We start from the raw sequence: 144,179 nt of genomic DNA, 5'->3' as shown, positions 1-144,179 counted from the left end.
ATTCGAGGTACCTTGGTTTCAAAAAAACTTTGTAAGCACCCTCTTCTTAGTCGAGAAGAAGGACAAGGATTGGTGTCCGGTAATAAACCTTCGGGAGGTAAACAAATACCTCGTTTATCGACATTTCAAGATGGAGGGCATCCATCTGCTCAGGGACCTTCTCCTCCAAGAAGATTGGTTGGTCAAATTGGACTTAAAAGATGCCTATTTCACCATACCCATGGCAATAGAACATCAACCCTTTCTCCAATTTATTTGGGACAATCGCCTCTTTCAGTTTCAGGCCCTTCCTTTCGGCCTTTCATCCGCCCCTTGGTGTTTCACCAAGGTCATGAGAACGATCGTTTCTATCCTGAGAGCAAGAGGTATTCATCTCATTATCTACTTAGATGACATCCTCATCATATCCCAAACTCATGCACAGATATTAAAAGATCTCCAAATCTCCATGAACCTCATAGAGGACCTCGGATTCATTATAAACAGGGAAAAATCCATGTTATGTTATGTTATGTTATTGGGGTTGCTTATATAGCGCACGGCTACTCCAGGGAGTGTCCCGGCGCTTTCTGACCCCAAACTGAGAAAGAAGATGGAAGAAAACACAAACATAACAAGTTACTGCTTGTAAAGCCATGTTTTCAGGGCCTTTCTGAAGGCAAGCAGATTAGAAGTACGGCGCAGATCCACAGGCAAGGAATTCCATAGTTTTGGGGCAAGATGTGTAAAGGAACGACCACCTATCCTGACCCTTCTAATGGGAGGAACCATTGCCAGGCCAAGACATTCAGATCGGAGAGATCTGGTGGGTTTATAGAAAAGAAGCCGTTTCTGAATGTACGAGGCCCCAACCAAATGGAGTGCCTTGTGGGCTAAAGTGAGAGCCTTGAAAGTAATACGCTTCTTAACTGGGAGCCAATGAAGGGAAGAAAGCAGCTCTGAAGCCCGAGCTTGTCGAGGTAGGCCAAAGATCGCCCTTGCTGCGGAGTTTTGAACTACCTGAAGTTGGTGCAGGAGGTAGTCCGGTAAACCCAGGTAGAGGACATTTGAGTAATCAATCCTGGAGCAAATCAAAGCCTGTACCGTCAGCTTCCTGTGGACTAAAGGGAGCAGAGGAAGAAATTTTCGCAGCATTTTTAACAGACCAAAACAGGTGTTGGAGAGACCTGTGATCTGTGTTTTCAGCGAAAGGGTGTTATCAATTTTGATCCCCAAGTTTTTTGCAACCACAGAGGAGGAGGAAGGGGGTGACATACACACCGGCCACCATTCCTGCCACGGTGGATCTGCTTGACAGCCGAAGAAAAGCACCTCAGATTTATCAGGGTTGCATTTGAGGCTGCTTCGCTGAAACCAGTCCAAGACAGCCCCCAGGCAACCCCGGATGCTCTCCCCGTCAAACTCCATGCCCTTCTTGCAGGTGAAGAGAAGCTGGGTGTCGTCAGCGTATGATATGATCTGGGCACCCATGGACTCCGCAAGTACCGCCAGTGGAGTCATGAAGATGTTAAAAAGGGTCGGGCTAAGCACCGACCCTTGTGGGACTCCAACATCCATAGGCGGCACCTCTGCGGAGTACGGCGGGGCCCAGACCACTTGTCGACGACTCGCTAGGTAAGATCTCAACCAGCTCAACACCGTTCCACGGAGACCAATCTCGTGAAGTCTTCTCAAGAGGGCCTCATGCGGGACGGTGTCGAAGGCCGCCGACAGATCCAACATCACCAGCATAGCTCTTCCCCCTGCGTCGAGAACTTCCTTAATGGCTTTGTTTACTTCCAAAAGAGCGGTCTCGGTGCTCAAATTGGAGCGGAAGCCAGATTGGGTAGAGTGGAGTAACCCCTGGTCTTCCAAGAAGGAGGAAAGCACAGAGTGGACGTGCTTCTCGACGATCTTAGCAAGACTGGGCAGGAGAGATATGGGCCTATAGTTCGCATGTATCTCTGGGTCAAGGCCTGGTTTTTTTAGAAGGGGAACAACCATTGCCTTCTTCCATGCTGGCGGTACCATGCCACTGGACAGGGATGAATTCAAGATAGGGTAAATCAGGGAATTGAAAATCTTGGCATTCCTAGCTAGAAAACTCGCCGGACAGGGGTCAAGCGGAGAGCCTGATTTAATTCTGAGTAGGAGATCCAAAGAAGTAGATTCCGATAAAGGTGGGAACTCCGATAGAGTGGGGCACGTATCAGATGGAAAAGACAACACATTTGAATCAATCATAGGTACATTGGGGACAGCTGGAGGAAAGGAGTCTTGAATGAGTTTGATTTTCATATTAAAAAAGATAGCCAGCTCCTTTACCCAGGATTCAGAGAACTTATGCTGGACTGAACTCGATTTAGGAGAAACAAACTCTTTGACAATGGAGAAAATTTCTTTACACGAGTTTGACGCAGCTTCAATTCTGTTGGCGAAATAATTCTTTTTGGCCTCTAGAATGGCCGCATGATAAGATTTAATAGATGCTTTGTAGGCGGACTTAGCATCCTTATCGTACTGTTTCCGCCGAAGTCTTTCGGCTAACTTACAATTTCGCCTAGCAAGAGTCAGTGATTTGGAGAACCAAGGAGCCGAGCTACGCTTAGTGGATGAGCGAGGAATCTCAGGAATTCCTAGGTTTCACCGTGGACACCTCCAATTGTCAATGTACTCAGATCTGGCGTTTGGTACGGAGACCACGTTTTTCTGGACGAACAAGCCAGACTGGAACTCTCTTGGTGGCTGGACAATTTGGACGTTTGGAATGGGAGGGCTATCTTCGGTTCGACTCCGGACTTCGTTTTAGAGTCGGATGCCAGCCTCCACGGTTGAGGAGCACGTCTCCTCGACCAGGACACTGGTGGTGTCTGGACCCCTTCAGAGTCATCCCACCATATAAATGTCCTAGAAATGACAGCCGGTCTCTATGCTTTGATGAGTTTCAGACACTCTCTTCAGGGCAGATCCATTCTCCTGAAGATGGACAGCGTATACGCAGTCTCCTATATCAACCGTCTCGGCGGTACGAGATCTGCCGACCTATCAGACCTGGCAAGGAAACTTTGGATGTTCTGTTTGGAACACAAGATTTCACTGAGGGCAGAATACCTTCCAGGGAAATCCAATCTCTCAGCGGATTGGAACTCGAGATTCCTTCTAGATTTCAGCAATTGGAAACTCGATACGAGCGTTTTCAATTCCGTGGTTCACTTCTGGGGTCCTTTCGATGTGGACCTTTTCGCAAGCCGTTTGACGTTCCAACTTCCTCAGTATTTCAGTTGGATGTCAGACCCGGGCGCTCTAGCTCTGAACGCTTTCCTCCAACCTTGGGCTCCTCTCCGCCCCTACGCCTTTCCACCATTCGCAATGATCCAAAGGGTTCTACAGAAAGTGAGACAGGAACAGTGCTCTCTAGTCCTGATAACCCCTTTCTGGCGTCTCAAGCATGGTTCCCCACAGCTCTGGAACTTTCTTGCGACATTCCCTTCCTGATTCCGGCAACTCAAGGGCTCCTTCTAAACGCAAACGGAGAAGATCACCACCTGGTTCTCTCAGGGAGTTTGAACCTTCTTGCCTGGAAAGTGTCAGGCAATCTAACCAATTGTCTGGACTTTCGTCATCTGCTCTCACTCTCCTCGGAGAATCTTGGGCACCTGGAACACACTACAGATATAATAACATCTGGAAAAAATGGACTAGTTGGTGCTTGGAAAGGGACTTGGATCCCGTGGAGGCTGCTATCGTTAATATAGTCAATTTTTTGGTGGAACTTTTCGACACTGGTCTTTCCTATAGATCAATTAACTGTTTTAGATCCGCCATCTCTGCAGGACATTCTCTTGTCAACGGTAAGACAGTAGGTAAGAACGTTATCATTTGTAGAGTTCTTAAAAGTATTAGGCTTAAAAGACACCCTAGGCCTAAATACCAATCTGTTTTGGATGTTAAACTCTTGCTTGACCTTTTCTGCTCCTGGCCTGACAACTGCCTTCTTAACAGAATATGTCTTTCCATTAAACTTGCCTCTCTCTTATGTCTGGTTACTTGTCGCAGAGTTTCCGACGTCAAAGCTCTAGATATCTCTAATAGATGTTATGACATGTTTGATGTTAAATTTGAAATCTTTAGAAGAACTAAAACCATTTCTGATTTCATTTTTATCCTCGTTTTGATCTTTGCAAAAAACTTTGTGTAGTTGATTGCATGAAGTAATATGATTCAAGAATGAAAGACTTTCGTCCCCCTGATGCAAATCAACTTCTTGTTTCTTATGTCAAACCCTTTAAACCCATCTCATCCTGCTCTATCACTAGGTGGGTTAAATTGGCTATGAACTTTGCTGGTATTGACCTTTCTAAATTTCAAGCTCACTCCCTCCGAAGTGCTATGGCCAGCAAATCATTCTGGTCTGGTGGTAAGTTGGATGTTATCCTTAAGTGTGCAGATTGGTCTAACGCTTCTACCTTTGCGCATCATTACTGTAAACCTATTGAACATGTTTCTGATGCTGTTATTCAAGGCTACCAACATGCATAATGTAGCCTCCTTGTCTTGTAATGAAATTGCGATTCTCCTATTAACATGACCAGAGAATCTGGATTTCATTAAAGACACGGAGGCTAACATTATCCCTCCCGTCCCTCCCCTTGGACGGAGTATCTATTCGTGATTATGACCCAAATAGACATTATTTACATTCAATGTTTGTTAAGCATTCGATAATCAACCTTTTATTGATTGTTTACTTTGAATGTTATTACTACTTTCTCTATTTCCTTCCCTGACACTGACAACTCTGTTCAAATATTTGATGTTCTTCATTTTATTTCAGATAATTCGAACTAATGGATTTCCATGGTTTTATCTTCGCTTCCTTCCTTGGATTTCAACCTGTTTAGCATCCTTCTCCCAAATTGCAGCTTTATCAGACTTCTTATCGTTCGTTCGCATTTAAAAGAGGCAGCTCTACTCCTGCTCATGGCTTATATTGATGCTGTGATGTCATCTGATTCTTCTTATTGTTCCTTTATGATGTAAGCGGCTGTTGTGAGTTGCATTAAAGGATTAATGCATAATGTTAGCCTCCGTGTCTTTAATGAAATCCAGATTCTCTGGTCATGTTAATAGGAGAATCACAATTCTTCAATACACCTTGGCATGTATATAAAACATATTTAAACTTTACAGACACACACAGTCACTGGATGTGTCATCAGTGATGTCATTTGAGATGTTATCAGTGATGTCACTGACCATGTCATGAATGATGTAATATGTGACTTCATCAGCAGTGCATTGCGGGGGCATGAGTTATAGTTAGCTGAACTGACTATAATGGGGGAATTTCTATGGTTTTGTACGAGTGAAATGTCCAACTAACTATAATGTCCCTGTGAATTTCTATGGATTTTTAAAAGCTATTTTTAACTATAACGTGCCTGAAACCTATGTTTTTTCAGTGAATATATATATATATATATATATATATATATATATATATATATATATATATAAATACATATATATATATATGTATAGATATATATATATATATATATATATATATATATCTTCCGAATATCCATATCAACGCCAGGTAGGACGCAAAAGATCAACAGGACACAAACCAGTGAGGTGCATATCATTTATTTAAAGCAGAGAATGCCGCATGACGTTTCGGCTCCTTGGTGCCTTGCTCACATGACTGCGTTTGGTTGGAAAATATTGCGCGGCTGCCCGAGCCGCGAAAACAGGAGGAGCACCATTTCTCTTTGAAGACAAGGCTGTGGCAGGACAAAGTATACCATCTAGAAGCACACAGTTCTATTGCGTAAATGGGCTCGCCCTTCGAATAGTCCCTTCCTACTAAAGGATTCACTAGCTGAAAGAAACACAAAAGCACGGAGCCTACAAAGGATAACACTGATCTTACCTGTTAAAAACTGCAAGAACCAACATGCATTGTGGCAATTAGGACATGCCACGCCCACTAAAGGCGGTTCCATCCAATAAATATGATGAAGAAAACAGGGAAGTTTTTTTCTGTGGATTTGTGTCAGCCCATGAGTTAGAGGCGTGATTGCCTTGAAACGCATCGGAAATGGTAAAATAATGGAAGAAAACGAAGGGAGAGCTGTAGGGAGGCTTACAAACACCAGTTGGTGAAGAACAGTGATGTGTGCCCACCTGAGCGCAAGGGCGTTTGGTTGGATCATATATATATATTACCTACTGGCGGTCGCCAGTAGGTATATATAGTTAGGATTTTTTCTCTATGGGATTTTTGAAAATTCTATGTCTAATAACTTTGGCGTTTGTGGACGGAATTGGCTGAAATTTTCTGGAAAATGGAACATTTTGTTTCTGAGCAGCCCCTGGAAATTTGGGGGGGGTTCGTCCAGGGGGGGTCGAGAAAAAAGGGGGCTCCCAAAACGTGTTTTTAACATTGAGTTTTCCATAGGGCGGTTGGCCTCACTTTTAGCCCGAACGGCTGAATGGATTTGCATGAAACTTGGCAAAATTGTAGGGACTGGTAGCCCGATGTGCCTTTTGTAGGTCTCAATATATGTGCTCCAGTGGATTTTGAGAAATTAACGTTTAAAAAAAGATATATATCTGTAAGCGCGCTCTGGGCAGCGCTCCGGTCCGCGGACCTTAAGCGTACCGGAACTTCGCGTAGCGAAGCTGATTGGCTCTCCGGTGTCTGTCAACATTCTAAACAGTCCGGAGCGGCCGCCATCTTGTCTCTCGGTAGGATTGAGAGACAAGAGGAGGCCAAAACAAAGGGGGAAATAACCATAAGGGGGCATACTAGATCCTCCCTGACCCCCTAGGTTTAATGTGGAGGTTTTAAAAGTGCCCCGCGGGGCAAAAAAAACAAAACATTTTTTTTGTTTTTTTGCGTGGGTAGCGCCCGGTCCGCGAACCGGGAAGCGTTCTGGGCAGCGTACTGCAATGAAAAATGAATGATAGACTTTTTAAATGCTGTATGTTAATTGATTGTTGGTTTTGTTGATTATTTTTTATTTTCTTTATTTTTTAAGCATTTTTTTTTATTGTGATTGTGTTTCATAATTTATTAAACTTTCTAACATTTCATTGTCAGAAATTTCATAATTATCATTGAATATACATTGTAGTCTCTGAGGGTGTAAAATGTCCTCATTTTCAAGGAGGTTATCTACTGCTTGTACACATTGCAGTAGTTCTTTGTCCCAAGTTTCATCGAAAAATTCAATATCATTTTCATCAATGATTTCTTGGCTGCTCTCTTGCAGGACAATTTGAAATTCAACTTTCTGTTCGCCTTCCATTTTGCCTGAAATTTAGATTAAAAAAATATATATTAGTAGAGATAGGGCACTGTTGGGATTAATTTTAGATAGGCAGTTTTTATCAGTGAATTTATCTTTGGGCAGTGTATAGTATCAGAGTGGAAGTAGGAATATAAAAAAGTGTATGTGATTTAACGTAAGTAAATTCATAATTATACAAGAGAAGCCTAACTCCGTCCATAACTATAACAGAGAAGTCTATCTAAATCTATAACTACTACAGAGGGATAGTATATAACTATCAGAAAAAGTTTACCATATTAACTTATAGTGCACAATATACTTCAGTTTTAAAAATAAAAACTTACCTTTAGAAAGAAGTTGAAGGAATTAGTGAAAATACTATTGAAATGTACACCAAGAAGTAGTAGTCAAAATGGCTGTGTTTTCTTCTCTTCCTTTATATATATTCAGGTATATAACCAATGAAATGTCAGGTAAAAAAAGTAGAAAATGAAAGTAACATATTAATTGGTTGTCAATTCCAACACTTCAGATGTGTTTTGTGAAGTAATTTACCTCAGGGTATTTAGAGAGGTCTACAGGCTAAATGGCTAAATGGAATTCCAATCAAATTTGTGAAAATGGTAGGGATTGGTATGTAGTATGAGCTAATCTATATTTGGTGAAATTGTCTCCAGTGGCTTTTCTGTGAACTACTTTCCCACCTTTTTTGATGGTGCGCTTCCCAGGGAGCGACCCGGTACGCGAACCGTTGAGCGCCCCGGTTCGCGAACCTTAAGCGTTACGGGAGTCCACCATTTTGTGTTTCGGTCGAATTAAGATACAAAATGGAGGGCAAATAATGTTCAGAATGGGTAGAAGGGGGCACGGTAGACTTATCTTGACCCCCTAGGTTTTGTGAGGGTGGCTGAGGAGGCTTATATGTGCGAAAAAAAACATTTTTTTTTAAAATTTCGCGAGGTTAGCTCCTGGTTCGCGTACCGGGTAGCGTCCCAGGGAGCGTACTTTGTTGAAAATTAGTGAAAAAAGTTAGAGGAAAAATAACAATTGTGAGTGATCAGATGTAGGGTAGCTCTGAGAAGAGCTTTTGGGTTTATGGTACATTTAGGTACTTATAAGTAGGTACCAATGCACATTCTTAAATTCAGAGTGAAAATTCTGTTGCCCTCATCTGAGAAGTGAACTCCATCTCCTCTGTAGATATCTTGCATGTAGTAACGCAAGTTATTGTTGTACAGGGAGCCCATTCCATGGTCTCTCATGTAAGCTGAAACAGATTTGTTTACATGCTTCCTCGACTTCTCAATTTGTGGACAAAATTGGTTTGACCACCTCCATTTCTGTCTTTGGCATATATTTGAATATACCAAGGCAGTCTGAGGAAAAAGTGCCATCAATTGCTCAAAGGTGTCCTTTAAAAGCATTTCCAGACCTACCCCAGTCAAAGTGCCCAAATCATTACCTCCACAGTGCACAATTAACAGGTCAGGTTTGGGCAAATGCATAAAGGTTTTCACCAATGGTATCAATTGGTGACATTTTAATCCTCTGTGGCCAAACCACTTAATTTCCACATCTTGTAAATTGAGGTTAGGTAATTTTCTGTTCTCAGCATACCTGTGAGCCCAGTGAATATAACTATGTCCAACAATCCAGACAGAAAACATGGTGAGAGGAGGTTCTCCTGCAGTCAGATGAAGTGTGGCAATGAAATGGCAGTTGAAAAAATGAGAGTTTAAAATGAAAAAAACTGTGGAGTTTTTGTGTTCATGAAGCAATAACAGTGATTGGTGGATTTTGATTGCTGAAAACAGAAAGTTAGGGTGCATGGATGTGTTCTTTGAAAGATGTATTTTGAGTGGTCAATAAAAAATCATTAAATGAAAGATTGCAGTGGATACGCAGGTGCACTGAGAGTTCAGAGTTCAATTGCAACATTGTTGTGTGAACTTGCAAACACCAGAGGTCTTCCAAGAGGTGGTTGCTATGCAGAAAAGGCATGAAATGGCAGAGGGGGGAAGGGTTTTCATTTGAAAAAAAGTGAGGGAAGAGTTTTGATTGGGTGACATGAGAGATATGTGTGAAGAATTACAGCATTTCTGTGCTTTTGATAGCTGCAGACTCTGGAGTGCATACCTTTTGCTCTGCTGAAGACAAATTGGTGTGTTTCTGAGACTGTTTTCAAACTCAAAGTATTTGCTAAGGTGAGAAAATATTTCTTTAATTTAGATAGAGAATAGTGTGCTTTAAGGAAAAAATTATGAATTATGTGGCGCAAATTGCTTGTAAATATGCTCCCATCTGTGCATGGAAAATTTAGATTTTGAATGTTTGTGTTACATAGCCATGTTAAAAGTGATACAAACATGCTGCAAAGGCAATTAAAAAACGCTTTTATGTGTCTTAAGGACATTTTAAGTAATTTTCCCATGTGCAGTGTTTTGAAATTATGATTTGAAAATCGTTTTTGGGGAAAAGGAATTGTTTTTAAATTTATGACAAGGACATAATGGTGTATGCTTCTTTATACGGCAATTGACTGTCCCTGATGTTATTTTTCCCATTTTAATGTAAGACCTTTCTATGTGTCGCAAATTGCTTGTAAATATGGTCCCACCTGTGCATGGCAAATTTAGATTTTAAATGTTTGTGTTACATAGCCATGTTAAAAGTGACCCAACCATGCTGGAAAGGCAATCAAAAAACACTTTCATGTGTCTTAAGGACATTTTAAGTCATTTCCTCATGTGCAGTGTTTTCAAATTATGATTTGAAAATCGTTTTTGGGGAAAAGGAATGGTTTGTAAATTTATGACAAGGACATAATGGTGTATGATTCTTTATAAGGCATTTCAGTGTCTCTGATGTCATTTTTCACATATTACATTATAAGACCTTTCCCCATGGAGCACATTCCTTGTAAATATGCTCCCACCTGTGCATGGTAAATTTAGATTTTGACTGTTTGAGTTACATAGCCATGTTAAAAGTGACCCAAAAACTTGCAAAGGCTTTTAAAAAAAACTTTCATGTGTCTTAAGGACATTTTAAGTAATTTCCCTGTGGGCAGTGTTTTCAAATTATGAATTGAAAATCGTTTTTGAGGTAATGGAATGTTGTTAAAATTTATGTGCGCCATATGCCCCCAAATTTATTTTTCAGGGGTGCAGCAGGGTGTTCTTGAGACACCCCTGCACCTTTGGAAAAATTCCTAATTTGCGATGAGCTAATTGCTAATCGCAAATTGCACCTTCATTCATATGGGCATCCTGGCCCATGGAAATGAATGGGTAATTTGCAATTAGCAATTTGCTCATCGCAAATTTGGAATGGTAAAGAATCGCTATTTATTCCTTAAAATTCGCTATTTTGGAAATGCAAAATAGTTATATGATACATATGGCGGTTGATGTCTAACAAGATAAGAAGCTTAGGGATACATTTATGTTGACTGGCGCAATGAAGTGGACATCACTTACTTCATTGGTAGAGCTTTACATGTATTATGTCCTCTGTATTCTTCATCAAGCGTAACTTTAATCTGCAATCCTGAGTAGGCCTCACCTTAAACAAACCTCTGGATAGGCCACACCTTATCGTCATCATGAATTAATCATTTAAAATGCTAGGGACAGATTTATGATAGGTGTATGCCTCTTTTGCGCCACTTACAAAACACTGTCCACGGGGAAATGACTTAAAATGTCCTTAAGACACATGAATGTGTTTTTTTAAAGCGTTTGCAATTTTTTTGGGTCACTTTTAACATGGCTATGTGACTCAAACAGTCAAAATCTAAATTCACCATGCACAGGTGGGAGCATATTTACAAGGAATGTGCTCCATGGGGAAAGGTCTTATAATGTAATATGGGAAAAATGACATCAGAGACACTGAAATGCCTTATAGAGAAGCATACACCATTATGTCCTTGTCATAAATTTGCAAACCATTACTTTTCCCCAAAAACGATTTTCAAATCATAATTTGAAAACACTGCACATGTGGAAATGACTTAAAATGTCCTTAATTCAAAATTTGCTATTCCTTATTTTGCGATTGCACTGAAGGATTTGCAAATTTTGCGATTCCTTAAATGTAATGTATCAAACAAAAAATATGTAAAAAATGACATTAAGGATTTGGAAACTACCACCAACTTCTAGTTTGTGGTAATTTGCGAATTCTTTTCAAAAAGCATTTTTTTCCAAAAAACAAAAGGTGCCATATGACGCCAATACATGTCCTTAGGGCATGTATGTGCGCCATATGCCCCCAAATTTATTTTTCAGGGGTGCAGCAGGGTGTTCTTGAGACACCCCTGCACCCTTGAAAAAATTCCTATTTTGTGATGAGCTAATTGCTAATCGCAAATTGCACCTTCATTCCTATGAGCCTCCTAGCCCATGGAAATGAATGCGTAATTTGCAATTAGCAATTTGCTCATTGCAAATTAGGAATGGTAAAGAATTGCTATTTATTCCTTAAAATTCGCTATTTAGGAAATGCAAAATAGTTTGATGGTACATATGGTGGTTCATCTGTAACAAGATAAGAAGCTTAGGGATACATTTATGATGACTGGCGAAATAAAGTGCAAATCACTTACTTCATTGGTAGGCCTTTACATGTATTATCTCTTCTGTATTCTTCATCAAGCGTAACTTTAATCTGCAATCCTGAGTAGGCCTCACCTTAAACAAACCTCTGGATAGGCCACACCTTATCGTCATCATGAATTAATCATTTAAAATGCTAGGGACAGATTTATGATAGGTGTATGACTCTTTTGCGCCACTTACAAAACACTGTCCACGGGGAAATGACTTAAAATGTCCTTAAGACACATGAATGTGTTTTTTTAAAGCGTTTCCAATTTTTTTGGGTCACTATTAACATGGCTATGTGACTCAAACAGTCAAAATCTAAATTCACCATGCACAGGTGGGAGCATATTTACAAGGAATGTGCTCCATGGGGAAAGGTCTTATAATGTAATATGGGAAAAATGACATCAGAGACACTGAAATGCCTTATAGAGAAGCATACACCATTATGTCCTTGTCATAAATTTGCAAACCATTCCTTTTCCCCAAAAACGATTTTCAAATCATAATTTGAAAACACTGCACATGTGGAAATTACTTAAAATGTCCTTAATTCAAAATTTGCTATTCTTTATTTTGTGATTGCACTGAAGGATTTGCAAATTTTGCGATTACTTAAATGCAATGTATCGAACAAAAAATATGTAAAAAATAACATTAAGGATTTGGAAACTACCACCAACTTCTAGTTTGTGGTAATTTGCAAATTCTTTTCAAAAAGCATTTTTTTCCAAAAAACAAAAGGTGCCATATGACGCCAATACATGTCCTTAGGGCATGTATGTGCGCAATATGCCCCCAAATTTCTTTTTCAGGGGTGCAGCAGGGTGTTCTTGAGATACCCCTGCACCCTTGAAAAAATTCCTAATTTGTGATGAGCTAATTGCTAATCGCAAATTGCACCTTCATTCCTATGAGCCTCCTAGCCCATGGAAATGAATGGGTAATTTGCAATTAGGAAATGCAAAATACTTTGATGGTACATATGGTGGTTCATCTGTAACAAGATAAGAAGCTTAGGGATACATTTATGATGACTGGCGAAATAAAGTGCACATTACTTACTTCATTGGTAGGCCTTTACATGTATTATCTCCTCTGTATTCTTCATCAAGCGTAACTTTAATCTGCAATCCTGAGTAGGCCTCACCTTAAACAAACCTTTGGATAGGCCACACCTTATCGTCATCCTGGATTAATCATTTAAAATGCTAGGGACAGATTTATGATAGGTGTATGCCTCTTTTGCGCCACTGTGCGTCACTTTTATGATGCAGCGGCGGTGCAAAAGATTTGCTATGAGGCGACAAAATTACAAATTGATGCATTTAGGCAGATATGTCATGGTGTAAAAAAAACGTACCACATGAAACCGATGCAGCAGTGATGCAAAAGATGCACCATGTTGCAAGACAGGCCTCACTTGGGGCCATATGTATCAAGCTAATTAGCATTCGCAAAGATCAAAATTCTGCGAATTTCGGCCTTTGCGAATGTTAATTAGACAAATGGTATGTATCAAACAAGTTTGATGCAAAATAAGGAGTAGCAAAATTTGCTATTCCTTATTTTGCGATTGCACTGAAGGATTTGCAAATTTTGCGATTACTTAAATGCAATGTATCAAACAAAAAATATGTAAAAAATGACATTAAGGATTTGGAAACTACCACCAACTTCTAGTTGGTGGTAATTTGTGAATTCTTTTCAAAAAGCTTTTTTTCCCAAAAACAAAAGGTCCCATATGACGCCAACACATGCCCTTAGGGCATGTATGTGTGCCATATGCCCCCAAATTTCTTTTTCAGGGGTGCAGCAGGGTGTTTTTGAGACACCCCTGCACCCTTGGAAAAATTCCTAATTTGTGATGAGCAAATTGCTAATCGCAAATTAAACCTTCATTCCTATGAGCCTCCTAGCCCATGGAAATGAATGGGTAACTTGCAATTAGCAATTTGCTCATTGCAAATTAGGAATGGTAAAGAATTGCTATTTATCCCTTAAAATTCGCTATTTAGGAAATGCAAAATAGTTTGATGGTACATATGGCGGTTCATCTGTAACAAGATAAGAAGCTTAGGGATAGATTTATGATGACTGGTGCATCACCAGGGATGTGTCAGTCATCCTGCGCCGCTGTTCCGCCACCCATGGTGTGCTGCATTTACAATGCGGGGCATCATGGGGCAAAAATGGCACAGATGCGTGACGTATCTGTGCTGTAAAGGTAGTGATTGCTGGAGTTGTATCGCAAGTGCGATGCAGCTCAAGCAAGGCTCAGGGGTGCCCCATCTCCACAATGTTGCGTCAAGACCTATGCCTGCTTAAAGCAGGCGCAGGGTTTTGACGCAGCTTTCTCCTATCTGATTGTAAATACGGCACACCATGGGTGGCAGAGCAGCGGTGCACGTTAACTGGTGCATGCCTGGGGATGTGCCATTTAACATAAATCTGCCCCTTTACATTTAAGTACGTGCAGGGGACACAGAGTCGGTGAGGCTTATCCAAGGTTAAGAAGAGATGAGTCCTGTTCACTGAAAAATTAGACATAGTCTTCACCTGCTCAGCATTGCTGGACATGGCTAAATAATAGCTGCAAAATATTACTCTTGTTAAACAATTTTACTATTATAATCTCTGAGATTTGTCTCTTACTCTGCAACATCTCATTGTTGTTATCTTTCTTTAAAGATAAAGACAACATCAACATGAGCGACAATCTGCAATCAGTTGATTTTGACCTCATCATTGAACTCGTAATTGAAACATCAGTGGATGTTGATCCCTTGGATGATTTAAATCCTGAGGATGAAGAAGAGCGTGATGAGGATGCAGATTTGTCCGAATTATATGACATAGGGTGGGAAGCTGACCTGCTTGAGCCTATGGAACTATAAACATTTATTTTTAAAATGTATAATTAATAAAAAGTAAAAATGTAAACCGTTTAATTTAAAAATAAAGACACCTTCAAAAACAGGTTATGTGTAGTGTCTTCAATAAAATATTAAAATATGCTCATAAAATTAGATCAGATTCACATATAAAATAGCACAGGTAACATAAATATAAATGTAATTTCTTTTCTGCTATTTCTGTATTGTAAATTTGCCAAGGACTAAAAAATCTTCTATTTAAAATGTCAAGTAGTGTGTTAAGTTTTTGATCACTGTTATTGATTTACTGTTTGGTAATAGTGGTTAATAACATTTTTTATTATATTTTACCACAGATTCAACTGCAGATCATTTCAAGATTTCACCATGCCAACAATAGAAAGACAGAGAAAGGCTGCAAAACGTCAAAGACAGCAGGTGAAACAAAATAAGCAGCAGTCCTCTAACAAAAAGATTTGTCAAGTCACGAAGAAAGCACCGGGTAAGAGCACAAAATATTTCATAAGAAATATGTGTAGTAAAAAAAATATTACTACAGAAAATGTTTCAGTCCAGAAAAAGAGAACCAATTCAAATGGAAAGGAAAGGCCAATCAAAAATGTTACTGCTAGAGCAAGAGATAACTCTGTGCATGATAGTAGAAGGAAACAACAGTTTAGGGACATTCGTAAACGAATGTTCCGCAACAGGATAATTGGCAATTTGTTAAAAAATATTAAGAAAGGTCAACAGAAAGTGGTTTTTTATAAGAGAAAAAAAAAAGTTGAGAAAGTTATTGATAAGGCATTTGAAATTAAACGTAAGATATTTATTTTGATAATCAATAGAATTAGGAAGCTAAACAAGGCAATTTATGATTTCAAAAGAAATAGTAGATGGAAGAGAATAGTTAATCGTAGTAATTTTTGTGAAGTTTTTTCTGGAGAATGGATGCATAGTTCAAGCTGTGAGGCATTTTTTAATGAGGAGAGTTATTTCCAGGATAATGATTTGGTGCATGCAGTTGACACCAGTGGTCGTGCTTATGAAGTGAAAGATGGTTGTCCAGTTGAAAAAGAAAAACTTGTGACAACAGAGACAGAAGAGGTGTTAGGTAATGAGGTTTTAGGAAGACGTGCTAAGGGTCCTGTCTACACCTGGAAGTGTAGTAGTATTTGTAGTGTGCGACAGGATTCCATCAATTTGCTTTGTGATTTTGTACGGTCATTTAATAAGAAAAGTTTGAAGCAGAAAATAAGGTTGTTGCAAGAATTAGATCCTTGCAGAGTGAGAGAAGTGACAGGTTTGCATGGTCATTCACTGGCTTGTCTTTCCAGGAGAGTATGCCAGAGTGTTTTTCATCATTTCAGGATGCTAGCAGTGCATCATAATAAAGTGAGGAAATTAGTTAGAATGTTGTATTATGCTAAGAGTCCAGCAATTATGCTTAAACAATTATGCGCTGCTCTTTTGCATGGTTCTGAAATAGATGTGAAGAATATATGTGAAGAAATTGAGTTTTGTTACTTTGGAAGTAAAGAGGAGAATGTTGAAATTGACCAAGAAGAAGAGGGTAATGTGGAAGATAGTGTACAGGTTTCCAGTACAGATAATTTTCAGAAGGAAATTGCGACGTTTCAGGTGAAATCAAGTGAGAGGCCTAATTTCACTTGTGTGTGTTGTCGACGCACTTATTATAAGAATCAGACTAAGTTAGTGGATTTATATGCAAAAAGTGAAAGGGAAAATAATAGTGAATGGAAGGATTTCGCAACATACTTGATGGTAGAAAATTGTTTTGATTTGGGATTGGATCAACGTGTGTGTACATATTTTTGTTGCAAATTAAATCAAAACCAGATGCCTGCTAGAGCAGTTCATAATAATCTGGAATTGGTTGAGATTCCTTCTGAATTGAAGGATTTAAATACTTATTAATCTATTTTGATTCAAAGTATCCATCCCTTTCAGGCTATTGTAAGAATGGAGCCAAAGACAGGGAAATTGCCTCCATCAGATTTACAGAGAGGATTAAAGGGAAGAGTTGTTTATTTGCCTCTAGATTTGAAGAAAAACATTAACACAATTGGAGTAGAAAAAGTGGAAGAGGAACCTCTTGTTATCTTAGTTAATGGGGTTCCGACAAAGAATAAGAAAATATGGCAAGATTTAGTAGATGTTAGGAAAGTCAAAAGGGCAACATTGTATTTGAAAAAATATAATAAATACTATAAAAATGTATATGTTGCAGAAGAGGAAGTAAGTGAGGAAGAGGACAGCGATTTGTGTGCTGGTCAAATTGAGAAAGTAGAACCCTGTACTAGTGAAGAAATATATGAACATTATAGTGTTCATCCTTTGCATTCCAAGGAAGTCATGGGGAATGCTATTGAGTTGTTTCAAATGAAACAAGCGAAAGGGAGTCCCATTAGTGTTTGGGAGGAAAGTTTGGAAGCTCAGTGTTTCCCACAGCTTTTTCCAACAGGTCAGGGAGGAAGATATGATGAGCGACCTCATCAAATTCCTGCTTCTGAATACCGGACTTTGCGATTGTATGCAGGAGATGCTAGGTTTCGACAATGCATTCCTTATTTGTTTCATCTCCTGTTTGAAAGCGATCTGTCTGGACTGTCATATGCAGTGAACCACATCTTGAAAAGTGGTATACACATGCAAAACATCTCGGCAAGTGACTTTATGGATAAAGTCAATGTCCAAGACAGTATTTTGGATTCTCACCTGATTAATCTCATGGCGTGTCAGCGTGGTACTAATGAGTACTGGTACCGTCGTCATGGTGATTTAAAATGTATGCTGAGGAACTTAGGTACTCCCACATGGTTCCTCACTCTGAGCTGTGCCGAGTATGGCTGGGAAGACTTACTTGAATTTCTACGAGAGGCAAATGCTAACGTAGATAACATCGAATTCAAGACACCCGGAGAACTGTGCTCTTTGGATCCAGTCAATGTATGTAGGTACTTCAATCATAGATTTGAAGCTATGATGTCTTTCATCATGAATAAGAAGAATCCACCTCTTGGAGAGGTGTTGGATTTCTTCTGGAGAAAGGAGTACCAAGCAAGAGGTGCTCCTCATATACATATGTTGCTGTGGATCAAGGATGCACCTAAATTTGGAACGGATCCAGAAGACTCAGTGATGAGTTTCATCCAACAGTATTCTCCGTGTGCTGTTCCAAACGCAAAGGAGAAGAAAAGCCTAAGAGAAAAAGTTCTGAGTTTCCAAAGCCATCGATGTGGAAAGTACTGCCGTCGTAAATTCCGAAACAAGGACAAGTTCTACACTAAATGTCGTTTCGGCTTTCCACGACCGGTGATTTCTAAAGGAAGAGTAAACAGTTTGATGTCTTCGCTGCGACACAATGTCATGAAGAAATCACCTAAAAACACATACAATTTGAAGAGGAACGAAGAGTCCAAGTACATCAACGACTACAACCCGGTGATTTTGTCCATGTGGAATGCTAACATGGATATACAGTTTGTGGCTGATAACTGTATGGCTGTGGCTCGGTATGTGACGTCTTACATCACCAAAAAAGAGAAGACAGAATTGAAGGATATGTGGGAGGACATTTCCCATGAAAAGAGCCTCATCAAGAAGTTGTACAGTTTCAGTCTGAAGATGTTGTCGCATCGAGAAATTGGAGCTTAAGAATGCTCTGACCGGTTGTCTTCAGCAAGTCTCTATGCCAAGTCCAGGAGTATCGTTTGGGCGAGTCTTGGTCTTGCTGCAACGCGTAATCGAGTTCTCAAACCTGTGCGGGAAATTGAGTATTTGGCGGAAAAGGAGCCAAACAGTACCGACATTTTGAAGACCAACATGTTGGATACATATTATCCAAATAGAAGCAGTCACCTCGACAATGTTTGTCTGTATGAGGTTCTTCAAAATTACATATTCAAGAGGAACATCAAAGAAGATACTGAGAAAGGAGTGTATGCTGTAATAGGAAGTGAGGGATGTCTGGTCAAGCAAAGAAAATGCCACTTGGTAAACCATCGAAAATTGAGTGGCGAATCTCCTGAAAAAAAGGAGTTTTTCTATTTAGCACTTTTGCAACTTTTCAAGCCTTGGCGTGCAGAAGAGGAACTGCTTGGAGATTTCCTCTGTTACGAAGACTCTTTCAATGCCGCCAAGGAGACCATAGAATGTCCTGCTTTTCCCAAATATGTAGAAATGTTGAATGCGGAAATTGAGCAGGAAGCAACGATTGCAGCCGAGATTGCCAGAGACAGTTCTCAGGACAGTCAGAGTTCTGCTTCATTGAGTCAGGATCCACTAGGAGGACCTGTTATCGAAAATGAAGCTGCCACTGCCATGAATGAAGTGGAAAGAGCCATGGCACATGCTCAGGAGGATGCGGTTAACTTAGAAGAGTTGGAAAGACAACTCAACGTTGAGCAGAGGAAAATATATGACGAAGTTACCATGCAAATTGATCATGGATTAAGTCATGACAAGAAAGAGTGCTCATGTACATCGTTGAAGCCTGTCCGACTGTACGTGAGTGGAGAAGCGGGAACTGGAAAAAGTTTCCTCATTAAAGCAATTTCATGCTATTTGCAGGAAAGGACAGAGTCATCGCTGTCTTGTGTTGTCACCGCTCCAACTGGACTGGCAGCACATAACATTAAAGGGATTACTTTACATCGTTTACTGATGCTGCCAGCGGAGCATGACAACAAATTACAATATCACAAGCTATCTGGAGATGCTTTTTTTGAAGTTTCAAGAATCTTGAGGAAAATGAAACTTCTTATCATTGACGAAGTAAGCATGGTTTCCAATGTCATGCTTGCCTTTGTGCATTTGAGAATGCAAGAAGTTCTCAAAACAGAGTATGATGTGTTATTTGGTGGCAAACACATCATTGTTTTCGGAGATCTTTTGCAGCTGACACCAGTGAAAGGGCAACCTGTGGTCAAAATGCTCACGCATGAAGATACCAGGAAGTGCCTAGGGAGCATTGGCAACGTCAATATATGGTTAAACTTCAATTATGCTGAACTGCATGAAAATATGCGTCAGGCGAAGGATGAAGTTTACAAGACTATTCTACAAGATGTTAGAATTGGAAAAGTGACCGAGCATGGGAAAGAAGCTTTACATGCACGATTACTGTCAAATTTATATCCAGAACAAGATGTTGTGCCTGAGAATATTTTTCAGAAAATTACTGAGAAGAAATCTGGAATATGTTTGATGCCAACTCTTGCAGAATGTGCCAAATTCAACAACAAAATGTTGCATTTAGAAAAGCAAGAGATTGTGAAACTGGAAGCTATTGACAGAGTAGAGCATATGGGATCAACAATTATTTTGTCTGAGAATCTGAAAACAAAATTGGATTCATTAGAGAAGAGTATATCTAAAACTGCAGGTTTTGAAAAGACTCTGAATGTGTGCTTGAACTGCCGTATAATTTTAAGAAGGAATTTACATGTTGAAAGAGGTCTGGTAAATGGATCAATGGGTAATGTTGTTGATTTTGTGAAATACAGAAATAGAGATGGAATTGAATTTTTAAAAATTAAATTTGATGGCATTGAGGAAGTACAGCTAATTGGTCGTTGTTCTGCTAGATTTTTGCTTGTAAAAGACTTATATGTTCGCCGTAAGCAGTTTCCTGTTTGCTTGGCATATGCGGTGACAATCCATAAATCGCAAGGTTTAAGTGTAGACAGTGCATTGGTGAATATTGGCAGTTCTGTGTTCAAGGAGGGTATGGCATATGTGGCATTGTCACGAGTTAGAACTTTATCGGGATTGTACTTGATTGAGTGTGATGTCACAAACATTTGTGCGGATCTAGATTGTGTTAAGGAATACAATAGGTTAAGAAGAGAGTATGCGCCACATTTGCCTCAGTATCCTTTGTTTGAGAAACGTGTGGTAGGCCGGAAACGAAGAAATGTGACCAATACTGGGGAGGTTGTAGCAAAAAGACAAAAAGTCAATGAACCTAAAATTACAAGCAGAAACAAAAAGGATTCTGTTGAAGATGTTGTTGGTTTTCAGTTTGAAAACAGTTCTGGTGTCAACTGCTATGCTAATGTAGTGGTTAATGTTTTGTTTTCTCTAGAAAATGTAAAAGAAGAGATTGTGGTCAATTCTGATCAAACATTTTGCAGTTTGTTAAATTCTGTGTTAGAGAAATGTAGCACTGATAGAACAAACATAGAAAGTGTGTCTGAAATTCGAAATCTGTTAGACAGATGTTCAGGCCAAACACAATTCTCTCAAAATATTCAGCAAGATTGTCAGGAGTTTTTAATGTATATGCTTGATGTATTACATGCTGAAGGTGTAGATGTAGATCAGCTCTTTGGGCTTTCTTATCAATGGCAGCATGACTGCGAGAACTGTATGGTATCAAGTACTACTAGTGTAGACTCAGAAAGATTTATATATTTAACTTTGCCAGACAGTAAATCAGTCTCCTTTAATAAGCTAGTAAAAGCAGCTGATCACAACATGGAGTGTAGCCAATGTAAATCTGAAATGATGTCCACATTATTTATACGAACATATGGCCAGTATGTCATTTTAATGTTCCAACGATGTAGGCCTGATGGAACAAAATTGACAACTTTAATTAAAAATTTTTTAGCTTCGCAGTTGTCAATATCAGGAAGGACTTTTGTAACTGCAGCAATTATATATCATGACGGTCCTTCAATAACATCAGGACATTACACAGCTTATTTAAAGTCTAGAAATGGCTGGTCATTCTGCAACGATTCTGTTTTAATTTTCAAAAAAAAATTGCCGTATGACCTTAAAAACTCTTACCTGGTGTTTTTAAAACCAAAATTTTAGGGAAATAATCTCGGGATGTGCTCTGTGGAATTTCAAGAAGTTCTCATGGCTCCTACACAATTTGGCCTTGAGGATAAGTGTAGTTCAGAGACATAACTTCTAACCATAAGACTGGACGTCATGGAGAAATAAGTGCACTTTGAATGAGTTCAGAAAAACTATTTCTTTTTATAAGCTAATTGAAGCAGCCAATCAAAACATAAAGTAGAGGGAATGTAAGTCTGCAATGCTGTCTACTGTTTTACATTGCTTTGTGATTAAAAGTGATGTAGAGAATTAAATAATTGTAGTAGTCATAGAGGTAGTGTAAGTCTGCTTCATAGTAAGCAGTATCAGTGTCATAGGAAATGTAGAACATGACTGAGCAAGAAGGGGAAGATATTACTATTCCAGGATTGTGAAAATGATCTTCAACATTTTAATTCTGAAAGTTGCGGAAATACCAAATGACGGGATTGGCTTACAAGAAATCCAAGAGTTATAAATGGGTCTGACAAGATTTGGCCTTGTGGAAACTTGTGGTAGAGAGCAAGAAGTCATTTATTGCATGTAACATGTTTTTAAAAACGATGGAGATTTTCTTTCAGAAAGTGGCGGGCTGAAAGTAATAACAGCACAACAGAGTGTAAGCTGTTCATAGGACATCCTTTGACGTCATGGAAAGTAAGTTAACTTTAAGGAGTTCTGAATTCTGATTTGTTATGTTGTATGGGTTTTTTAAACACAATCATTTTGATTGTGTTTTTTTTTCCCCGCTGCTATATGATGAATACCTTCAAGTCACTGTTTTTAGTGAATTTTGATACATTCTGAGAACAGCAAAAATAAACCATTTAACATGTATAATTAATTCTGTACTGTTTGCATTTATGATGTATATGTAGAACTGTGTAGGAGGCATGGAGAAGGTGAGGCTTCTGTAAGTGTCAAAGTTGTTGCATGCAGTGCTGCACTTCTGCGTATTCTTTCATATGCTGGACTACATCTGCACAATGAGATACCTAAGCAAAGGAAACACAAGTAATGTGATTGTGAAATGAGCAAAATAAATTGCACGTATTTCATTTACATCACCTGTGTTTCCTATCATTATGAATCACATTGTGCAGATCAAGTTTAGGTCTGTCCAGGGAAACATAGGAGGTTTGGACTTTGTTCAAGAGTGCAGTGGACATGACTCACTTCATTGGTAGACCTTCACATGTATTATGTCCTCTGTTCTCTTCAACAACTCGAAATTTCATCTGCAACCCTGAGTAGGCCTCACCTCAAACAAACCTCTGGATAGGACACATCTTATTGGCATCCTGAAGTAATCATTTAAAATTTTAGTGTCTTGCGACACTTTTCTGAGACAACAGCAATGCAAAAGATGCACCATGTTTTAAGATAGGCCTCACTTCATCTGCATCAAGATACTGTTAGTTTAAAATGTATATCTTTAGGACTGTGTAGGGGGCCTGGAGAAGCAGAAGCTTCTGTAAGTGTCAAAGTTGTTGAAAAACTGTTTGTCCTTCAATCTTTTCCCTTGTCTTTTGTAATTTTTAAATACATGTTTTAATATTTTTCAAATGTTTGTTCTCTCTTTCACAGATTGAAAGTATAAAAACAAAAAGTGAGTAATTTAACGACAATTATAAGGTAAATGTTTTGTACTCTTTTCATTACATTTCTATCACATTTAACTTCTATTAGTTCCACTGCTTCATTTCTTTAACCCTCAGTTTCCTGCCTTTGCTACTTTCCTCATTCCTTTCTCTATTACCTACTTACTCAACTCCTTCCACTCTTTTTCTCAGTCCCTCTCTTCTCATAGTTCCTCACTCTTGTTCACTCACTCCGTCTCTATTACTCTTAGTGTCTTTGACTGATCACTCTATCACTACTTGTTCATAATGCTTTCTCTGTGTAGTTGAAGCACACTAAGGGGCATATTATGAACACAGCCAATAAAATTATTGCTCTTTTTATTGGCAGAAAACTGGTGCAAAAGTGGTTTTAGCGGCAGTTTTCTGCCGCAAAAGCAGCTTTAGCGACACATTTCTGCCAATAAAAGCTGCAAAACTTTTATTGCCTATGTTGATGATATGGCTCTATGTTACTTACATTTCTTTGCTGTTTCAATTAATCTTTTTCTGTTATTTTTTGTTTTCTGTTTTCTATTTTTTCTCTCTGTTATTCCTCATGTTTTAATCTTATTTTGAACATTCACTCACATTCTCCAAGAAACTCTTCTTTGTTAATGTTATACTCTCTTTTTTTTCTTTCACTTCGTTATCTATTTTGTTTTTCACAATTATACCCTCTTCCGTCTTTTCTTCGGTAAATAGATCTATTAAACAGTATCTCTTCTTTACTCCCTATAGCTGTCTTTCTTTTAACATCACTCTCTGTTTACTTTCCTTATACTTACTCTTTTTAAAAAAGAAATAGAGCTTGCCAGAGTGCTAAATATTCTAGCAATTTTTTTTGAAAGGGAAGGTAGTTCTGAAAAGAACTTTTTTTTAAATATTTTTGTTGTTTTATATTTTTTTTTTATTTTTTGAACATTTTTTGTTTTTTTTGTATTTTTTGAACGATTTTATATTTTTTTGGTTTTTTTTTGGGGGGGAAACAACAAAAAACAGGCATTGGAAAGGGCTCAACAGGAGCAAAAAAAAAATTACTGGGGGCGGTTAGGGCAAATATGGTGTTCATACGCCAGGTTTATAGCATTTATGCTCATGTTGCCACATGCTATCAACGCACGACAGTGCATACAAGAGTGTATCATGTGGCCAAAATTTTCTTGTATATTTGGCACAGTTTCCCGTGCCTCTGCTGGTGTCAATGAAATGGGTATTCTTGGATTGGATTTTCCTGCAAATCCCGTATTTCCGCCCGGCTATAATTGAGTGGATGCTTCCTTGTCATGTGCCTGTGCATTGTATGATTCCCGTAACTATATTTCTTATCCGTCCCTCTGGATAATTTTTCTTTACAGATGAGGCAGGTGACATACCTCGCATTGACTTTTTTTTGGCCAGGAGGGATCGAATAAAACTGCCAGATGAAACTGGCTTTCTTATGTGAAACCCTGGGCACCTCTTCTAAGAACTGTGGTTCTTCTCCCTCCTCTTCATCCATTTCTTCCTCTTCCTCCTCAGTGTTGGTCATCACCTGGGGAGGTGGTCCTCTCTTCCCATGAGGAGGTGGAGGTGGTGGTGGGGGTCCACCAGCTGAAGCAACTACTGAAGCCATTTCTGATATAGTAATGAAGGTCTTCCTCTCACAATGATGAAAGTCAGAGTGAGGAAAGAAGGAGGGGTTTTCATCATTTGGGAAAAACAATACTTCTCAACCAATGAAAAGTGTTATTTTTAGGTCACCTGACCTAGCCTTACATCATTATGAAACCAAAAGTGAAATGAACCAATGAAAAGTTTTATGAACAAGTCACATGACCTCTCACGCTCATGTTACGCGCTGCGGAACGCGCCCCGGTTAGCTTCCGGGTCGCTGAGCTTCGCGCCTCGGTCCGCACCCCGGGACACTTCCGGGTGCGCTAACGCGGTACGTCACAAGACGCATTACGCGGCAACGCGATACGTCGCGCTTTCGCGACGCGCCGCGGATCGCTTCCGGGGAGCTGCGTTTTGCGCCTCGGTCCGCGCCCCGGGGCACTTCCGGGTGCGCTAACGCAGTACGTCATAGGACGCATTACGCGGCAACGCGATACCGTCATTATGTTGATTTCTTACCGGTTCGCGGACCGGGTCGCGGCATCAAATTGAGCTAACGGGAAGCTTCCCGGTTCGCGGACCGGGAGCGAAACAAAAAAATATTTAAAAAAAATTATTAATAAACATATAAAATATATTTTTGGATTTAAAGAAGAATACATTTTACAGCTATAGATATTAGCTTTTAAAAAACCAATGAAATTCACTGAAAAAACCATAGGTTATAGACCATATATAGTTAGGAATTAGCATTTACAAAACCTTGAAAATTCACTGAAAAAACCATAGGTTATACACCATATATAGTTAGGAATTAGCATTTAAAAAACCTTATTTTACTCACACAAAACCATTGAAATTCCATATATAGTTAGTTGTACTAACTATATATCGCGCACCCGCAATCCACTGCTGATCATGTCACATATTACATCATTCATGACATGGTCAGTGACATCACTGATGACATCACTGATGACATCTCAAATGACATCACTGATGACATCACTGATGACATCTCAAATGACATCACTGATGACATCACTGATGACAACATCCAGTGACTGTGTATTTCTGTAAAGTTAAAATATGTCTTACATATTGAAGAATGAGTGGATGTATAAGTGTTTGGATGAAGGATTTAGTAGGTGCATGACTGACTGTATGAGTGAGTGATTAAATGTGTCTCACTGAGTGCATGGGTTAGTGACTAAACTGTCTTAATTTGTGCATCATTATGTCTGTTGTTCTGTAAACTGCTGCATGTGTTGATCAGTAGCTATATGAGTAACTATATGGGTTATTGATTGGTTGCCCAAGTATTTGTATGGGAGACTGAGTGTGTGTGTGGGTGGCTGGGAGGTGTATGACTCTGTGCATAGATGTGTGAGCAGTTGATTCACTAGATGTATGGGTTCTAAAGTGCATGTGGAAACAGCTGTATGGGCGGTTGACTGTGTGCATGAGTGTATTGGTGAGTGAATGGATATCTCAGTGCTACATGTCAAAGTAAGTACATATGTAAAACACAGTACATGTGAGAGTTGACATATATAAATAACTGTGCATAAGAGCTAGTGAATGTGTGAGTGGCTGTATGGATCATTGTGAACTTGTATCAGTGATTGTATAAGAGAGTAAATATGTGTTAGTATATGTTTGAATAAGTAAAGTGTGTATAACTGTATAGTTGAGAAAATGGAGGTGTGATTGATTCTTTGCATGACTGAGTAGGTGTGTGAGTAACTCCATGGATGAGTGACAGTCTGTGAGTGTCTGTTTACACTGAGTTTATCTAAGGTTATATTAGAGTCTGAAGAGGTTCATCGTATTATCACATGAATAATGTCATCAGTGATGTGCTCAGTAATGTCATCAGTGATGTCATCAGTGATGTCATTTGAGATGTCATCAGTGATGTCATCAGTGATGTCATTTGAGATGTCATCAGTGATGTCATCAGTGATGTCACTGACCATGTCATGAATGATGTAATATGTGATATGATCAGCAGTGGATTGCGGGTGCGCGATATATAGTTAGTACAACTAACTATATATGGAATTTCAATGGTTTTGTGTGAGTAAAATAAGGTTTTTTAAATGCTAATTCCTAACTATATATGGTGTATAACCTATGGTTTTTTCAGTGAATATATATATATATACATATTTGAAAACAGTATTCCCTCCTCCTTCAGTAAGGGTACCAGACTTCCCAAAGTGCTGCAAATATAAGTTGTAATGGCACAAACGACGCATTTCGGATTTCTCCTTCTTCACAATCAAAAATCCATACTCACTTTCCGATTGAAATACAAGACATAAAAACAGAAAAGGGACTGAGTTTGTTGCACCTCTCATACTGAGGATAAAACTACGGCAGTCATTTTGTAATGTTGCCCATGTTTTCCCAAAAATCATAAAGGAATACTTCGTAATTCATCATGCAACTACTAAGCAAAACACCAATGCATAAAGAAACATGTCTTGCATCATATGTATATTAGTGTATGATAACAATCTGCAAAATCTGGCAATATATTTACGAACTTCGCAATCACGGTATAGTATAACACTAGTTGATGTCTAATAAAGGTATTACCCCATGTCCATTATGTCACCAATCAGCTCTTATTACAATTTTAATACATTGCCATGAATGCAGATGTACTAAATGACTGTTACCCAGTAAACTTTCAGCCCAAGTGGCCATTCAATAACATGCAGTAAATAAAGTTGTATACAAATGCTTAAGCCGGGCTGGTCAATAGGTACATCACTCGATATGAGCTCAGTCGATAGCACTGCGAGTCGGGACACACGTGTGAAACGCCGGGCTGGGGGAACCCTTGCCAGGTTGTCCGTAAGCAGGAAGCATCCGAGGACGCGGATCGCTGGCGGGCTAAGGGTGAGTGGTCTTTTTTTGTCATTGACGTCTTGTAAGCGTGGTGCCCCTTCTTGGTGCAGGCAGTAAGGGGAAGGGAGCCGCTGATACTGTGGGAAGAATAAAGTCTTGTGCCAGTGGCGCAGAGTGCTGATTAGACATTGTTAAAATGGCAGCAGGTCGTGATGCTAAACACAAGGAAACTGCAAACAAGTTATTCTTCACCCAGATGGCGGGTGTAGGAAGAAGTACTAGCAACCCATTGCACAATATGACAGAGGAATTTAAAGAACAATCACTATATGTGCATTTGGAGAAACTTCATAAAAAAGAACTATCAAAGTGGTGGGAAGCGGAATCGCTTCAAAGATACATTGAAGTTGGACGTGTTCCACTTGGGTTACAAATTTTCACGATTCCTACCTCTGAGGACCCGGATCCAGAGATGCTGGAGGAGTGGCGAAGTAACTCGAGCTCTTGTTCTATGACAATGATGAGGATATTGGTGAAGTATGGTCTAAGAGACAGGAGTAAGCTACGGAATGAAATTGACAAGACAATTGCTGAATTAGAAAAATTGGTATCAAAAGAAATTATAGAGGAGTTTATGAAGAACTTATTGGTGTGGATGAATAAACTGGAAGAGGAAATCAAGGCAAAAAAACAGCACAAATTCCTCTGTGACTTTAAAGATTACCAAGACGGACGCATACTAATCTTCCAAAGAAAATTTGATCACCTATTTGAAAATAAAGAAACAGGGCATGTGGAACATAATGTGACAACAATTCATGTTGTGGAAATAAGTGAAAACAACGCTTCGGATGGAAGTTTATCTGATGCATCAGTGTCAGCCTTAAGCCAAAGTACCAACTTGGATATCCCAAAAAAGAATTTTTTAAGACAATTTCCAGTGATAAATCAGGGAAGGACAGAACAATATCAAGAACACAGTGCGCAGAGAGGCAGAGGACGAGGAAACAGAGGAAGAGCCAGAGGAACAAGCCAGCCAAAGAAAGACGGAAAAAACATAGATCCAAAGCCCGTGGGAATGCTAACAAGGGGCAAGAGGGGAAAACCATTAATGTGGTCAACCTCTCTACTAAGATATTGACCCCGGAGGAAGAAAATCTATTATCATTAGGTTTGTCATACTGCCTTTCCTCTAACCTCAATTATACACAAACTAGGATTGATTTTCTTTACTTTTTGAGAAAGTTGAAACTCAAAAAATGGTTTGATACACAAGTGAAGACTGAAACTTCAGATACAAAAGGTAGCTTATTGAGTAATTTGAACACTGATGATGCTAAATTATTACATGCTATAACATCCATAAATATGCTGACTGATCATCATGCAGATATTATTCTTAATCTTGATGGCTGTGAGTTAGAACATGATATAAATCCAGGTAGAAATCTGAAACCTAAATCCACATTTACGCCCAATGTCCAGTGTGATGCGATCAACATTTTTGAAAAAGGTGTTTTAAAAGATTTGAAGAAAATCAGGTATAAAACGTTACCAGTGTATTGTAAGAATATTTCTATATCACAGTCGCTAGTACTAGAGGCTTTGAAAAATGATACAACATTGTGATCTGGCAATTGGATCAGGGCGGAAATGTTTGTTATATTAGATAAGAAGAAATATCTAGCAGAAGGATTGCACCAACTGAGTGATGGAAATTGTTATTGCATTTCCAGTGTACAAGAGGTTTATAGACCATTATCTCAGATCATTTGTAGTGGGATTGCCAGTGTCCCTTCGTGATACTAGTCATTTTTTGACAGTCGTAGATGGCATCCATTGGGAGGAGGAGGAGAACACCCTCATCACAATGGATGTGCAAAGCTTATATACCAGCATCCAACATGATCAGGGCATACAGGCAGTATGACATTTTATGAGATCTCGCTCATTGTCATTACTTTGTCATTCAGAAATGTTAGTGGACATGATTTATTTCTGTCTCACTAATAACTTCTTTCTTTTCAATGAATCAATTTACAAACAGTCACAGGGCACAGCGATGGTCACCTGCTTTGCCCCCAGCTACGCACATTTATTTGTGGGGTGGTGGGATGAATAGGTGGCCGCCCAATTTGAGGAATTTGAAAATTGTGTTGTCCCGTGGCTTCGATTCATTGACAATATCTTCTGCATTTGGAAAGGGGATATCCTCCCTGCTAAGAATTTGGCCCAGAAGTTGAACACCAATTCCCTCAATTTGATCTTCATTGAACACATAAGTAAAACTAGAATTGAATTCATTGATGGTGTACTGGAGGTGGAGGATGGTAAACTCCACACGAGGCTTTATAGAAAAACTACAGCAGCTAATAGCCTCTTGAACGCTAGAAGCGCCCATCGATCAAAGCTTATTTCTAGTAACCCGTATGGGGAATTACTAGAAATTGTAGCACAAACTGAGCATTTGCGTTGGAGGAACTTACTATGTGTGAACGGTTTGCGGAGAGAGGGCTCAGCAATAAGATCATTTTGCAGGCCAAAGAAAGAATAAGTTTGGTTACTAGAACAGAACTACTACACACAAGCACAAGCAAAGGGATGATTACAACACTTTGAGATTTATCACCCAGTTCTCAGCATAAGCACAGGATGTTCGCAAAATATTCAAGAAATACTGGAATGTGTTGAGAACTGATGATACCTTAATTAAACATCTTCACAGTAATCCTCAAATCACAAAAAATATAAATCGTTATGAAAAATTGAGTAGAAATGATCTGAGTAGTAATATGGTAACTGAGGTTGAGAAATCTAGAGGTACTGGATGCAGGGGTTTCTACTGTTGCAGAAACTGTAAAGCGTGTAGCAACAGCAGTGATTGTGCTACATTCCAGATACCGAGTTCTAAAAGGATATTTAACATCAAGAAGCATTTGAACTGCAATATTACCCATTGCATTTATGTCCTCATGTGTCCCTGTGACAAAATGTATATAGGGAGCATAATACACCGTGCACTACAACATGTCTTAGAACATGTACGTGCCATCAGACATCATGACAAACACTATCCGGTGGCTCGCCATTTTTATGATAGTCATTTTCAAAATGAAAAATTATTACGTATGATGGTAATTGATGCAGTGACTATAAATACTAGAGGAGGTAATCGTGAGTTAATTTTGAGAAAACTTGAATCTAGATATATAATTGATTTTGAAACTTGGGGGCCTTTGGGCCTTATTTCAAGTGAGGAACTGTCCATCCATCTACATGTAAAAAATGAATTCTGGAATCTGCATACAATGCATCTTGTTCAGCTGTTTCTTTGCGTTAAATAACTCCATGTAGTAATTCGCTTTTTTAACTATTTTGTCTTTCACAGATGCAGGGACTTTTTCGTTTGTTGATTAGTGAGTACCAATGCATTTTCTAACTAACAACATGAATTATGTGCCCATTTGGGCAGGACTCTTGATGACACAACATGTCTTGTGTGCCCACTTGGGCAGGACTTTTGACGGTATAATATGTAGTGTGTGCCCACTTGGGCAGGACCCTCAACAAGTGATGTACCTATTGACCAGCCAGGCTCAAACATTTGTATACAACTTTATTGACTGCACATTATTGAATACCTACTTGGGCTGAAAGTTTACTGGGTGACAGTCATTTGGTACATATGCATTTATGGCGATGTATTAGAATTGTGATAAGAGCTGATTGGTGACATACTGGACATGGCGTAATACCTTTATTAGACATCAACCTCGTAAAATACTATACCGTGATTGTGAAGTTCTTGAATATATTGCCAGATTTTGCAGATTGTTATCATACACTAATGTACATAATGTTTCTTCATGCATTGGTGTTCTGTTTAGTAGTTGCATGATGAATTACGAAGTATTCCTTTATTATTTTTTGGGATACAGGGGCAACATTACAAAATGGCCGCCTTAGTTTTATCCTCAGTATGAAAGGTTCAACAAACTCAGTCCCTTTTCTGTTTTTATGTATTGTATTTCAATCGGAAATTGAGTATGGATGTTTTACTGTGAAGAAGGAGAAATCCGAAACGCGTTGTTTGTGCCATTAAAACTTATATTTGCAACACTTTGGAGAGTCTGGTATCCTTACTAACAAGGAGGGAGTACTGTTTTCAATTGTTTGGGTTATCCAGCAACCCGCACCAGACCGCCCTGCAACAGCTTTACTAAACCGGAACTGTTTTTTTATATATGAAATCTGCAACATTCTATTTGGAATAACTTTAGCACCGGTTGACAAATCTTTGCGAAATTTTCAAAACTGGTGGGGCGCTCTAGTCCATTCCTACCCTTAAAGTCTTGGGGTGATTCGTGAAGCGGGGGCTGAGAAAAAAGGGGGTCCCAAAACATGTTTTCCCATGCAATTTTCCATAGGTACCGTTCATCGTGGCTACAGCTCGAATGGCTGAACGGAATTACATCAAATTTGGCAAAGTTGTAATCCTTAGTGCAGACTCATGCCTTTTGCTTATATGGAGTAAATCTGTTTAGTAGTTCCTGAGAAAAGTACAATTAAAAGTACATATATATCTACGACCTCGGTGGATCCGCGCATCTTGTGCGGATTATAAGCGCACCGTCCCGATCATGCGCAGAATGCTGATTGGCTGTGAAGTGGTTGTCAACATTCGAAACCAGGAAATGTTGGCAGCCACTTTGTGCCTCGGTAGAAGCGAGGATCTAGAAATTAGTGTAACAAGTGTTCAAAACGTATAAAGGGGGCAGGTAAGAAACATTTTGACCTTCTAGGCCTGCTTAGGGGTTCCCACAAGAACCCCTAGGTTCCAAAAAAAAAGTCTTTTTGGGGGGGAAAAAACTGAGAAATGTGCATTGGGTGCATGGATCCGACATCATAAAAATAAAAATGAAGCCGGAGCTCCAGTGCTTGTTTAAAAATCAGCTACCTGGGAGGGCCAAATCCCAGGGTCTAAAATATTATATTTGATGGGGGTCCAGAGGGGCCCTGTAGCCCACCATTCCTCGGTGCTACAAAGTAAATGGGTGAGGGAGGTCAAAAGTCCGTCTAAACCCCGGGGATTACCACCCTTCGGGTCATTTTATAGTTTGGGAGGGGGGCCAAGTGGTCTCCATTCTGGAGCAGTCGAAAGTCTTGGGAAACACCACCCCCCAGGAGCGGCTCCTGCTGTGTCTCGGGGTGTCTACCCCCGGGACACTGCTGTTTGCTATGGCAGGGCGGGACTCGGAGGGGAGGTTCCCGCTCTGTCATAGCAAACTTGAGGGCATATTAACAACTGCCATTTCGCTGCAAATTTAAAAAAAAAGCCAAAAATGCAGTGACTAATATATCGTCCTAGTTACTAGGTGACGCTAAGATGCATTAATGCATGTAAACAGCCGGTTTGCAAAGAGTTCGCCTCATATCTCCAATGAGTTGCAATGTAGGCGTTCTCAGTGGCAAGGTAGGTGTTTCTATGAGAATATAAAAAGGAAGAAGGAGGTATGACAACAGCGTCCCTGGATTTGGAGGACTGATAGCAAACTCTCGCTAATTGCGGTTAATGTTGGATCCTAACATCTGTTCTGAAGTAGACTTAAGCATGTTTAATATGCGAGGTGGATTGATATTTTAAGTCCAGTCTTATAATAACAAGCTTTTCACTTGCCAACATAATTTATCTCTGTATTTCTCGAGATATTGGGTGCATATTTACAAGGACAGCGTTAAAATGATTGTCGCTTTAGCGTTAGGAAAGTGTCATTAAAGCGGCCATAATGAGAGAATTTGTGAGAATTGCAAAAGAAGCCCAGGTTTACACCATAACATTTTAACGCTGTCCTTGATAATATGCACCCAAGTTTGCTATGGCAGGGCGGGAGCCTCGGCTCTCACTCTTACATAGCTAACAGCACTGTTGAAAAAATCTTCCGATAAGACTCCAAAGGATTTTAAAGTTCATTATCAGCATTTTACCTGTAGTTTGGTGCCGTTAAAGCAGCGACAAATTTAACGCTGTCCTTGAAAATATGCCCCTAAGTTTTGTAATGTTGACAATCCCGTCTTCCATTTAAATAGGCACAAAGTATTTAGTGAAGTGCCTTGTGAATCGTGAAGCAACACTGTCTAATTGTGATCGAGAAAGAATTCAAAGAGTTGCATCACTTTTAACATGGGAAAAGTGATGCAAAAGTGGCGCAAGGGGCTTGTAAATCTGCTACACAGTGTTCTGTCTTAGTTTGCTCTCCTCTATGTCATGTAGAGGATCCTGGATAAATATAACAGTTTCTGTACAGCCAGTACATTTCAACCATACCCCCAAACTGCTTACTGCCTGTTACCATAGTAACAGTTCATGGAACACTTAAGTGAGCACACAGGTTACAAGTTCACCTCACAATGTTGCTAATCCAAACAGTTACTGTGCTGGAGTTTTTAAAATTTTCCATAGGAACCGTTAATCGCAGCTACAGACTCTGGTAAAGAGCTGGTAAAGAGGTAGCCTCTGTATTATACTCCTAGTTATAAACATCATTTCTATTTTTAATTGTGTAATGTTTTCTAAGCCTATGGTTATCACACTAAATAATACTGAAATGTTGTCAGAAAAAGAAGACATATATACATTTTTTAATTAACTTTTATTAAAACAACAATAAACAGCTAGAAATGTAACTTTAAGATAACAGTATAATAAATAACTATAAACATAACTTTAACATAACAATATAATAAACAAAATGTGAGATGGACTCCAATGAAAGGAGGGTAGGTAACCTGCAAAACAAAAATGAAAATAAGTGTTTAAAATTAGATCGATGTGACTGAATGAGGTCAAAGATCACAAATGAAGGTAACACTTGGCAATATTTGGTTATTTGCACGTCTGCAGTGTGCCTGACACATTTCACCTCTCTTATAGGCCCACGTTGAAGAGGTGTCTGTAGGGAAGTGCCTACTGCGACAGATTTACAGTATGGACCAACAGGTCTTTAAAATGATTCAGAGATGAGACAGAATTAGGTGAGAGATCACGTCATTATGCAGGACAATATCGTTTATTTCAAACGCATTTAAATGGAGGCATTGTGTATCTAGGCCGCTCTGCTTACCTTTTGTAAACACAGTGGCAAACAGAGTTCACAACTTGAAATTTACTTTGGTTCTACACTACAGATTTTTTAACGGCAGAATGGACAGCAGCGTCCATAACTTTAAAAGAGAAAGAGAAACAATGTGAGAGAGAGTGAGAGAGAGAAAGAGAGAAAAAACAACATTAAAAGTGTGAGAGAGAGAAATTAATAGATGGAGCAGGAGAGGTAGTGTTAATACTGGAGAATATCTTCGTAGCTCACCTTTTTGCCTCTGTTGTGTGTCCAAGCATGTGCCGGTTCATAGTGCACCCTCAAGTTTAGTGATCTGAAAGATAGTATAAAGTTAGTAATAGCAGAGTACATACAACTGCACAAGTATATTTCTGCTTTATGTCTTTGCATACTCAGGATACTGTATTACATCAACGTCCACTGCAAGGAGGTGTCTGTGTACTCTTTTTCTCTCAGAGTACTATACCCCATGCACTCCTAGCGCATAGCAGTGAGTTCTCATTACTGCACACCAAGACTGTTGCACCACATTGACTCCTAGAGTCCGGAGGTGAGTGCCTTTTCTTGTGCACTCAGGGGCAGATTTACAAGCCCCTTGCACCACTTTTGCATCACTTTTCCCATGTTAAAAGTGACGCAAAAGTGGTGCAAGGGGCTTATAAATCTGCTCTCAGACTGTTGTTACCTATCCATTCTCATTGCCCAGAGGTAATTGTACATTCCTTCGCAGTCAAGCTGCTGCACAGTACCCACTCTCTCTACACACAGCTGACTTCTGGTTGCTTCGGAAACAAGCTTCTTTGCTCACCTTGTGCCATTGGCGTGATTCAAAGAGGGTGCACCACGTGTCGAGGCAGCCTTTCATACGTTTTTACGATGGCCACGCATCATCGCAGAATCCTCGAACGTTGAGCTTTGGAGGTGTTGGGGGACGGCAATTTGTGAAACACAACCTGTCAGATAAAAAGGAAGATAACATTGTGCGTCATTTCTTTATCAAAGGAGAGAGGAAGTGAGAGAGTGACTGAAAAGAATTTTCGCAGCTCACCTTTCTGTCACCAGTGTGTCTTACACCACGTGCCGGAGCATAATGCAGCCTGAAGCTCTACATCTAAAAGATAGTCAAAGAAAGATGTTATGATTGGTAATTGTTACTATCTTAATGTGGAGTAGAATTACATTGCCCTTTCACTCACCTTCCCTCCTGCATAAAAAATACAACTATTTGTACAGTTCCAACTTGTTTAGTAGGCTTCGATTTATGAACAATTAGTATAGTAGTAATGTTTTTTATCAGGTTGTGAAAGCAAGTGGTACGCAGTGATACACGTGGTTTCAATCATCACGAGCGACAGACATTTGACCGATTAGAAAAACTTTCCTGCTATTGGAAAAAAAATACAAATGCAATAAAATACGGTATATAGGACTGCGTACGCCTAAAACGGTGCGTCGCCTTTTTGTATGCAGTCTGCTGCACCCCATCTACTCCCTCCATTGCACACCGAGGCCTCACTGCTCACCTTTTCGTGGACAGGGCACCTTCTACATCATGCAGTCCCGCTCTGCCACCAAGAAGTCTCACATATGGTGCTGAGTCTTGATATCATTATGGCTAAAAACATACTTGTGCTCCCATCATCATTGCAGGTTGCACATACGCTCAGTCCTTGAGGTACCACTAACTCAGTGACCAAAGAGGCCACGCATGTAGCGATGGGCCCCCTTTCTCCGTGGTTCGGGCCTACATGAGGCTTCCGAACAACTAGGACAGGCCATCACAGCGATTGCCATGGGAGCAACTCTAAAATGGTGTAGAGCATGTGCGCCCTGTCTTTTTTATTGGTAGGGTCACGTGTGTAGCGATGTATGTGTTGGATGGGTGTAGTGTGGGTGTATGCCTGCCATTAGGGAGTGTGTGTGTGCCGTTCTAACAACTAGACCTGGAAGAAAGAAATCACTACAATGGAAATCTGGGCTACGTAGCGCTCTTGTGTTTTCCTGGAAGCGTAAGTGGAGTGGGCTGCAGTGATGTATGCCAGTGCTGCGCGAGACTATGAACTATGACTCTGGAGCTATGGCCGTTGTTCCATCGTGAGCTAAATGAAAAATAAACTGATTTGGGTGTCCGTGTTGTAGTGCTGCTGTCACCCAAGTCTTACACGCAAGTGTGCCATTATGTCTGTAAAGTCCCACAATACATGGAAGGTACGGAGAATCATTGACCTTATATTCATCCATAGTTGCACACATAAAAGATAGTGGAAATGACACATTTCTGCGAATATGAATGTTTGTTGTACATTCAGTGGAGTGTTGTAGCTGTAGTAATACAGGGCCATGAAAGGTTTAGGTTGCAGTTTTTGGCACATGAAGGGCAGATAATATATATACGTATGTGGTCATTCAGGTATACTGTCGTACTTGGTGCTGGAAATCAGTGTTCGAGGCTCGGAGTCACATCCATATCCTGTTATTGTAGAGTAATGACATAATCTACGCGTGCCTGAAAATGTACTGTAAATACGGTGCTCATGTAAATTGTTGATATAGTTTTGGGTCGACTTTGCACTATATAAATATGCTAAAAAAACAAGAAATAGCACACTTATAAATTGACTATAGAGTTTCTTTGTAGTATTGTAATGATTCACTTCGTATGTTCGTATTTGTAGAATGAGCGAGAGAAAGTTATATATTCAAAGTTTTTGTTATTGGCAGAGGTAAGATGGTTGCATACACTGTTTACTGCAGAATATAATGTGGTAGGGCGCAGGAGCAGCATTTTACAAACATAATAAGTACACAGACGCAGATATATAGTTGAAGTGGGTACGGGCACATGTGCTTGACTCCATTTTATTACGTTGCTGTTGGGAACAAGTAGAATAGTAATCGTGATATCATACACAGATATTCAATCAAAAACGGTTTATGACTTCTGCTGTACAAAGGTAGGAGCACTATATGTAAAATAATACACAGAAGATTCTATCGTAAAGGGTTCATGAGTTGTGGTGCACTAAGGTAGGATCGGTTTGTGTGAAGCCTGTGATGATGCGTGGTTCAGGCAGACCGCACTGGTAAGAATGTCTTTTGGCAACTGAATCAATAAGGTCACGTGGCGATTATTTATGGTGCACTGAGTTAGTGGTACGTCTGGTGCTCAGCGTGTGCTCACTCTGTGATGATGCGTGATTCGAACGGTCTGTACTCCATACATTGACTGTTGCATACTGGACTGCATGAACATTGAGGGGGAAAAAAAACTACCATCGATGATTATCAATTGCTCTGTAAACTAGGTCTACTGATTGCTCCCCATAACAAATTAAACGATTGCATTTCACGCAGTGCATTCTAACTTTCTCAAAATGGGGACGAATATCTGGTAGTACTTGGTATTGCCGGTGGCCATAGGTACATTTTGACGCTGTGTTCTACATTCTTTGTGAACATAGTTCACAGGATGCAGGGATTGAAGGTGCTTGTGCATACTAAGAGTGCCACAAGAGTATTTTTTGTCTGTGCCTTAAATAAATCAAGGCTAAATTCCCTACTGTCTCTAGTGTAGATACAAAGCTGAATTCAAGTTGTGAACCCTACTGTCCTCAGTGTACATTGAAGCCACTAGTCAGCACAGTTATAGAAGAATGCTTTTTTTCACTTATTTTTAAAAAATCTGAATACACACAGTATAATTGTCTCTGCATTAAGTAAATCAAGGCTGAATTCCCTACTGTTTATAGTGTAGATGCAAAGCTGAATTCAAGTTTTAAACCCTGCTGTCCGCAGTGTAGATCTTAGGGTGGACTGCATCATCTGTAATCATGATTGAAATCAAAGATAGAAAATGTATGGAATACATTGTCGAAATATGTATGTTTCAGGGACATATAATTGTGACCTGTGCTGTCCGCAGTATAGACTTACATTAAGTGTGTCTTTGCACTTGCAGCGTGAATTTTATTATTCAACTAAATCTATAAGTGATATAAAAGAAGTTTTTGAAGGAAGCATACTAAAGAGATATTATATAGGTTTGATAGGTGTTATACTTAGTTTGGTTTGCACTGAGTTAGTGGTACTTGAAACAACAAGTTTCTGTGGAGCCTACGATGATGTGTGTTCCGGGTAGGCTGTACTGAGAGTAATGTTTTTTGTCTTGTGAATTCAGCCTCAGTAACGCCACGTGACATTGATTTTTCATGCACTGAGTTACTAGTACCTTTGGCGCTTAGCGTGTACGTATCCTGCGATTATGCGTGGTTGGGGGGGCACAGTAATTAGAGTAATGTGTTTTGTCGATTGGATTCTGCATGAATTCCATTTAAAAAGGACAGTATGTCTCACTGTGACATAAAACTGTTTACTCTTCTTTGCGATGATTTATGGTGCACTGAGTTAGTAGTATCTTTGGCGCTGAGCTTGTACGTATCCTGCAATAATGCACAGCGCAGGGGGCTGGACAGGGAGCAATGTTTTTTGCCTAGTGAATTCTGCCTTAATAAGGTTATGGGGAGATGACTTGTGGTCCAGTGAGTTAGTGGTACCGAAAGAACTCAGCGTGTGCGTACCCTGCGATGATTTGTGGTTTGGGGGGTTGCAGTGGTATAATGTCTCTTGTCTACTGGATTGCGTCATGTACAATCTCCATTATACCTGAATCGTGAGCCCTCACAATGTACATCGAAGGCAGTAGTCATCACTGACAACAAGAAATTCTTTTTGTCGTATCTTTTAACAAAATTTGAGGACATAAAGTGTAATTATCTCTACCTTAAAAAAACAATGCTAAATTTCATGCTGTTCATAGTATAGATTCAAAGCTGAATTCAAGTTGTGAATGCTGCTGTCCGCACTGTAGATCGAAGTCAGTGGTCAGCAGAGATATCGATGAATGATTTTTGTCACTTGTTTTAACAAAATCAGAACACATACAGTACAATTGTCTTTGCATTAAATAAATCAAGGTTGAATTCCCTACTGTCCGTTGTGTACATGCAAAGCTGAATTCAAATTGTGAACCCTGCTGTCCGCACTGTAGATGGAAAGCAGTAGTCAGCACAGATATCTACGAATGATTATTGTCTCTTATTTTACCAACATTTTAATACATACAGTACAATTGTTTCTGGCTTAAATAAATCAAGGCTGAATTCCCTACTGTCCGTAGTGTACATGCAAAACTGAATTCAATTCAATTCAATTCAATTCAAAGAATCTTTATTCGAATTTTTCAATTCATAAAAGTACATATTATAATGCATAATCCATAAAATACTGTTATCCATAAAATACAATTTAAAAAGTACAGGTTAAATTACAGTTTAAACATTTTCCATCATTTTGCGCGCTCCAACAGCAATTTTTAAAAAGGTACGGATACGGCAAATTATTTCTTCATTATCTAAATTTATCAGTGCCTGATAGGATTGTTCCAAGGTAATTGGTCTGTGTTTTAAAAAAAACTGAATTAATAACCATTTAGTGTATTTCACATAAAATTTACAACAAAAGAGAAAGTGCAAATCGTTTTGTATGCTTTGTCCATCACAAGGGCAGCTAATTTTGACTGTGCTTTGCTGATAACCCAAAATTTAACAAATACCTCACAGTGCCAGCCCTTAGACGAAATAATAGACTTCTTTCCCAGCTAGTTAGTGGTAATGTTAAATACAATGCCAAAGTACGTTTAGGCGACACAGATTTCAGATACTTAGCGACTGTGTTTTTACCTGATTCAATCTTCAGCCTTTTCTGTAAATAAAGTATTCTCAGTCCTTCTTTTAAATCAGATTTCTTAATATTACTAGCTTCATTTGGGTTAACAAAGATATTTCTCAAACCTACTTCCTCCAGGCTAGTATGCACATATTGAAGCCACGGGATCTTCCTCCCTCTTTCGCAGTTTAAACAGTCAGTTATTATCTCCTGTGTAAGTTTTGCTGACGGGTTCGTCCAACCCGAGTGCCAAAATAAAGCTGGGCGGGTATTAACGAAATCTAATACAAATGAAAGGTTTAATTCGCTATGTGTGATAAAATTTAATGAATAAATGGGGACACTTAGCAATTTCCTACAGAACCTGTTCTCTATTTGCTGGATAGTGGTACTTTTCCCAATGCCCCATACTTCTGCCCCGTAGGTCGCTACCGGGTCACACTGTAATTTAAAAATGTTTACAATCGCTTTAATTGCATCGTATATCTTTGGTCTTGGAATACTTAAAGTTGAGTTAGTGGCCTTTGAGAATTTGCCCGTGGCCTGGGCCAAATGCCCAGTCCACAAGCCATTCGCAGCAAAGGTTCCTCCCAAATATTGAAAGATATGAGTTCCAATAAAATCTGTAAAATTTAAAACCAGAGTACGGAGTGAGTTAGGTGTACGTCCCAATAACACTGCATCATCTGCATACAGAAGAGCAGGTACCGGTTTGCCATTTATTAGCGGGACGTCAGGGGTTGATTTACCAAGACACTTACTCAGGCCAATAATATAGATTATGGAGAGCAAGGGTGCTAAAACGCACCCCTGCTTAACTCCTCTACCTATATTAATTATTCCTGATAATTCCCCACCCATACCTATTCTCACTCTGGATTTTGAATCTGTATGTAAAAAAGCTAAAAAGTGAACCAGGGCAGCATTCAGACCATACTCCAATAAAATAGACCAAAGTTTGGACCTATTAACAAAATCAAAAGCTGAAGATAGGTCCATAAATGCTAAATAAATGGGAACCGACCGTGCAATATTATATTTATCAATAATTAGTCTCAAGTTGAGGCATTGTTCAACTGTACCAACCCTATTTCTAAATCCTAGTTGGCATGGGGACAGGATCCCACTGTCTTCTAACCATGTAGTGAGCCTGTTATAGATAACACGCCCCAACATTTTTAGGGAATTATCTAACAATGAAATGGGTCTATAATTCATGGGGTCAGACCTGTCTCCTTTCTTATGAATGGGAACTATTATACTGGTACCCCAGGTTTCCGGCATTTTGGTTTTAGGAAGACTATTAAAGACTTTCACCAGTATAGAAGCCCATAGACCCGGTTGCCATTTAATAAGGTCTATGGGTAACCCATCTGGGCCAGGGGCTTTATTTCTCAAACTCTGGTCGATAGCTTCTTCCACTTCTCCCAAATTGAAATTTAGGTTTTTAAATGCCTCAGAATCATTTATCTCCTCACTATTCTGACTATTCAGTGGAGAGACATAGATTTTAGAGAAGTGGCATTCCCAAATTTCGCTGGAGATGGTACAGCTAATCGGGGTATGTTGTTGGCCCATATTTCGAAGTTCTTTAACTGCGGGCCAAAATAGTTTGCTGAACATCCCTTCCGCAGTTACAGCCAGGGACTCCCAGCGTTCGCCCAGAAGTGTGGCTCTCCGTTTCTCTACAGCTAATTTATAAGTTTTCCTTGCTGCACTCACGTTCGCCTTAATTCTGGGAATCTCTGTAAGGGCCTTTCAGAAGTTCCTTTTTGCCACATAACAGTTGTTATCAAACCACCTAGGTTCTTTTGGGCCCCGGCCTACTGGTACAGATAACAAGGTTCTGCCTGTCGAGCATATTTCACTAAAGCAAGAAATAATAACCTGGCCATCAGCAGTAGAATCTAAGCAACCATCAATTGAAGTCTGTTCTTCCTTGAGCAATTACTTTGTGATTCCAGATTTATCTATCTCTTTCCATTTTAGCCTTAGTTTATCTGTGGTTACACTTATATCTCTTGCTCCTTGTGTCACACAGAAGACAGGTCGGGGGTCTAGCCTCATAGTTACAGTTACGGGATTATGATCCCCGAAGTCTGTAGCTAAGACATCTGTTGCTATTATGCGATCTGCCATACCAGGGGAAACAAAGATGAAATCAATATTAGAGGTGCTAACTCGACCTCTGTGCGTCGGCACTTGCTGTAGCAAGGTCTTCTGACCAGAATCCATTATGTTTGTCAAAATATGCTCATCTAACAAACTTTGCAATTATTGTCCCCTTTGGTTTACCAGATACCCATTCCCTTGTTTTTCTTGCCAATTATTATTTGATAACTGGGCGTTGAAATCACCCCCTAAAATAATTTCGAGTCCTTCACTTTCGCCCCGGCTATCCTCTAAGTTGGAGATAAATTTAGTAAGCGCTAGGAAATTCCTGTTTGGGGTCGAAATAAAATCATTATTATAAAAGTTTATCAAGACAAAAGGAACATGCCGTGTATATTCAATAGCTTGGATGTTGGGGTTCCCTGTATTGATAGTCCTATATTTCCGCCCAGCCAAAATGCTAAAGCCAACAAATAGCCCTCCAACAGCACAGCCAAAATTTGATTTACGAGCCGCTGTATTATAACAGTGAAACCCAGTAACATTCAAATCATAGGGCGCCCAGGTTTCTTAAAACATTATTATGTCATAACCTGAGATTAATTCAACCCAATCTTTATCCGTCAATCTAGGTTCCAATTCCGCCACATTCCAACTAAGTATTTTTAAATCACAGATGTTATTCGACTTGGCTTCTACTGGTAATGTTGACATTGGTTTACACAGTTGCATATGTGGGGCTGAAACTATGCCATTATTCTTTATTAAAACATCATCGTCTTTTAATTGATCCGGGTATTTCTCCGTTTCACCCAAGTTATGTATTGGGGGATACTCTGAATTTTCCCTAGGGTCTGAAGACTGATGTAGTTGTTCCCTATTTCCCCATTCCTTGTCTAACGGGGAAAGTCAGTCTACTCCATCCATGCCTGCTAAGGGTGCATAGCGGTTATAGAAAGGTAGAAAGCCATTGTCGTGATATCGAGCTGGGATCCTAGAATTGTTAGTCGGTTCCATTGCAGGTCTGGGATAAAAATAAGTCAGTTCACGGGATGTAATGCCGTTGGTACTATTCTCTAGGGGCCAATTTAAAATATATCTGACTGCCCTAAGATCTCTAAAATTAATTACAATAATGTCGCCCGTTAGATATTTTTTTCTATGACCAAGCCAAGGGAGACGCCTTACATTTAGAATTTCAACATTTAAGTCAGCGGGGAGCGGGCGGTTTTGTCTTAGCCAAAACATAGCTTTATTTTTTAACTGATGGTAATCTTCTCTCTTACCCTCCTCTAATGGGGGGACTCCTGTGAGAACCACTACGAGTGGGACTGCTTCAGGAGGCAGTTCCACTCTATGCCTTTTGGTCATCACTACCCTTTCAGCATTTTGGGGGTCTTTCAAGTTTTGTACTTATGCCAAGGTATTAGGTTTCCCTCCAATCTGACTCTCTTTACCCCTGCTTTTAATATTTTGACCTGATGTTTTAGAAGGCAGTGGGTTCAGAGATTTTGATTTAATTTGACTATTGAGTTTAGCTTCCTTAAGGGCAGGAGGATTTAAGGGTACTAATGTAGGCTTTGGTATATCCTTAGTTACGACCCCGTTTCCCCCAATTTTTTGTTCCAATGTCCCCAGCTGGAGTTCCATTTTTTTTAGTCTCTCAATGAGTGGTAGTGTAAAAGCTCTTAATAAGTGTTCAAGACCACTCAGTAAGTCATTACAGGATGCTTTTTCCACTGGGCAATATGGGGGAGTGATTATGGCAGGTATCACTATTGGATTTAGGGTACGATTATTAGGAGTGCCAGTCTCAGGTCGAGTGTTCTTACTTTTTTGTTGACCACTTTTCCTCTTTCTCCTCTTTTTTGGAGGGGGCCTCGTTGTCAGGTATGCTTGGGAGTTGTAAAATTTTCCCTTTGAACAATCTTCACTATTGGCGAAATCTCCACTATTGGTGGAAGTATACCTTCAGGGACTTGTGCCTCTGGTGTCAAAAGAGACATAGAGACATTAGAGTTCATCTCACTATTTACAATATTTATATTGAATGGGGAAATTTCCTCTCGAAAAAGAAGTGGAATACTATCATTATTCGAACTATCAGGACCCTCAATTTCGGTACGAATTGTAGTGAGTGGCGAAGTTGCTAGCTGTATCAAGCCCAAAGACGAGCGTTTATTTTTAATAAGCTCAATAGAGCGTCGTCGCTCAGCTAGGGAGATTTCCTTATCAATTCCAGAGGACACCTTTATAATAAAATCATCTAGCGTGCATCTGTTTGCCCCTGTTGATTTCCCCTTCGAGACATGTGAAGTCATGATGTTTGCAATGCTATAGTGCTGGCGTTACGCAAACAAAAGTAAGGAGCCAAGTCACAAACAGCTATATAGCAAGTGTTTAGTTTGTTAATTGCTTACTAGTATGCACCGAAAATAGTCCTGGTCATCAAGTGGAAGTCAAGGGGGGTGGCCCAGTCCAGTCTCCTTAGGCCTCTGAGGGCCTCAGAGGGTCCGCCCTTTGCCAGGCTTCGCCTGGCGTCCCGCGAAGCGTACCTCAGCGCCGATTTAAAGCGCCTCAGGCGCTGGCGCGAGGTCAGAGGTGCGCGCCGCCGTTGAGGCTTCCGCGAGTTGTGGTCCCGGGGCGGCGGCCCGATGCAATAGAGGGATTGACTCTTGGCCGGTGGCGGCTTTCGTGTCCCCGATATGGCCGGATACAGGTAGGTGATGCTTCTCGCTTTCTCCCCCCGAGCTCCGCCGACCTCAGCGCCGATTTAAAGCACCTCCGGGTGCTGGCGCGAGGTCAGAGGTGCGCGCCGCAGCTGAGGCTTCCGGGAGTTGTGGTCCCGGGGCTGCGGCGCAATGCAATGGAGGGATTGACTCTTGGCCGGTGGCGGCGCCCGTGTCCCCGACACGGCCGGATACAGGTAGGTGATGCTTCTCGCTTTCTCCCCCGAGCTCCGCCGACCTCAGCGCCGATTTAAAGCGCCTCCTGGCGCGAGGTCAGAGGTGCGCGCCGCCGCTGAGGCTTCCGGGAGTTGTGGTCCCGGGGCGGCAGTGGATGCAATGGAGGGATTGACTCGTGGCCGGTGGCGGCATTCGTGTCCCCGATATGGTGGGATACAGGTAGGTGATACTTCTCGCTTTCTCCCCCGAGCTCCGCCGACCTCAGCGCTGATTTAAAGCGCCTCCGGGCGCTGGCGCGAGGTCAGAGGTGCGGGCCGCCGCTGAGGCTTCCGGGAGTTGTGGTCCCAGGGCGGCGGCGCGATGCAATGGAGGGATTGACTCTTGGCCAGTGGCGGCGATCGTGTCCCCGATATGGCCGGATACAGGTAGGTGATTCTTCTCGCTTTCTCCCAGTGAATTCAAGTTGTGAACCCTGCTGTCTGCAGTGTAGATCGAAGGCAGTAGTTGACACAGACATTGAGGAATGCTTTTTTTGTCACATACTGTAACAAACTCTAAGGACACAGTACAATTATCTCTGCCTTAAATAAATCGAGACTGAATTCAATGTTGTCTGTAGTGCTGATGCGCCACTGGTATCAAGTGGTAAGCTCTGTTGATCGCAGTGTACATTTGAAGGCAGTAGTCAGTTTAGCTATTGAGGAATGTTTTTTGTGGCATCCTTTAACAAAACTGTCTCTGCCTTACATAAATCAAGGCTAACTTGAATGCTGTCCATAGTGTAGATGGAAAGCTGAATTCAAGTTGGGAACTCTGCTGTTCGCAGTGTAGATCGAAGGCAGTAGTTGACACAGACATCGAGGAATGCTTTTTGTCACATCCTTTAACAAAATCTGAAGACATATAGTACAATTGTCTCTGCATTAAATGAAGAAAGGCTCAATTCAATGCTGTCCGTAGTGTAGATGCAAAGCTGATTTCAAGTTGTGAACCCTGCTGTCCACAGTGTAGATTAAAGGCAGTAGTCAGCACAGTTATATACAAATGCTTTTTGTCACATTCTTTAACAAAATCAGAAGATTTAGAGTACAATTGTCTCTACTTTAAATAAAGCAAGGCTTTATTCAATGCTGTCCGTAGTGTAGATCCAAAGCTGAATTCAAGTTGTGAACCCTGCTCTCCGCAGTGTAGATCGAAGGTAGTAGTTGACACAGACATCGAGGAATGGTTTTTTGTGACATACTTTAACAAAATTTGAGGACATAGTACAATTGTCTCTGACTTAAGAAAATCGAGACTGAATTCAATGTTGTTTGTAGTGCTGATGCGCCACTGGTATCAAGTTGTAAACTCTACTGACCGCACTGTAGATCAAAGGCAGTAGTCAGCACAGATATCGACAAAGAATTTTTATCACATATTTTAACAAAGTCTGAGGACACAGAGTATAATTGTCTCTGCCTTACATAAATCAAAGCTAACTTCAATGCTGTCCATAGTGTAGATCTAAATCTGAATTCAAGGTGTGAACCCTGCTGTCCGCAGTGTAGATCGAAGGTAGTAGTCGATATAGACATAAACAAAAAAGGGAATCACATCAGTGCACATCATCAACAGTCTCTTTCATCCATGTGCAATTCGCACGCAAAGACACAACTTCTTAATCCAAAGGAATCACGTAGTGTAGATAAAAATGAATTTTTATTTCTTTTAAAACAAGGTTCTTCACAGCCGACGCGCGTTTCGCCCCATATGGGCTTTCTCAAGGCTGTAAGTCATACATAAAAGAATATATTACAGTCTATTTTTCCAATTATTTCCAATGCAATTAATTGTGACTATTCCATCCATCTTATTGGATGCTACAATCACCTCATGCAATTCAGTGTAAAAACATCTGTGACACACCCACCATTGTGGACATGGAGGGAAGGTATTTGATAGCTGGGATAAAACAGACAAATATGGTGATTACTCACAACTGGATGTATTTAAAGTGTAGGGAACACTCACTAAATACTTTGATATGTGAGGGTAGTTGAATTTTAAATAGTGTTAAAATAATGGAAAGTATAGTAAAAACAACATCTTGGTGGTGTACATAGTATGTATCATATATTTAGTTCCAGGCTGATACAATGATTTTGCTTTGATCACAGCTGGAACTTATCATGGCTCCATAATTGCAACAAAGAAGGACGACTGTTCACCTCTACTAGTGTGAAATAACATTTTAAACTTTATTGCATAGATCACATGCGAAGGTAAGAGTCTGAGATTTGGAAGACCTATAAATAAGTTCGTCCTTGTACTTGTAAAGACTGTAAATAGAATGAAAATATTATGACCTATGTCAGACAAAATCACTATTTTATTTTTGTAGGGATTCTGAATGAAAATAGCATTGGTAGATAGAGTGCAGTACAAATTGGATCTCGGGTGAGCATTTATATATAAATGGGATCCCTAGGGCATTGAGTTATTGACTAAGCACTTGCACATGACGCCGGGCGTTGTGGTTGGTCTTTAAATCATGGTTTATCTCATCACACGTTTGCTGTGTATCAATATCTATCATGGGACTCTCGTTTTTTTATCTTGGTGGAGCTAGGTCACTTGCATGATGCTTGTGTTGGTGGTCTCGCGTGGTGGCTGTTCTTTCTGCATGTTCGTGCATCATGTGCTGCCACATTAGTAATGACTGCTGCACATTATGCATTATGTTATATATAGTACAGTCATTGGTGGGTGTGTCACAGATGTTTTTTCACTGAATTGCATGAGGTGATTGTAGCATCCAATAATATGGATGGAATAGTCACAATGAAATGCATTGGAAATAATTGGAAAAATAGTCTGTAATATATTCTTTTATGTATGACTTACAGCCTTGAGAAAGCCCATATGGGGCGAAACGCGCGTCGGCTGTGAAGAACCTTGTTTTAAAAGAAATAAAAATTGATTTTTGTTTACATTATGTGATTCCTTTGGATTAAGAAGTCGTGTCTTTGCGTGCGAATTGCACATGGATGAAAGAGACTATTGATGATGTGCACTGATTTGATTCCCTTTTTTGTATATGGATGTGACACTCTATAACACCTTTGGTGGGCGGATTGTCTATGGTTAATGCTTGAGGAGGATAAGCATTTTCACATCACAGTTACACTCAAAAATTGGTATATGTTCGTAACTATTGTTCTTGGATAACAAAGAGACAAATGTTGATGTGCAGATCAAATACAGCAAATCCCTCCTTCTTTTTGTAAATCGATATAGACATAAGTCTGCATGCTGTGGCGCTGAGTTAGCAATGGGCCTGTATCGAGGAGACATGTGGTCATGGCGGCAGCCACATGGCAGGGTGAGGACATTCGCTGTGGCGGAATCTCTTTTCTTTGCAGAAGTGAACCACGCCCAAGGCGTAGGTTAAATATTTATAGTCTTACGCTGACGTGCGTACGTTGAACCAGCCTACTCCGCATCTGCTTTAAGGGGGGGAAACAACACAGCTACATGACCGAAATATTCCCCAGTGTCTGAGATAATATGGTTGCATCCACTATGCAGTACACTACAAGTATCAATAGTATATCTACACACAGAAAAGGTTTTGCTTTGTGTAGTGAGTTGTGTATAGCATATCACCGGTACTGTTAGCATTGTGTACATTATTGGTGATGTACGAGTTCCTTCCCTTATACATAGTTGGTTGCCACATCTCTGAACATTGAGCTAGTGTGCTGTTGAGGGGATATATTATTTTGGGAAGGTCCGTTGTCCTGTTTTGCGCTGCCTCTGAGGTAGTAGAAGGGGAGGGTTCAGGAGGGGTGGTTGGTTGTACTGGTGGTGGCGCTGGGTATTGTGATTTTGTTGGGTGTCAGAAGTGTATAATTAGTACCTCTATCACATATTCCTATTTAAATATGGGTGTAATTTGGATGTAATTCACGCAGTACATAGTCAACGTCCTTACACTAGTTAAATGTTGATGTTAATTTGTTAGTGATAAGTGGAACTATTGCCTGTTTTTTTAGGTAGCATTGCAGATTTCGCTACTTGTTGAAAATATGGGGAACTGGTGAACATTATAATTAGGAATTGTCATTTAAAAAACCTTTGAAATTCATTGAAAAAAACATAGATTTCAGACAAGTTATAGTTATAGTTAGTTCTGAGCATCCTCAGCAGTGAATTGCAGGCGCGCGAGTTATAGTTAGTAGAACTAACTATAACGGAGGAATTTCAATGGTTTTGTACACATGAAATGTCCTGCTAACTACAACACCCCTGAAACCTATGGTTTTTTCAGTGAATTTCAAAGGGTTTTTAAATGCTACTTCCTAACTATAATATGTCTGAAACCTATGGTTTATTCAGTGAATTTCAAAGGTTTTGTAAATGACAATTTTTAAATGTATTAATTGTTACATTTTCTTTTTTTATACTGATTTACTACATTTTTTTAAACTATTTATTTTTAGATATTTTATTTTTTAAATTACATTATAATTACACTATACATTACATTACAAAATATAGTTTCTCAGAATGAATTACCTTAGTTTAAATACTTTGCAAATAGGCAATAGACTTTTAAGTACAATTGTTACAGTTGTTGTAATGCGCAACACAATTTCAGACACAATGCAACATTGAGCTCAATGTTAATTTCTAGTTAAATGCAATTAGTTACTTTTTGGATTACTTTTCTAACCACAGGACTGGATCCTAGATTCAGTCCTGGGACATCTCCTGTAAACAGTTGAGTAAAAACGTTTTGGTTACAGTAGTGATTATTAAGGAATATTATTCTATTTTAAAAGTTGACAGAAACTTTTTCACATAGACTAATGTTATCCTATGGGAGGAAATTCACTTATCAGGTAAGTAGTGTTAACGTTACTTTTTCTTACTCAGTGGTGGATCCTGGATCCAGCATGGGTGCATCTCCTGTAAACAGTGGAAACAATGTGTTTAAGTCATACAGGCAATTTTTAAGGAATATTTCTAGTTTGTGGAAAGTGACACTTAGAAATTTTTCTGGTGAAAACCACACAATGGATTCCTATGGAAGGAAATACAAATTACTAGTAAGTACGGTTAGAATTACTTTTCAGGGTCAGTACTGGGCTCAAAGAAGCAGCACTGAGGTCACTCCTGATAACAGGTGAGTAAATCGGAATACGTAGTTCTGCTGATTTTATAGGAATATTTGTACGTTTCAAAAATCGACAGAAACTTTTCAGGTGAAAGGCACACAATGAATTCCTATGGAAGGAAATACAATTTACTGGTAAGTTAGCTTAGAATTACTTTTCAAGGTAAGCGCTGGGCTCAAAGATGCAGCACTGGGTTCTCTCCTGATAACAGGTGAGTAAATCAGAATTCGTAGTTCGGCTGATTTTAGAGGAATATTTGTACATTTTAAAAATCTACACTTAGAAACTTTTCTGCTGAAAAACCACACAATGGATTCCTATGCAAGGAAATACAAGTTACTGGTAAGTACGCTTAGAATTACTTTTCAGGGTCAGTGCTGGGCTAAAAGATGCCGCACTGGGTTCTCTCCTGATAACAGGTGAGTAAATCAGAATTTGTAGTTCAGATGATTTTAGAGGAATACTTGTACAATGGTGAACAAAGGGGGCGGGGCCTGCGGTGACATGTGTGCAAACACGCCCTGTGTAGCCCCCCTTCTTTTTCAAATTTATTGGCCCTGGGGACCCAATCCCCCAGGGCCTGCCTCCAATTTTTAATAAAAAGAAAATCAGGAAGGGGGCCCCCCTCTGGAGGCCAGAATTTGCCCCGGGGACCCCAGACCCAGGGGCATGGCCCTTTTTAAAAAATATATATATATTTTGGAGGGGGCTGCCGTGCCCCCCTCCTGTGGCCAGTTCTGGACCTGGGTACCCCATCCCCCGGGGCCGTTTCTTTTCTTAAAAATATTTTTCTTTTTTTTTGTGAATGGGATCATGTGGCCCCCCCTCGCCGGCCACTACTAGCCCCGGGGACCCCATCACCAGGGGCGTTTCTTTTTTAAAAAAATGTGTATTTTTTTTGGGAAGGGGGTCGCGTGGCCACCCTCCCGGACCACTACTAGCCCTGGTGACCCCATCCCCCGGGGCTGCCCCTCTTCGTTGGGGACCGTGGGGGGTCCCCAATCCCCCCATGGTCCCAGGCAGCTCCCCGTGTCCTGCGGAAGCCGGCATTGCTTTTCCACATGGGGAGCAGCTAACATGCTGCTCCCCCTGTGGAAAAGCAATCTGCTTTCCTATTTGAAAGAGAGAGCATGTTTCCTGCTCTCTCTTCCAAATAGGAAAGCAGTTTGCAATGAAAAGGTGGGAGGCGCAAGGCTCCCGTCATGTCATTGCAAACAGCAGTGTCCCCGGGTTGGGCACCCCGGGACACTGCAGGAGCCGATACCGGGGGGGTCCCCAGGGCCAGTAGGTATAATATATATATATATATATATATATATATATATATATATATATATATATATATATATATATGTATATATATATATATATATATATTCACTGAAAAAAACATAAGTTTCAGCCACATTATAGTTAGGAATTAGCATTTCAAAAACCTTAGAAATTCACTAGAACAAAACATAGGTTTCACACACGTTATAGTTAGGAATTAGCATTTAAAAAACCTTAGAAATTCACTGAAAAAAACATAGGTTTCCCACATGTTATAGTTAGCTGGACATTTCACTCATACAAAACCACACATGTTATAGTTAGCTGGACATTTCACTCATACAAAACCACTGAAATTCCTCCGTTATAGTTAGTTCAGCTAACTATAACTCGCGCAACCGCAATGCACTGCTGATGACGCCACATATTACATCACTCATGACATGGTCAGTGACATCACTCATGACATCACTGATGACATCTCAAATGACATCACTGATGACATCATCCTTGTGAAAGAGCGGCAGACCTCCGCTCACCCTAATATAACCTTTGATACACACATTCAAAAATAGAAACAAAACTTTTCAAAAAAATGGAGATTCCTAACTGTAACGTGTGTGAAACCTATGGTTTTTCAGTGAATTTCTAAGGATTTTTAAATGCTAATTCCTAACTATAACGTGGCTGAAACCTATGGTTTTTTCAGTGAATTTCAAAGGTTTTGTAAATGATAATTTTTAAATGTATTAATTATTATATTTCTTTCTTTTTATACTAATTTCCTACATTTTTATAATAATAATTTTTTGTTATTTAATTTTTTAAGTTACATTATATATTTTTAGTGTAAACAAATAAAAAACAAAATTAAAAAATAAATTTTATTACTTTTTTTTCAATATATTAAAATTAAATTCTATATATTTTCTTATTACCAATTTTTTTTGGGGTAATCGTACGGTACGCGTACGCGATCGCACCATCCTTTGTAAGGATAACCGTATTCTGCGCGTACTGGTGCATACGTTACATATACGTTTTGACGTTGCGCGTTGCATCGGCGCTTCCATGTGACGTCATGTACATTTGTATGGCGCCCAGTACGCGTACTGCGCGAAAGTTTCTAATTGTTTAAAAAGATATATTTATGTATTTAATGTAAATATTAAGGGAAGACATTATCTGGGATAATCATGAACATTTTTTTTTTTTTACTTTTAATAAATGAATATTACTTTAAAGCAATTACGCAAATCGCGGCAGTACGTCGATCATAGGCGCACCGTAAGCGCACCGTACGCCTACGCATAGCTATGACTTTAAAAGAACAGAATTGATTGGTTCATAACACTTCCTATTCCAACTGTTGAAAGACCCCACCCATTTTAATCATTCTCCTTTGACTTTCTCAGGAGAAGCATCTCTTCTGTGGAGCTCTAGTCATTTTAGAAACCAACTTCAGTAGTACGTGTGGAATCCTCTTCTGAGCCCCGCCCCCCGTCCCATTAGCTTTGTGACCTCATTGTACTGCTTCTTGTATTTCCTGTATTTGCCTCTGCCTTGCCCACTGCCTTTTCCTGTGCTTGTTCCCCCACCGTGCCAGCTCCCCGCCGCTGCAACCCCTGCGGCCCTGCCCCCCCGCCCCCATTGGCTTTGTGATCTCATTGTACTGCTCTTTGTATCTCCTGTATTTGCCCCATTGGCTTTTTGACCTCATTGTACTGATTCCTGTATTTCCTGTATTTGCCTCTGCCTTACCCCCTGACTTTGCCTGTGCTTGTTCCCCCTCTGTGCCTGCTCCCCACCGTGCGTCCCCTGCGGCCCCGCCCCCCCTGCCCCCATTGGCTTTGTGACCTCATTGTACTGCTCTTTGTATCTCCTGTATTTGCCTCCATTGGCTTTGTGACCTCATTGTACTGCTTCTTGTATTTCCTGTATTTGCCTCTGCCTTGCCCCCTGCCTTTGCCTTTGCTTGTTCCCCCTCCATGCCCGCTCCCCACCGCTGCGTCCCCTGTGGCCCCTCCCCCTGCCCCATTGGCCCTCTCCCCCCACCCAGCTACTCCGCCCTCCCACCTCCACTTCTTATGGTGGCCGAAGGCGTGCCAAAGGCAAGCCCATCTGTGCCCGTCCACACCTGGACCGCGCCCAGCACCAGAACCCCTGGACCCTGAAGACACCCCCGCACCCGATTGCACTACGACGCCAGAACCCTCCACGCACTCAACCCCAGACGAGAACACGCCTGCTACCGGGCCACACCAAAGTGCACCCATGGACCCTTCTCCTGCCGTAACTGCAGCCTCACCAGCATCCAGCCCGCCAAACCATCAAGAAAAGATCCCAACCACCTCCAGTGCATCCTCCTGAACACCCGCTCCGCTCGCAAACACGCCATCGAACTCTGGGACCTCCTCGACTCTAACGCCCCCGACGTCGCCTTATTTATTTATTTATTAAAAGTTTTCTATAGCGCGAACAAGACCCTTAGGTATCAGAGCGCTTAACACACCAAGAAATACATTAATTACATACACGCCTTTCCATAAAGAACAGTACAATAGTATACAGTGATCTGAGGTAGGTTGTGGAATATGTATAGAGTACAGTATCAGTATAGGGTTGGTGAGTTCCTGTAAATTTCACCAAGTTAAAAAATGTAGTATCATTTTAAGTCAAGAGATGAATTGCCTTGTCTATGGTAGGAACTTACTCATGAGAAAGATCTTAGATTCTCTCTTGAATGTTGCAGTGTTAGTAATTTTCCTAATGTTTGGCGGGAGAGAGTTCCAGATTCTGGGGGCCGCTCCTAAAAACGCTCTATCGTATGTTTTTTTCTTCTTGAAGATTGGTGGTCTCAGCATCAGATCCTTGGCACTCCTGGAAGGTCTATTTCCTCCCGAAATTTCACATTTCTGGGCAAGGTATCTAGGTGTGTTGTGATGAATAGCTTTGTGGGTAATACATGCCATTTTTAGTTGTATTCTAGATTCATAAGGTAGCCAATTTAACGCTTTCAGGTGGGGGGAGATACGGTCAAATTTCCTCATTCCAGTGATGAGTCTTGCTGCTGCATTAAGGCATGCTTTCAATGGTGGTATTGAATTTTTTGGCAGACCTGCTAACGTTGTACACCAGTATTCGATCCTAGAGATGACCAGTGATTGTACTGCTAGTTTTAGATCCGACTCAGTCAAAAATGATTTCATTTTTCTTAAGTAGCTCAGATGAAACCGGGCGTTTTTTGCCATTGCTTTGATGTTGGCTTTCATGTTTAGGTTCTCGTCCAGTGTGATTCCTAGTGATTTCGCCGAGTCCACAAGTGTGGGAGTGCAGTTTAACGCTGTGATCATTTTAGACCATTCCTTCACTTCTGCTTGGTTGCCTTCCTGACGGAGACCTGGCTGAACACCACCTCAGCACCAGACATCGCCATCGCCATCCCAGACGGCTACAAGATCTCCCGCAGAGACCGCACCAATGGAGTGGGAGTCGCCATCGTCCACAAGAACACCATCAAAGTCTCGACCAACAATGACGACACCCTCAACACCGCCAAGCACATGCACTTCTAGATACACACCGACCCCAACACCATCCTCAGAGGAACCCTCGTCTACAGACCACCCGGACCCCGACCACAGTTCAGCGATTCCATCGCCGACCTCATCAGCACCCACGCCCTCGTCTCTACGGACTACATCCTCCTCGGGGACCTGAACATCCACCGCGAGGAAAACAACAACGCCAACACCACCGCCTTAATCGACAACCTCGCCAATCTCGGACTCAGACAGATCGTAACAACACCCACCCACACTGCTGGACATACGCTATACCCCATCCTCTCCGCAAGTCCCCACGTTTCCTTCAAACACACCACTGAACCCCACTGGACCGACCACAGATGTGTCCACTTCACCTTCAGGAAACCCACCACTCAGCACCGCACCCAACAGATGCCATGCTGCTGCTGGGGCAAGGTCACAGAAGACCAACTGACCACCAACCTTGCCCGGAGACCACCCCCTAATCCCACCGACCCCGACACCGCCGCCCTCAACCTCAAACAGTGGATCAACGACTGCACCGACACACTCGCTCCGCTCAGGACCCCCGCCGCCAACCACTCCAGCAAGAAAGTTTACTGGTTCATCGAAGACCTCCAAACCTCCAAGCGCACCTGCCGAAAACTGGAAAAGAACTGGCTCCGCGAATGAACACCAAACAGCTACACAGCCCACAAGAACCCCACCCGCAGACACCACCAGCTCATCAGGACCGCCACGAGGATCGCTTTCAAGGATCACCTAGATAACAACGCACACAACAGCAAAGAGCTCTTCAACATCGTGAAGGAACTCTCCAACCCCAGTTTCAACACTAACGACATTCCCCCTCTCAGGACATGTGCGACTCGCTGGCCAACTTCTCCCACCACAAGATTGCCAAAATCCACAACAGCTTCAATGCCACGACCCCCACATCCACCGCCGAGCCCACCACCACCCCTGGGACCATCATGTGCACCAGACGCCTGATCTCCTGGTCCAATGTCAGTGATGAAGACACCATCAAAACCATGAACTCCATCCACTCCGGATGCCCGTCTGACCCATGTCCACACCACATGTTCAACAAAGCCAGCACAGCCATCGCCCCCATCTCCGGAAAACGACCAACATCTCCTTCGAGACAGCAACCTTCCCGGAAACTGGAAGCAGGCCAAAATCAACGACTTACTGAAGAAACCCAAGACAGACCCCAAGGACCTCAAGACTTTCTGACCCATCTCCCTGCTACCTTTCCCGGCAAATGTCATAGAGAAAATTGTCAACAAACAACTGACCCTATACTTCGAAGACAACAACATCCTGGACCCATCACAGTCCGGCTTCCGCAGCAACAACAGCACCGAAACACCCTCATCGCCACCACCGATTAAATCAGGACCCTAATGGACAAAGGAGAAACAGCCGCCCTCATCCTCCTGGACCTCTCAGCCGCCTTCGACACGGTCTGCCATCGCACCCTAACAGCGCGCCTCCACGACGCCGGAATCCAAGAGGATGCCCTGGCCTGGACTACATCCTTCCTCTCCGGCAGAACCCAGAGCGTCCACCTCCCACCCTTCCGCTCCAAGACCACCGAGATCATCTGCAGGGTTCCGCAAGGATCCTCTCTCAGCCCAACGCTGTTCAATATCTACATGGCTCCAATCGCCCATGTCGCCCGCCAGCACAGCCTCAACATCATCTCCTACGCCGGCGACACCCAGCTGATCATCTCCCTCACTGAAGTCCCTCTCACCACCAAAGCCAACCTCCACAAGGGAATGAAGGCCGTCGCCGAATGGATGAAGGACAGCAGGCTGAAGCTGAATTCTGACAAGATAGAGGTCCTCATCCTCGGCTACACCCCCTCAGCCTGGGACGACTCCTGGTGGCCTACCTCGCTGGGTACAGCCCCAGTACCCAACAACCACGCGCGCAACCTGGGGGTCATCCTCGACTCCTCCCTCTCCATGACCAAGCAGGTCAACGCCGTCTCCACACCCTGCTTCAACACCCTCCGAATGCTCCTCAGGATCTTCAAGTGGATCCCGTCCGAAACAAGAAATACCGTCACCCAGGCCCTCGTCACCAGCAGACTGGACTACGGAAATGCCCTCTACGCAGGAACTACAACCAAGCTCCTGAGACAGCTGCAACGCATCCAGAACGCATCGGCACGACTGGTCCTCGACATCCCCCGACGCAGCCACACCTGAGAGACCTACACTGTCTCCCCATCAACAAGAGGATTACCTTCAAACTCCTCATCTATGCACACAAAGCCCTTCACAATGCCGGACAAGCATACCTCAATGGACGACTCAGCTTCTACACCCCACCCACACCTTCCGCTCAGCCAGCTTTGCCCTCGCCACGGTCCCACGCATCCAGAAAACGACCGCCGGCGGCAGATCCTTCTCCCACCTCGCCGCCAAGACCTGAAACACCCTCCCCACCAACCTTCGGCAAACCCAAGACCTGCTGACCATCAGAAAACTTCTCAAGACCTGGCTCTTCGATCAGTAGCGGCGTCCCCACTTCCCCAGCACCTTGAGACCCTCACAGTATGTAGTGTGCTTTACAAATTCCCTGATTGATTGACTTGATTATCCGGAGGAAACGGGAGCACCATTGCTCACGTCGTTAATTTTTTTTTTTTGATTTGTCCCTGTTGGACATTTTTTTGGTTGCAGTTTCTTTTTTTTTTTGTTAAAAAAAACTGTTAAAAATACCAAAAAGACAAAAAATAAACAGTTATTTTAAGAACAACCTTCACTGGTAAAAAAAAGAGCTATATTTCTATGATAGTGTGTAAAACTTTGTTCGAATGAATGTGTAGTGCATAGATGAATGAATGAATGAATACATTAGTAGTGTATGGTGAAAGTGAAAGTGCAGAACTATAGAAGTGCTATAGCATAAGGTGTTTACTTATAGTATACTGTAGTACTTCCGAAGCACTTGAATGTAACATATGTGCATAAATATGTGCATAAATATGTTACAAGTCTATGCTTCCCTTTGCACTGCTGGTGAAACTTCCTCGGTGAATTTGTAAGTGTTAGGGTCAAATTTACAACCCCCTTGTGCCTCTTTTACACCGCCGTTGCATCACTTTTGTGATGCAGTGGTGGTGCAAAAGATGCGCAGTGGTGTGTGGTATTTACAATGTGACGCATCTGGGAGGTGCTTCACATTATAAATTCCTGTACCAGAAGGAGGCATTCCTACGTGGGGGACAGGGGGAGGCGTTCCGGCGCAGAAACACCTGCTGAAAGTGGCTGAGTGAAATCTACAAGATTTCACTTTGTCACTTTTGGGCTCATGCTTCGGCAAAACCCTGCACTTGCTTGAAGCAGGCATAAGGAGTGACACAGTATTCTGAGCATAGGGCCCCCAGAGCATTGCTGGAGATGCGTTGCACTTGCAGCGCAACTCAAGCAATGCGCCGCCTTTACGGCACAGATGCATCACATATCTGTCCCATTTTTGCCCCATGGTGCACCGCATTGTAAATACATCCATGGTGGTGGTGTCACGGTGCACAATAACTGGCATATTCCTGGGGATGTGCCAGTTAATTTATATGTGCGCATTAGTGTTTTATTGTAGTGAATGGATTACTACACACTGATGAATCAGTCACATTGCATAGATAAGCACATACTGCTGAATGGCTCACTACAATACTAAAACAGCAGTGACAGAGTATTTGCTGAAAGAGTAAGGATAAAAACTGGGGTATTGAAGGTATCAAAGACAAGTTTGCAGGTGCATGGAAGACTGCATGCATAGTCTATAGGGGTTTGAAGCAGTCCATGCCCTAAGGCCTACTTTGCTGCATGAGTACTTAGGTACTGACTGGATGATTACAGTTCTGCAAGGAGAGTGCCTAACTGAATTTATAACAGCTTCCGTTTTAGCACAGTGCACAGAAAAGCATATACTGCTGAATGGCTCAGTACACTACTGAATCAGCAGTGACAGAATGTTTGCTGGAAGTGTAAGGATACAGATTGGGCAATTGAAGGTATAAAAGACAAGTTTGCAGGTGCATAGAAGACTGCATGCATAGTCTATAGGGGTTTGAAGAAGTCCATGGCCTAAGGGTTACTTTGCTCCATGAATACTAGGGTACTGACTGGATGATTACCGTTCTGCAAGGAGATTGCCTGACTGAATTTATAAGAACTTCAGTTTTAACACAATGCATAGATAAGCACATACTGCTGAATGGCTAACTACAATACTGAAACACCAGTGACAGAGTGTTTGCTGGAAGTGTAAGGATACAAACTAGGGAATTGAAGGTATAAATGACAGGTTTGCAGGTGCGTAGAAGACTGCATGCATAGTCTATAGTGGTTTCAAGCAGTCCATGACCTTAGGCCTACTTTGCTCCATGAGTACTTGGGTACTGACTGGATGATTACAGTTCAGCAAGGAGAATGCCTGACTGAATTTATAACACCTTCAGTTTTAGCACAGTGCAGAGAAAAGCATATACTGCTGAATGGTTCAGGACAATACTGAATCAGCAGTGACATAATGTTTGCTGGAAGTGTAAGGATACAGACTGGGGGATTGACGGTATACAAAACATGTTTGCAGGTGCATATAAGACTGCAAGCATAGTCCATAGTTTTTTTTTAGCAGCAGTCCATGGCCTAAGGCCTACGTTGCTCCATGAGTACTTGGGTACTGACTAGATGATTATAATTCTACAAAGAGAGTGCTTGACTGAATTTACAACAACTTCAGTTTCGGCACAGTGCATACATAAGCACATACTGCTGAATGCCTCACTACAATACTGAAACAGCAGTGGCAGATTGTTTGGAGGAAGTGTAAGAATACAGACTGGGCAATTGAAAGTTTCAACAACAAGTTTACAGGTGCATAAGAGTGCATGCATACTCTATGGGGATTTGAAGGAGTCCATGCCCTAAGACCTACTTTACTGCATGAGTACTTGAGTACTGACTGAATGATTACAGTTCTGCAAGGAGAGTATCTAGCTGAATGCATAACTGCTTTACTTTTAGCACAGTGCATAGATAAGTACATACTGCTGAATGCCTCTCACAGCAGTGACAGAGTGTTTAGTGGAAGTGTAAGGATACACACTACAGAATTGAAGGTATAAAAGATAAGTATGCAGGTAGATACCAGACTTCATGCATAGGCCATAGGGATTTCAAGCAATCCATGCCCTCAGACCCACTTTGCATATTTTGAATCATTAGAATAATGTAAAGAATGTATAAGTGAAACTATGAGTGCTTCAGAGCTTCTAAAAGAAGTTCATCAGGTATTTCATTGACATCAATTTCCTGGTTAACAATTTCGGAATTTATATGTTTGAAAAATTCCATATAATCTAATGCTTCCACAAAATCAGTATCAAAGCTTTCGTCTTGGAAATCACAGCTCATATCTGCAGCACAAATTTCTTGTTCTTCACTCTCGCTACTTGTGAGAGGTACGTTTAGTTCTTCTATGAGACTGTTGATAATTTCCAAAGTGTCCTCGGTATTGTTCTTTTCTCCTTCAATAATTAATCTGTTATGTTGTAGGTCCTTGTAAAAAAACATAAACACTTCATTTTATCAGTTTTCTTAATATAATACAAAAATAGCTTTATTAACTATTTTGGCATTACATTTTTTTAATAAAAATAGCATTGTCTAATAACATTCCAACATTAGAGTTTTAATACTTTATAAGGTTATATAAATATAATTACCTATAAGGATATCATGTTCTTAATTTTTTTTTAATTTCTGAAACCAGTCACTCCTTATGACTATAGGAAAAGACTCAGGCTGTTATAGTAAAATGCAGTACTAAAAAATGTAGAATATGTCTATTCACCCTACCCGTTCCAAACTAGTACATGTGTTTTAGTAAAATGCAAGGAATACTGTTGTTTGTTCAGAATAACACTGTGTATCTGTGTACATTTAGGTACCATTATCACACTAGTTTTTGAATAATTCATGTGTTTTCACACACATCAATTCTTAAAGACCTGTCCAGTACTCACCTTTTAACATAATAAGAAAGTAGTGATTCCGTATATAAGTCGAAAATACTCACAGCAACAGATATAGAACACCACTTCAACACAAAGTATTGTGTATGATGAGGACATATTTACATAGAGAAGAAAAACTACACACAGTAACTTATCCTGTCCTTCTAAACATAAAAGAGTATTTGAAAACACTCTCTGTGGCATATTTTCTGTAGAATAAGTTGATCTCTTTTGATCCTAAATCTCTCTGGTCTCTACTAGTCAAGCATGTCTTTGTATCCAATACCATACCGGTATGTTGCAGAAAGCTGTTCTGAAGCCATGTTTCATTTTAAAAATCTCTATAATAAAAGTCTCTGGCATTTTTTAAATATATGTTCAAAGATAGTAGGTCCTCAGGTACACTCAGTATATATGTTAACTTTCTCAAATGTGTTTAAAAAATACAAACCATCTTTGCACAGATATGTACTCCATCCATCTCTTGTTCCTTCAGCTCTATAGAAGCACATCCCATTGACCATTTTTTTATAATTACTTATACTTACCTTAAAAATAATAAATACCAAAAAAAGTACATATTATAAATTTAGCATCTGTGAAAGACAAGAAAAATACAGTTACAATATATATTTTACAACACAAAATAATTGGTAAAGCATTTAATTTGCCTTTTTTGCTGTTCTCAGAATATATTGAATTTCACTAGAAACAGTGAGTTCAATAGTACTCATCACATAACAGCGGGCATAAAAAAAGACAATCAATAACATTCAACATTCTCAATACCAATCTAAAAAATAGAAAAAAAAAATAGGTTAAATGTTTTTTTCTAAGAGCAATTTCTTATGTAAATATGAGACATCTCAAACAATCATAAAATAACAAAACATTATGATTACATTTCATACACTGTAAATAATGTTACTTACAAATATATGCTGACAAAATATACAACAAAAAGTCCTTATTGGTTTTACATACTTTTCCTCATGGCCAAATAGTCTCTGTCAAATCCTTAGTTTGGAAGATGCTCAATAGTAATCCTCACCGTTCGCCTCCCAGCCTTCTGATCCAAAACCACCGACATCTTTTGCGGCATCCCCCAGGGCTCATCCCTCAGCCCAACGCTATTCAATATCTAAATGGCCACCCTCCCACAAGTGGCCCGCCATCACAACCTCAACATCATCTCCTAGGCCAACAACACCCAACTCATCCTGTCCCTCACCAAGCAGCCACATACCTACAAAAGCAACGTCCACGAGGTAATGAAAGCCGTCGCCAACAGCATAAGGATCAGCTCTCTAAACCTGAACTCGGACAAGACAGAGGTACTCATTCTCAGACCCACCCCCTCAGCCTGGGAAGACTCCTGGTGGCTGACTACACTGTGAACAGTACCAACACCTACCGACCATGTACACAACCAAGGATTCATCATCAACTTCTCCCTCTCCATGTGTAAGCAAGTCTACACCGTCTCCTCGTACTGCTACAACACCTTCCGCATGCTCCACAACATTTACAAGTGGATCCTATCTGAAAGAAGAAGAACAGTGACACAGGCCCTCATCAGCAGCAGACTAGACTATGGCAACACACTCCACACAGGAATTCCAGCCAAACACCTACAACGACTACAACAAATCCCAAATTCCTCCACCCGACTGCTCGTGAATGTCCCCTGCTGCAGCCACATCACCCACCAACTGATACACCTAAACTGCCTCAAAGTCAACAAGAAGATCATCTTCAAGCTCCTCACCCTCACTCACAAAGTACTCTACAACACCAGACCAACCTACCTTAACAGCAGTAATCCTGAAAGGCCAAATTTTATTCCTAAAATTTTGGCTTTAAAAATATGAGATAAGAATTTGGTAACTCTTTAGGCAAACAATGTTTTAAAACCAATTGACTGTCATTACAATGTATCCAAACTTTCGGACAGTTTAAATAAACAGTATAATGTCCAGATGTTGTAGAAGGACCATCATGGAAAATATTTGCTACAGCTAAAAAAGTTCTTCCTGATATTGATACTTGAGTTGCTACAACATTTTAAATTAAAGTTTCCAATTTTCTTCCATCAGCTCTACAACGTTGCAGTATTAAAATTACATACTTTCCATAACTTTGTATAACTAATCATGATGACATTTGTGATTTACATTGGCTACACTCCATGTTTTTACTTGCTCCTCTAACTAGATTGTTAAAAGACACTGATTCACAGTCTGGTAAAGTCAAATATATAAATCTTTCAGTGTCTATGTTAGTACTACATGTAAACAAACAATTTTCACAGTCATGTTGCCATTTATAAGAAAGGCCAAAAAGATTTTCAATATCTATACCTTCATCTTCCAATCCAACAAGCATATACATTAGAAATTCCTGACAATCTTGCTGAATATTCTGTGTAAATTGAGTAGAATCAGAACATATGTCCAAAACATTTCGAATATCAGAAACACTTTGTATTTTACTTTTATCACTACTACATTTCTCATAAACAGAATACAACGACAAACAAAATCTTTTTTCCTGATTTTCAACAATTTGCTGTTGCAAACTTTTAAGAAAACAAAAATTTACAACTACATTAGCATAGCAGTTGACACCAGAACTATTTTCAAACTGATAACCAACATTCTGTTCAACAGTGATCTTTTTCTTTTTGCTTGCAATCACAACTTCATCTTGTTTTTTTTCTTTCTCTACAGCTGCACTACAGATATTCTCATATCTTCTTTTTCTACCTACCACACGCTTTTCAAATACTGGATATTGACCTAAATTGGGTGCATATTCTCTTCTTAACCTACTATACTCTTTCACACAATTTACATCTGCACTAATCTTTTTCTCATCAAAATCAATCAAGTACAATCCAGATAAAGTTCTCACTCGAGACAAAGCAACATATGCCATACCTTCTTTAAACGCAGTACTTCCAATATTCACTAAAGCACTATCTACACTTAAACCTTGAGATTTATGAATAGTCACTGCATACGCCAAAGAAACAGGAAACTGTTTTCTGCGAACAAACATATCATTTACAAGCAAAAACCAAGCTGAACAATGACTAAATTGTTGTACTTCTTCAATTTGATCAAATTTGATTTTCAAAAATTCTATACCATCTCTGTTTACGTAATTAACGAAATCAACAACTTTACCAATTGCTCCATTTACTAAACCTTTTTCCACATTCAAATTACATCGTAAAATTACCATTCAGTTTATACATGCATATAAATTATTTTCTAAACCAGCAGTTTTACTTATCGATTTCTCTAAAGAATCCAATTTCCTCTTCAACTTTTCTGTCAAAATAATAGTGATTCCTTCATGTTCTATTTTATCAATAGTTTCCAATTTTATAATTTCTTCATTTTCCAACTTTAAAATGTCTTCATTGACTATAGAACATTCACGCAGTGTTGGCACTAAGCAGATTACAGATTTGTTTTCTGCAATTCTCATATATATTTTCTCAGGAACAATATTTTCATTTGGAAACAAATTGGAAAGTAATTGTCTCTGTAAAGCTTGTTTGCCATGTTCAGTCACTTTCCCAATTCTTATATCTTGAAGAATAGTTCCATAATCAGCATCATTTGCCTGTCGCCTCCTTGTAATAATTTCCTTATACTCAAAATATGACCAAATTTTAACATTTCCAATGCTCCCCAAAGACTTTCTGGTATCTTCATGCGCCAGTGCTTTAAACACTGGTTGTCCTTTTACAGGAGTAAGTTGAAGTAGATCTCCAAAAACTATGATGTGTTTTCTTCCAAATAATACGTCATACTCTGTTTTTAGAATTTGCTGCATTCTTAAATGCACAAAGGCAAGAATTAGGTTTGATACCATGCTTATCTCATCAATAATGAGAAGTTTCATTTTCTTCAAGACTCTTAAAACTTCATAACAAGCTTCTCCAGATAGCTTGTGGTATTCCAATTTGTTTTCATGCTCTACTGGTAGCATTAATAAACAATGTTAAGTAATTCCTTTAATATTGTGTGCTGCCAACCCAGTTGTAGCAGTGACAACACAAGACAAATGCGACTCAGTTGTTTTCTGGAGATAAGTTGTAATTACTTTAAATAAAAAACGTTTTCCTGTTCCAGCTTGTCCACTCACGTACGTTAGGATAGATTGAAATGATGAGCAAGAGCACTCTTTCTTTTCATGAAGAAATCCATGGTCAATCTGTTCTCTCACTTGGTCATATATTTGTTTCTGCTCAACATTTAGTTGTTCTTCCAAGTTTTCTAAGTTTGTTACATTTTCTTGAGCTTGATACATTGCTGTTTCCACCTCATCCATGGCAATTGCTGCTTCATTTTGAACAATTGGTTCTCCTAGTGGATCCTGACTCAACAGGGCAGAAGTTTGACTGTCTTGAGAACTGTCTCTAGCAATCTCAGCTGCAATTGTAGCTTCTTGCTCAAATTCGTTGTTCAACATTTTCACATAATTAGCAAAAACAGGACATTGTATAGTATCTTTAGTTGTGTTGAACGAATCTTCATAGCTCTGAAAATCTCCAAGTAATTCCAATTCTGAACGCCACAGCTTGAAGAGTTGCAAAAGAGCTAAATAGTAAAATTCCCTTTTGTCAGGAGTTTCGCAACTCAGTTTACGGTGATTAATCAAATGTCCTTTTTTTTGCTTCACCAAACATCCTTCAGAACCAATCACAGCATATATACCATTATCGATGTTTTCTGTAATATTCCATTTAAAAATATAGTTTTGCAGCACTTCATAGAGAGAAATGTTCTCAAGATAATGACTTCTATTTGGATAATATGTATCCAACATATTTGTTTTCACACTATCTGTACTTTCTGGCTCTTTTTCAGCTAAATATTCAATTTCTTGTACAGATTTAAGTACTCGATTTCATGTTGCAGCAAGACCTAGACTCACCTAAATGATTCTTCTAGATTTGGAGTATAGACTTGCAGATGATAAGGGATCCGAGCATTCATACGCTCCAATTTCTTGATGAGATAACATCTTCAAACTGTAACTATATAATGTCTTACTTAGACTCTTCTCGTGGGAAATCTCTTCCCACATTTTCTGATTTTGTTATGTAGGATGTTACATATCGAGCAACAGCAAAGGAATTGTCCACAACGTATTGAATATCCATGTTAGCATTCCACATGGACAAAATAACTGGGTTGTAGTCATTTATGTATTTTGACTCTTCATTTCTTTTAAAGTTGTAGGTATTTTTAGAGACTTTCTTGTGATAGTATGTCGCAAAGATGACATAAAACTATTCACTCTTCCTTTCGATAATACAGGACGTGGAAATCCAAGACCACATTTGGTGTAGAATTTGTCCTTAGATTTATACTTTCAACAACAGTATTTCCCACAACAATGGCTTTGGAATCGTAAGACTTGCTGTCTTAAGTCCTTTTCTTCTGTGCTTTTGGGTATAGCACATGTAGCATATTCTTTAATAAAAGACAACACATTATCTTCCGAATCTGTTCCAAATTTGAGGGGGCACCTCTCGCTTGATACTCCTTTCTCCATAAGAAATCCAGAACCTCTCCAAGAGGAGGATTTTTTTTATTGGTGTTAAAAGACATCATAGCTTCAAATCTATGATTGAAATACCTGCATACATTAATTGGATCCAAAGAACGCAATTCTCCAGGTGTCTTGTATTCAATATTTACTGTATTTGAATTTGCCTCTCGAATAATTGAAGTAAATCATCCCAAGCATCTTCAGCACAGCTTAGAGTAAGGAACCATGTAGGAGTTCCTATGTTCCTTAGCATACATTTAAGTTCTCCATGACGACGGTACCAATACTCATTAGTACCACGCTGACATGCCATGAGATTAATCAGCTGAGATTCCAAAACATTATCTTTCTGCTGTACTTTATCCATAAATTCCTTTGCCAAAACATTTTGCAGATGTACACCTGTTTTCAATATATGGTTGACTACATAAGAAAGTCCAGACAAGTCACTCTGAAACAAAAGATGAAACAAATACGGAATACATTGTCGACATCTTGGATCTTCTGGTTACAATCTTGATGTCCGGTATTCAGATGCAGGAATCTGCACAGGTCGGTCATCATATCGTCCTCCTTTTCCTGTAGGAAGCAACTGAGGGAAACAATAAGCTTCCAAGCTTACTTCCCTTACACGACTATGACTTCCCTTTGCTTCTTTCATTTGGAATAACTCAATAGTATTCCAAATCACTTCTTTGGAATAAAGTGGATGAACACTGTAATATTCATAGATTTCTTCAGTTCTGGACACATCCACTTTTTCAATTTGTCCATATGACGAGTCACTATCTTCTTCTACAGTTATTTTTTCTTCTTCCACATACACATTTTTATAGTACTGATTATTTTACCAGATACAACATTGCCTTTTTCACTTTCCTAACATCAACTAATTCTTGCCATTAACATTAATAACTAAAGGTTCATCTTCTACATTTTCTACACCAATTGTTTCAATATTTTTCTTTAATCTAGAGGCAAATATACAACTCTTCCTTTTAATCCTCTCTGTAAATCTGAAGGAGGCAATTTCTCTGTCTTAGGCTCCATACGAACAATAGCCTGAAATGGATACACACATTGAATAAGAATAGACTCATCGGTATTTAAATCCATCAGTTCAGAAGGAATATTTACCAACTCAAGATTATTATGCACAGCTCTTGCAGGCATTTTCTTCTCGTATAATTTGTGATAACAATATTTACAAATACGCTGATCAGAACCCAAATCAAAACAATTCTCTACCAACAAATAAGTTGCAAATTCCTTCCACTCTTTATTATTTTCCTTTTCACTTTTTAAATACAGATCAACAGTCCTGGTCTGATTTTTATAACAAAAAATATAAGAATAATTTGGCCTTTCACCTGAAATCACCTTAAACTTCGTAATTCCTTGCTCACAATTTTCTGTACTACAATGTTGAGAGGTGTGGCGCCGCGGCCAGGGCGACTGACGCTGGAATCTGGGGACCACGGTTCGATCCCCGGCTCCGGCGGCAGGTTAGCCCAGCACCATGTGACTCTGGGCAATAGCTCGCTTAATCTTCCCGACGGCCCCCCAGCGCCTAGAGACCCTTACGGGTGATTGTGCGCTTTACAAATGTGGACTTTAATGTTGTACATTCTCTTCCACATTCCCTTCTTTTAATTTATCAGTTTCTGAACTGTCTTCCTCAGGACCAAAGTAACTAACCTGAATTTCTTCACAAACATTCATTACATCTGATACAGATCCAAGCAAAAGAGCACTGTTTTTTAACATTAGTGCTGGACTTTTTGCATAATACAATGTTCTGACTAATTTCCTCATTTGAGTATGATGTACTGCTAACATCCTGAAATGGTGAAAAACACTTCGACATACTTTTTTAGAAAGACAAGCCAGAGAATAACCTTGCAAACCATTATTTTCTCTCACTCTGCAAGTGTCTAGTTCTTGCAACATCTTAATCTTTTGTTTAACACTTTTCTTAGTATACTCACGTAAGAAATTGCGTAAAAAATCAATAGATTCCTGCTGTACACTACAAATACTACTGCAATTCCAAGTGTACACTGGAGCTTTAGGACGTCTCCCTAAAACTTCATCAGCTAACACCTCTTCTGCATTTCTGGGGAAAAAAAATTCTTTCTCAATAGGACAACCATTTCTAACCTCATAAGCTCGACCACTGGTGTCAACTGCATGCAACAAATCAGTACTCTGAAAATAACTCTCTTCATTAAAAAAATGCTCAGAACTTGAACTATGTTTCCATTCCCCCAAAAAAAATCAGAAAAAATACTTCTGTTAATTACTCTTCTCCACTCACTTTTGGCCTTCATTAAATGGATTGGCTCATCTAGTGATCGAATTCTATTGATTACTAAAATAAACAACTTCTTTTTTAATTCAAAAGCCTTCTCAACTATATTTTCTATACGTTTCTTCTTCTTATAAAATGCTGTTTTTCTTTTACATTTCTTCATTTACTTAATCAAATTTAAAACAACTCTATTATAAAACATTCTTTTTCTAATTGCCTGAAATTGATTATTCCTCCTTTTACTATGCAGTGTTTGTTTTGAAGATAATTTCCTAGTGTTTTTTGTTGCAGATACACTGTTTCTATATTTCACATTGTCCACAGTACTCCTAATGTTTGATAACTTCTTCAAAAAAACCTTTGTTGTTTATAACAGTTTTTTTCTTTTTGTTCACACATTGTTGTTCAGGTAAATCTTGTGGATGACTTCTCTTTAAATAATAAGCTTTATTATGTTGTTTCCTCTTTCACTTTTATTCACAAATAGAATCTGTTATAAAAAATATATACAACATTATAAAAATAAATATATGAAATATACTATTCTATTACTAAATAAATACAATGTAAAATGACTAAGTATAAAAAACAACTGTGTAACTGATAATAGAATTGCATACATACTGCATAAAACTGGAAGAAGAATACCTTAATGAATTTATAAGTAGTTGAGCTTTTCAGCAGTCAATGGATTAGTACATGCTACTAAATGCATCAGTAGAACAGTACAAGGGGAAACACATACTATAACAGCGGAACTGCAAGTATAATAGACAAGTTTGCAGGTGTGTAAAAGACTGCATGCATAGTGTATAGGGGTTTGAAGCAGTCCATGGCCTAAGGCCTACTTCAATGCATCAGTACTTGGGTACTGACTAAATAATTACAGTTCTGTAAAGAGATTGCCTGACTGAATTTATAATTGCTTCAGTGTTACTGCAGTGAATGGATTACCACAGACTGCTAAATTGGTCACTACAGTACTGCAAGAACAGTCACAGAGTGTTTGGTGGAAGTATAAACATGCAGAGTGGAGAACTGAAGATATAAAGCACAAGTGTACAGGTTGATAGAAGAACACATATATAATAGATAGGGGTTTGAAACAGTCCATGGCTTAAGGCCTACTGCACTGCATCAGTACTTGGGTACTGACTAAATGATTACAATTCTGTACGAAGAGTGCCTGACTGAATTTATAAGTGCTTGAGTATTAGTGCAGTGAAAGGATTATCACAGACTGCTAAATAGGTCACTACAGTAGTGCAAGAACAGTCACAGAGTGTTCGGTGGAAGGATAACAATACAGCATGAAGAATTGAATATGTGAAATACAAGTGTGCAGGTGGATAGAAGAATGCATATATACGGGATAAGGGTTTAAAGCAGTTCATCTCCTGAGGCATGAGTATTACTGCAGTGAATGAATTATCACAGACTGACAAATGGGTCACTACAGTACTGCAAGAACAGTCACAGAGTGTTTGGTAGAAGGATAAAAATACTGAATGGAGAATTGAAGATGTGAAACACAAGAGTGCAAATGGATAGAAGAATGCATATATACTAGATTTAGGGGTTTGAAGCAGTTCATCTGCTAAGGCCTACTTCACTTCATCAATACTTGAGTACTGGCTAAATGATTACACTTCTGTAAGAAGAGTGCCTGACTGAATTTATAAGTGCTTTAGTGTATGAGGAAAGACGAGGAGTATGAGGAAAGAGGGGAGAATATCAAGATAGAGGGGGGGAGAATGAGGAGAGAGGGTGGAGTAACAGGAGAGAGAGGGGAGTATGAGAATAGGGGTGAGTATTAGGAGAGAGAGGGGAGAATGAGGAGAAAGGGGGAATATCAGGAGAGAAGGGGAGTATAAGGAGAGAGAAGGAGAGTGTCAAGAGAGAGAGGAGTATGTGGAAAGAGGGACAAGTATGAGGAGAGAGGGGGAGTATAAGGAAAGAGGAGTGTGTATGAGGAGAGAGGAGGGAGTATGAGGAGAGAGGGGGAGAATGAGGAGAAAAGAGAAATATGAGGAGAGAGGGGTTGTATGAGGAGAGCGGGGGTAGTATGAGGAGAGGAGGGAATATAAGGAGAGGGGGAGTACGAGGAGAGAGGGGGAGTATGAGAAGAGGAGGGAATATGAGGAGAGAGGAGAATATGAGGAGAGGGGGGAGTATGAGAGGAGAGGGGGGTATAAGGAAAGAGGGGAGTAAGAGGAGAGGGGGAGTATGACGGGAGAGGGGGAGTATGAGGAGAGGGGGGAGTAGGAGGAGAGAGGGCGGTTATGAGGGCAGAGGGGGGTATATGTGGAGAGAGGGGCAAGTATGAGGAGAGAGAAGGAGTATAAGGAGAGAGGGGGAAGTATGAGGAGAGAGGGGGAAGAATGTGGAGAGAGGGGGAGTATAAGGAGAAGAGGGGTATATGAGTAGAGAGGGGATAGTATGAGAACAGAGTAGGGAGTATGATGATAGAGGCAGGCCTATGAGGAGATGAGGAGAGTATGAGGAGAGATGGGGATATGAGGAGAGAGGGGGGAGTATAAGGAGAGGGCGGTGTATGAGGAGAGGGGGATGCATGAGGAGAGAGGGAGGATGTCAGAGATGGTGAGTATGAGGAGAGGGGGAAGAGTAAGATGAGAGAGTGGGAAGTATGAGAAGAGGAGGACGTATGAGGAGAGATAGGGGAGTATCAGTAGAGAGGAAGGAATATAAGCAGAGAAAGGGGGACTGTGAGGAGAGAGGGGTAGAATGAGGAGAGAGAGGAGGAGTATGAAGAGAGAGGGGGGAGTATATAGAAAGAAGTATAGAAGGAGTATAAGGAGAAAGCGGTGTGTATAAGGAGGGAGGGGAGAGTATGAGGAGAGAGAGAGGAGAATGTGAAGAAAAGGGGAGTATAAGTAGAGAGAGGGGTTGTATGAGGAGGGAGGGAGTACTATGAGGAGAGAGGGAGGAGTATCAGGAGATGGAGGAGTATGAGGAGTGAAGGGGGTATGAGGAGAGAGGGGGGAATATGACGAGAGGGGGAAATATGAGGAGAGGGGGAGTATGAGGAGACAGGGAGTATGAGGGGAGAGGGTGAGTATGAGGAGAGGGGAGAGTATAGGAAGAGAGGGGGGAATATGAGGAGAAAGGTGGGAGTATAAGGAGAGAAGGGAGAGTATGAGGAGAGAAAGTGGGAGTGTGAGGAGAGAGGGGAAGTATAAGGAGAGAGGGGTGTGTATGAGAACAGAGGAGGGAATATGAGGAGAGAGGGGAGAATAAGGAAAGAGAGGGAGAGTGTTAGGAGAGAGGGGGAGTATGAGGAGAGAGAGAAGAGTATGAGGAGAGAAGGGGGAGTATGAGGAAAGGACTGAGTATGAGGAGAGAAAGGGGATTATGAGGAGAGAGGAAGGAGTATGAAGAGATGGGGGAAGTATTAGAACGGAGGGGGGTATGAGAAGAGAGGGAGGAGTAAGAGGAGAGAGGATGGAGTATGAGAACAGGGGGTAGTATAAGGAGAGGGGCGAATATGAGGAGAAAGGGAGTATGAGGAGAGTGGTAAGAGTAAGAGGAGAGAGAGGGAAATATGAGGAGAGGGGGGACTATAAGAGGAGAAAGAGAAATATCAGGTGACAGGAGGGAGTATAAGGAGAGAGAGGGAGAATATGATGAGAGAGGGGGAATATGGAAAAAGAGGGGCAAGTATGAGGAGAAAAGAGGAGTATAAGGAGAGAGGGGTGTGTATGAGGAGAGAAGGGAGAGTATGAGAAGACAGGGGAGAGAATGTTGAGAAAGGGGAGTATAAGAAGAGAGGGGGTGTATTAGGAGAGTGGGAGGAGTATGAGGAGAGGGCAGAGTATAAGGAGAGAAGGGGAAGTATGAGGAGAGAGGTGGGAGTATAAGGAGAGAAGGGAGAGTATGAGGAGAGAGAGGGGGAGTGTGAGGAGAGAGGGGAAATATAAGGAGAGAGGGGTGTGTATGAGAAGAGAGGAAGGAATATGAGGAGAGAGGGGGGAGAATAAGGAAATAGGGGAATCTCAGGAGAGAGGGGGAGTATAAGGAGAGAGAGGGAGAGTGTGAGGAGAGAGGGGGGAGTATGAGGAGAGAGATAGGAGTATGAAGAGAGAAGGGGGATTATGAGGAGAGGGGAGAGGAGTATGAGGAGAGGACTGAGTATGATGAGAGAGAGGGGGTTATGAGGAGAGAGGAAGGAGTATGCAGAGATGGGGGAAGTATGAGAAGTGAGAGGGTATGAGGAGAGAGGGAGGAGTAAGAGGAGAGAGGAGGGAGTATGAGGACGGGGGAGTATGAGGAGAATGGAGAGTATGAGGGGAGAGGAGTATGAGGAGAGGACTGAGTATGAGGAGAGAGAGGGGGTCATGAGGAGAGAGGAAGGAGTATGCAGAGATGGGGGAAGTATGAGAAGTGAGGGGGTATGAGGAGAGAGGGAGGAGTAAGAGGAGAGGGGATGGAGTATGAGGACAGGGGGTAGTATGAGGAGAGAGGGGGAATATGACAAGAGAGGGAGGAGTATGAGAACAGAGAGGGGGAGTATGAGGAGAGGGGGGAATATGAGGAGAAAGTGAGTATGAGGAGAGTGGGAAGAGTAAGAGGAGAGAGAGGGAAATATGAGGAGAGGGGGACTATGAGGAGAGAGAGGGGATTATCAGGTGAGAGGAGGGAGTATAAGGAGAGAGAGGGAGAATATGATGAGAGAGCGGGGAATATGGAAAAAGTGGGGCAAGTATGACGAGAAAAGAGGAGTATAAGGAGAGAGGTGTGTGTATGAGGAGAGAAGGGAGAGTATGAGAAGACAGGGGGGAGAATGTGGAGAAAAGGGGAGTATAAGAAGAGAGGGGGTGTATTAGGAGAGAGGAGGTACTATGAGGAGAGAGGGAGGAGTATCAGGAGATGGAGGAGTATGAGGGGTGAAGCGGATATGAGGAGAGAGGTGGGAGTATCAGGAGAGAAGGAAGACTATGAGGAGAGAGAGGGGGAGTGTGAGGAGAGAGGGGATGTATAAGGAGAGAGAGGGAGAGTGTGAGGCGAGAGGGGGGAGTATAAGGAGAGAGAGTGAGGAGTATGAGAAGAGAAGGGGGAGTATGAGGAGAGGAAAGAGTATGAGGGGAGAGGAGGAGTATGAGGAGAGGACTGAGTATGAGGAGAGAGGGGATTATGAGGAGAGAGGAAGGAGTATGAAGAGATGGGGGAAGTATGAGAACTGAGGGGGTATGAGGTGAAAGGGAAAGTAAGAGGAGAGTGGAGGGAGTATGAGAACAGGCGGTAGTATGAGGAGAGTGAGAGTATGAGGGAAGAGGAGTATGAGGATAGGACTGAGTATAAGGAGAGAGAGGGGATTATGAGGAGACAGGAAGGAGTATGAAGAGATGGGGAAGTATGAGAAGTGAGAGGGTATGAGGAGAGAGGAGGAGAGAGGACGTAGTATGAGGACGGGGGTAGTATGAGGAGAGAGGGGGGAATATGAGGAGAGAGGGGGGAGTACGAGAACAGAGAGGGGGAGTATGCGGACAGGGGGGAATATGAGGAGAAAGGGAGTACTGGCTTATCTGTGAAATTAAATAAAGTTTGAGACCGTTGGTCTTTAAAAAAAAAAAAAAAAGAGGAGAGAGAGGAAAATATGAGGAGGGGGGAGTATAAGGAGAGAGAGGGGAATATCAGGTGAGAGGAAGGAGTATAAGGAGAGAGAGGGAGAGTATGAGGAGAGAGGGGGCAATATAGAAAAAGAAGGGCAAGTATGAGGAGAAAAGAGGAGAATAAGGAGAGAGGGGTAAGTATGGGGAGAGAAGGGAGAGTATGAGAAGACAGAGGGGAGAATGTGGAGAAAAGGGGAGTATAATAAGAGAGGGGGTGTATTAGGAGAGAGGGTGTACTATGAGGAGAGAGAGAGAAGTATGAGGAGATTGAGGAGTATGAGGAGTGAAGGGGGTATGAGGAGAGAGGTAGGAGTATGAGGAGAGAAGGAAGAGTATGAGGAGAGAGGGAGTGTGAGGAGAGAGGGGAAGTATAAGGAGAAAGGGGTGAGTATGAGGAGAGAGGGGGGAGTATGAGGAGAGAGGGGTAGAATATGGAAAAAGGGGCAAGTATATTTCCTAAATGTAAACAGACGCACAGTGTGATTCTAGACAAAAAATATGAGACCATGCATTTTACCAAAACCCATTTACCTTTCTAAAACAGTTAAGTGACTGCACACATTCCATATATATAAATACTACATTTCAGTTGACAACCCTGACTCATTGTGCAAACACATATGCAATTTGCTGCATTATTTTTGCCAACATTGCATCAAAAAAGTGACACAATAGAACAACAAAGAGGCGCAAGGAGCTTGTAAATCTGCCCCATAGTGTATGCAGCAGTGTGTGTATACTGACCGGGGAATTGTTAAGGGGGAGGTATGAGGAGAGAGGGAGGAGGAAGAGGAGAGAGGATGGAGTATGAAGAGAAGGGGGAGTATGAGGAGAGAGGGGGGAGAATGAGGAGAGAGGAGGAATATGAGGAGAGACAGGGGAGTATGAACACAGAGAGGGGAAGTATGAGGACAGGGGGAATATGAGGAAAAGGGGGAGTATGAAGAGAAAGGGAGGAGTAAGAGGAGAGAGAGATGAGTATGACAACAGGGGGGAGTATAAGGAGAGAGAGGGGAGAATGAGGAGTGAGGAGGAATATAAGGTGAGAGGAGGGAGTATGAGGACAGAGAGGGAGAGTATGAGGACAGTGGGGAATATGAAAAGGGGGAGTATGAGGAGAGAGGGAGGACTAGGAGGAGAGAGGGGGGAGTATGAGGACAGGGGAGTATCAGGAGAGAGAGGGAGAGTGTGAGGCGAGAGGGGGGAATATATGGAAAGAGGGGCGATTATGAAGAGAAAGGGGGAGTATAAGCAGAGATGAATGTGTATGAGGAGAGAGGAGGGAGTATGAGGAGAGAGAGAAGAATATGCAGAGAAGAGGAATATAAGGAGAGAATGGGTGTATAAGCAGAGAGGGGGTAGTATGAGGAGACAGTAAGAAGTATGCGGAGATAGGGGAATACGAGGAGATGGGGTAGTATGAGAAAAAGAGGGAATATGAAGAGAGGGGGGAGTATGAGGGGAGACGGGGAGTATGAGGAGACAAAGGAATATGAGAAGGGGGAATATGAGGAGATAGAGGGGATTATGAGGAAAGAGGAAGCAGTATGAAGAGATGGGGGAAGTATGAGGAGTGAGGGGGTATGAGGAGAGAGGGAGGACTAAGGGGAGACAGGAGGGAGTATGAGAACAGGATGAGTATGAGGAGAGAGGGGGGAGTATGAGGAAAGAGGGAGCAGTATGAAGAGATGGGGAAGTATGAGGAGTGAGGGGGTATGAGGAGAGAGGGAGGACTAAGGGGAGACAGGAGGGAGTATGAGAACAGGGGGAGTATGAGGAGACAGGAAGGAATATGAGAACAGGGGGAGTATGAGGAGAGAGGGGGAGAATGAGGAGAGAGAGAATATGAGGAGAGAGGGTGAGTATGAGGACAGAGAGGGGGAGTATGAGGAGAGGGGGAATATGAGGTGAATGTGAGTATGAAGAGAGATGGAAGAGTAAAAGGAGAGAGGGGCAAGTATGAGGAGAGGGGATTATGAGGAGAGATAGAGGAATATCAGGAGAGAGGAGGGAGTATAAGGAGAGAGAGGGGGAATGTTAAGAGAGAGGGGGAGTATGAGGAGAGAGAGGAGGACTATGAGGGGAGGGGGTATGTGAAAAGAAGGGTGTGTATGAGAAGAGAAGGGAGAGTATGAAAAGAGAGGGGGGAGAATGTGGACAAAACAAGAGTATAAGAAGACAGAGGGTATATGAGGAGAGAGGGGGTACTATGAGGAGAGAGGGAGGAGTATGAGTATAGGGGAGAGTATGAGGAGTGAAGGGGGTATGAAGAGAGAGGAGGGAGTATAAAGAAAGGAGAAATATGAGGAGAGGGGAGTATAAGGAGACGGGGGACTATGAGAGGAGAGGGGGAGTATTAGGAGATTGTAGAGTATGAGGAGAGAGGAGGGACTTTGAGGAGAGAGGTGGGAGTATAAGGAGAGAAGGGAGAGTATAAGGAGAGAGAGGGGGAGTGTACGGAGAGAAGCAAAGTATAAGGAGAGAGGGGTGTGTATGAGGAAAGAGGGGGGAGTGTGAGGAGAAAGAGGGGAGAGTATGGAAAAAGGGACACATATAATTGCTAAATGCAGACAGACGCACAGTGTGATTCTAGACAAAATATATAAGACCTTGCATTTTACTAAAAAACATTTACTAGTCTAGAAACAGTTAAGTGACTGCACACATTCCATGTATATAACTACTACATTTCAGTGATCAATCCTGACTCATTTTGCAAATACATAAGCAAATTGATGCATTTTTTGTGCCAACATTACATCAAAAAAGTGACACAATACAACAAAGAGGCACAATGGGCTTGTAAATCTGCACCAGAGTGTATGCAGCAGTGTATGCATACTAACTGGGAAATTGTAGATTCAAAACACAAGTCTGATTCTAGACAACAAACACAATTAATTACTCTTGAAGGGCTAATATGAGTGCACACATGACAGAAATATAATTACTGCATTTTACTGTACAACCATGAGTCATTTTGCAAATACATAAACAATTTGCTGCATTATCTGTGGAAACATTGCATCACAAAAGAAACGCAATGGCAGCACAAAGACGCACAAGAGGCTTATAAATGTATCCCAGAGAACTTACAGTAGTGTATGTATACTGACTGGAAAATTGTAGATTTAGAACACAAGCCTAATTCTAAACAAGCAACACTATTAACTACTCCACAACTAAAAAAGTGACTGCACACATTCTAAATTTTTTAGTACTGCACTTTATTGCACAAAGCTGACTCACTAAACACATTAACTTACCAAATGGTTTTATCACAATAGTTATCCAAATGTAGACAAACTCAGAATGTGATTCTACAATTACTCTTACTAAAAACAAAATACACCACATACATTTCCTTACAAGTTATCAACTTACCTTTCAAATTGATTTGTAGATTAAGAAGAATGCCACTCACACAGCAGATATTCTTATACAGAATCTCTCTACTTCAGTGTTCGCAGCAAAACCAGAAAATGGCACATTTTCCCTCTCAATTTACACATGTATACATGTTAATAACAAATCAAATTGCTTCACACATTAATTCAAAACCAAACACACATTTCCATTGGTTGAACATTTGAACCCTTTCCAACTGACATAACGTTGAACCCTACACCCACCAGACCATGCAAAAGTCAACTGTCCACAGAGGTCAAAAGTTCAGCACACTGCAAAACACTCCTCCTCCTTACTTATAAGTACCAATAAAGAGAAAAGCTCTTGTTAGAACCAACCAACATCTAAACACATAAGCTTGATAGATATCTGTAAAACATATTTTTTTATTCTTTTTTTCTTGCTTAGGTACGCGTACGGGACAACTTAGAAACCTTGCACCATACGTCGTACGGCCGCGCATGGTATGCATACTGGAAATTTACCGTAAAAAAAAATAGCCCCATCACTAATTTGTATTATCCCCGGGGCTCAAATAAAACGTTGGAGACCTTGGGGGGAGCCTCAACGCCACCACGGTCCCAGCTGGCTCCCCGCGTCCTGCGGGAGCCGGCATTGCTTTTCGTCAGAGAGAGCAGCTTACATGCTGCTCCCCCTGATGAAAAGCAATATGCTTTCCTATTTGCAAGAGAGAGCAGGTTTCCTGCTCTCTCTTCCAAATAGGAAAGCAGTTTGCTATGATAGGGCGCGAACCGCAAGTCTCCCGCCATACCATAGCAAACAGCAGTGTCCCGGGGGTCGGCACCCCGGGACACTGCAGGAGCCGGCCCTGGGGGGTGGCGGTCCCCAGGGCCACCACAAGGCTCCAGGAGGGGGGCCGTGCGGCTCCCCTCTCAACATTTAAAAGCCCTGGGGGTGGTGGTCTCCGGGGCTGGGAGGTCCGTTACGGATGCCCCTATTTTGAATATTAGAGCCCCGGGGAGGTGGCAGTCCCCAGAGCATTTGGGGGGCTGGAGCCCCACCACACATGTTTTTTAAAAAATAAGAAAAAGAAGAATCCCCGGGGGTGGCGGTCCCCGGAGCTGCAGGGGGCCATGAGCCCCCCGCATACATATCGTTAAAGCCCTGGTGGTCCCCGGGGCTGGGGGGCCCCTCTGCCCCCCCATTATAAATGAAAACATTGCCCCCGGGATTTGGCTCCCCAGGGGCTAATTAACAATAAAACGGGCTTTGTTTTTTCTATTCTTTTTCACGGCATACGCGTACCCTACGTGTATTCCGTGATTTAAAAAAAAAAAGATTTTGACCTTGGGGATCATTGTGAAACCCCCTGACAGCCCTAATGGGTCAGGAAGTCCTATAGCAAATAGCAAACTTTTCCTGTCAATCTACACACTCAATCTACACACATATACAAATAAATACCAAATCACATTTATTCCCACATTAAATCAAAACGAAACACACTTTTCTATTGCTTGAATTTTTTAACCCTTTCCAACTGACAAAACTTTCAACCCTACCCCCATTCTGCATTCTGCCTGTTAGCATAGAAACACTTCAGGGAACACTTAACTAAGCACAGAGGTGAAAAGTTCATCAAACAATGTTTCAAATCAAAACAGCAAGTGTGCTTGACTTGTCAATATACCAGCTTATCTTAAGTAAAGTTCTTTTCTATCACTTTTTGTTAACCAATAAATATCAGGCTTTTAAAAAACTGAAAATTGCACCCTAGTTTTCTGTGTAAAATGATTTCAAACAACCAATCATTTCTTTGCTTTTTTCAAAACTCCACTTATCCACCATTTTAGAAAAATCTTACTTTTCAAACTGCCATTTCATTTACAGAGACCATCAGAGTGCATCCAGACCTCTCTTCAAGATGCTTAGAGTGTGGATTGTGGGACACAGCTATATTTTCTGGAGTCAAAGGTACGCAGAACAGAAAGGATTTCACAAAGACGTAGGTTTACCAAATGTAGACATTAAATGGATTGGACAGAGAGGGTTAAAGTTGCTCCAATTAATACTATTGGTTGAAATCCTTTTTGCATCTCCAACACCCTGACCTCATAATTGTTCACTGTGGTGGCAATGACCTAGGCACCTTGACTGGGGTAGGTCTGGAAATGTTTATGAAGGACAACTTTACAGAACTGATGTCACTTTTTCCCTCAAACTACCTTTGTCTATTCTAATATATGCCAAAGGCAGAACTGGAACTGGTCCAATAAATTTTGTCCATAGATTGAGAAAGCTAGGAAACATGTGAATAAATCAGTTTCTGCTTTTCTCCGAGACTATATTGTGGTCCATTTACAACAACAATCTGCGTTTCAATATGCATGGCATCTATAGGAGAGATGGAGTACATTTTACAGATGAGGGGAACAGAGTCTGCCTCTTGAACATTAGACTCTGCATCGGTACTTAACTGTAGGTACTAAAATCTTCTAATAAACACAAGGGCTCTTTTTAGAGCCACCCAACATCTAAACATATAAACTTGATAAATACCTGAAAAATATTTTTCTTTTTTTTGCTTAGGTACGCGTACGGGACGACTTAGAAACCACACACCTTACATCGTACGGCCACGCATGGTACGCGTACTGTAAATTTACCGTGAAAAGAAAATAGCCCTTATCACAAATTTTTATTATTCCCATGGACCCCATCCCCCGGGGCTGAAATAAAATGTTGGGGAGTGTGGGGGGAGCCCCAACGCCCCCATGGTCCCAGCCGGCTCCCCCGTCCTTAGGGAGCCGGCATTGCTTTTCGTCACAGAGAGCAGCTTACATGCTGCTCCCCCTGATGAAAAGCAATATGCTTTACTATTTGCAAGAGAGAGCAGTTTTCCTGCTCTCTCTTCCAAATAGGAAAGCAGTTTGCTATGGTAGGGCGGGAACAGTGAGGCACCTGCACTACCATAGCAAACAGCAGTATCACGGTGGTAGGCACCCCAGGACACTGCAGGAGACGGCCCTGGGGGGGTGGCGGATCCCAGGGCCAGCACAAGGCTCCAGGAGGGTGGCCGCGCTGCCCCATTCCCAACATTTAAAAGCCCCGGGGGATGGTGGTCCCCGGGGCTGGAGGGTCCGTTATGGACCCCCCTATTTTCAATTTTAGAGCCCTGGGGAGCTGGCGGTCCCCGGGGCGTGTGGGGGGGGGGTTGAGCCCCCCACACAGCTTTTGTAAAAAAAAAAAGAAATCCCAGGGGTGTGTAGTGTAGTTCCTATATTCCCAATAGGCTCGGCGCATTGGAATAACATAAACGATAGTTTAGACGTAGGACTTAGGTCGACTAGGTCTCTATTGAATATGTTAGACTTAATTGTGAATGCCAGCTAGCTCAGAGGTCACTAGAAACTTTCTCGAGTAAACAAGAAGGTGTTAACTTTCCTGAATAGACAAGAAGGGATTCGTTTCTGACAACCGCATAAATATGACAACTTTGCTCCCTCCAGAATAAGGAGTATATCCCCAGAGTCGCGAAAAACAATAAATAACTATTTTACTCAGTCAATCGTGCATACTTAGTTTCACCAGAAGCGCAGAGAAATAGAGAGACGGGTGTTTTCAATAAAAGTGGTTATTTGTTGAACAGTCTTTATTCTCATGCAAGAGAAGTGAGTTGCCACAATTGCAATACTTGTCATAAAGTAAAGTGCGTACAGTAAAAGGAGTATTATGAAATAATCCTGTAAAAGCATGGTATGGTTTCTAAGCCATACGGTGTTTAAAATAGATAAAATATATACATAGATAAAACCATGACTAAATGTACTCAACTGGTGCTTCTAAGATACGCCTATCCCGGTGTACCTAACCTAAGCCTAGTACGTGGGAAGGAGTAAGTGAGCTGCAGTTTAAGTTAAGATAGGTTTTGCCAAGAATCTGAATCAAGAATTCTCCAAGGGTCTAATCAGCTCCGTACCTTGGTTATAGAATGAAGGAGGTCTTGGATCTCTCTCTCAGGACTCGATCTCCCAGCAACCCGCAAGGGTGACTGGAAACACTGGAGCTGGATTTCCCGGCAGGAGAAAAGACAGCGTCTCTCTCAGTGCGTCAATGGGAGGGTCGGCTTCCTTCGGCACTTGCCACAGCAGGGCGTTGGGCAAGTAGATAGCTGATCTGCTCCAAACCACCGTGTGTTTGCTTGGGCAGCTGTTGGTATATTTATACCTGGAAGGTGCCGAGTTTGACGTAGGTTGGACGTAAGACGTCACTAAGAACTCGCAGTTCTTTCAGGACTCCAGGAGTTCTAGGACTAATCAATATAGAAGCAGGGGGAATACCCGGGCTGCTGGAGGCTTGGTTTGTTTAAGAACGCGTTGTGCTTTCTAGGAGTCTATGGGAGTAGCCTTGCCGTATTTGGACTGCATTGGCTATGACTTAATATGGATATGATTCTTATGCCTTTATAAGGATATGATTTGTTATAACCACATAAGGGCATAAATCGGGAATATTTAAATAGGGTCCTAGATACGTTTACAACACCCACTCCACGTATAATGTCCATCATTACTAAATACTAAGCAGTTTTAAACATATGAATATGCATGTGTTTTCCATCCCACCCCAAAATACATAAAATGCATTTGAAATGGTATATACACGAAAATGAGTAATATACTGTACGTTTCCAAGCAGTGGTATCATTCAGATAATGCATATATAGTTTGTTGAAATATTGGCTGAATGAATCACGAAAATTACATTCATGAAATGGCTCTTAATACAGAAGAGAAGGTCGAGACCATTTCATCACATATTTATACAAGATTGTACATGTGCTAGAGGCTAAATCAAAATATTGTCTCTAGAGTTTCAAAACAGAAATCTTGTTCTTTAAGAATAGTTTTACTTTAAGCAGAGTACCATGTGCCAAAAAAAAGGTAAATATTTTGAGAAAAATAATTTCGCTTTCAGGGCAAAAAATAGTTCCACAGTTTTTTTGAAGTTTCTGTTTTTCAAAATGGAAGGTCGAATTCAGAATTCAGGGAACGCTATGTGCTCAAAAGTTATTCTCTTTGTTAGGAGAGAACATTAACTCAGATAGGGTGGCAAAGAATTTGTCTACAACAGTAGGTGAAAGTTGGACCAAGTCCCAAAAAGTAGAAATAGTGCAGATATGAGAGGCATTGCTGTCATCGGTGTTCAGATCAGCAATGGTCACAGAAGGTGGTACCTGTGTGCCGCTTTCATCTCGTACCTCACCGTCACCTAATCGTAATGGTGAGGTCTCAACGAATGCCGTCATCAGAATAGGTAGCCGCTGGGGACTACACGTTGCATGAGCCGTTACCGAACCAAGCAAAGTATTGATATCCAAAGGTACTGCTGATGGTAGTGTGAGACAGACATCCAACACGCATTCTTCTCCGCATAGCAGGCATCGTAGAACAGGTAGGATGCAATCTTGCCAGATTGGTCTGAATGAAAGAAACCAGGTAGTATTCAGATCTCTTAGCCGAGCCAAGCTGAGTACTTTAGTTATTCTTTCTCGGTATCTCATTGCAAGGATAGTTTCTTCCATGGTAGCCTGAGTTTTGTTTGTGGCTGGATTTGCCATATCGGAGCAGAAGGAACAAAAATAATATTCCTGCTACGAGTCCCAAGATGAGAGACAGGCCGCCAAACACAGAGTGCACGAAATTCGGGAATATGTTCAGGACTGCTTCAAAGGGTGCTAATAGTCCCGAAAAAATTGTCTTAAATACATGTGCGATGCCACTGGTATCAGACATGTTTAAGATTTGACCTAACATTTCTACGAAATGCACGGGGCAATTTGTTGATAATAATGCATGTATCTCTGCAGTTGTCCTTGCAACTTGCACATCATACGTCTCTCTAGACGAGGTTAAAGGCACTGTTGTTTTTAAAAGAATGAATTTCATTCTGCTTAAAGTATCATTTCGAATAGAAGAGATATTCAGAGAAGGCCATATCGTTGCCTCCTTGTCTGTTTTGCTATTTGGATACAATACTTGCATACAGCAAGTGACCATGGAAGTTACACTGACGAGGTAGGCCCTTCCTGGCACCATGCCACAACAGCTGCGGTCACTTATTATAATGTAACTGCAGTTAGAAAGTTGTCTGAAAAAAAGGCTCTATCTGTGTAGCCCGGGTGCCGTGCAGGTGTCCCAAGATGAGAGGCAGGCCGCCAAACACAGAGTGCACGAAATTCGGGAATATGTTCAGGACTGCTTCAAAGGGTGCTAATAGTCCCGAAAAAATTGTCTTAAATACATGTGCGATGCCACTGGTATCAGACATGTTTAAGATTTGACCTAACATTTCTACGAAATGCACGGGGCAATTTGTTGATAATAATGCATGTATCTCTGCAGTTGTCCTTGCAACTTGCAGATCATACGTCTCTCTAGACGAGGTTACAGGCACAGTTGTTTGTTAAAGAATGGATTTCATTCTGCTTAAAGTATCATTTCAAATAGAAGAGATATTCAGATAAGGCCATATCGTTGCCTCCTTGTCTGTTTTGCTATTTGGATACAATACTTGCATACAGCAAGTGACCATGGAAGTTACACTGACGAGATAGGCCCTTCCTGGCACCATGCCACAACAGCTGCGGTCACTTATTATAATGTAACTGCAGTTGAAAAGTTGTCTGAAAAAAGGCTCTATCTGTGTAGCCCGGGTGCCGTGCAGGTGGTTAATTCCTTGACACAGAAGTGTACCGCTTAGTGAATTTTTACAGTTATTACCACTAAGAAATACCTCTTTTTCCCCCCACTGTAACATTTATGTGTATAAGGTAGATTCCAGGTCGACTTGATATAACCTTTACCCAACCTTTCATACAGGCCTGCTGGTATATGCTTTTGGCAATATTGAAAACTGAAAAGTCGTAATCGGAATTGTAATTGTGCCATGTATTATCCATTAAATGATGGGTCTTTCGGAGACTGTCAATGGCAATTTTTCTAGTTTTTCAATGCTCAGCACCGTATAGTCTGCTCCTTTTTGTGCCAAAGAGATTTTTTTATCAGTAAGGTTAAAGATAGAAAATAATGTTGTATCGATTAGTCGCCATGGCACGTAGCCTGAACGGAGGTTTTGTAACGTCCAGCCTAACTGTACAATAGAACGTAATTGGGACTGGCCATGTTGTAACATTAGCATATCCTGTTCTATTATATCAATAGCAGATGATACAATGCTGTCCAGTGAATACATTCTGGAGGACAGAGTTGTTAACCCATTGTCCACTACAGACAGTGATTTTTCCAAATTAATACGATCAATTTCTCGTATTTTTTCAGCAGTTTCAATTTGCGTTACTTTCCAAGCTTCGTTGTAAGCAGCGTATATACCGGCATATATGAAAGTTTTTGACGCTGTTTGCGAGGTCCCAATATGAAATCTCGCAAGTCAGCACCTTCTTTAAGTAAAGTCAAGTGTTGCTTAATTTCAGGGAGTGTGGATTTTTGTAGCCATTCGAGGCATAGTTTCCCTACACTGTATGCTGTAATTATCCCTGGATGTTGTCTCTGGGAATATCTTGGGTCTGGCCTGTTCTGTTTGAACCCCTGTCTTTTATTCAGGAATCTATCTTGACAGTTATTAGTGTATGTGGGCCAGATCAACCAATTTCTCCAATCAGGATTAATTCTGTTTTGTTGTAAAATATAGGAAACGTCTATTTCCGCATCTGTAGAGCTATTACTATCAGGTATTGGTCTTGGTACAGACGGTTTTGATAAGTCCTTTATCTTGGCTAGGCCAAGACAGGTTGTTTGTTGAATGGTGTCATTCAGGAACATTATTTGTTCTGGGATCATGCAGGCTCTAAATAATGATTCTAGACATTGTACCTGCCAATCTTTTGTACCCCAAATGGTTTTTGTTTCAATGCTGTTTTTCCAAAATTCAAAACCAAATGTAGACATTTTTTCATAAAATTTTGTGGAATATATCAATTTAGTGTTTGTCAACATGTTTTTCATTCCTGTCTTATTTAACATTTTAAAATAAAACGTTTCTGGATCAGTGATGTTAAACCCTGAGAAGTATGGGAATTTCTCAAAAAATGTTTTTGAGCTGCCTTTTGGCGGTGTTGGACAATGTTCCCATTGATTATACTCAAAAACATTTCTAGGATTAGCAGATTTATGCAAATAGTGATGCCCATAATGATTAAAGCAATACATTTCTTCATACTTTTATGAGCCTTCTAAATAATCATGTTCTGTACATTTTGCTGACATTTCTAAATCTGACATCATATTATTAATATTTTCAAAGTCCCAATCATCAGAGAAAGTACTAGGTGATAAAAAGTCACTTAATGAAACCTTGAACTGATGTGGATATCTCAAAAGCTCAACCGGGCCATATATGTCGTAATCAGTAGTGTCCCATGCTACACCACCAGGTATAGGAATGGCTGTGATGTTTACTGATGCTAGTTCTCTTTTTTCAATGTGAGAAGATCTGTGAGGCTTTAGGACCAAGTTGATGTTCTGACTTGCTGTGTCCATTGTACTATATTTTCCTTCAATCATTCTTCCCAAGCTTAAAACCAAAATGAGCCAGAGTAGGAGGAAACGTACACTTAAAACAATCCATAATTCAATCCATGGTGAAATCAGATATGTTTCGTTGAGTTGATGAAAGAGTTCAGTCATTTTTTCTTTGAAAGTTTTAGTTGCTGGCGTTTCTTTATGTTCACTTGGATCATCAGAAAAGTCATCGAAATTGATGAAGTAGCCAGATGCAGTTCTGTCAATTGTTGGAATTGCTTCCGGATTTTCATTAATCTTTGCATTTGTATAGTCAGAGGCTACAACATTGTAGATTGGTGTTTCTTGACGAACTGTTGCAATTTGGGTTTCAAGAGGCACAAGTTCCATGGCTTTGTTGCATAGTCCTTTTTTATTCACTGCAGGTTTATCAAATGTGATTAGTCTCTCAGTTTGAACCTCTTGAATTGTAGCAAGGTTTGGTCTTCTGGTACTTCTTGGGAGTCCACTGGGCCTACTACTTATTATTGGCCACATGATTGTGGTTTTACCAGGTCGATTGATACAACTCTGTTCTCCTTTTTACCAGCAAGGGGCGGTAGTACTACTGATCTTGTTCCACTGATAGCTAAGACAGGTACTGCTTTTGTGTAAGAAGGCCCAAATGCCTTCTTCACCGAGATCTTTTCTCTGACCAGATCCCCAATCTTTGGAATCCAGACAGGTCTTGCTGGGAGAGGTGGTTTTTCTTCAGTGGCCGTTGGCTTTAGCCTTGTGTTACTTAGACTTCTTCTTGTTTCATTTAAGTCCTGTAAAACAGCCAAACGATCTTTGATATCAAAGGTTTTTTGTTCTACCACTGAAGTCTGACAATCGAGGTCTTCGATTATCATTCTAGTACCAAACAATAGTCCATATGGAGTGATTCTCCCCAGAAAATTTCTTGGCAGATTATTAAGACTACGTTGGATACTTGTTAGATGTTTGACCCACCCGTCACCCGAACCTAATACCCTCGCTGTTATAGATTGCTTTATGTCACGCTTTTTTCTCTCCACTACCGCATTTCCCTCGGGATGGAATGGACTGGAGTACCGAAATGCAATGCCCAAGCTGGCCATGGACTCCTTGTAAGCTCGAGAGCTAAACGCAGGACCCTGGTCAGAATGTAGCATGCCAATTGCTTATGTGCCGATAAAGACTCGCAAATCTTTTATAACAGTTCTGGCGTCAGCCGAGCGCTGGGGCCTCATCTAAATGAATCTCGTCTTAATAATTATGGGATTGCATGTTTCCTTCTGGATGTCTGCGTATAGATAGCCTAATGCTGTCTAATAGAGGTGTCTCGGCTGGTGTCTGGTCCGGTTCACAACTGCGATCTCTGTTGCAGTCCTGACAATCCATTGCAAAGTTATACATTTGCACGCTCATCCCCGGCCACCAGTATTGTGATTGTAATTCTATTAGAGATTTCAAGATCTCTTGGTGCCTCAGACCCATTCCCATGTGTGCTTCTTGAATCAAGTAAGCCCTCCGGTTCGTGTTTGGAATTACTCTGTCCCCCACTCCAGGGATTCGAGCGAAAGGAACGGAGTTCTCATCAATTATGTATCTATTGTCGAGTGGACAGTTGAGAGGTAATGCTGAATAGTCGCCTTTTAATGAGGCTTTTACTGGCAGCATGGTTTCTGCATCTATTTGTTTTTTCGAACGCTTTTTTGTAGCTTCGGAAGCCGGTTGAACCGCTGCCGTTCTGGCTCTGTTAGCCAATGAATTCCCTGCAACGTGAACGCCATCACGTTGAAGACTCTGCGTATGTATCATGTGAGTCTTTCGTAGTTCTTTCTGTAAAAGAACTACTTGTTCCCAAAGTTTTTTATGTTTGATTGTGACACCTGTCTCATCTTTGTAACCGTTTTCAATCCAGGTCTGCATGAATTTGTTGTAAGACTGGACGCAATAATACGAATCGCACACTATTAGTGTGGGGAATTCGCGATCGGCATTCTCACACGCCATCTTTAAAGATCTTATTTCAGCTGGCTGAGCTGTACAGTTTCTGAGTGATTCAGTTTTAGTGACCATCGGTCTGAATTTACCTAAGCGCCAGTGACCTTTAACAATCGCGCATGCTGCATTGTAAACTTGTTTATCCACAACGTAGTGTTGTGAAAATCTGTCCGTGTAGATTACACAGGTGTACTGTTCGAGAGACAGAATTTCGATTGACAGAGGACATTCATGTTCGTATTCCAGATCTTCTAGTTTTTTCATTTTCAGATCAAATGCGTGTTTCACGTCTGTTGCAGCAAGAGAATCTTCCAATTGTATTCATTTTGGATCTAAAGCTTTAGCATTCGGAATGCTTGGTCTTGTTACTGCTTCAAGGGCTGATACTGCTGGTAAAACAGATATGCTCTTGTCATGGACTAGGGCTCTTTCTTTTGCTACAGCAGTTTGAACCGCAGTCAGAATTTTTTCAGTAGAACTGAATTTCATTTCAGCTTATGTGTACAAGTGTGATTTATAAGGTATTGGTACCGTTTCTCCCTCATTAGAGGTTAGGTACTTAAATCCGCATCTTCCTGGGATGACTCGGATTACAAGGTTGCGTTCATTTGCGCATGTTTGCAGTTTTGTTTTAGTTAACATGTCTGTTTGTATTGATCTTAACATTTTTGTGTGTTTCTAAGTCCAATTGATCGGTTTGAAATCAGGTTTTATTAATTTGTAGAGCGGTTGAACCCTTTCTGCATAGTTTAGAATGTAAGTTCTTCCGAAATTCAGGAAACCTAGAATTGATTGTAAGTTTTTCAGCATTTTTGGCGCTTGCAGAACTGCACATTTCTCTAGGAAGTTGTCTGCTAGGCTTTTGCCTTCACTTGATAATTCATATCCTAAAAATAGGACAGTGAGGTGGGCAATTTGTGACTTTTTAAGTTGACTTTGTACCCTTCAGATTCGAACCCAAGTATAATGGTGTTCACTCTTATTAAGTGTGTCTCCAGGTCATCGTCTGTAAGATAGATGTCATCGACATAAGATAATGCCTCATCATCATACATTTGTAGTAATTCTGTTACCCTGGCTGAAAATAATCCTGGGCTGTTCTTGAATCACTGGGGAGGATGACAGAATTGCCTTTGGGCCCCCATACTTGAGAAAGTGGTCAAATACCTGCTTTCTGGTGCTATGTTTTGACAAAAGAAACCATTCGAAATATCTAATGTCGTTTTATATTTTTTGTGCACGATGTTATTCATTAGTGCTGCACTGTGTGAGTTTTGTACTGCAAATGTTTTGCAGCGTGAGTTTAGGTGTCTGTAGTCCAAAACTAGACGATATGAATCGTCTGGTTTGGAGACAGGAAACAAAGGATTGTTCATTTGTGAGGTGCATGTTTCAATCACCCCCTGATATTCAAGTTGATCTAAGATCTCCCTGACTTGTTTTTTAGCTTCTTGCTTAACAGGATACTGCCTCTGTGCAGTAGGTTGATTTTCTAACTGAATTTTATGGTTAGGAGAGTCCTCATCCCATCCTACATGATTTTTGTATAATGCAGAGGCTTGGGCCACTGCCCATTTTCTTGCATATGTGTATTTTATATGAATTGGAATGTGATTTGAGAAGGCAGGCATAATCATTTCTTCGCCATGTGGGCACTCCCTGACAAACTCTGGTGGCCAATCTTTCTCTGCTAGCAGGATATCATAGCCCTTAGAGAGACCTTTATTTTCCTAGTTTTGTCCCCCTCTATACGTAATGTTATTTCATATAATTTATGAAACACATTAACTCTGGTGTCTGCAATTTCCACCTGAATGTATTCATTCGTGTCCACTGTCTCCAGAAGATTCATCAGGATATTGCGAGCTATGGTTACTTCTGCTGCACTGTCTAGCATTGTCTGGGCCCATTTCTCCAATCTTGAGTTGTGTCCTCAGAATCCTCTGCATGTTTTATTTTAATACTGGCTACCTTCTTTTTGGTCAATTGTAATTTTTTACTTTGATGAGCAGGTTCCTTGTCTTTGGACTTGACCCGCTCTTCTTTAGGTTCTGACCGTCCTCTTTTTTCCGATTTAAGTGAGGAAGTCTGAAAAGATCGAGAGGGGTGTGTATCATTATCTTGATATCTTTTAGGTTTTCTTAAATTATCCCTATTTATAAGGTTGTATCTTTTTTCAGAGGGCTCACGTTGTGGAGACCTGCCCCCCGTTCTGGAGATCTATTTCTCCTTTGGGGAGACCTTCCTCTGGACTGGAACAGTTTTTCTCTGGGAGTGGTTTGTTTATTACCCTCCCACTTCTTTTTTTGGAGTAATGAGATTATTTTTAATAAAGCTCTTTTCAGGATTTTCAGTTAGTTGGGGTTTTAGTGGTTTCCCACCCAAACTATCTCTACCTAATTCTTCATAGGATGTTTCAATTATTCTAGCAAGTTCAAAAGGTTGTTCTGCTATATCTGTTTCTTTCAATTATTGGCGGCAGGTTGTACCATCAATTGTCAATTGAACTAATTGTCTATATGCTTTTGTCAATTCTTTTAGCTTAACTAAAAGTTCTCCGCTTTACATTTGTTCAATGCCATTATGTGGTGTATAGCCGGCTAGAACCGGCCATCTGGCTCCTGGTCTACCTAGTGGACCAAGCCTGGTGAAGTGATTTTGATGTTTTAGGGCTCCATTAAACCAGAGCTGGTGCTCTTGGTACGTTAGTGGGATTTCAATGTCCTCAAAAGGAACGTATTCCGTTGGAGATTCATCTATTTTGTAGTAGTGGAACTCGTGTGTCACAGCATGTGCTGCTGGAAAATGTATCCAGGAATAGAATACCTCTATCTGCCGATATTCATGGGCCTCTACCACAAATATGACTGTACCACCTCTTGGTGATACTCCATTATTTATATGTTTGTAAGTTACACTCTTCCTTACATTGACTGGGATGATTATAGCATCTGGGTCATCTTGCCGGAGACTTGTGTCTTCCGCTAAAAGTTGAGCTGCTAACGCTTCTCTCTCTTTATCCTCTTCACCTTCCGAAATTTTGCTGACTGAAAGGTTTTTGCAGAGCAAGTTTCAAGGAAACAAAGTTTAGGTGCACAATATTTTGGAACACTCTATCCTTCAACGTTGATTAAATCAAAAACTAATACATAGGAATCTCTTCCTACTAAGTTTTGGCGGATATTCACCTTTCACCCACTCCAGACGTCTATTGGAGTATTTACGGGAAAAAGGGGTCTGTGTGAAAAACACGACTGAGTTACTCTAGTATCTAGCGTTAAATTATCGCCTTACCAAACGTTGGGCGCCATGTAGTGTAGTTCCTATATTCCCAATAGGCTTTGCGCATTGGAATAAAATAAACGATAGATTAGACGTAGGACTTAGGTCGACTGGGTCTCTATTGAATATGTTAGACCTAATTGTGAATGCCAGCTAGCTCAGAGGTCACTAGAAACTTTCTCGAGTAAAAAAGAAGGTGTTAACTTTCCTGAATAGACAAGAAGGGATTAGTTTCTGACAACCGCATAAACATGACAACTTTGCTCCCTCCAGAATAAGGAGTATATCTCCAGAGTCGCGGAAACAATAGATAACTATTTTACTCAGTCAATTGTGCATACTTCATTTCCTCAGAAGCGCAGAGAAATAGAGAGATGGGCGTTTTCAATAAAAGTGGTTATTTATTGAACAGTCTTCTTTCTCATGCAAGAGAAGTGAGTTGCCACTATTGCAATACTTGTCATAAAGTAAAGTGCTTACAGTAAAAGGAGTGTTATAAAATAATACTGTAAAAGCATGGTATGGTTTCTAAGCCAGACGGTGTTTAAAATAGATAAAATATATACATAGATAAAACCATGACTAAACGTACTCAACTGGTGCTTCTAAGATACGCCTACCCCGGTGTACCAAACCTAAGCCTAGTACATGGGAAGTAGTAAGTGAGCTGCAGTTTAAGTTAAGATATGTTTTGCCAAGAATCTGAATCAAGAATTCTCTACGGTACTAATCAGCTTCGCACCTTGTTTATAGAATGAAGGAGGTCTTGTATCTCTCTCTCAGGACTCGATCTCCCAGCAACCCGCAAGGGTGACTGGAAACACTGGAGCTGGATTTCTCGGCAGGAGAAAAGACAGCGTCTCTCTCAGTGCGTCAATGGGAGAGTCGGCTTCCTTCGGTACTTGCCACAGCAGGGCGTCGGGCCAGTAGATAGCTGATCTGTTCCAAACCACCGTGTGTTTGCTAGGGCAGATGTTGGTATATTTATACCTGGAAGTTTGACGTAGCTGGACATAAGACGTCACTAAGAACTCGCAGTTCTTTCAGGACTCCAGGAGTTCTAGGATCAATACAGAAGCAAGGGGAATTCACGGGCTGCTGGAGGCTTGGTTTGTTTAAGAACGGGTTGTGCTTCCTAGGAGTCTATGGGATTGCCTTGCCGTATTTGGACTGCCGTATTTGGACTGCATTGGCTATGACTTAATATGGATATGATTCTTATGCCTTTATAAGGATATGATTTGTTATAACCACATAAGGGCATACATCGGGAATATTTAAATAGGGTCCTAGATATGTTTACAACAGGTGGCGGTCCCCGGGGCTGCAGGGGGGCCGTGAGCCCCCCGCATACATATCATTAAAGCCCCGGGGTGGCGGTCCCCCATTATAAATAAAAAACATTGCCCCCGGGATATGGCCCCCCGGGGGCTATTTAACAATGAAGCAAGCTTCAGTTTTTTTTTTCTTTTTCACTATGTACGCGTACCCTGCGAGTACCCCGCAATGTAAAAAACTAAAAAAGCAGGCCTAGGGGGTCAGGGTGTTTCTACCCTGCCCCTTTGCGCCCTTTGCGCACTTGTTTTTCAATTTACTTGTGCCTCGGTTCTACCGAGAGACAAGATGGCTGCCAACACTTCCTGGATTGGAATGTTGACAGACAGTTAACAGCCAATTAGCATGCAGCTCGTGCTCGTAATGGTACTTTGGACGGTAAACGTACGGTACAACTTCGCAAATATATCTATGTTTTTACTTCTGATTTTCTAAGAAACTACTGAACGGATTTACACCATTTAACAAAAAGTGTAATCTGCGAAACAAACTACCTTTTTGCCAAATTTGGTGTAATTCCGTTCAGCAGTTAGGGCTGCATCCTCACTTAAAGGTCCCTATGGAAATTTGCATGGGGAAAACACTTTTTGGGACCCCCCTTTTTTCTAGGCCATCACTTGACGAATCACCCCGAAACTTTCAGGGAAGGAGCGGAGCAGAGCGTCCCATCTTCTTTGAGAATTTCACGAAGATTTGTCAACCGGCGCCAAAGTTATTCCAAATAGAATGTTGCGGATTTCCTATTGAATTAGGTACTAACTATAAGTAAAAACAGTAGGTTTTGTATATATATATATATCTATATATATATCTATCTATCTATATATCTATATATTCACTGAAAAAACCATAGGTTATAGACCATATATAGTTAGGAATTAGCATTTAAAAAACCTTATTTTACTCACACAAAACCATTGAAATTCCATATATAGTTAGTTGCACTAACTATATATCGCGCACCCGCAATCCACTGCTGATGATGTCACATATTACATCATTCATGACATGGTCAGTGACATCACTGATGACATCACTGATGACATCTCAAATGACATCACTGATGACATCACTGATAACAACATCCAGTGATTTTTTGTTTCTGTAAAGTTTAAATATGTCTTACATATTGAAGAATGAGTGGATGTATAAGTGTCTGGACGAAGGATTTAGTAGGTGCATGACTGACTGTATGAGTGAGTGATTAAATGTGTCTCACTGAGTGCACGGGTTAGTGACTAAACTGTCTTAATTTGTGCATCATTATGTTTGTTGTTCTGTAAACTGCTGCATGTGTTGATCAGTAGCTATATGAGTAAGTATATGGGTTATTGATTGGTTGCTCAAGTATTTGTATGGGAGACTGAGTGTGTGTGTGGGTGCCTGGGAGGTGTATGACTCTGTGCATAGATGTGTGAGCAGTTGATTCACTAGATGTATGGGTTCAAAAGTGCATGTGGAAACAGCTGTATGGGTGGTTGACTGTGTGCATGAGTGCATTGGTGAGTGAATGGATATCTCAGTGCTACATGTCAAAGTAAGTACATATGTAAAACACAGTACATGTGAGAGTTGGCATATATAAATAACTGTGCATGAGAGCCACTGAATGTGTGAGTAGCTGTATGGATCATTGTGAACTTGTATCAGGGATTGTATAAGAGAGTAAATATGTGTTAGTATATGCTTGAATAAGTAAGGTGTGTATAACTGTATAGTTGAGGAAATGGAGGTGAGATTGTTTCTTTGCATGACTGACTAGGTGTGTGAGTAACTCCATGGATGAGTGACAGTGTGTGAGTTTCTGTATACACTGAGTGTATCTAAGGTTATATTAGAGTCTGAAGAGGTTTATCGTATTAGCACAAGAATGATGTCAAATGAGATGTCATCAGTGATGTCATTTGAGATGTCATCAGTGATGTCATCAGTGATGTCACTGACCATGTCATGAATGATGTAATATGTGACATCATCAGCAGTGGATTGCGGGTGCGCGATATATAGTTAGTGCAACTAACTATATATGGAATTTCAATGGTTTTGTGTGAGTAAAATAAGGTTTTGTAAATGCTAATTCCTAACTATATATAATCTATAACCTATGGTTTTTTCAGTGAATTTCAATGGTTTTTTAATAGCAAATATCTGTAGCTGTAAAATGTATTCTTCTTTAAATCCCAAAATATATTTTATATGTTTATTAATAACTTTTTTTTTTTTAAATTTTTTTTTCTTCGTTCCCACTTCGCGAATCGGGAAGCTTCCCGTTAGCTGACCTTGATGCCGCGAAATAGACCGCGAGCCGGTAAACGTTTCTTTACCGCAACTGCCGCGTTAGAAAACAACATCGTGACGCCTCCCGTCCGCATGACGTTTCGCGTTGTCGCGTGATACGTCATATGACGTACTACGTTAGCGAACTGGTACGCTTACCGAGTCGCAAAGCACAGGTTTCTGGAAGCAAACCGGGAGGCCCTGCAAAGCGTGTAACGTAAACACAGCAGGTCATGTGACTTGGTAATAACACTTTTCATTGGTTCATTTCACTTTTGGTTTCCTAATGATGTAAGACTAGGTCATATAATCTAAAATGAACACTTTTCATTGGTTGAGAACTATTGTTTTTCCCAAATGATGAAAATCCCTCTTTCTTTCCTCACTCTGACTTTCATCATTGTGAGAGAAAGACCCTTTGTTACCAGTGAGCAATGGCTACTTTAGTAGCTTCAGCTGGTGCTTCCCCACCACCTCCACCACATCCAAGGAAGAGTGGACCGATGTGTGAATGTGTTCACTGTATGCAACAACTTTGACACTTACCGAAGCCTCACCTTCTCCATGCCTCCTACACAGTTCTACATGTACATCATAAATGCAAACAGAACAGAATTAATTATACATGTTAAATGGTTTATTTTTGCTGTTCTCAGAATGTATCAAATTTCACTAAAAACAGTGACTTGAAGGTATTCATCATATAACAGCGGGGGAAAAAAACCACAATCAAAATGATTGTGTTTAAAAAACCCATACAACATAACAAATCAGAATTCAGAACTCCTTAAAGTTAACTTACTTTCCATGACGGCCAAGGATGTCCTATGAACAGCTTACACTCTGTTGTGCTGTTATTACTTTCAACCCGCCACTTTCTGAAAGAAAACCTCCATCGTTTTCAAAAACATGTTACATACAATAAATGACTTCTTGCTCTCTACCACAAGTTTCCACAAGGCCAAATCTTGTCAGACCCATTTATAACTCTTGGATTTCTTGTAAGCCAATCCCGTCTTTTCGCATTTCCGCAACTTTCAGAATTAAAATGTTGAAGATCATTTACACAATCCTGGACTAGTAATATCTTCCCCTTCTTGCTCAATCATGTTCTACATTTCCTATCACACTGATACTGCTTACTATGAAGCAGACTTACACTACCTTTATGACTAGTACAATTATTTAATTCTCTACATCACTTTTAATCACAAAGCAATGTAAAACAGTAGACAGCATTGCAGACTTACATTCCCTCTACTCCATGTTTTGATTGGCTGCTTCAATTAGCTTATAAAAAGAAATAGTTTTTCTGAACTCATTCAAAGTGCACGTATTTCTCCATGACGTCCAGTGTTATGGTAAGAAGTTATGTCTCTGTACTACACTTATCCTCAAGGCCAAATAGTGTAGGAGCCATGAGAACTTCTTGAAATTCCTCAGAGCACATCCCGAGATTCTTTCCCTAAAATTTTGGTTTTAAAAACACCAGGTAAGAGTTTTTAAGGTCATATGGCAATTTTTTTTTGAAAATTAAAACAGAATCATTGCAGAATGACCAGCCATTTCTACACTTTAAATAAGCTGTATAATGTCCTGATGTTATTGAAGGACCATCATGATATATAATTGCTACAGTTACAAAAGTCCTTCCTGATATTGACAACTGTGAAGCCACAAAATTTTTAATTAAAGTTGTCAATTTTGTTCCATCAGGCCTACATCGTTGGAACATTAAAATGACATACTGGCCATATGTTCGTATAAATAATGTGGACATCATTTCAGATTTACATTGGCTACACTCCATGTTGTGATCAGCTGCTTTTACTAGCTTATTAAAAGAGACTGATTTACTGTCTGGCAAAGTTAAATATATAAATCTTTCTGAGTCTACACTAGTAGTACTTGATACCCTACAGTTCTCGCAGTCATGCTGCCATTGATAAGAAAGCCCAAACAGGTGATTTACATCTACACCTTCATCATGCAATACATCAAGCATATACATTAAAAACTCCTGACAATCTTGCTGACTATTTTGAGAGAATTGTGTTTGGCCTGAACATCTGTCTAACAGATTTCGAATTTCAGACACACTTTCTATGTTTGTTCTATCAGTGCTACATTTCTCTTACACAGAATTTAACAAACTGCAAAATCTTTGATCAGAATTGACCACAATCTCTTCTTTTACATTTTCTAGAGAAAACAAAACATTAACCACTACATTAGCATAGCAGTTGACACCAGAACTGTTTTCAAATTGAAAACCAACAACATCTTCAACAGAATCCTTTTTGTTTCTGCTTATAATTTCAGGTTCATCGACTTTTCGTCTTTTTGCTACAACCTCCCCAGTATTGGTCACATTTATTCGTTTCCGGCCTACCACACGTTTCTCAAACAAAGGATACTGAGGCAAATGTGGCGCATACTCTCTTCTCAACCTATTGTATTCCTTAACACAATCTAGATCCGCACAAATGTTTGTGACATCACACTCAATCAAGTACAATCCCGATAAAGTCCTAACTCGTGACAATGCCACATATGCCATACCCTCCTTGAACACAGAACTGCCAATATTCACCAATGCACAGTCTACACTTAAACCTTGCGATTTATGGATTGTCACCGCATATGCCAAGCAAACAGGAAACTGCTTACGACGAACATATAAGTCTTTTACAAGCAAAAATCTAGCAGAACAACGAGCAATTAGCTGTACTTCCTCAATGCCATCAAATTTAATTTTTAAAAATTCAATTCCATCTCTATTTCTGTATTTCACAAAATCAACAACATTACCCATTGATCCATTTACCAGACCTCTTTCAACATGTAAATTCCTTCTTAAAATTATACGGCAGTTCAAGCACACATTCAGAGTCTTTTCAAAACCCGCAGTTTTAGATATACTCTTCTCTAATGAATCCAATTTTGTTTTCAGATTCTCAGACAAAATAATTGTTGATCCCATATGCTCTACTCTGTCAATAGCTTCCAGTTTCACAATCTCTTGCTTTTCTAAATGCAACATTTTGTTGTTGAATTTGGCACATTCTGCAAGAGTTGGCATCAAACATATTCCAGATTTTTTCTCAGTAACTTTCTGAAAAATATTCTCAGGCACAACATCTTCGTCTGGATATAAATTTGTCAGTAATCGTGCATGTAAAGCTTCTTTCCCATGCTCGGTCACTTTTCCAATTCTAACATCTTGTAGAATAGTCTTGTAAACTTCATCCTTTGCCTGACGCATATTTTCATGCAGTTCAGCATAATTGAAGTTTAACCATATATTGACGTTGCCAATGCTCCCTAAGCACTTCCTGGTATCTTCATGCGTGAGCATTTTGAACACAGGTTGCCCTTTCACTGGTGTCAGCTGCAGAAGATCTCCGAAAACAATGATGTGTTTGCCACCAAATAACACATCATACTCTGTTTTGAGAACTTCTTGCATTCTCAAATGCACAAAGGCAAGCATGACATTGGAAACCATGCTTACTTCGTCAATGATAAGAAGTTTCATTTTCCTCAAGACTCTTGAAACTTCAAAACAAGCATCTCCAGATAGCTTGTGATATTCTAATTTGTTGTCATGCTCCACTGGCAGCATCAGTAAACGATGTAAAGTAATCCCTTTAATGTTATGTGCTGCCAGTCCAGTTGGAGCGGTGACAACACAAGACAGCGATGACTCTGTCCTTTCCTGCAAATAACATGAAATTGCTTTAATAAGGAAACTTATTCCAGTTCCCGCTTCTCCACTCACGTACAGTCGGACAGGCTTCAACGACGTACATGAGCACTCTTTCTTGTCATGACTTAATCCATGATCAATTTGCATGGTAAGTTCGTCATATATTTTCCTCTGCTCAACGTTGAGTTGTCTTTCCAACTCTTCTAAGTTAACCGCATCCTCCTGAGCATGTGCCATGGCTCTTTCCACTTCATTCATAGCAGTGGCAGCTTCATTTTCGATAAGAGGTCCTCCTAGTGGATCCTGACTCAATGAAGCAGAACTCTGACTGTCCTGAGAACTGTCTCTGGCAATCTCGGCTGCAATCGTTGCTTCCTGCTCAATTTCCACATTCAACATTTCTACATATTTGGGAAAAGCAGGACATTCTATGGTCTCCTTGGCAGCATTGAATGAGTCTTCGTAACAAAGGAAATCTCCAAGCAGTTCCTCTTCTGCACGCCAAGGCTTAAAAAGTTGCAAAAGTGCTAAATAGAAAAACTCCTTTTTTTCAGGAGATTCGCCACTCAATTTTCGATGGTTTATCAAGTGGCATTTTCTTTGCTTGACCAGACATCCCTCACTTCCTATTACAGCATACACTCCTTTCTCAGTATCTTCTTTATGTTCCTCTTGAATATGTAATTTTGCAGAACCTCATACAGACAAACATTCTCGAGGTGACTGCTTCGATTTGGATAATATGTATCCAACATGTTGCTCTTCAAAATGTCGGTACTGTTTGGCTCCTTTTCCGCCAAATACTCAATTTCCCGCACAGGTTTCAGAACTCGATTACGCGTTGCAGCAAGACCAACACTCGCCCAAACGATACTCCTGGACTTGGCATAGAGACTTGCTGAAGACAACCGGTCAGAACATTCGTAAGCTCCGATTTCTCGATGCGACAACATCTTCAGACTGAAACTGTACAACTTCTTGCTGAGGCTCTTTTCATGGGAAATGTCCTCCCACATATCCTTCAATTCTGTCTTCTCTTTTTTGGTGATGTAAGATGTCACATACCGAGCCACAGCCATACAGTTATCAGCCACAAACTGTATATCCATGTTAGCATTCCACATGGACAAAATCACCGGGTTGTAGTCGTTGATGTACTTAGACTCTTCGTTCCTCTTCAAATTGTATGTGTTTTTAGGTGATTTCTTCATCACATTATGTCGCAGCGAAGACATCAAACTGTTCACTCTTCCTTTAGAAATCACCGGTCGTGGAAAGCCGAAACGACATTTGGTGTAGAACTTGTCTATGTTCCGGAATTTACGACGACAGTACTTTCCACATCGATGGCTTTGGAAACGTAGAACTTTTTCTCTTAGGCTTTTTTTCTCCTTTGCGTTTGGAACAGCACACGTAGAATACTGTTCTATGAAACTCATCACTGAGTCTTCTGCATCCGTTCCAAATTTAGGTGCATCCTTGATCCACAGCAACATATGTATATGAGGAGCACCTCTTGCTTGGTACTCCTTCCTCCAGAAGAAATCCAACACCTCTCCAAGAGGTGGATTCTTCTTATTCATGATGAAAGACATCATACCTTCAAATCTATGATTGAAGTACCTACATACATTGACTGGATCCAAAGAGCACAGTTCTCCGGGTGTCTTGAATTCGATGTTTTCTACGTTAGCATTTGCCTCTCGTAGAAATTCAAGTAAGTCTTCCCAGCCATACTCAGCACAGCTCAAAGTGAGGAACCATGTGGGAGTTCCTAAGTTCCTCAGCATACATTTTAAATCACCATGACGACGGTACCAGTACTCATTAGTACCACGCTGACACGCCATGAGATTAATCAGGTGAGAATCCAAAATACTGTCTTGGACATTGACTTTATCCATAAAGTCACTTGCCGAGATGTTTTGCATGTGTATACCACTTTTCAAGATGTGGTTCACTGCATATGACAGTCCAGACAGATCGCTTTCAAACAGGAGATGAAACAAATAAGGAATGCATTGTCGAAACCTAGGATCTCCTGCATACAATCGCAAAGTCCGGTATTCAGAAGCAGGAATTTGATGAGGTCGCTCATCATATCTTCCTCCCTGACCTGTTGGAAAAAGCTGTGGGAAACACCGAGCTTCCAAACTTTCCTCCCAAACACTAATGGGACTCCCTTTCGCTTGTTTCATTTGAAACAACTCAATAGCATTCCCCATGACTTCCTTGGAATGCAAAGGATGAACACTATAATGTTCATATATTTCTTCACTAGTACAGGGTTCTACTTTCTCAATTTGACCAGCACACAAATCGCTATCCTCTTCCTCACTTACTTCCTCTTCTGCAACATATACATTTTTATAGTGTTTATTATATTTTTTCAAATACAATGTTGCCCTTTTGACTTTCCTAACATCTACTAAATCTTGCCATATTTTCTTATTCTTTGTCGGAACCCCATTAACTAAGATAACAAGAGGTTACTCTTCCACTTTTTCTACTCCAATTGTGTTAATGTTTTTCTTCAAATCTAGAGGCAAATAAACAACTCTTCCCTTTAATCCTCTCTGTAAATCTGATGGAGGCAATTTCCCTGTCTTTGGCTCCATTCTTACAATAGCCTGAAAGGGATGGATAGTTTGAATCAAAATAGATTCATAAGTATTTAAATCCTTCAATTCAGAAGGAATCTCAACCAATTCCAGATTATTATGAACTGCTCTAGCAGGCATCTGGTTTTGATTTAATTTGTTACAACAATAAGTACACACACGTTGATCCAATCCCAAATCAAAACAATTTTCTACCATCAAGTATGTTGTAAAATCCTTCCATTCACTATTATTTTCCCTTTCACTTTTTCCATATAAATCCACTAACTTAGTCTGATTCTTATAATAAGTGCGTCGACAACACACACAAGTGAAATTTGGCCTCTCACTTGATTTCACCTCAAACGTCGCAATTTCCCTCTGGAAATTATCTGTACTGGAAACCTGTACACTATCTTCCACATTACTCTCTTCTTCTTGGTCAATTTCAACATTCTCCTCTTTACTTCCAAAGTAACAAAACTCAATTTCTTCACATATATTCTTCACATCTATTTCAGAACCATGCAAAAGAGCAGCGCATAATTGTTTAAGCATAATTGCTGGACTCTTAGCATAATACAACATTCTAACTAATTTCCTCACTTTATTATGATGCACTGCTAGCATCCTGAAATGATGAAAAACACTCTGGCATACTCTCCTGGAAAGACAAGCCAGTGAATGACCATGCAAATCTATCACTTCTCTCACTCTGCAAGGATCTAATTCTTGCAACAACTTCATTTTCTGCTTCAAACTTTTCTTATTAAATGACCGTATAAAATCACAAAGCAAATTGATGGAATCCTGTCGTACACTGCAAATACTACTACACTTCCAGGTGTACACAGGACCCTTAGGACGTCTCCCTAAAACCTCATTACCTAACACCTCTTCTATCTCTGTTCTCACAGCTTTTTCTTTTTCAACTGGACAACCATCTTTCACTTCATAAGCTCGACCACTGGTGTCAACTGCATGCACCAAATCATTATCCTGGAAATAACTCTCCTCATTAAAAAATGCCTCAGAGCTTGAACTATGCATCCATTCTCCAGAAAAAACTTCACAAAAATTACTAAGATTAACTATTCTCTTCCATCTACTATTTCTTTTGAAATCATAAATTGCCTTGTTTAGCTTCCTAATTCTATTGATTGTCAAAATAAATAACTTACGTTTAATTTCAAATGCCTGATCAATAACTTTCTCAACTATTTTTTTTCTCTTATAAAAAACCACTTTCTGTTGACCTTTCTTAATATTTTTTAACAAATTCCCAATTATCCTGTTGCGGAACATTCGTTTACGAATGTCCCTAAACTGTTGTTTCCTTCTACTTTCATGCATAGAGTTATCTCTTACTCTAGCAGTAACATTTCTCATTGGCCTTTCCTTACCATTTGAATTGTTTCTCCTTTTCTGGACTGAAACATTTTCTGTAGTAATATTTTTTTTACTAGACATATTTCTTATGACTGTTTTTGGACTCTTACCCGGTGCTTTCTTGGTGACTTGACAAATCTTTTTGTTAGAGGACTGCTGCATTATTCCATGGTCCTGCTGTCTTTGACGTTTTGCAGCCTTTCTCACTCTTTCTTTGCTTGGCATCCTAAAATCTTGAAATAATCTGCAGTTGAATCTGTGGTAAAATATAATAAAAAATGTTATTAACCACTATTACCCAACAGTAAATTAATAACAGTCATCAAAAACTTAACACACTACTTAAGTATATAATATACTGAAGCCTATCTCCAATTTTTCACTGAACAGGACTCATCTCTTCTTAACCTTGGATAAACCTCACCTACTCTGTGTCCCCTGCACATAATTAAATGTAAAGGGGCAGATTTATATTAACTAGCACATCCCCAGGGATGCACCAGTTAACGTGCACCGCTGCTCTGCCACCCACGGTGTGCCGCATTTACAATCAGATAGGACAAAGCTACATCAAAACCCTGCGCCTGCTTGAAGCAGGCATAGATCTTGACGCAGGTAGGCTGAAAGCTAAAGCAACAACTAAGTGTCGTGTGCAGAAGTTACAAAAAAGGAAAAATGGCGTTTAAACCAGTAATGAGCCCATGCTAACTTAACACAGAGTAAAAATATCCAGGATCTACATCAGTTTGGGGTTCACGAACCTGGCAGGTACAAGGCACTGAGGCTTTCCACCGTGCATGTCTCATCCCAAATCATATGTTGTTGTGAATGAAACAATTTCCCAGACCAAATGCTTTGGATTGGCTACTTCTAAAAAATTAAACACCCCTACTATCCCGGAGTTAGAGGAATATGATGGTTGGAGTAATTTTACTCGTTGTCCATTAAAGATTTACAGGCCCTACTCCGTAATTCTTCCTTTAACATTTCCAGTATAAATCCAAAAGGTTGACTGCTTTGGCAACGTGCCTTATCCACGGTTTAATAACGCTGCCTTTTGCTTTATATAAGTTTTCAAATTGTATGAAATATATACCAATAGGTCGTTATTAACCTTTAGGTAGTGGTTTTCTTCATGAGGTCTGGTCGCTTCCATACACATACAGATTTTCAAAGATGATCAAGAAGTTTATCTGAATGGAGAGGAATGCACTGAGACGCCAGATCATTCACTAATGTGTAGGCACATACAGTTACACGGTTCATGCAACAAACACCGACCAAATATGGCTTGCGTGTTGCAAGGCACACCAGTTCCTGCTATCATCCCCACGTTCAAGTTCTTGGAAAATGGTAGTTATTTGATGCTCAATAATGAAGATTGTTCTGGGTTAATTAAAAGTATTCATTTTATCGTAACAGTAAATGAACGGGTTATTTGCTGCAGAAATGTTCTATTTCCTCCCACACATGAACATAGGGAGTTTTCAATCTGGCCACAAATACCAACCTTGGGAGCACATTTCAACGGCATGACAAGAATAAGAGCTCTTTTGTCTCAGAGAGAGGTGGCCTTGACTTCGGCCCGTGAAACTTTCGTGCTTCACATAGCGAACACCCGTACAGAGGTGCAGACCCTTTTAAATACAGATTCGCCTTTCCATTTCAGCAAGATGGTTCGGACTATCTCTAACGCGTCCTCCACAAAGGGCCTGGTGCACTTTTTTAAAGTTGTTACCAGTGGTCTCGTGACTTCATTTGAGAAAATCTTTGGAGTCATCCCTGCTTTCTTTCATTCTATTTTTTCCACTCTGCTTCGTGGATTCCCATTTTTACTTGCATTACCAGCGGACGCTCTTGTGCTTTTTTACATTTTTAAATATGGATGTCCCTCCTGTGCAAGCTCCCGCCCTGCAGCTGCTGACACTGTTCCGCAATCGCATGCTAGAATATTATGGCACAATGCCGTTGGCGATATTAAGCACGGCATATGGATTATCTTTTCGATTCTCCTACTTCACCTGTGTCCAGCCTGTATTTCACTGCCTGACCTGTGATTTCGATTGGGCCATTGATTTGTGTCTCTGCGGACCGGTTTCTCCTGACGTCGACTTTAATCAGCTGATGACTCCTATCATTACTCACGAGTTGGTTTGTCCTGGCGAAAGGATTATGGCTGTGGCATTGATGCATGGACTAATTGGTCCCTGGAATTTACTGGTGGCAACACAGTCTTTCTTGGAACAGAGCTTTCTTGAAAACCCACCGAGCTGTCCTCTGATGTTGATAGAGGATCCGGTGCTGGGAGAGCACGTATGTTCTTTTCCGCTTTTAAATTGGATGGCTGAACTCTTTTCGGATGAAGACGGTGACTTCCTATTGGAGGCTGTTGCAGCTTATTTTGCATACACAGTTATGTCATAGACCTTTTTCATGTTTGATATGCTGAGTACTAGAATTTCATTGACAATTCATTGACTTATTTGTCAAGTTTTTATTATTTAGCTTGCCTATTGGCTTAAGACTCGATAAAGTACTTGGCTGTTTTATTTTTCTTTAGCATTAAATTTTCCTAGTTTTTAATGTTTTACCTTGCGGACCGTCCACATATAAACTTGCAATCTGCTCTCATGAGATGGCACTTCTATTATCTTATTCAGTTCGTTTCCGGATCATGGGGAGGTGTCATCTAGGTCCTGGATATCTTTACACCGTGTTAAGTTAGCATGGACTCATTACCGGTTTAAACGCCATTTTTTCCTTTTTTGCAACTTCTGCACACGACACTTAGTTGTTGCTTTAGCTTTCAACCTAATAGTTCATCGTGATTTACATGACAATAATATGTTATTGCTCTACTATCTGCTTTACTTGTTAAACTATATCTGTAAAGCGAGTGCTGAAGTTTCAAGAACAACACGATACAGAATTGTTATGAGGTCTGATCTCCACGACTTCATACTCATAACATAAGTGCAGCTTCTGCCAATTCTGGGCATGAGGCGGGTTTTATATTGCTTTGCCGAACACACATACACAACACTTGATGCGGTTCACATGAAGAGAGAGCTGGTGTATGCTGATGTGATTCCTTCAAATCTAAGACACTAAAGTATCGGCACGCCCTAAACCAACACAAAGAGACCTTCTTAGCAAATAATATATTATGTGTATTAGGGAGGGTGAGATATAAGCAGCCGCGGGCCATGGAGGGAGTTACGGTGGGGCAGGGAGGCGGGGAGGGGGAGGGGCAGGGTGGAGCCCTCTCCACCCTGCCCCTCCCCCTCCCCGCCTCCCTGCCCCACCGTAACTCCCTCCACGGCCCGCGGCTGCTTATAAGTGTTGCTAACTCTTATTCATTTACAGCATGTTAACATACTGTCACCATTCGCTTTTTATGTACTACTAACTATGCTGGTAATTTTGCTACTGATAATATGTGTACTTGTATAATCTAAGATACTACGCCTGAGAAGACGGCATTAGTAAATAAACATTTCAAATACACATGTGTTCTTCTTAACTCCATGTTCTGGTTTCTAAGAAATATATAACGACCGACTGTTCATGAGTTCCACGTATCCTGAGGTACTATAAGTTCATATTCTGGATTGTCTAAACATTGAGAGTTTGTTATATCCAATGTGACACTGTACCTAGCTTGCTAAGGGGTTTTGATTACTAAGGTGAGTTTTGGGACACCCTAATTCGCCGAGGTTCCAATCCTCTGTCCACAGTTCTGTGTGAGAACAGAAACCCTGCGACAGGGGCACCCCTGAGCCTTGCTGGAGCTTCATCACACTTGCGATACAACTCCAGCAATGCGCCACCTTTACGGCACAGATACGTCACGCATCTGTGCTGTTTTTGCCCCATGATGCGCCGCATTGTAAATGCAGCACACCATAGGTGACGGAACAGCGGCACAGAATGACTAACACATCCCTGGTGATGCGCCAGTCATCATAAATCTATCCCTATGCTTCTTATCTTGTTAGAGATGAACCGCCATATGTATCATCAAAGTTTTTTGCATTTCCTAAATAGCGAACTTTAAGGAATAAATAGCGATTCTTTACCATTCCTAGTTTGCGATGACCTATTTGCTAATTACAAATTACCCATTCATTTCCATGCAGCAGGAGGCCCATAGGAATGAAGGTGCAATTTGCGATTAGCAATTACCTCATCGCAAATTACGAATTTTTCCGAGGGTGCAGGGGTGTCTCAAGAACACCCTGCTGCACCCCTGAAAAAGAAATTTGGGGGCATATGGCGCACATAAATTTTGAAAACATTCCTTTACCTCAAAAACGATTTTCAACTCATAATTTGAAAACACTGCACATGGGGAAATGACTTAAAATGTCCTTAAGACACATAAAAGCGTTTTTTGATTGCCTTTGCAGCATGTTTCAGTCACCTTTAACATGCCTATGTAACGCAAACATTCAAAATCTAAATTTGCCATGCACAGGTGGGAGCATATTTACAAGCAATTTGCTCCACAGACAAACTTCTTACATTGAAATGGGAAAAATAACATCAGAGACTCTCAATTACCTTATAAAGAAGCAGACACCATTATGTCCTTCTCATCAATATTAAAACCATTGCTTTTTCTCAAAAACGATTTACAAGTCATAATTTGAAAACACTCCACAGCTCCTATGCACATAAAAGCCCTGTCAGTACTAATACTTCACATTTTCTCCAATTACAATTTCTCAAAGAAACAAAATCTATTTGTAAAACACTTGAGACAAAGCAACATTTGAAAAACACAACTTTCTTCATAATTTTCTCCTTAAAGCACACTATTTTCTATCTAAATTAAAGAAATCTTTTCTCACCTTAGCAAATACTTTGAGTTTCAAAACAGTCTCAGAAACACACCAATTTGTCTTCAGCAGAGCAAAAGGTATGCACTCCAGAGTCTGCAGCTATCAAAAGCACAGAAATGCTGTAATTCCTCACACATATCTCTCATGTCACCCAATCAAAACTCTTCCCTCACTTTTTTTCAAAGCAAAACCCTTCCCCCCTCTGCCCCCTCTCTGCTTTTTCTGCATAGCAACCACCTCTTGCAAGACCTCTGGTGTTTCCAAGTTCACACAACAATGTTGCAATTGAACTCTGAACTCTCAGTGCACCTGCATATCCAGAGCATTCTTTCATTTAATGATTTTTTCTTCGCCACTCAAAATACATCTTTCAACGAACTCATCCATGCACACTAACTTTCTGTTTTCAGCAATCAAAATCCACCAATCACTCTTACTGCTTCATTAACACAGAAACTCCTCAGTTTTTTTCATTTTACACTCTCATTTTTTCAACTGCCATTTCATTGCCACACTTCATCTGACTGCAGGAGAACCTTCTCTCGCCATGTTTTCTGTCTGGATTGTTGGACATAGTTATATCTATTGGGCTCAAAGGTACGCTGAAAACAGGAATTTACCTAACCTCAATTTACAAGATGTGGAAATTAAGTGGTTTGGCCACAGAGGATTAAAATGTCACCAATTGATACCATTGGTGAAAACCTTTATGCATTTGCCAAAACCTGACCTGTTAATTGTGCACTGTGGAGGTAATGATTTGGGCACTTTGACTGGGGTAGGTCTGGAAATGCTTTTAAAGGACACCTTTGAGCAATTGATGGCACTTTTTCCTCAGACTGCCTTGGTATATTCAAATATATGCCAAAGACAAAAATGGAGGTGGTCGAACCAATTTTGTCCACAAATTGAGAAATCGAGGAAGCATGTAAACAAATCTGTTTCAGCTTACATGAGAGACCATGGAATGGGCTCCCTGTACAACAATAACTTGCGTTACTACATGCAAGATATCTACAGAGGAGATGGAGTTCACTTCTCAGATGAGGGCAACAGAATTTTCACTCTGAATTTAAGACTGTGCATTGGTACCTACTTATAAGTACCTAAATGTACCATAAACCCAAAAGCTCTTCTCAGAGCTACCCTACATCTGATCACTCACAATTATTATTTTACTCTAACTTTTTTCACTAATTTTCAAGAAAGTACGCTCCCCAGAACGCTTCCCGGTTCGCGAACCGGGCGCACTCCACGCAAAAAAACTAAAAAAACGGTATATTTTTTTTTTGCCCTGCGAGACCCTTTCAAAGCCTCCACATCAAACCTAGGGGGTCAGGGACGATCTACTATGCCCCCTTATGGTCATTTGCCCCTTCGCTTTGGCCTCCTCTTGTCTCTCGATCCTACCGAGAGACAAGATGGCGGCCGCTATGGACTGTTTGGAATGTTTACAGACGCCGAAGAACCAATCAGCTTCGCAAACCTCCGTAACGCGAAAAGTACGCGAAGCGGAGCGCTGTTACAGATATATATCTTTTTTTGAACGTTAATTTCTCAAAATCCACTGGAGCACATATATTGAGACCTAGCAAAGGCACATCGGGCTACCAGTCCCTACAATTTTGCCAAGTTTCGTGCAAATCCATTCAGCCGTTCGATTATTATTATTTTATTTTTTTTTGCCCCGCGGGGCCCTTTTAAAACCTCCACATCAAACCTAGGGGGTCAGCGACAATCTACTATGCCCCCTTATGATCATTTGCCCCTTCGCTTTGGCCTCCTCTTGTCTCTCGATCCTACCGAGAGACAAGATGGCGGCCGCTACGGACTGTTTGGAATGTTTACAGACGCCGGAGAACCAATCAGCTTCGCTTCACAAAGCTCCGTTGCGTGAAAAGTACGCGAACTGGAGCGCTGCCCGGTCCGCTGTTACAGATATATATCTTTTTTTAAACGTTAATTTCTCAAAATCCACTGGAGCACATATATTGAGACCTACAAAAGGCACATCGGGCTACCAGTCCCTACAATTTTGCCAAGTTTCGTGCAAATCCATTCAGCCGTTCGGGCTAAAAGTGAGGCCAACCGCCCTATGGAAATTAACATGGGAAAAACGCGTTTTGGGACCCCCCTTTTTTCTCGGCCCCCCCTTGACGAACCCCCCCAAAATTTTCAGGGGCTGCTCAGAAACAAAATGTGCCATTTTCCTGAAAATTTCAGCCAATTCCGTCCACAAACGCCAAAGTTATTAGACATAGAATTTTCAAAAATCCCATAGAGAAAAAATCCTAACTATATATACCTACTGGCGACCGCCAGTAGGTAATTACCTACTGGCGATAGCCAGTAGGTATATATAGTTAGGATTTTTTTCCTATGGGATTTTTGAAAATTCTATGTCGAATAACTTTGGCGTTTGAGGACAGAATTGGCTGAAATTTTCAGGAAAATGGAACATTTTGTTTCTGAGCAGCCCCTGAAAATTTGGGGGGGGTTTCGTCAAGGGGGGCCGAGAAAAAAGGGGGGTCCCAAAACGTGTTTTTCCCATGCAATTTTCCATAGGGCGGTTGGCCTCACTTTTAGCCTGAACGGCTGAATGGATTTACACCAAACTTGGCAAAATTGTAGGGACTGGTAGCCCGATGTGCCTTTGCTATGTCTCAAGATATAGGCTCCAGTGGTTTTTACGAAAATTAACTTTGAAAAATATATATTGGGCTACATTGGGCTATATATATGTTGGAGCCCAAATGTAGCCCAATGAAGCCCAATGTAGACCAATGTAGCCCAAAGATGGCCACCAGAGACAAAAAAAAACAAATGTAGCCCAAATATCAGCCAGATGTAGCCCAACTATAGCCCAATGACAGAATGTCCCAGAGTGTTCTAAAGAACAACTAGAGTGCTAACAGTCCTACTTATTACAAAGGTATGGCACACCTGAAGCCATCTTGATTGGAATAAAGTGGTAACTCTTAAAACATTTAATTTAAAAAGGAACAAAATGAGGGGGTTCATTTTGCCATAGAAAGTATGATTAGCGAATATATGACGAAATCCCGCATACCATCAGTCCGCAAAAAAAATCCTGCATGTACTATTAGGCCGCAAATTAAAATAACGAAAACTTTTAGAACGAATATGCCTTTAGCATACACTAAACAACTAAACTACCCTAAACCCTAAAACACTACCCCCAGCATGACCCTACACTACACAAACAGTACAACACTACCCTAAACCCTAAAACACTACCCCCAGCATGACCCTACACTACACAAACACTACAACACTACCCTAAACCCTAAAACACTACCCCCAGCATGACCCTACACTACGCAAACACTACAACACTACCCAAAACCCTAAAACACTACACCCCAGCATGACCCTACACTACGCAAACACTACAACACTACCCTAAACCCTAAAACACTACCCCCAGCATGACCCTACACAACACAAACACTACAACACAACCCTAAACCCTAAAACACTACCCCCAGCATGACCCTACACTACGCAAACACTACAACACAACCCTAAACCCTAAAACACTACCCCCAGCATGACCCTACACTACGCAAACACTACAACACTACCCTAAACCCTAAAACACTACCCCCAGCATGACCCTACACTACGCAAACACTACAACACTACCCAAAACCCTAAAACACTACACCCCAGCATGACCCTACACTACGCAAACACTACAACACTACCCTAAACCCTAAAACACTACCCCCAGCATGACCCTACACTACGCAAACACTACAACACTACCCAAAACCCTAAAACACTACACCCCAGCATGACCCTACACTACGCAAACACTACAACACTACCCTAAACCCTAAAACACTACCCCCAGCATGACCCTACACTACGCAAACACTACAACACTATCCTAAACCCTAAAACACTACCCCCACCATGACCCTACACTACGCAAACACTACAACACTACCCTAAACCCTAAAACACTACCCCCAGCATGACCCTACACTACGCAAACACTACAACACTACCCTAAACCCTAAAACCCTACCCCCAGCATGACCCTACACTACGCAAACACTACAACACTACCCAAAACCCTAAAACACTACCCCCAGCATGACCCTACACTACGCAAACACTACAACACTACCCAAAACCCTAAAACACTACCCCCCAGCATGACCCTACACTACGCAAACACTACAACACTACCCAAAACCCTAAAACACTACCCCCAGCATGACCCTACACTACGCAAACACTACAACACTACCCAAAACCCTAAAACACTACCCCCAGCATGACCCTACACTACGCAAACACTAGAACACTACCCAAAACCCTAAAACACTACACCCCAGCATGACCCTACACTACGCAAACACTACAACACTACCCAAAACCCTAAAACACTACACCCCAGCATGACCCTACACTACGCAAACACTACAACACTACCCAAAACCCTAAAACACTACCCCCAGCATGACCCTACACTACGCAAACACTACAACACTACCCAAAACCCTAAAACACTACCCCCAGCATGACCCTACACTACGCAAACACTACAACACTACCCTAAACCTTGCGTCATAAGACACGTATCGCGTAGCCGCGAGATGCGTCTTATGACGCACCGCGTAAGCGCACCCGGAAGCGCATACGATCGCGCAACGTAAGCGCCCCGATGCGCTTACGATACACGCCCGGGACGCGCCCCGGGCGCGTAGCGTAAGCGCGTCAAACCATGTGACTTTAAAATAACACTTTTCATTGGTTCAGAACTTTTTTTTTTCCAAATTGTGTGAAACCCACCCATTTCTCTCACTATTGCTTTGTACTTGGAGAGAGCAAGAGCTGTTGTGTCTACTCTATCTCCTACTTTTCTGATCTCCAGCAATGGCTGCAAGAGAGTCATCCAGCAGTGATTCAGAGGGATTTTTGGATGAGGACCCTCCTCAGCAAAAGAAAAAAACCCATTTCATTTGGAAATTTTACGACATCCCAGAAGGACAGAAAAAAGTGAACGCTCCCAAAGTAACATGCAAAATATGTGGGAGTAGTTTATCCAGAGGCAATCCTCTGAAAAAATATAGTTTTGGCAATGCCAATTTGATCCGGCATGTCAAAAGAAGACACCCTAACAACTTTGCCAGGGAGAGTGTCAGAGAGCTGGCACGGAATGTACCAACAGATGGCGGCAGCACCTCCACTGGTGGAGCAACACCTTCGGGACCACCCCGTGGAAGAATGATCCCTAACATTCAGCCGGTGTTTGCGGGCATCAAATTTTTGTGCGCAGAGTGTGACGAACTGCTCTGCTATGGGGAGCAGAGTGTTGAACTGATTGCCCTAAAGAAACAGCAACACCGCTGCTCTTCCAGTCCCTAAATTTTCAATTTTTTTTGCTCCTGTTGAGCAGTTTTGGAATCCTTGTTTTTGTTTTTCCCTTGAAAAAAATACAAAAAAAATATAAAATTGTTTTAAAAAGTCTAAAAAAATATAAAACAAAAAAAACAAAAAAAAAATATATATAAAACAACAAAATGAAAAAAAAAGTTCTTTTCAGAACTACCTCCAATTTTTAAAAAGAAGCTTTATTTTTTTTAAAGTCTGTCATTTTTAATCTCCATGGTACGCTCCCCCGTACGCTCCCCGGTGCGCGTACCGGGCGCTCACCCCCGCGAAAATCGAATTTTTTTTTATTTTTTTTTTCACCCGCGGGAGCCTTTTATGGCCCCCACATGTAACCTAGGGGGTCAGGGGGTGTGTACCCTGCCCCCTCTTGCTCATTTCCCCCTTTGATTTTTGCCACCTCTTGTGTCTCAATCCTACCGAGACACAAGATGGCGGCCGCTGCGGACTGTTTCGAATGTTTATAGACACCCGAGAACCAATCAGCTTGCCGTGCGCAGATCGCGTGGCGCGCCTGGAGCGCTCCCCTGTACGCGTACGTGGGAGCGCTCCAGGCGCGGCTCTAGATATATATATTTTTTTGAACGTTAATTTCTCAAAATCCACTGGAGCACATATATTGAGACCTACAAAAGGCACATCGGGCTACCAGTCCCTACAAATTTGCCAAGTTTCGTGCAAATCCATTCAGCCGTTCGGGCTAAAAATGAGGCTAACCGCCCTATGGAAAACTCAATGTTAAAAACACGTTTTGGGACCCCCCTTTTTTCTCGGCCCCCCCTGGACCAACTCCCCCCAAATTTCCAGTGGCTGCTCAGAAACAAAATGTTCCATTTTGCTGAAAATTTCAGCCAATTCCGTCCACAAACGCCAAAGTTATTAGACATAGAATTTTCAAAAATCCCATAGGGAAAAAATCCTAACTATATATACCTACTGGCGACCGCCAGTAGGTAATATTACCTACTGGCGGTCGCCAGTAGGTATATATAGTTAGGATTTTTTCTCTATGGGATTTTTGAAAATTCTATGTCTAATAACTTTGCCGTTTGTGGACGGAATTGGCTGAAATTTTCAGGAAAATGGCACATTTTGTTTCTGAGCAGCCTTTGAAAATTTGGGGGGGGTTCGTCAAGGGGGGGCCGAGAAAAAAGGGGGGTCCCAAAACGCGTTTTTCCCATGTTAATTTCCATAGGGCGGTTGGCCTCACTTTTAGCCCGAACGGCTGAATGGATTTGCACGAAACTTGGCAAAATTGTAGGGACTGGTAGCCCGATGTGCCTTTTGTAGGTCTCAATATATGTGCTCCAGTGGATTTTGAGAAATTAACGTTTAAAAAAAGATATATATCTGTAAGCGCGGACCGGGCAGCGGCCTAGGACGCGTACTTTTCGCGCAACGGAGCTTTGTGAAGCGAAGCTGATTGGTTCTCCGGCGTCTGTCAACATTCCAAACAGTCCGTAGTGGCCGCAAACAGTCCGTAGTGGCCGCCATCTTGTCTCTCGGTAGGATCGAGAGACAAGAGGAGGCCAAAGCGAAGGGGCAAATGACCATAAGGGGGAATAGTAGATCCTCGCTGACCCCCTAGGTTTGATGTGGAGGTTTTAAAAGGGCCCCGCGGGGCAAAAAAAAAAAAATATAATAATAATCTTACGGCTGAATGGATTTGCACGAAACTTGGCAAAATTGTAGGGACTGGTAGCCCGATGTGCCTTTGCTAGGTCTCAATATATGTGCTTCAGTGGATTTTGAGAAATTAACGTTCAAAAAAAGATATATATCTGTAACAGCGGACCGCTTCGCGTACTTTTCGCGTTACGGAGCTTTGCGAAGCGAAGCTGATTGGCTCTCCGGTGTCTGTAAACATTCCAAACAGTCCGTAGCGGCCGCCATCTTGTCTCTCGGTAGGATCGAGAGACAAGAGGAGGCCAAAGCGAAGGGGCAAATGACCATAAGGGGGCATAGTAGATCCTCGCTGATCCCCTAGGTTTGATGTGGAGGTTTTAAAAGGGCCCCGCGGGGCAAAATAAATAAATAATAATAATAATCGAACGGCTGAATGGATTTGCACGAAACTTGGTAAAATATTAGGGACTGGTAGCCCGATGTGCCTTTGCTAGGTCTCAATATATGTGCTTCAGTGCATTTTGAGAAATTAACGTTCAAAAACAAGATATATATCTGTAACAGCGCTCCGCTTCGCGGAGATAAAATTATATCTGTATTACGTAGCTGTTGCTAGCACCAGTTAGCGACGGCTAGTAGGAGATAGCGACCATCTTGGGCCCCACTTTGCATGTGAGTGATATTTATCACTAATGACATGCAAAGTGGGCATGCCAAGATGTTAGCGACTGGAAACAGTCGCTAACATCGCTATCTCCTATTATCAACTTTTGGAAATATTCGAGATAAGCGCGAATATCTCCAAAAAGTAACAGCTGCCCTGAGCAGTTCTTAGCCATGTTATCCAATGGGAGGTGGATAACATGGCTAAGAGCATTAGCTCGGTAATGCATGAATATCGCGGAGTTTTCAGCGATATTAATGCATTGCGCTCGTTTTTTATCGTATTTGCGATAAACCTTGATAATAGCAAGGTTTATCTGCGATAATTTCTGACGGTAAAAAAATCTTTGCAATGCATCGTTAGGGATAAATATCGCTTAACTTTGGTAATATGCCCCAACGTCTGTTAACGTTCGATTCGAAGGAAATCAGGAATTGTTGAAAAACATTGTGTGCGCCATCTTGTCTTTTTTCAAATGCCACACTTTTGTAGTGCACGGCAGCCATTTTAGATGCCTTGACCAGATCCACTCTGTGCACGCTGTCGATCCTTAGCATGGCTCCCCACCCTCGCAAGCATCTCCCCCAGGCAGTGGTCACCCCCGCTCTCTGTTTTATGCATGGGTAATAAACCTCCCCCCATCTGCGCTGTTCTTCCCTGAGAATCACACCCTGTGTCCGCCCGACACCTCCCTTTCGCCCTATTCACTACCGCACCCTCTGACACTCCTTTTCCTCTGTGTCCGATTGTCCAGGCCGGTCCTAGGCTATCAGCTAGCCCTGCAGATGTAGTTTATAGCCACAGCTGTAAAGAATCACCCGTCTTCAAAGGAGTTATAGTAGATCAAGGCCCACACTCGATGAGATCCGTCACAGCAGAAGCGTTGCTATTATCTGAAAACCATCCTGTATTGTGATTGGGGAGGGGACCGAGCGTGAAGCGGAAGATTCCAGGGATGACTCTTTGTACATCAAAGTTTTTACAATTATGTGTCACATTAAAAATATATAGCACTCCGACAAAGTAGTAAGATTATAAAACTTTAATAATTTATAAATATATACAAGAAAACAAAAATAGTAATAACATATAAACATTTTTAGAGAAAAACAACGAAGTAGCGGTCGGCTGTGCGAATAGTCCCAACGCAGCACAACGTCCAGATTTCCGGCGTGGGGCGTCGCGGGGGGTGGGTGATCAGTAGCAAACTGTTGTGCGAATAGTTCCAAGGCAGCAGAACGCGCCGAAATCTAGATGACACAAAAGTGATGTCTAGTAAGTTGCCACCCAGCAAATAACGGCGTGGGGCGTCGCGGGGGGTGGGTCATCAGTAGCAAACTGTTGTGCGAATAGTTCCAAGGCAGCAGAACGATGGCACCAAGGTGATGTCCAGTAAGTTGCCGCACTGGTTTTGGTATCCTACAATGCTGCTCCGAATAACGGCGTGGAGCGCCCCGGGGGAGGCGGCGTGAACGGGCCTCTCCAGGTGGAGTCTCGTCTGTTGTAGTGGGGCGCCCCTTTACCGTTTCAGTTGCCATTCCGTCCGCTTTTGGTCCACTGTGTCAAAATCCGCCATTCAGCTGAGTTGCGCCCACTCTTGCGGTGCAGCGATAGGCGGCTGTCACAGGACTCTCAAAATGGCGGCAGGCTGTTTCCTTTTTGGGCCTGGTCCACTGAAATGGCCCTGGGACACCTTGGAAATCGGACGCTTGTCTGCTAGGTCTTGGACCCCATTCTCGAAAGCGTCCCCTCCGCCTTGAGAATTCATCAAAAGTTTTGGGGGCCCCGACTTCTGCAGGCTTCTGGTGGGGAGCGGCTGCCATGATTGCTCGCGGAATGACCACGACGGAGCTACGAGATGGTGGTGCTCTCATGGTGACGCCAGCTTCAGTCTGAAACATCCAGAAACAAGGTGGGGCTTTCATCGTTTGGGGGAAAAAAAAGTTTTCATCCAATGAAAAGTGTTGTTTTTAGGTCATATGATCAAGCCTTCCATCATTAGGAAACCAAAAGTAAAATGAACCAATGAAAAGTTTTATAAACAAGTCACATGACCTGTTATGCGGCATAGGGTATAAAATGCGGAGAAAATACGTTGGCACGTGAGGCGGCGTCAGTAGCGGACCGATGTGCGAATAGGCCGAAGGCAACACAACGCGCCAAGATCCGGATGGCATCGAGGTGGTGTCATAGTTGAGAGTTCTGAGCAGCGGTTGTAACACTGTCTGAAGCTTATTTGCAGCTGCTGCAGCTTCACTACGCGCCAAGATCCGGATGGCACCGAGGTGGTGTGTAGGAAGTTGCCGCACTGGTGTGGCCATCCTACAATGCTGAAAGTCGGCGTGGGGCGCCCCGTTGGCCTGTGAGTTTGCGTCAGTAGCGGACCGATGTGCGAATAGGCCGAAGGCAGCACAACGCGCCAAGATCCGGATGGCACCGAGGTGGTGTCTAGTAAGTTGTCGCACTTCTGTGGCCATCCTACAATGTTGAAAGTCGGCGTGGGGCGCCCCGTTGGCCTGTGAGATGGTGTCAGTAGCGGACTGATGTGTGAATGGGGCCAAAGGCAGCGCAACAATATTTTCTACTATATTTCCGGTGTAGAAGAGACCACAAGGCGCTGAGATGCCAAGATCCGGATGGCACCGAGGTGGTGTGTAGCAAGTTGCCGCACTGGTGTGGCCATCCTACAATGCTGAAAGTCGGCGTGGGGCGCCCCGTTGGCCTGTGAGATGGCGTCAGTAGCGGACCGATGTGCGAATAGGCCGAAGGCAGCACAACAATATTTTCTGACTGACACCACAAGGCGCTGAGATGCCAAGATCCGGATGGCACCGAGGTGATGTCTAAGTTGCGGACTGATGTGCGAATGGGGCCAAAGGCAGCGTAACAATATTTTTTGTATGGAAGATACCACTAGGCGTTGAGATGCCAAGATTCGGATGGCACTGAGGTGATGTCTAGCAAGTTGGTGTGGTCATCCTACAATGCTGAAACTCGGCGTGGGTCACCCCATTAGCCTGTGAGATGGCGTCAGTAGCGGACCGATGTGCGAATAGGCCGAAGGCAGCACAACGCGCCAAGATCCGGATGTCACCGTGGTGGTTTCATAGTTGAGAGGCACTTCATCTGCAGTGGGGCGCCGAGATCCGGATGGCACCGAGGTGATGTCTAGCAAGTTGCTGTACTGGTGTGGTCATCCTACAATGCTGAAACTCGGCGTGGGTCGCCCCATTAGCCTGTGAGATGGCGTCAGTAGCGGACCGATGTGCGAATAGGCCGAAGGCAGCACAACGCGCCAAGATCCGGATGTCACCGTGGTGGTTTCATAGTTGAGAGGCACTTCATCTGCAGTGGGGCGCCGAGATCCGGATGGCACCGAGGTGATGTCTAGCAAGTTGCTGTACTTGTGTGGTCATCCTACAATGCTGAAACTCGGCGTGGGTCGCCCCATTAGCCTGTGAGATAGCTGTTCTTTGGATTTGGGCCTGGCTCGTCTGCTGTAGTGGGGCGCCCCTTTACCGTTTCAGTTGCCATTCAGCTGAGTTTCGGCTGCTCTTGATGCTACAGCGACAGGCGGCTGCAACAGGACTCTCAAAATGGCGGCCTGTTCTTTGGATTTGGGCCTGGTCCACTAAAATGGCCCTGGGACACCTTAGAACTCGGACGCTCGATTTTTTTTTCCTTTCCTGTACATGCAAAAAAAGGTAAATGCCCGGTACGTTACACGCTTCATCTGCCACGATGAATTCTCCAGAGGAACCGAAAAAAAATATAGTTGTGGTAACTATACCATGCATCGTCATATGGAGAGGTGGCACCAATTAATTATAGTGCTGCATAAAAGAGAGATTTGGAGGAGAACCCTTGACCTGCTAGTACATTCATCAAAGAAGTGGCACTGAGAGCTTCAGAGGCAAGGGAAACGGTCCCAAATTTTTAGAAGAACTTTGGAAAGATTAAAATGACATGTTTAGATTGTGGCAAATTAATTTCATGTGGACAGATGAGTGTTACTCTAATAAATACAGCATATGAACATCATCATAGTCGATGGTTGGTAGAGACATTTTGACTATATCCTGGACCTGCCCGTCCTCGCCCAAAATGGCGCCGGAATAAATGGGACTCGTAACTCCTTGTTGTGTACTGGTTGCAGAACCTTGAAATCACGAGATACGTATGCAGTTTTGAAGCACATGGCGGGCGGGGACGAGAATTGATTGAATATTTCGACATCCCTATTGATATTAAGTTCTGATGTGTTATTGATTACTGTACTGTTGAAAGTTCGAATTAACGTCACCCATGGTACTTGCCCGCAAATGTATATCTAGATAATTTTATTGTAACTGGCCCTGTCGTATTTTAATTATAAAATGTACGTCCACCGATTCCGTAACTGTTAGACACCTTAGTTCTTGCAACCTAATGGCCCGCCCGTTACGTTCCTCTACAGTGTAAATGTCTACTCATCACATACGATTACAGTTTGCTCCGTGGCCGGCCCACGTGGTTATAGGCTCGTATTTGTATAATGAAATTTTCACAATAAAGGTTTTTAAAAGAAAACATGGTAGTAGTATATACATTGGTAAAGTTTGTAATAATAGTCACTGTTTTAGAATCATTAAAAGGCAAGTGAAATAAAGCAGACCAATTACATGAAGGGTAAAAGGTATAATACGAAGGAACGCAGTAAAGATAAATGGTCAAGGGCTGTTGTGTTTTCTATTCCTGCAACATAAAGTGATCGATAAGAATCTCATATTCAGGCGTATCGGCGACTAAGACAGCAGGTCGACCCTCTTTTGCTCAACGGCTCCATCATGGGACGAAGAAACGTTCTTTTTCTCGAAAAAAGAATATATTTTACTTGCAGGACAGTTGTAAAATTTCCGGGAAAGTACATTAGTCTGGAACATTATAACATATATTTAAGAAAAAATAATGTTCGGAAGTAATGAAAAGCGTAATTTTTAGGTCATATGACCAAGCCTTTCATCATTACAATAAGAAAAGTAAAATGAACCAATGAAAAGTTTTATTAACAAGTCACATGACTTGTTATGCTTACGTTACGCGCTGCGCGCCCCGGATGACTTCCGGATGCGCTAACGCGGCGCGTCATATGACGCATTACGCGACAACGCAGGTCCAGAATATAGTCAAAATGTCTCCACCAACCAGCGGTCGGAACACAACCCCTTTCAGCAGGCTAAATAGTTCTGTTAAATGACAACAGAAGGGACAGGCAACAAGAACCATCAGTCAAAGAGGGGAGGGCTAGTTCTTCTCTACCGGGTTACATTGGGGCGCTACCGGAACTGATCGAATTGGTAGTCTACAGTGTTTCTGGATGTTTCAGACTGAAGCTGGGGTTAGCATGAGAGCAGCATCATTTCGTAGCTCCGTCGTGGCCATTCCGCAACCAATCATGGCAGCCGCTCTTTATCGTTATTTTGGGCGGGGTGGGTGGCGGAGCCGAGCTGTTTTGCAGCCATCATTGTGTGGAGTTCAGTTCATCTCACTAGTTTTGTATTTGTCATGAGGGGTTGTTCCTAATGTTTCTATTTTAGCGAGGTCAAAAAGAGATCCCATTAGTGGCCTACTGATTTTGCTCGATTCCTTTTCTTTTTTTTACACGATTTTTCGTTATCTGCAAAGACTAAACAGAGTATTGCGACTCTGTGTTTGTTTGTAAATAGAGAATGAACCAAAGAGAACTAATTCTAAAACAGTAAATACTTGGATAACAATCAATCAAATGGAGAGAGAAGCAGGCACGACGGATTACAACGGGGGCAAAGGCCTGCGTTAACTACCTTTCACTATCTGCAAAGAGAGAGTACTCCTAATAGAAATGAGGGGGGGGGGCACCATTCAAAGCAGATCAGTGTGCATAAACACGAAAATGTTTTCACTTACCACGTACTTGACATTCGACAGCTTATGATATTTGCTATTAAAAAACCATTGAAATTCACTGAAAAAACCATAGGTTATAGACCATATATAGTTAGGAATTAGCATTTACAAAACCTTGAAAATTCACTGAAAAAACCATAGGTTATAGACCATATATAGTTAGGAATTAGCATTTAAAAAACCTTATTTTACTCACACAAAACCATTGAAATTCCATATATAGTTAGTTGCACTAACTATATATTGCGCACCCGCAATCCACTGCTGATCATGTCACATATTACATCATTCATGACATGGTCAGTGACATCACTGATGACATCACTGATGACATCTCAAATGACATCACTGATGACATCACTGATGACATCTCATTTGACATCAATGACCACATCACTGATGATATTATTCATGTGACAATACAATGCATCTCTTCACATTTTAATATAACCTCTGTTTCACCCAGTGTTAAAAACAGAGTATAATTTTTGAAACCATTGACACACCAATACTAGTTACTACATACGTACTCACTGATTCCTACGTCTACACACACATTCACTCATTCACCCATACAATCATTCATACATACAATCACTCATGTTTACAACACAATCATATGCACTCATACACCTATACAGACACTCACACTCTGCCAGTCATCCATGGAGTTACTCACACACCTAGTCAGTCCTGTAAAGAATCAATCACACTTCCATTTTCTACTCTATACAGTTAAACATAGAGCACCTTACGTTTTCAACCATATACTAACACATACTTACTCTCTTATACAATCATTGATACAAGTACACATTGATCTGTACAGAGTCACACACCTCCCATCCAGCCACACACACACTCAGTCTCCCATGCAAATACTTGGGCAATCAATCAATAACCCATATAGTTACTCATATAGCTACTGATCAACACATGCAGCAGTTTACAGAACAACAGACATAATGATGCACAAATTAAGACAGTTTAGTCACTAACCCATGCACTCAGTGAGACACATTTAATCACTCACTCATACATTCAGTCATGCACCTACTAAATCCTTCGTCCAGACACTTATACATCCACTCATTCTTCAATATGTAAGACATATTTTAACTTTACAGAAACATAGTCACTGGATGTTGTCATCAGTGATGTCATCAGTGATGTCATTTGAGATGTCATCAGTGATGTCATCAGTGATGTCACTGACCATGTCATGAATGATGTAATATGTGACATGATCAGCAGTGGATTGCGGGTGCGCAATATATAGTTAGTGCAACTAACTATATATGGAATTTCAATGGTTTTGTGTGAGTAAAATAAGGTTTTTTAAATGCTAATTCCTAACTATATATGGTCTATAACCTATGGTTTTTTCAGTGAATATATATATATATATAGATATATAGATATATATATATATATATATATATATATATATATATATATGGCAGACTATCCGGCTATAACATATAGCCGAGCCAGGTCAATGAGTGACATGCTTGTGAAGAGCAGCCCAGAGGTAGTGAGCAAGGATAACTGGTTACAGAAAAGCAAGGGATTTATCAAGTGTGCCATATGCAAGGCGTGCACCATGGGGAAGAATAGAACAACTTACATGACCCCATTCAGTGAGGTGCCAAACCGAATCACAAAGAAGATAACATGCAAGTCTGACTTCGTCGTGTATGTGCTTGAGTGTGCGTGTGGCCTGCGGCATGTGGGTAGCACCAAGCTGCATGTCCACAAGCGCATACTCCAGCACATGCGGACGGTCAGTAACGGGGATGAGTCATACCCGGTGACGAGACACATCAATTCATGGCACAATGGTGATCTGAGTTGCCTTAGCTACTATGCCATAGACATGGTACCACCGCTCCGTAGAGGGGGCGACAGGGAGGCTCGCTTAAGATTACTGGAAACCAGATACATCCTTGAGCTCAACCCTAACACGCCAAATGGTCTCAACGCCACAGAAGACTTGCATACATGTTTATGAAATTCTGCACTAGAGGGAGCATATCCGTGAGACCAACGCCAAACGGCAACAACACAACATCATATGAGGGGGTCATCAGAACATAAGATTGATTTTAAAGTTAGTTATGAATTTAAATTGTTAGATCATTCACAGGGTGGAGGTGAAGTCACAAATTTGAGGTTATTTTTCACTTCCTGGGAAAAGTTTAACTCCTAGGAATGTGCATAAGGGGCTGGCCAGATTATGAGGGCAGTGTAGACGCAGTTATCCCAACATCATTTAAGCCCACTTGGGCATTATGTAACTCACCCCCACCGAACCCACATTTTCAAAAAAATTGCTTTTCTTGCACAAATCTCATTGTTAATTTTGCACATATTTAGCATATTTGCACAAATAAAGAATGTATATTTACATTGGTTTTATAAAATATCAAACAAGGATTTTACATGTAATGTATTATAAATCTGTATTGGTTTTATTTGATATTTATTTATTTATTTTGCGAGATTTGCAGATTAGTAAAGCATAGCACTGTGGACTTCAATTACAGCACAAAAAAATATGTTTTGTTGTCCAGGGGTTACAAGGGGTGTAGTAACAACATGAGAATGATGTAATATATATGTTGCAGTAATACTGCTTGTAAATAGTTTGAAGAGACATCACCTCGCAGATTTGTTTAATCATTGTGGATTAGGCGGAAGTCTGTTGTCCATTTCTATAGGTCCATGGTCAGATGACCCGTGTATGCACTTTAAATCACGATGATACGTTGACCATGTCATGTGATCAAGGGCTCCAGGGCCCGAAACGCGTCATGGCAGACAGAGGGATGCACTAAATAAAATAATTCAGCAAATCTACCTGAATGGGTCCGGTTCGTTTTTTTTGTCCTGGCAGCAGTGGATATTAAGACGGAGTTCCTGAAAAAAAAAAAAAAATATATATATATATATATATATATATATATATATATATATATATATATATATATATATATATATATATATATATATATATATATATATATAATTTCCAATCCTGGTTCGAAATGCAAACAGGCGCTGACACTGTGGGATCGTTTCAAGGAAAAGTTTGCTTTATTTCTCTTGGATGGTTTGACGCGTTTCGGCGGCTCTACCGCCTTGCTCACAACAGTTACAAACACAGGGAAGGTGAATTATATACACAGAGGTAAGTGATTGGTCACACGGTGAGAGAGTGTTGTGTTACCTTGGTTACTGGCTGACATATAAACATAGAAGAGTTAGGTGACATTGTATGTACCGAGTCATGTCAGTTCATGGAATCTGTCTTCTATTTGTTATCTCTAAGTCAGACATAATAATAATTATTATATTTGAAACATATTTTCATCATATGTTTAAATAATAATGGAAAATAAATAGTAAAATTAAATGAAAAGTACAAAGATGTTGCAACATTAACCATATTGGGTTGCACAGTGTATAGGAAGCAAGAACACAAAGTTACTAACACAGATTTGATAACAGCATCATCATGGCAAATTACGTTTTCAAAAGCCGGCTTCCCAGTGTAACTAGTGAATCATGGTGCACAGTAAACCTCCCAAAATAATGAGACAAGGACCTTGTCTAGGCAGACCTTGATATGTGATAATAACATGGTATAGGTTAATGCTTCCTGATTACGATATTATGCATGTGTATAAATATTCCGCATGAATGCACAATTGGTGTGTTATTAGTCAGACCTTGGCTGGTCATGGAACCGTGTCCTTGACGTGTTTATTAACTATTAGTATTGTCTTACTCTGGCCAATTCTGTTATTGATATATATATATTCACTGAAAAAACCATAGGTTTCACACTCGTTATAGTTAGGAATTAGCATTTAAAAAACCTTTGAAATTCACTGAAAAAACCATAGGTTTCACACCAGTTATAGTTAGCTGAACATTTTACTCATACAAAACCATTGAAATTCCCACGTTATAGTTAGTTGGACTCACTATAACTCGCGCGCCCGCAATCCACTGCTGATGATGTCACATATTACATCATTCATGACATGGTCAGTGACATGACTGATGACATCACTGATGACATCTCAAATGACATCACTGATGACATCTCAAATGACATCACTGATGACATCACTGATGACATCATCCAGTGAATGTGTGTTTCTGAAAAGTTAAAATATGTTTTATATATTGAAGAATGAGTGGATGTATGAGTGTCTGGATGAAGGATATAGTAGGTGTGTGACTGACTGTATGAGTGAGTGATTAAATGTGTCTTACTGAATGCATTGGTTAGTGACTAAACTGTCTGAATGTGTGCATCAGTATGTCTGTTGTTGTGTAAGCTGCTGCATGTGTTGATCAGTAGCTATATGAGTGGCTATATGGGTTATTGATTGGTTGCCCAAATATTTGTATGTGAGGGTGAGTGTGTGTGTGGGTGGCTGGGAGGTGTGTGACTCTGTGCATATATGTGTGAGCAGTTGATTCACTTGGTATATGGGTTCAAGAGTGCATGTGGAAAGAGCTGTATGGGTGGTTGACTGTGTGCATGGGTGTGCATGGGTGTGTTGGTGAATGAATGGCTATCTCAGTGCTCCATGTCCAAGTAAGTACATAAGTAAAACACAGTGCATGTGAGAGTTGGCATATATAAATGACTATACATGAGAGCCTGTGATTACGTAAGTGACTGTATGGATCAATGTGTACTTGTATCAGTGATTGTAAAAGAGAGTAAGTATGTGTTAGTATATGTTTCAAAAAGTAAGGTTTAGTGTGTATAACTGTGTAGTTGAGGAAATGGGAGTGTGATTGATTCTTTGCATAACTGACTAGGTGTGTGAGTAACTCTGTGGATGAGTGTTAGCGTGTGAGTGTCTGTATAGGTGTATGAGTGGATATGATAGTGTTCTATTGATGAGTGACTGTATGTATGAGTGATTGTATGGGTGAATGAGTGTATGTGTGTGTAGACCTAGAAATCAGTGAGTGCGTATGTAGTTACTGGTATTGGTGTGTCAAGAATTTCAGGAATGGTAGTTTGTATTTAACACTTGGTGTATCAAAGGTTAGATTAGAGTGTGAGGAGGTGCATCGTATTATCACATGGATGATGTCATCAGTGATGTCATCAGTGATGTCATTTGAGATGTCATCAGTGATGTCATCAGTGATGTCATTTGAGATGTCATCAGTGATGTCATCAGTGATGTCACTGACCATGTCATGAATGATGTAATATGTGACATCATCAGCAGTGGATTGCGGGCGCGCGAGTTATAGTGAGTCCAACTAACTATAACGAGAGAATTTCAATGGATTTGTATGAGTAAAATGTTCAGCTAACTATAACTGGTGTGAAACCTATGTTTTTTTCAGTGAATTTCAAAGGTTTTTTAAATGCTAATTCCTAACTATAACGATTATGAAACCTATGTTTTTTTTAGTGGATTTCAAAGGTTTTTTAAATGCTAATTCCTAACTATAACGATTGTGAAACCTATGGTTTGTTTAGTGAATTTCAAAGGTTTTTTAAATGCTAATTCCTAAATATAACGTTTGTGAAACCTATGGTTTTTTCAGTAAATTTCATAGTTTTTTTAAAAGCTAATTCCTTTGTATATCGACTTTGTAACCTACAATTTTTTTTTATTTTTTTATTAGCTGTTTTTTATAACTATTAATTATATATATATATATATTTTATTAATTATTTGTTCAATGTATATATATATTTTTTATCATTTTTTCCTGGTGCGCTCAGGGTGCGCGCACCGGTAAGCTTACCCGTATCATTTTGTCTTGGAGCGCTCACGGTGCGCGCACAGGTAAGCTCTCCTGAGAGCGCAGCGAGAGCGCTATTTCTGCGTTCGTAAAAAAAAATATGTATGACAACTAAATAATAATGGAAGACATTCAGTACCATACTTATAAAAGTCGTATTTTGGAATTTCCGAATGAAAATGATTTTGCATTTCCGTAAAGCTACCAAAACGTCACTAAGGCGCGCCGCGTAAGCGCCCCCGGAAGCGCAAACGTTCGTGCCGCGTAAGCACCCCAACTAATGAAAACCCCACCCTTTTCCTTCACTTCTTCTTTCACTTTGGTGAGAGCAAGACCTCTTTTTTCTGTGCTAACAATTTGTGGATAGAAAGGCTGCCAGAGCATCCAGCAGCATTGAGGAGTCAGATGGTTTCATTGATGAAGAGCCTCCTCAGCCAAAGGTGAAAGAACATTTTATTTGGAATTTTTTTTCTATACCTGAGGGACTTAAAAAAGTAAATGCTCCAAAGGTGGAGTGTAAGATCTGCTATACTGTACTTTCCCGAGGAGACCCCAGAAAGTAGTACAGTTTTGGTAATTCAACTATGATTCGGCACGGCCAGAGGAAGCACCCTCAGAAATATGCCCGGGAGAGTGTCAGTGCTTTGGCTCGAGAGGCTCCAGGGGATGGTGCTTCTACTTCAACTGGAGGAGCAACTGCATCGGTGAGGGGGCGACCAGAACAGCTGATCCCAAATATTCAGCCTGTTGTTAATGAGGCCACAATCAAATGCAAACATTGTGATGCACTACTTTGTTACTGGGAACAAAGTATTATGATTATTGTTCGAGCAATAGAGAACCACCGCTGCCGTCCCCAGCCCTAATTTTGATTATTTTATTTTTGCTCCTGTTGAGCAGTTTCCCATTCCCTTTTTGGTTTTGTTGAGAAAAAAACGAAATAAGAAGAAAAAAAAAGTTCTTTTAAGAACTACCTCCAATTCTCAAAAAAGAGCTGTATTCTTAAAAAAATGAAAAAAATTTAACTGAAGTGGAGTGCAGTGCGAGAGGAGAGGAAAATGAGTGAGAAAGCAAAGAAAGGGACGAGAGGGGAAGGGAAGTGAAGTAGGGGGACTGAAAGAAGTTGAGTGTGGGGAAGGAGAGTGAGGCGAAGGAGAGTGAACATGGGGAATGAGGATAAGTGAAGAAAATGTAGTAAAGGAACGGGGGTATGGAAGGGTAAGAAAAGAGCAGTGATGTTTAGTAAAGAGTGGAGATACAGACTGGATAAAGGCAAGTGAGTGTGAGTGTGAGACTAGGTGAGTAAGGGAGTGAAGAGACAGAGAAATGAAAGAAAAAGTGAGAGTAGAAGACTGGTGGCCTCATTTATGAGGCCAAGCATCACTTTTACGCCGCCGGTGCGTCACTTTTTGTGACGCACCAGTGGTGTAAAAAATGCACCTTGTTGAGTCATATTTACAGGGTGACGCATCTAGGTAGATGCATCACTTTGTAAACCCCTAGGCCACATTATACCTGCGTCAGGTATAATGTATGCAAAGGGGGCGTATTGACACAAGGAAGGGTCGTAGAAGTGACGCAGTGAAATCTATGAGATTTCACTGCGTCACTTTTAGGACACCGTTGCGTCAAAATCTTGCACCTGCCTCACAGCAGGCGTAAGACTGATGCAGGCCCTTTCACACGGGGCTTGCCCTATGTGAAAGCATGCATTGCTGGAGTTGCGTCACTTTTGTGACACACTCCAGCAATGCGTCACTTTTGCGCTTACAGATACGTCAGAAATACTGACGTATCTGTAACTCCTTGCGACATGATGCGTCATACATTAAATATGACGCATCAGGAATGTCGCAAGGAGAGCGCACTGAGAAGTGACGCATCGCTGCTTTCACGCAGCGATGCGTCATTTCTCATAAATGAGGCCCTGAGTGAGGGAGAAAAGAAACATAAGTGAGGGAGTGTTGCTGTGTTATAGGGAGCGAGTGTGATAGAAGAGGAGTGACAGACTAAGGGGTCAGAGAGAATGAGGCTAACAGAGAGAGAAAGAGGGAAGGGGAGTGTAGAACTAAGAGGACAGAGGGAGTAAGAGAAGGAATTAGTGAAGTGGAGTAAGGAGAGTAAGGGAAGAGAAAAGAGTGAAGGAGCAAAAGAAGGAAAGAGACAGGAAGGAAAGTAAAGTTAAGGTCTGAAAGAAGGTGAGTGTGGGAGTATGGCTGAGTTATAGGAAGTGAGCGTGACAGAAGAGGAGTGAGAGACTAAAGGGACGGAGACAATGAGGTAAACAGAGAGAGAATGAGGGAAGGGGAGTGTAGAAGTAAGAGGACAGACGGAGTAAGATAAGGAATTAGTGAAGTGGAGTAAGGAGAGTAAGGGAAGGGAAAACAGTAAAGGTGTAAAGAAAGAGAAGTGAGAGGAAGGAAAGTGAAGGAGAAGGTCTGAAAGAAGGTGAGTGTGGGAGTATGGCTCAGTTATAGGGAGTGAGTGTGATAGAAGAAGAGTGAGTGACTAAGTGGACAGAGAGAATGGGGGTAACAGAGAGAGAGTGAGAGAAGGGGAGTGAGTAAGTTAGAGGACAGAGGGATTGAGAGAAGGAGTTACTGAAATGGAGTAAGGGGAGTAAGGGAAGGGAAAAGAGTGAAGGAGCGAAGGATGGGAAGACAGAGGAAGGAAAGTAAAGGAAAAGGTCTAAAAGAAGTGAGTGTTGGAGTATGGCTGAGTTATAGGGAGTGAGCGTGATCGAAAAGGAGTGAGAGACTAAGGGGACGGAGAGAATGAGGCTAACAGAGAGAGAATGAGGGAAGGGGAGTGTAGAAGTACGAGGACAGAAGGAGTAAGAGAAGGAGTTAATGAAGTGGAGTAAGAAACTGCACATTTTAATTGGTTGTACTTTTGAACACTTTGAAAGTCACATATTTTCACCCATCCCCCCAGTGCTCATTCACCTGTTACCATGGTAACTCCCTCCTCACCCAGCACACAGTTCAGAAGTTCATCATACTATGTTGCAAAAAAAGCAGCAAGGGTGTTTGACCACTCAATGTACCAGGTAATCATGTGCATTGTTTCTTGAAATCACTTTTCCTCAACCATTGAAATGACTTCTTTCAAAAAACAAAAGCATGCACCCTAGTTTTCAGTGGAGAATGTTAAGAAAGCACCAATCATTTTTTGTTTTTCAAGTGCACTGAATCTCAACCACTTTTTTACATAACTCCTCCTTTCAAACTGCCATTTCATTTCCACAACTCATTTGAATACAAGCACATCTACCTTCAAGTTGCCAAAAGTCTGGTTTGTGGGTCATAGCTTTGTCCACTGGAGTCAAAAATACGCAGCTAACAGAGGTATTTACAGCCTTGATTTACCAAATGTGGACATTGTATGGATTGGACAGAGAGGATTGAGAAGTCACCAATTGATACTATTGGTAAAATTATTTATACATCTACCACACCCTGACCTCATAATTGTGCACTGTGGTGGCAATGACCTGGGCACTTTGACTGGGGTAGGTCTGGAAATGCTTTTAAAGGACATCTTTGGGCAATTGATGTCACTTTTTCCAAAAACTGCCTTGGTATTTTCTAATATATGCCAAAGGCAAAAATGGAACTGGTCCAACCAATTTTGTCCACAGATTGAGAAAGCAATGTGATGTATTCCTATAGGTTCTGTATCGATCCCCCTATTCCTGACCCTGTTCTGGTTAATAGTTAACTAGCAGCCATCCCACGGTACAAAAAAAACATTATCTGATTAAGCCACACCACGGCACAGGAACGCGTTATCTGATTAGGTCATAACGCTTGCCATCTAATTAGGCAAGCACTATTCCTCCAGCCCCTGATAAGGCATACGGAGTTCTCAAAACAAATCAAACCTATGACAACCTGGGAAAATCCCTGCGGCCATTGTTTTGATTTCACCGAGAACTTCAGTAAAAGAATGTGCTAACGACCAGTCCGTATGACATCCTTATTGACGTATCTATGTCCATCCTTACGTCAATCTCGGCACCTTACAGGTATAAATATTACCGACATTGCCTTAAGCAAACACACGCGGTGGTGACGAGATCGGAGCAGCGAGACTTGCCGAAGAGGCCAGCACAGAGCGGACCCCGCTGGCGCTGCCCCGCCTTCCTGACGCGCTGAGAACGAGACGCTGCTTTTCTCCTGCCGAGAAATTCAGCTCCGGCGCTTCCAAGCAACCCTCGCAGGCAGCTGGAATATCAAGACCAGAGACGAGAGATACCAGCCCTCAACCATTCTAGATCTCAGGTACAGAACTGAATAACCCCTTGCAGAGAATTCTTGAGTCAGTCACTTGGCAAAAAAAACTTAACTTAAACTGCTACTTATCTACTCCCGCCCACGTATTAGGCTTAGGTCAGGTACACTGGGGTAGGCGTGGTTAGAAGCACCAGTTGAGTATGATTAGTCAAATGTATATATGTATGTATCTATTTTATCAGTTTTAAATATCATATGGCTTAGAAACCATATCAATGCTTCTGCAGTATTATTTTATACTCCTGCTTTTATTTGTATGCACTTTACTTAACCATAAGTATCGCAATAATATCGATTCATTTCTCTTGTACGAGAAAAGAGACTGATCAATAAATAACATCTTTTATTGAACACGCCCGTCTCTTCCTTTTCTCTACAATCTGGTGAAACTAAGAATGCACTGAACTGACTGAGTAAAATAAGTTGTCTTTTGTTTTCACACGACTCTAGAGATACACTCTTGATTAGGGGAGAGCAAAGTTGTCATGTTCTATGGTTGTCAGAAACTAAATCCCTTCTTGTCTATCCAGGGAGGTTAAACTCCTCCTTGCCTATTCGAGAAAGTTTCTAGTGAACTCTGAGCTAGCTGGCAAAACCAAAAACTTTAAGTCTAATATCGTCAGTAGAAGACCTAGTTAACCTCTGTCCTAGGTCTATACTATTGAAGGTATTATTCCAATGCGCAGAGCCTATTGGGATAATAGGAACTACACTACATGGCGCCCAACCGTTTGGATAGGCGATAAAACTAACGCAAGACATTAGAGTAACTCAGTCGTGCTTTTTCACACAGAACCCCTTTTTTCCCATAATACTCCAAAGACGTCTGGAGTGGGTGAAAGGTCATATCCGCCAAACCTCGCAGGAGGAGACTCCTATGTATGGTTCTTGGTTTAGTCAACGTTGAAGGATACACTGTTCCAAAATATTGTGCATCTAATCTTTGTTTCCATAGAAACCTGATCTGCAAACAAACAGAATAACCTTCCTGTCGGTAAAATGATAGACAGTGATGAAGAAAGGGAGACAGCTAGAATAGCAGCTGAACTCCTAGTAGCAGACAATACTCTGCTGGAAAATGACCCAAATGCAATACTCATCCCGGTCAACATAAGGAAATCTATAACCTTAAAACTTATAGAAAATGGACTGACATCGAGAGGTGGTACAGTCATATTCGTAATTGAGGCACACGAATATCGGCAGACAGAGGTATTCTATTCATGGATAAACTTTCCAGCAGCAAACGCTGTAACAAAAGAGTTCCACTATTATAAAATAGAGGAACCACCGGATATCTACACTCCTTTCGAGGAGGTGGAAATACCACTCAAATTCCAAGAGCACCTGCTCTTGTTTCATGGCACCCTAAAACATAATAATCACATCACCAGGCTCGGTCCACTAGGTAGACCAGGAGCAACGTGGCCGGTCCTAGCCGGATATACACCACATCCAGACATTGAAGAAATGCCTGCAGCAGAGCTTTTAATACAGCTAAAACAACTAATCAAAATACATAGACAATTAGTCCAATATGTAATGCGGACTTCAACAGTCCAACCAGCAATTAAAATTCCACAGCTGAACCCTCATCAGGGTAACACAAATAAAATTACACCACAGAACATACAGTCCTGTCTGGGTAAAGTATCTGCAAAACGGGAACAAATACCTTTCTGGCTAGCACAAAAAATCACTCAAATAGAGGCGGTGTTTCCAGACACCACCCCGGTAGAAAAACACAGGATTCTGACTATCTGTCTTCCAATGGGAATCGCACCACACGTGGAAGACTGTGACACTTGGGGTACAGTCTTTGCTTCCATATACACAAAAACACATGGTGTACCATCCATGTCAGTAATACCAGATGTGCTAAAACAAATTCAAGATGAATATGGTCCAGAACCCGCCTTAACTCTTGGTATGAAATTACTGAAAGACTTCAAGCAGGTCTCGGCTATATTATTAGCCAACATAAAGGGAGAAGCAGCAAACGTGGCGATCCGCCAAAGGTTAAAAGACACAGATATAGCAGACCAACCAACTGAAATTGCCAGAATCATAGAGAAATCCTATGAAGAACTAGGAAGAGATAGTCTGGGTGGAATACCGGTAAAACCTCAACTGATTGAAAGTCCTGAAAAGGTATTTATTAAAAATAATTTAAACACTCAAAAAAAGAGCTGGGATGGAAACAAACAATCCAATCCTAAAGAAAAAAGATTCCAGTCCAGAGGAAGGTCTCCTCGGCGGAGAGAAAGATCTCCGTACCAAGGACGCAGGTCTCCCCAAAGTGAGTCCTCTGGGAAAAAATACAACCTTAGAAATAGGGATAATATAAAGAAACCTGATATATATCAAGATAATGATACACGTCCCTCTCAATCTTTTCAGACTTCCTCGCAGAAATCGGAAAGAAGAGGACGATCAGAACACAGGGAAGAGCACATCAAGTCCAAAGACAAGGAACCTGCTCATCCAAATAAAAAGTTACAATTTCCAAAAAAGAAGGTAGCCAGTATTAAAGTAATCAAAGATGCCGAGAATACTGAGAACACAGCTGAAAAACGGAGAATGGGCTCAGACAATGCTAGACAGCGCAGCAGAAGTGAGCATAGCTCGCAAAGTCCTTATGAATCATCTGGAGACAGTGGACACGAATGAATACATTCAGGTGGAAACTGCAGATACCAGAGTTAGCAAACCTCATAAAATATATGAAATTACATTGTGTATAGAGGGGGATAAGACTAGAAAAATAAGGGGACTATTTTGGGATAATCTGTCCAAGGGCTATGACATCCTTCTAGCTGAACGAGACTGGCCTCCAGAGTTTGTCAGGGAGTGTCCTCATGGCGAAGAAATAATTATGCCTGCCTTCTCAAATCATATTCCAATTCATAAAAAATATACACTTGCTAGAAAGTGGGCAGTAGCTCAAGCTCCTGCTTTATATAAAAATCATGTAGGATGGGATGAGGACTCTCCTCCCCACAAAATCCAGTTATAATCACAACCTACTGCACAGAGGCAGTACCCAATTAAGCAAGAAGCTAAAAAACAGGTAAAAGAGATCCTAGATCAACTTGAATACCAGGGGGTGACTGAAACTTGCACCTCACAAATGAACAATCCTTTGTTTCCTGTCTCCAAACCAGACAACTCATATCGTCTAGTTTTGGATTACAGACACCTTAACTCATGTTGCAAAACATTTGCAGTACAAAACTCGCATAGTGCTGCACTAATGAATAACATAGTGCGCAAAAAATACAAAACAACATTAGACATCTCTAATGGATTCTTTTGTCAAAATATAGCACCAGAGAGCAGATATTTGACTGCGTTCTTGGTAAATGGCTCGCAAAAAAGTTTCTGCCGTTTACCCCAGGGGCACAAGAACAGCCCAGGATTATTCTCAACGAGAGTAACAGAATTACTACAAACATACGATGACGAGGCATTATCATATGTCGACGACATTTACCTAACAGATGATGACTTGGATACTCACTTGAAGAGAGTGAACACCATAATACTTGGGTTCGCAGCAGAGGGTTACAAATTCAACTTTAAAAAATCAAGAATTGCCCATCTAACAGTCCTGTTTTTAGGATATGAATTATCAAGTGAAGGCAAAAGCCTGGCTGACAATTTCCTAGAGAAATGTGCTGTACTCCAAGCTCCTAGAACACTAAAAAACTTACAATCAATTCTAGGCTTCCTAAATTTCGGAAGAACATACATTGCAAATTACGCAAAAAGGATCAAACCCCTTTATGATCTAATAAAACCAGATTTTAAAAGAATCAATTGGACTCAAAAACACACAGAAATTTTGAGATCTTTACAAACAGACATGTTAATTAAAACAAAATTAGAAACACGTGACAACACACGCAATCTTGTGATTCGAGTCATCCCAGGAAGATGCGGATTCACATACCTGACCTCTAATGAGGGAGAAAAGGTACCAATTGCATACAAATCACACTTGTACACAAAGGCTGAAATGAAATTTAGTCCAACGGAAAAAATTCTGACCGCGGTACAGACTGCTGTAGCAAAGGAGCGGGCCCTAGCACAAGGTAAACGAATAATCATCGTGACACCGATACCAGCCCTGGAGGCGGTAACAAAGGCAAGCATTCAGAATGCTAAAGCACTCCATCCAAGGTGGATACAGTGGGCTAATTCTCTTGCTGCAACAGACGTGGTATACGAATTTGATCCCAACTTAAAAACACAAGAATTTCTCCAATACGAATTTGAATGTCCTCCGCCAATCGAAATTCTGCCTCTAGAACATTACGGCTGTATAATATATACAGACGGATCAGCACAACCCGCAGTTGGGGGTAAACAAGCTTACAGTGCTGCGTGCGCGATTGTTAAAGGTCGCTGGCACGAAGGGAAATTTAAACCAGCGGTCACTAAAACACAATCTCTAGGAGATTGTAAAGCTCAGCGAGCTGAACTACTGGCATTCAAGATGGCGCTTGAAAATACCGATCGAGAATTCCCCACACTCATAGTGTGCGATTCGTATTATTGCGTTCAGTCTTACAATGAATACTTCCAGATCTGGCTTCAGAATGGTTTTAAGGATGCAAAAGGAGGCACAATCAAACATAAAATGCTTTGGGAACAAGTAGTTCATTTGCAAAAAGAACTACCAAAGACTCACGTGATACATACACTGAGTCATCAACGTGATGGCGTTCACGTTGCAGGGAATTCATTGGCTGATGAGGCCGCGAAGGCAGCTGTGCAAACGGCTTCCGTAGCTGCCATCACACGGTCAAAAACAAAAATAGACAGCGATATATTGCAAGCTGTCAGCGCTACAGAAAAAGATTCGATAGAAACACTCCCGAAAGGCTTTCCAGTGAAGTACTCATATATAACTGATACAAACAATGTTCCGTTTGCTCGAATCCCTTGAGTGGGGGATAGGGTAATTCCAAACATGGAACATAGGTTAGGACTAATCATAGCGGCACACGAAGGACTTGCTTCTGTACATGCTGGCGTCTCAGCCACAGTATCGTTATTAAAACAGAGATACTGGTGGCCACAAATGAGAAGACAAACACGGAACTATGTTCTAGAATGTTAAATATGTAAAAAAATGAAGGTATCAACAGTGAGACGACCAGCGCAGACGCCCCTTCTAATCTCGGATAAACCATTAGCCTGTGTTTACCTGGACCACTGTGGTCCCTTACAAAGGGATGGTAACTATAAATATATCTTGGTTGCAGTGGATTCATGCACGAGATTCATATGGATGTGGCCTCAGCGATCGGCTGACGCCAGAACTGTTATAAAAGATTTGCGGGTCTTTATCGGCACATACGCAATTGGCATGCTGCATTCTGACCAGGGTCCTGCTTTTAGCTCTAGAGCTTATAAGGAGGCTATGACCAGCATGGGCATTGCATTGCGGTATTCTTGTCCATTTCATCCTGAGGGAAACGGAATTGTAGAAAGAAAAAACCGTGATATAAAGCAATCTATAACAGCAAAGGTATTAGGTTCGGGAGCTGGGTGGGTCAAACATCTAATGTCTTGGCAGGTCTAAATAACCTGCCAAGAAATTCTCTGAGGGGATTCAGTCCATACGAATTATTGTTTGGAACTAGAATGATGGCCTTAGATCTTGACAGTCAGACTTCAGTGGTTAAAGAAAAAAGCTTTGATATCAAAGATCGTTTGGCTATTTTACAGGACTTAAACGAAACAAGGAAAGACCTGAGCAACATAAAGTTGAAACAACAGCCAACGACCACTGAAGAAAAACCACCTGTCCCAGCAAGAACTGTCTGGATTCCAAAAGTCGGGGATCTAGTCAGAGAAAAGATCGCGGTAAAGAAGGAATTTGGGCCTTCTTACAGAAAAGCAGTTCCCGTCTTGTCTATCAACGGGACAAGATCAGTAGTACTACCGCCCCTTGCTGGTAAAAAGGAGAACAGAGTTGTATCAATCGACCTGATAAAACCACAATCATGTGGCCGATAACGAACAGTAGGCCGAGTGGACTCCCGATAAGTAGTAGAACACCAAGGTTTGCTACAAACACAGAGGTTCAATCTAAGAGGCTACTCACATTTGAAATGCCAACAGAACAACAACAAGGACTATGCAACAATGCTATGGAACTTAAACCTCTAAAAACCCAAATAAAAACATTTAGCAGAGACACACCAATCTACAATGAAGTAACAAATGACTATGCTGCTGCAACAAAACACAATAATAAAGCAAACAGCAATCCTGAAACAATAGGAACAATAGACAGAACGGCATCCGGTTACTTCATCAACTTCAATGATTCATCTGAAAACCTGAGTGAATCAAAGGAACAAACATCAACAAAAACCTTTAAAGACAAAGCTAAGGAACTTTTTCAACATCTGAAAGAAACCTATCTGATTTCTCCATGGATTGAATTCTGGGTGGCCTTAGGTGCACTTATCCTCATACTTTGGCTCATCATGGTACTATGTTTGGGACACTTCATTGAGGGAAAATATGCTAAAATAGACACAGCAAGCCAGAAAATCAACTTGGTCCTCAAACCACACACGTCTTCACACGTCGAGAAAAGAGAACTTTCTTCAGTCAACTTCACAGCCAATCCTATACCCGGTGGGGTAGCATGAGACAATACTGATTATGAAATCTATGGTCCGGTTGAAATCCTGAAGTATCCACATCAAATCAAGATCTCATTGAGTGACTTTGTAAAACCAAGCTCAGTTGTTGATGATTGGGACGTTGAAAGCATTAATAATATGATGTCTGACCTAGTGATGTCTGCTAAATTTACAAAACATGATTATTTGCAGGGTTCGTCTAATTATGATAAAATGTTCTGCTATAATCACTATAGTAATCATTATCTGCATAAATCTGCACAACCTAGAAATGTTTTAAATTATAATCAATGGGAACACTGTGCAACCCCTCCAAAAGGTAGCTCAAGAACTTTTTATGACAAATATTCATATTTTTCAGGGTTCAACACAAGTAATGCAGAAACATTTTATTTCAAATTATCAAATAAGACAGGTACAAAGACCATGCTTACAAACACTAAATTGATATATTCAGACTCATTTTTTGAGCAAATGAGTACATTTGGTTTTGAATACTGGGACAAAAATGTTGAAGTAAAAAGTGTTTGGGGTACAAAGGAATGGCAAGTACAAGGTATAGAATCATTGTTAAGAGCCTGCATGATCCCAGAACAAATTATATTTTTGAATGACACTGTTCAACAAACTACCTGTCTTGGCCTAGCCAAAATCAAAGACGTAAACAAACCGTCTATTCCAAAGCCATCAATGAACGTTAATATATCTTTAGATGAGGAGATAGACGTAAACCATATATTAAGCCAAAACAGAACACATCCTGATTGGAAACAGTGGTTGATCTGGCCCACAGATACTAATAACTGTCAAGACAGATTCCTGAACAAAATCCAGGGGTTCAAATTGACAAGGCCAGACCCTAGATATTCCCAAAGACAACACCCAGGGATAATTACCACGTACAGTGTGGGCAAGCTCTGCCTTCAATGGCTACAAACATCCACGCTGGCAGAAATTAAGCAACACCTGACTTTACTTACTGATGGTGCTGACTTGCGTGATTTCATTATGGGACCGCGCAAACAGCGTCAAAAACGCTTCATAGCAGCCTCTGTATATGCAGCTTATAACGAAGCCTGGAAAATAACTCAAATTGAAACGTCAGAGAGAATACGGGAAATTGACCGTATTAATTTGGAAAAATCACTTTCTGTAGTGGACAATGGGTTAATGACTCTGTCCTCCAGAATATACTCTTTGGACAGCATTGTGTCTTCAGCAATCGACATAATATCGCAAGACTTACTGTTGTTACAACACGGTCAGTCCCAATTAAATTCTATTATACAACTTGGCTGGACGTTACAAAATCTGCGTTCAGGCTATGTGCCTTGGCGTTTAATCAACACAACGTCACTATTCAATATCTTTAACCTTACTGATAAACAAATCAGTATGGCACAGAAGGGTGCTGATTATACAATCCTGAGCATTGAGAAACTCGAGAGATTACCATTGACAATGTCAGAACGACCTGTCAGTGAATGGATAATACATGGAATAATTAATATTCCAATATCTACTTTCAGGTTTCAATACTGCCAAAAATATATACAGGCTGGCATGTACGAAAAATTGGGTAAAGGGTACATTAAGTCAACATGGAACATGCCCTTTTCACATGCTTGTGTCAGTAATAAAGGCCGGAAAGTGTTTCTTAGTGGCAATAATTGTGCGATGTCACTAAGCGGTACACTTCTGTGTAATGGTATTAGTTTACACGGAGCCTGTGAAGGGTCCTCAAATAACCTTTCATGTCACCAGCTAGGCACACCTGCGACACAAATAGAACCATTCTTTAGGAGACTATCAAACGGGAGTTACATTATAATTGTAGACCGCAGATGTTGTAGCTTGGTGCCCGGAATACCTTATCTCATAACTACGACGGCGAAGGTCATGTGCTGTGAACGAGTATTGTTCCCCAGCGCAATGCCAGACAGGGAGGTAAGGTTATGGCCGAATTTGAAAATTGCTTCCATTCGAGTTAATACTTTAAGCAGAATGAAAACAGTGCTCCTTCAGACGCCGACCAGGTTCACGTCATCAAAAGAAACGTATGATCTCCAAGTTGCAAGGACAACGGCAGAGATTCATTCATTGTTATCAACTAATTCCCCCATACATTTCGCAGAAATCCTGAACGAAATCTTAAATATTTCTGATACCAGTGGAGTCTCAAATGTATTTAAGACAGTGTTTTCGGGGGCTTTAACACCATTTAAAACCATTCTGGGTATTTTTCCGGACTTTGTCCATTCCATCTTTGGTGGACTTCCGCTCCTTTTGGGACTAGTGGCAGGAATCCTATTTTTGATCCTGTTATTTTGCTATGGCAAACCGTGTCACAGACAAAACACCTGCAACAAGGGAAGAAACAATCCTAGCCATTGGATACCGGGATCAGATATCTAAAATCCTTGGACTGTCCCGGCTTAGAGACCTGAACATGACTTGGTTTCTTTCATTTAGACCAATGTGGCAAAGCTGTGTTTTACCTGTATTAAGGTGCTTGCTATGCGGAGAAGAATGCGTGTTGGACACCTGTCTGACGCTACAATCGGATGCGCCAATGGATGCAGAAACTTTGTTGGGTCCGGTCACGGCTCATGCATTGTGCTGTCCCCAGCGGCTACCAATCCTGATGACGGCATTCGTGGAGACTTCACCACTACGATTGAGGGATAGTGAGGTTCAAGATGAAAGCAGCATCGATCAGGTACGACCTTCTGTCAGCTATGCTGATCGAAACATCAATGAAGGCAATCATGCTCATGAATGCATGGTAACATCTTTTTCCGAGTTAATGGAACTTTCACAGGAAGCTGTTGACAGCTTTTTCGAGAGTCTGAATGATATGATGTTCTCACCAGAGCAGAAATAATGGCTTTTGAGCAAGCTAGCACACGGCGTTCCCAACACCCTGAATTTGGCCTTCAACTTTGATAATAAAGTATTGTGAACAATTTTTCTCCAGTTTACGGACAGCGGAACATAATTTTTTCAGCGGCCCCAAAATATGTTGCAATTTTTCGGGACACTTATCTTCTGCTTAAAGTAAAAACTATTCTTAGAGAACTAAAATTCTATTTTAGGAACTTTAGAGACATTAGCTGCCCTCTGGCATGTTCATATATATTTTATTTTGTGATGAAATGGTCTCGCATTTTTTTTCTTCTGTCTTAAGGGCCATTTCATGTGTAATTTTCATATTTTATTAATAATGATGTATGAATATGAGTAATTTTTTTAGCATTGTTATACTGCTTGAGTGCATATAATGCATATATATATCTTTTCGTATATTTCATGGTTTCAAAATGCATATGGATGTATTTTGGGGTGGTACGGTATACACGTGCTCTACTAGTATATTTACTATGCCTAGATTTGTAAATATGGACATAGTCTGCGTGGAGTGGGTGTGATGTATTCCTATAGGTTCTGTATCGATCCCCCTATTCCTGACCCTGTTCTGGTTAATAGTTAACTAGCAGCCATCCCACGGTACAAAAAAAACGTTATCTGATTAAGCCACACCACGGCACAGGAACGCGTTATCTGATTAGGTCATAACGCTTGCCATCTAATTAGGCAAGCACTATTCCTCCAGCCCCTGATAAGGCATACGGAGTTCTCAAAACAAATCAAACCTATGACAACCTGGGAAAATCCCTGCGGCCATTGTTTTGATTTCACCGAGAACTTCAGTAAAAGAATGTGCTAACGACCAGTCCGTATGACATCCTTATTGACATAGCTATGTCCATCCTTACGACAATCTCGGCACCTTACATGTATAAATATTACCGACACTGCCTTAAGCAAACACACGCGGTGGTGACGAGATCGGAGCAGCGAGACTTGCCGAAGAGGCCAGCACAGAGCGGACCCCGCTGGCGCTGCCCCGCCTTCCTGACGCGCTGAGAACGAGACGCTGCTTTTCTCCTGCCGAGAAATCCAGCTCCGGCGCTTCCAAGCAGCCCTCGCAGGCAGCTGGAATATCAAGACCAGAGACGAGAGATACCAGCCCTCAACCATTCTAGATCTCAGGTACAGAACTGAATAACCCCTTGCAGAGAATTCTTGAGTCAGTCACTTGGCAAAACAAACTTAACTTAAACTGCTACTTATCTACTCCCGCCCACGTATTAGGCTTAGGTCAGGTACACTGGGGTAGGCGTGGTTAGAAGCACCAGTTGAGTACGATTAGTCAAATGTATATATGTATGTATCTATTTTATCAGTTTTAAATATCATATGGCTTAGAAACCATATCAATGCTTCTGCAGTATTATTTTATACTCCTGCTTTTATTTGTATGCATTTTACTTAACCATAAGTATCGCAATAATATCGATTCATTTCTCTTGTACGAGAAAAGAGACTGATCAATAAATAACATCTTTTATTGAACACGCCCGTCTCTTCCTTTTCTCTACAATCTGGTGAAACTAAGAATGCACTGAACTGACTGAGTAAAATAAGTTGTCTTTTGTTTTCACACGACTCTAGAGATACACTCTTGATTAGGGGAGAGCAAAGTTGTCATGTTCTATGGTTGTCAGAAACTAAATCCCTTCTTGTCTATCCAGGGAGGTTAAACTCCTCCTTGCCTATTCAAGAAAGTTTCTAGTGAACTCTGAGCTAGCTGGCAAAACCAAAAACTTTAAGTCTAATATCGTCAGTAGAAGACCTAGTTAACCTCTGTCCTAGGTCTATACTATTGAAGGTATTATTCCAATGCGCAGAGCCTATTGGGATAATAGGAACTACACTACAACATGTGAATAAATCTGTTTCTGCTTTCCTCAGAGACTATGGTATGGGTTCCATTTACCACAACAACTTGCGTTACAACATGCAAGACATCTATAGGAGAGATGGTTTGCATTTTACAGATGAGGGGAATAGAGTTTTCCTCTTGAAAAGTAGACTCTGCATTGGTACCTACTTGTAGGTACAAAAAACACCCACATAACACAACAACTCTTTTCAGAGCTACCCTACCTCTAAGCACTCTAAATTATTTTTTTACTATAATTTTTTACACTGTTTTTCCCTGTGGTGCGCTCAGGGTGCGCGTACCGGAGATCGCACCTGGGAGCTCACCTAGAGCTTGCCCCGTGAAAATTTAAAAAAAATAAAAAAGTTTTTTTGCCCTTCAGGGTCCTTCTAGGCCCCCCTCAGAAAACCTAGGGGGTCAGGATGTGTGTACTCTGCCCCCTTTTAATTATATCCCCCTTTCTTTTTCACCTCTTGTGTCTCGATTATACCGAGACACAAGATGGCGGACTCTCCGGACTGTTTAGAATGTTGACAGACACCCGACAGCCAATCAGCTTTCCGCTC

Source organism: Lissotriton helveticus, chromosome 2_1, assembly GCF_964261635.1.
Source record: "Lissotriton helveticus chromosome 2_1, aLisHel1.1, whole genome shotgun sequence".
Classification (NCBI taxonomy): Eukaryota; Metazoa; Chordata; class Amphibia; order Caudata; family Salamandridae; genus Lissotriton; species Lissotriton helveticus.
Note: the sequence above shows the minus strand (reverse complement) of the source record.